Genomic DNA, 117,500 nt, shown 5'->3' on the forward strand with positions numbered 1-117,500 from the left:
AACATACATTTTAAAATATCAATAATGTGGGAATATGTGAACTGATTTCTCCATATGATAACCACATTATCCCTCATTCAACATTTCTTTTACTGACTCTCCATATAATAACCACATCATCTCTTAGTTTGAGACATAACTGCAAAATATGGCAGTGATAAAGATAACCATAGTAATGCCATATATGGAATTTACATGGCACATAAGAACAGAAATGTTAATTACATCATTCTTTTTTTGCAACATCACTGGCCCTTGTCCATGTTGGGGCCAAGATATGATTTTGCCAGATTTTCAGTTTTGCACCCTTGTTTGCACTGAATAGTTATAATGATGGCAAATAAATGCAATTGATCGAGTGTCAATGAATAAAAACTATAGAGTTAGACACCCCCCCAATTTGGACTTGGTTATTCCAAGGTGATCCCTGGATTTGCTTTATGGTCATTTATTATCAGTCATTTTGAGCTATTCTCACTTCCCCTGAGGGTTCAAAACAGCGGGTTTCAACTGTACCTAGAAGATGACACCCAAACTAAATCAAACAACTGGAAGTCAAGGAAAGGAGTAGGTCCATAAAGAGAGATATACCACAGAGATATCTTATATAAATACCAAAAGATCTAGAATACAGCTAAGTAAGCTGGAAAATATTCAGTTGACTTATGCATGGACTACACATACTGCTTTGTCCACCAAGATTTTAACCTCATCATTCAACATGTGCATATCAATGTATACTTTGTGATGCAATACATGTACATTACCCTGCATTTTGCATCCTTAACGCTGCATGCTATTCATTCTTGTGACAATTGTTATGGATAAGCATGCGATATTCATATTGTGAGATTACTTTGAAACTTCTGAAAAGATGTGAGTGGTTATTGCATGAAAGTGCCAGTCAGAATAATTATCATTTATTATGAGGAAGCAATCAACCAAAGAATGTCTAGAAATTGCACACCAACAGTATCAACTGTTTTATCCAGAAAATCACTAAAACCATTAATCTTTTTCAGTGTGATTTGGAAAGTGAGCAATGTAAACAACAGATCCAGTGTCTCTTAACTCCATACAAACACAAATGTCTTCAATGTTGTTGATGAGGACTGAAACACACTGGTCATTTAAAGGTGGATAGCAACAAGCAATGTGTGTAACAGGACAGACACCCAAAACTTCATGTGTTGGACACAAAAAGCCAGTCTGTTGTAGAAACGGACGATTAAGACATAGCGTACGTCTGCCTACTACACATCTTAGAGGAGGCATTAGTCTTTTTCCAGTATGGTGTCGTATTCAGATCTAGAAAGATTGAGAATTATGAGTCCCCTATATTTCGATTTCTTATACTATTCATCATTTGGAACCGCCAGATGACAGATCTACATTTTCAATGTTAAATGATCTGTCACCAAAGAAACTAGTAACTTCCCTGACTACTACAACTTTAGAACGAAATGGCTGGCACTACTAACTAAAAAAAAAGGTCGAAATTTGCCACTCACCACTTTGGTTTCACATCACAGACTGCTTAAAGGCAGAACAGATCGGATAAATAGATTACTACAAGGCAGAACAGATCGGAGAAACAGCTACTGGCATTCCTTCTTCATCTGTTTACAGAATCTTGCGCATGCGCAGTATTTGACTCTTGTGTTGTTCGGGTAAATCTAACCACCCATGAATATTACCTTAGTGTCTTTGTGGCGTCGGTGTCGCGTCGGTGAAGGAGTAGGCGAAGAAGAAGGTGTCTTAGTTAGTGAAGGATCAAATTTGCAGCCGAGGAGCGAAGGTAATGTTTCTGAGGGCTTTGACGTCTTCCAGAGTGTCATTAAGGCGCATGCTAAATCGAAACAAAGCGCAATATTGCGTTCATGGCTCTCGAAGAATATTATTGTACTGTTCTATTCAACTATTGGCGACATGTCAGAATTATCACCGTAATAACTCCGTAACATCCTTTTGGTCCAAATTTTGATTTGATTTGTATGAAAATTTTTAACGGCCTAACAGGCCTTTGCCAACTTACGGATTGTTGTTAACCTCAAAGAACCACTCAAGGAAAGTTATCTTGTCTCCTATTTCAGTAATTCTTGTTTCCTGATCATGATCAACTCATCTGCATTTACCTTTTGACTGTTCTCTGCAGCTGGTAGGTGCAAATAAATGGCGAGGTTGAATTTTGTGCTAAAGTGCGACGAATTCAAATAACTAATCGACGAAGGGCGAACGCTCGAAACTCAGCTGTTGTAATCGTTACGGTGGCCAATTTACCATTTCAACTTTGTTGATATATCCAAATTATTTCGTTACTCCCACCGACACAGCCCCAAACAGTTTCTTTCGAAACTATCAGCCTTTAAACAACCAAACAGTCGGAAATACTTGAATCCATGTGTAGCGCAGTGTTGTAAATTTCTACTCACCAGATTCTTTTTCTAATCGTCGGTCGCGTATGCACTTTGTTAAGACGGAAACGAGTCAGTTCGATCGAAGGTCGTTTCGATCGAAACCAAAGGTCCGTTCGATCGAAGACAAGAGTCAGTTTGATCGAAGAGTAAATGATAGTAGTATATGTAGTAGCGATTCAAGGAAAAGAAGTGATGTCTTGCGAGCTTCTTGCGAGCTAATAAAGAAAAAAATTTGAAGAACCATGATGCGAACATTTTCCATCATTTTTCCAAATGCGCGTGGAACATAAAGAAATGGTCGCGTCTGTTTTCTGTTAAAGCAAATTAAAAGCCGACTCTAAGGAACAAAGCGTGATAACTGTATCAGGAAATATTTTTAAACAGATTTGATAAATAGTAAGTTCAATACACTTAAGCAATAGTTACAGTCTTCGATCGAACTGACTCTTGCCTTCGATCGAATCGACTTTATCGATCGAAACGACCTTCGATCGAAACAACCTTCGATCGAAATGAAGCATTCGTTACGACTTCGCTATCCTAATTTATTTTTGCCTGAATTATTTTTTGGCGAAACTTTAAGTTTCCTCGAAGCCTTTTTTGGAAGAAATATTTCCCTTGTTATGGCGCAAACAGCCACATCCAGCTTTTGGAAACAAGCGTTGTTCGTTTGAATAGGATATCGGCCGCCATATTGTTGTTTAGAACTCGCACCACGAAAATTGGGGGAAGGATCTGCGTGGTATACATTTATTTGGATCCATTTTCCCCTGGCACAAAAAACCCTCCAAGCTGCCCGAGAGACGAATATTGATGTTCTTTTAACCAAATTTTTCCTGCCCAGAATTAGGTTTAGGTCTTGAAAAAAAGAAAATGTAATTACTCTGGCTTTCCGAAGGAAACGCCCGAGGTATAAATTCGGCTTTGCTTTTTTTGTTTTTGCGTAAGTTCACAAAACGCAGTTCCATTACAGCGCATGCGTGAAGTGTAAGCGCATGCGTAGAATAAACTCTAGAGCGCGTGGCAAAGCAATGGCTGCCTTCGTGGACTGATTAACTATGGACTGATGTACGCGAAAGAAATTCGATGGCTATTACGCTCAGTATACATAGAAAGTCACACATCATTATCAGTAGACCCACGCTAAAAATTGTGGAGCGTTTTGGGAACGGGTCGGTCCGCGAACTTTACGAGAGATCAATTTACGAGTGAACCTTCTATCGAGAAATATCAAGCGAAACCTGCTATATCAAACGAGCTATCTGATATTGTGTTTGCATGTAAACACAACCGTGTATTTAGACGTGATCGAGAACCCAGTAGAATACAAGAAGCTGCTCTGAAACGTCTCAGAAGAAAGGGCAGAAAACTGAAGGAATTTGTTTATGAGCGTATTCGTCCAAGCATACCGAATTCCTCTTGGTTACGTCGTTATGTGAAGGATAGAAGAGTTACAAAGAATATTTGTAAGCTTAATACGAAGAGGATAAGATTATAAAGTTACACAACATGAGAAGAAGTATTTGTTGAATTGTTCTGTGAGGATATATCAAAGGATAATTAAATTGAAGTGTAGAACAGGTCGGTATTTATCAATGTTTTCTTGTAATAGACCCATGTGTCTTTGTAAGAGTCAGACACGTATCAAACTATTGTAAATTTCAACTGAGTTCAGATATAGAGAAAAACCCGGGTCCTACTCCAATCTACATTGACCCTTGCAAAACAATAACGGCACCATATAGCCAAGCTAATGAGTTGTGTTGCAATGAGTTTATGCTCTTTGATTTACAATAACAAACAAGGAATCAATTCTGCTAATGATATGGTGTTAATAATCAGTTGTGTTCAAGTTTGTCTCAGTTAGCCAGGCAATCATTTTAACAGAATTACCCATGCTTTTAAATGTGTTCAAGACTGACTATGAGCTTCAATACAGTACATACATACATACTTTATTTTCGCCTCCCCAATAGGGCATTTCAGGAACAATATATAAATTACTGACTATACATTCAAATAAAATTAATTAATCACAACATCTAATATAATGTAATCTAAGAATATATATAAAAACATATGTAAACGATCGGTTAAAAAAAAAAAGTAGATATTCTAATCAGAAGTACTAATCAGATTTCAAAAATTCAGAAATAAGCAAAGATTTGAGTTTTCTTTTAAACATATCAATGTTTGCAGCAAGTTTCAGTTCTGTATCCAGACCGTTCCAGAGGCTAACAGTTCTATAGTGGAAAGATCTTTGACCGGTTGCTGTCTTGCAAAGTGGGATCTGTAGTTTCTGTGAGTTCCTTGTCGAAAGTGTTGAGATTTTTGATCTTTGAACAAAAAGTGAAGTCAGGGCCTCAGGCGCACACCCAGTCATGCATTTGAAAGCCAGAACTGCATTACAGTAGTACAGTTGTTGTCTCATTGGTATCCAGTGCAATTGTATTAGAATTAGTGTAATATGGTCGTATTTCCTTTTGTTGCATAAAATACGGCCAGCGAAACTTTGTACAGCTTGGATTCTCTTTAAATTATTTTTAGTGGTGTTACACCATACGTTGGAGCAATAATACAGTGTGCCGAAAACTAACGGGTTTATCAGGATTGTTAATGTATCTTTGTTGAATGCATGCTTCACACGGTTGATTTTTCCCAGCCTGGACATGCAACTAGCAACTGTTGACTCCACATGATCTCTGTATGTATGAAAGTGAACGTTACACTGGCACTATTCATCAAGAAGCTAAAATGGATGGATATCAGTACTGTACCTCCTTAGATAGAGCCTTTTTCACTTAAAGCCAAAAATTTCGACAATTTTGTCTTGACAATAGGATGTACTGCAGTTGCTATCTCTTGTAAAGGCAATGTGGGCTTGAAAATATTCGATTCTCATGCAAGGGATATTTATGGTAGAAGCCATTCTCAAGGTACATGTGTGCGGCTTGAAGTATTATCACTGAATAGCTTAGTTCATTATTTTCAGAGCATACATAACAATATATTTGAGTTGAAAGGGGTTAAAATTGATAAAGTTCAAAATAGTGCCCATTTTCAGTCATGCCTGTGAAACCAGAAAGTTCAATGTGAATGGTGCTGTGGCTGTCTATTCACTCTGCTACTCCATAATAAAATCATGTACAGTATGGCAAAAGATTATGGAAATTCATCTTTGAACAAGTATTTACTGTCAGATGATTTGCCAAAAACTGATGTTTGTAGAACTGAAGCAAGTTTAGATCTTAAAAGTGATTACAGTGAAGGAATATTGTCTGATTCAGTTGACAGCAAATCAATTCTCAAGAATCTTGTAAGAAATAATAGTTGAATGCACAGGGTTTTTCGATGTGGTTTTCAGACTTTTGTATGATATTAATTTTGAAACCCACAAAAAGGTCAAAATATGTGTATTCCCTCTTGGTATGTAATGAAAGTCGAATGCCTTTAATTGAACATACTAAAACTGTAAATAGCACTGCTTCTCTTGTTGTGGCCATCAGCAGTATTAAATATTCAGAGATTTTTTGATTAAAAACAATATGAACTATTGAACAGTAATACTGCCTCAATCTACTGATTTCTGACAACTCTCCTTGGGTGAACATTTGGCAACAAACTTTGACTTGGTACCCATAATAGATAAAAATTCCCTTCTCCTTGCAGTTAAAGACAAGTACTTACTTACCTACTTCAGGTTTGTAAAAGCCTTGAAAGTCCTTGAAGATGCTTGAATTTAAAAATTAAAAACTTGAGGCCTTGAAAGTACTTAAATTTGAGGACTAAGGCTTGATTTTTGCAATGCTTTTTCTTTAGCAGTTTTCTTGTTGAAAATTACAGTACTTTCATGCAAAACCTGAGAAACAACATTAAATGATTTTAAAATTGCTTATGCAAACCTTTCCAAAAGTGGTCCTTCAATTTTCTAAAACGTGGCCTTTAAACTTTATTGAAAAGTCCTTGAATTTCAACCTTTGGCATCTACAGGAACTTACTCCTATATGGTAATATATTATTTTGATTGTTGTCTAGTACCATAACATTCATTACACTCCAGCAGACAAAAATAAACACAAGTAGACTTATTCGTGACCAGCAATGATGAAATTGCGTGACGACAGTGATGGCAATATGGCAGTCCCCTAAAGATAACTCCAGATGTGCGATATTGAAAGCCCGAGTTCACGCAGATATGCGTCTAGTTGATACCTATCACGGCAAGATATGTCCGAAAAAAGATTGACTAAAACTCGCTAAATTTCGTCCACCATTGCTCAAACGACAACTATTGAGCTAACAATGTTTTTCAGCGTCTTCCCACGCTGTGATGTCATATTTTGTTGAAGCCCTGTTGGAGTAAATAGGAGAATTTAGTGGCAATCTTTCTCAAAAAATGTTGTAGTTCATCATTTTTAAGACAGTAATGATTACACAAATAACAGCACCATGAAATTTTCTCACTCCTGAATTATGTGTTGGACAGAAAACAAGTGTCTTGTGAGAATCAAATCAAAGTGTTTGTGGTTGTCTGAGTTTCACAGTAATAAGTAGAGCAGTATGCTCATGCACTTTGTATGGTTGTATGGCTATATTTGCTGCTAATCACTAGTTCTCCACTAGCTCTAGTCCTAGATTGGGCAGATGGTGTGCCTTCAATCAAGGTTTTGACTTAGATTCTGAAAAATGATTTTAGTTAAAGTCTTTTAAGTAAAAAATGTTAATCACTGTCATACAAGTTGCAGATTATTGGTAGAATATCCATTTTAAATACATTAAATTGAATGCAAATCTTTCATTGTGTTGCACTCATAACTGATGAAATGTATTTTGATGTGCTTCCCAAAAATTACATGGATCAGATTAAATTAATCTGAGCCACAGTTAAATTAATTTTATTATAAGATAATCATGTTCCTATACATGTTGTGAAGAAAAACAGTTGAAATATTACTACTGAATGATTTATTTATTTATTTTAATCTTTTGAGTTTTGGGGTTACTAGTAATGCTTAGATGTGGTAGGCCAGGGCTCAACACTAACTTTTCAACTTACTAGCCAAGTGGCTTGTGACAATTTAGATGTTACAATAATTTCAGTTTGTGTTTTAGCTAAACTGGTCATTGGAAATTGAAAACCACTTGCCAAAACTGAATTTATTCTAGTCTGTGTCTAGATGGCTACTAAACAAAAATAAAGTCTGATCATTTTGCACATTAGTTTTTACAGGGAAGCATTTAAGTAAGTTTATTGCTGGCGAGCCCTAGCGAGGTAGCAGCCCATTCTTTACAATAGTGAGAAAAAGCCAAAATTTGTCTGATGTTAGATCAGAGACATACGCAGTCAATTGCATTTTTATATCCAGGGTGCTTGTGATGACAAAGGTAAAATACATGTGGAAATATCAATCGATTTCGAGCAATAGCTGTGTACAGCCATCTTGCTCTGCTAGAAATCAAGGACACGATAACAAATTATTCACAGTATTCACCTGTTGAGGCGTTAAACCTGATCGTTGAGTCAAAATCTCTGCCCATTGAGGTAAATAATTCGACTATTGAGTTACATTTGCAGGTTGAGGTGAAAGAAAAGCTTGCAACCATAGATTCAAAATGTGGATCACTCAAATGAAAACTCAGATGATTGTTTGGGCTCTGAAACAAATTCTGAGTCAATTTCATCCATGGACAGCATCCATTTGACCGTTAAGTCAAATTGTTGTTCAACCTTTTGAGTTGAAAGAAAACTTTTCAAGCACAACATTATGTTGTCGTTTGCTCAATGACGTTGAACATTCCTCAAAATGTGTTGGTCTTGCTAAAAGGCAGGTTGTGAGTTTTGAAGGACAAATGCTTGATTTTGATATTAACAGCATAAAAATATGGAGAGCGCTGACAAGGTGTTATCAATGCAAAGAACAGCCTTTATCCTTTTGTTCAGCTTACAAGTGGGCAATTGTCACCTTTAGAAATATCACTTTGACTATTTTAAGTGAATCAAATGGTTCATGTTATACTTTTGACCCTCGTGTTAGAAGCGGTGATGGTATGCCAAATTCTAATAGCACAGCAACTGTATTAAAATTTGAAGATTTGGTTGAACTTGGGACATTCTTTTGTTCTCTAGCAAATGAACTGACATGTGAAAATTTGAAATTATCCCTACTGAATTAAGTGAATTGTTTTGTGGACTTGAGAAAATAAATCATACTCCTATGTCCTGTGATATTGACAACCAAAGAAACATGTTTCATCAAAAGAGGCTTTCCTAGCCCACCAAACTTTTTTTAAAGTCAACTTTTAAAAGAAAGTTTAAAAGAGATGGAGTAACCATCTAGAATTTTGGTTACAAAAGTCCTTAACCGTCTTAAAAAGAAATATTACAGAACAGCAATGAAAAAGTTTACTTTGAAAAATTTTCCAGTGTCTTCTCACCAACATAGTTTCAATGTGAAAGTAGGTTCTGGCGTCAGAGCTTGAAGAAAATACTGATAATATGATGTGAAATAAATGGTATAATAGGGGTTGGTGTGGCTTTTCAAAAGAGAATTATGATTTTTCCAACTATTTTAGTTTTAAAGGGCTTTTGTGAAACAACAACAGAGCCTCAAAATTTTTTTCTTGAGTTAAGAAAAGAACGTAACAAATGCCAGAACTCATAGGAGCTCTGACGCCAGCACCCACTTTCACATTGAAACCTATATGTTTTTGCATGAACTGTGTAATAAGCAAAACTTCACCATAATTCGATGCTTGACATTTCCCCCTACATCCTTTTACTTTGGGTAGGTTACCCAAAGACATAGCTGGTCTTGATTATCCACCTTTGTTTCCCTTCAAAGGTTATAGTTGAAATTAAGAGCTGTCAGCTGCAGGATTGATCCCAAGTAGAAAACAATCAAACCCATATTTAGCAGAACAATTAAGAATAGGTAATTGACTACCAAATAATCAAAATAATGACTTTATGAACATGTCTATTTGATCTAGCAGTAGGAATTCGCCACTGCTAATAGGGGACACCTAACTAAACTATCCAAAATAAAATATGAATTAAATATAGATCAAAATTAGAAACTAATGATAAATAATTATTTGGAACCGAGAATAAGGAAACAGAATAATATGGTGTATACGTTCCAATTTCTCCTCTTTCTCATTATCAGTGTAGCCATGTTGTACTGTCACAAAGGAGCTAATTTGACCTGACCTTAAAATTATATTTAATACTGATAATCTTTTGTTAGTAAAAGTGTTCTGTTTTATCAAGTTGATAAGTTGATCCACATCTTTGATTTACCACAGAATGGTAGCCCTCTAGAAAGCTTGTGTGGTTAACTGCCGAGGCCTTTTCCGTGGCTTTGTAAGGCCTAGTACTTTGGTAGAGCAATGATTCGTAACGGAAAAAAGTTATTTCAGCCGGTTTCGCAAGCTCATTTGTCAGAAATAGCATTTGTTCAAGGGACGAATTTAAAGCAAGGATTGAAATGGTAAAATGCTCTCATTTCGATGTGCAGACCAAACCTATTTTGATATTACTTGAAGGAAAAGTCTCGTTTTCAATTACTTGCCATCCGACAAGAACTGAAAAAATTATATCTTCGAATCTGCGGGGCATAATTCGCTGATTCAAACGGTAAAATGCTTTCTATTCAAAATCAGGAATTTCCTGTAAGTTTTCATGATGCGTCGATGGCGCTCGTAAAGACCTCTCTGCGAGGAAAAGCTTTGTGTGTGTTTTTTTTTACGCGCCATCGTAAAATCAATTAGAGAAGTCAATCGTCTTCTGTAGTACGCTGAAACAAAACATGAGTGGCATCGGAAAACAGTGTGATAACGTGCTAATACCGAGAAACATTCGAAGCTATTCGCAGAAACCATCACCAAGCGTTGAAGAACCGAAGATGTTCTGAAACAAACAAACAAGCCAAGAGCAAGGAAAATCGAGTAATACTCCGCAGCCCTCGTTGTGTGCCAAAAAGTCGTTAGTATCCTATTGTTAGTCTTGGTTCTCTCTCTCTCTCTCTCTCTCTTTCTCTCTCACGTACTCAGAAAAGGACAGTATCATGGCTTCGCATTCATTGGGAGGTAGTAACCATAAAAACGTTAATTAACATCACTTTATGCCATAATTTACCACTCAATGTACAGAATCTCGCTCGGAAATACCACTTAATTTATTTTGGGAGAGAAACGTGGATAAAAATTTGCGTGAAAGATTATTCTTAGTTTTATATTCAATGGTCCCGCTCTCAGTGACCGTTCAGTACAGGCGGGCGACCTCTTAATAGAAACTTTCACAGTTGACCGCTGAATAGAGGGTGATCGCTTATTGCGGTGCCGCCTAATACAGGTTCGACTATATAACGAAATAAGAACCCCGAGGAGTATCTAACGTGTGTCTGATGTTCGTCTGGATGTTCTTCCGAGTTGAGTCCAGCCTCGACTTCTTCGTAGTAGTTAATTTGGTATATTCAAGTGTGCATTAGATTATAAGATTCTTACATCTTTGACAAGTTGACTGTAAACCACAACGAGAACGTCGTGTAGAGGAGCTGAATGTAGTTTTACTTCAGACGAGTAAGCATCTTTTTAAAACAAGAGAAACGAGCGGGTATATTATTAGAGTGGTCATTGTCATTTGGAAAATAAAAGGTTACTTCGCTGTTATACAAATCGCTAAAAAGTACTCCAGTGGAGAACATATCGTGACGGTCAGAAATGCATGGTTTTACTTTCCAACGGAAATTTCTTTCATTTCCTCACTGATATGGCACGCTCTCCAAATAGAAAACATGAATTATTGCAAACTCCCGACTTGGAAAATAAAATTCACATTGGGAAGCTTTCATACTCAATAAAAAGCCGTGGCCTTAATAAGTGATCATTCATTCTACGATACGAAACGTATTATTTGCCTCAGAAAGCGAAATCCACGTCTTTCTCCTACTTGTTCCTTTGGCGCCTCTATAGCATAAGACTTTTTATAGTATTTTACGCATCAGCAACTTATATCTGTATATTTCATTTTTCTGCTTCAGTTTCCGTCATCGGTTCCCCACGTGGCGGAGAAAATGTCTTTGTGAAGAGTCAAAATTTCAGTTTCGTCCAGAAGTAAACTTAAATTCTGAAGCAACGAGTGACTGAAAGCCCACAAGTTAAGTTAAAGAGCGATCGACAGACTGAGTATTGAAACAATGGATTGTATAAAGGAGTTATTTTCCCCAAACGCCTTCAACAGAATCAGCCATGTCGGAGTTGTAATTTGGTTCATGATGGGTGTCATCTTTCTTGGCATTTTTTCCGATATGGAAAACACCGAAGGCAGGTTAGATTTCCATTGTGATGCAGCGGAGCTTGAAAACCTCGACGACGTCCGAAAAAGATGTTTCGAGAAATACAAAAAGGAGAACAACAAATACGGTTTCCCACCTTATGGCTTCGTGATCATCAATTACTTTCTTATTGCCTTTGTATGTGTTATTTACCACCGACTAGTGAGACGTACAATCGTTCATCTGTCGCCGGACACTCGTTACAGAGATCCCGAGATACAGCCGCTGGACCAAGAGAACCCGACAACAAATCGATACAAACTTTTTGTCGCTTTTTGTTGTCAACTATTCACGAGACTTGTTTTACATGTCCTCTTCATGGTCCTACAAACTCAGTTTCTTTATTCTTCAAAGTTTTCTTCTGGGTTTTACTGTCATTTAACCTCTGAAACCAGTCAACCAAATGCTTCATCTAACGCTGTCCAAACCTCTACTTTTCACGATTGTCACAATCAGCGAGCACAAAGGAAAAACTTCTGGTTGAAAGCTGTCCTTGCAGTGAATGGAATTCTCGTCGCTCTCATTCTGATTGAAACCGTCTACATTTTGTTACGGGCATGGAAACAAAGGAGTTTCATGGAAAACTCAAAGTTTCTAAGAACCCATCTTAATCCCAGCTATGGCATGTCGCATCAGAGACCTCAAAGGCAAGAACGAAGAACAGAACACGAGACTGTTCCACTACAGTCACGTGAGTGTGAAAGCCGTCCGACCCAAGGTGATAATGTCCTATCACGTCCACGAAACCAAATCGAGTTGCATCCAGAACCTCGACGGCCAAATGGAGAAGTTGAGGGAAGGAGCCGACATCGCAACCCCGAACGGCTTCGACGATTCATCGAGCAAACAAAGAAAATAATCAAAAGTGACACCCGTCGTCTCCCCGAACTCCACGCACCATTTGCAGGTCCTCCAGGCGAACCATCAGGAGCTAGAGAATTCACTATGGATGAGATTTACACCAAGTTTGTAGTCATCCCCAACAGGGCTATCTACAACTTTACTGCAGACAGGCAACAGCAACTCCATGCTTATACAAGGTCACGCGAGGAATCACAACCTAAAAGCCTGGAAGACCTCCTCGATGTTAATACGAAAAAAGTTTTGATTGTTGGTCGACCCGGAATCGGCAAGACATTTTGCTGTACTAAATTTTTCAGAGACTGGGCGTTTGATCAAGTTTTTAAAATTCATTTTGATGTTGCTTTCTTAGTTAGATTCAAGAGATTCGACTCGTCAAAGGAACTTAGTTTAAGAGAACTACTCACACTTTCAGAACATTCCCCATCAGATCACTTGGATGATGAGGTCTGGAAATACATCCTGCAGCACCCGGAAGGTGTTCTCATCATTTTTGAAGGATTCGACCAATTCAAATATAACGCAAACATGGTCGCGTCGCCCTTTCGTCCCGGAAGCGTGGAAGAGAAAATGCCGTTCCAAATCCTATATGAGTGGCTCGTAACCGGGAGACTTCTTGAAGATGCTTCCGTTGTGACGACTACGAGACCTACGGCGTTATCAAGCATCTCACATCTTACGTTCGACAAAACCTTTGAAATCCTGGGCTTTTCATCCGAACAAATTGAAGAGTATGTCCGCAAATTCGCCGGAGATGACAAGCAAACAGGTGAATTACTATGGCGACACATCAGCAGCGACATCAACTTACTTTCGTTTTGTTATGTCCCGTTGCATAGCTTCATCATGTGCTCGATTGTATGGCAAATACTGATGTTCAACAGGTCCGCTGAAGTTAACGTTCCTTCCCTATTAGTAAAGGTTTACAAGATTGCAATGAAGTTGCTTTACTATAAACATACAAAAGGATTCCGCGAAAAATATTACTCACGAGGAGATTTTGAATCAGACGATTTGCCCACCCAAGTGGAGGAGAAATTCAGAATACTTGGAAGAGTGGCGTTTGAAGGAATCAATGAAGGACAGCCGATCCTTGGAGGAAACGAAGTAGATGGAGTTGAAGACAGTGTTTTTTTCCACCGCTTACCCAACCGTCTAACTGCTGCGTCAGAACAAGAAGAACAGTTCTGTTTCATTCATCTAACAATACAAGAGTTTTTCGCTGCGAGGCACCTAGCCACCACCATGAATGAAACAGAATTGAGGAACTTTATTTCCGAGAACAACCAGGACGGCAGATGGCAACTGGTTTTCAGGTTCCTAGCAGGACTTCTTGTGAACCATTGAACAACTATGATTCGCTACCGACCTTCTTCCCGTAGAAACTGTGTGGCTACTGAGAGTAGGAATGACCTAAAATGACTTAAAATGATCAACACTAATGTTTTCTAATTATATAATTTTCCTAGTTTTCATACAATTGCGACAAGAGGTTGAGAATAGTACGAAACGTTCCTTATGATCCAACTGTAGTCTACGAGTCATCATCAGAAAGTTTTGAAACATCTTTCATGCTTGTTATCTTTCGGTAATTTTCATCAACGCCGGGGAAGTCTTCTGAAACCTTCCGCGGTCATTTGTCTCTTGGTAGTCGGTTATCTTTACCATCTGAAATCCACTCGTTCATTTGAGTCGTCACGCAATGCTTCTGCCCAGAGAAACGTTGCATGACGACTAACAAACGACGGGTGGTGGGGAGCTTACCTATCACGCCTCGGTTTTTCGAAGGATGGATAACGCTATCTTCTGGATAAACTTCTATCCGGTGGATATGCACTACATTTTGTTTCTACTTATCCGCTGGATAGCAATTTATCCATTGGCTAGCATCGTCCACCCCTTGAACAACTGGGCCCTGACTCTAATTCGTTTTACTGTAATTTGTAATTCGTTTCAGATCGCTGAAAGTTTATTTACTTCTAGGTAATTGTCTTGGATCGTTGTTCTATCGTGTCGGTTGGTCGTTGATCATTTTAGATTATGATTGCTCTCTCATAGCAGCTGATTTTTCTTCATTTGTTAATGTAAATAAGAATGTCCATGAAAAGGTTCACTTACATTTTGGAATACAGTAGCATTGACCCATTAGGTTGTTAACTAGGTAGTATTCAAATACCTGATAGGAAACCGACTCTGACCGAACTACAACCAGTCAAACAGAACGTTAAATTTGTAAAGCGCACATCGCGGCAGCAAGATTATTTGAAAAGGTTCCAATTTCGAAAAGAGGAAAAGCTAGTCATAACACATGTTTATTGAGAGCAAAGCATGTCAAACGTTTTTAAGAAGCAATAACACTGCAGAAAAAAACAGCTTTTTTGTAGGGTGAGATTGATCTTGTAAATATTAGTGTATTTTTGCGCAAACTTAAGGCCTGTTACTAGTATGATAATATGAAATATCGATGAGTTGTATTGCAGCATCACAAGATAAAGCTTTCAATAATTGTAAAGCCAGAAGACTATAGATCAGTGTAGAATAAATTTTGTAAAACGATTGATACTTTGTGGTGATATTTATTTATCCCCTATGGTTAGACAAATTATAGAGAAAGGCAAAATCATAGAGAACAAAGGCAAAAAAAAAAAAAACGAGAAGGGTAGGGAAACCACGAAGTAAAATGATTCATCTTTTATTTGTTTGAGCAGGTTGAGTTTATGGCAGCAATTTGCTGACGTGCACCTGCTATCTTCCCCACCCATCCCACCCCAGGGGAGGACATCCACCACACAGTAATCTCGTGCGTGGGAAATTAATGTCCCCTAACCCTGCAGGAGACGGGGCTTACGGTTAATTCGTCCTTATCCGAAAAGAATAGTATCTCTATCCATTTCTTGATATTATAGAAAGGTAGCAAATTCTCCTCGGTTATTTCAAGACTATGAGTATTGGTCCGGCCGGGGCTTGAACCCTCGACCTCCCGCACATCATAATCCGGCACCCTAAATTGTTGCGGCTTAAAGAAAAAGTACTAAAACACTTGAATCGCTTCTTTTCATTTTTACTACTATTTATTAGAATTCCTTCATTCAACAAACTTTTAACCCATTAATATGCGTGTCAGAATTATACTTGTGTGTGGATAATTGACAATTTCGCTACGGCACAGGAGCTCTCCCCTCGAAAAATTACCAATAGTGATCATAACTCTCAAAAAAGAAACAACAAATTTGAATTTAAATTTACAAGACATGTTTGGACATTCTCATGTCATCTTCAGTTGCAAATGAGCATTTAACTGTTGTACATTTGAATTTAAATTAAGGTACGTTACAAACTATGTGTCAGGGCTTACGTTACATTTGAATGTAACAACGCGAAAAATGTAAATGGCGCGCGCTTGGCTAGATCAAAAAATAAATAAATAATGATAAAAATAAATTAAAAGACCAAGGAACAACATAATTAAAAGGAAAGAGACAATTCTAGGTGGTTCAATTGCTGATTAAGGATGGGTTTTTCCCACTTAATATGCAATGCCTCTTTGATCTTAATTTGGTATTTTGAAGCGGCAGAATCTAAGATCGTGAAACATTCAGTATCACAAGAGTCAAGACAGGCCCTTGATGATTGCAGGTGCTTGTAAATATGCGAAGTTTTGTCCGACAAGAGGTGCTCACGAACTCGTGTACAAATGTGGCGAGTTAAATGCTCATTTGCAACTGAAGATGACATGAGAATGTCGAAACATGTCTTGTAAATTGAAATTCAAAGTTTTTGTTTCTTATTTGAGAGTTATTGTCACTGTGCTGTCTTTACGTCCTTTCAGTAGTGATCAATAAGTAATTTTTCGTTACAATCCAACACACTGACGAGAAGAAGAAGAAGAAAACAAGAGGATACTTTTGTTTAATTTAGGCCAAACTTCTTTAGTTAAAATGATGAGAATTGTATGGGAGACAGGGGTGAGAATTTGTATAGGTAATCACATGATTTCGAGTGCAATTTGGAATAAATAAGCACGAGTAAATTTTTTCAAAGACTAACAAAATTGCATGAGCCCGTAGGGCGAGTGAAATTTGTGGTCTTTGAAAAAATTTACAAGTACTTATTTATTCCAAATTGCACGAGAAAATCATGTGATTATCTATTAATAATATACATGAAAAAATACGAGGTAGCTTCTCATAATTACGCAGAAGAAAAGCGCGCGCATCACGTGCAAAAATAATTTATTCAAACCCTGCAAGTGACATTGACCTTGACATTGACCTTGACCTTGACATTGACATTGACCAATCATTCTGACCAATCAGAATGTCTGGTTTGTTTCTTTCTTTGCACTAAATTAACCCTCTTCTGCACTGAATTAACTCTCCTCTGCACTGAATTAACTCTCTTCTGCACTGAATTAACTGAGAACTGCATTTATCTTAACCAATCAGAACTGAGAAATTTTTTTTTTTTTTTAGTATTATAACATAACCAAAGTAAAGCGCGCACTCTGATTGGTCAATTTAGAACCCCCCATTCGCCCATGGGTGTACGCTGCTGACGTGAGCAAATGCAAAGACTATTTTTCCGCGCGCGCTTGTTTTTTCTGGTCACGTAAGATTTGTTAAATAAAAAAGAACTCTTTAGCTACAATGTATCAATGCTATGTTATAAAACAAATGGTAAACACCACAGCGTACACTATTGAGTTATGGATGCACGCGGGAGATTGCTAAGCACTCAAGAAGCTAGATTCGCTCTCGACTATCGCCTCGAGCGACTCTTACGCTTCTGTCGTGCTTAGCAACCTCCCGCGTGCATCCATAACTCAATAGTGTACGCTGTGGTGTTTACCATTTGTTAATTTATATCGAGGGGTAAAAGACTAAAAGGTTTTCCTGAGGAGCTGAAAACAATCTGAGTGACTTCTAACCAACTATGCAATTAGCGACAACTGGATAAAAACAGATAAAATTCTTGCAAGTTAATGAGTCCGATTTGAAATTGTGAAAACGAAACGTTCTGCAGATAAAATTATCAGTTGAAAGACACAAGGATAAATTTCAAGAACTAAATTATGCTGATCTCATTTAAAACCTAATTTCAAGACCCTTCTTAACTGATAAAAATCGTCATTATTGCCTTTGATGTGTTAACCATATTACCAGACTTAAACAATGAACAACATGTAAAATTGATATAAGAAAAAATAATTAACAGATACTTCAAGTCACGAAAAATCCCAGCTTTGCGTATAGCCTGATATATAAACTACCAAATGAAATCAAAGAAGCAGCTCTTCATATGAGGAAAGTAAGAAAACAATATTACCTCGCTATACACTGTAAAATATTGGGGAAAAAAAATCTAGAAGCTTGTTTTTTGATCATATCCCAATGTTAATTTGCGCAATATAAATATTAAATTATCCTTTTTGTTCAATTGTCTATTACTTTATAATTTCCAAGGTTTATGATTCTCTTTCACTGGTTTGTTAGTTAGTATCTCGTGCCTATTTAGGGTACTTTTCATTGGATTATTGTGTCAGTATCTCGCACACTTTTACAATTCACTATCACTGACTTGTTACGTAAGTATTTCGCACATTTTTAGGATTCCCTTTGATTGGATTGTTACGTTAGCATCTCGCACACTTTAAGGTATCAGTTTCGTCGGATTGTTACGTTAGTATCTCGCGCACTTTTATGTTTCTCTTCCATTGGACTGTTACGTTAGAATTGTGCGCACTTTTGGGATTCCCTTTCATAGAATAGTTATGTTAGTATCTCGCGCACTTTTACGGCTCTCTTGCATTGAATTGTTACGTTAGTATCTCGCGCACTTTTACGATTCTCTTTCATTGGACTGCTACGTTTGCAGCTCATGCTTTTATGATTCTTTTTCATTAAATTTTGGATGAGTATCTCGCATTCTACTTTGATTGGATTGTTACTGTAGTATCTGGCGCACTTTTAGGAGTCTCTCATTGGATTGTTAAGTTTGTATCTCGCACACTGTTAGAATTTTCTTTCATTAGATAGTTATCACACGCTTTTTTCGATTTTCTCTTTCTATGCCTTGCTTTTCCTGCCTGAGTATAAGTGCGCATGAAATAAAGCCGGTTAGGTAACAAATAACACCGACAACAGTCATTCTCAGGACTACACTCGCCCGGACGATCAGACTACACCTTCACATAACAAATAACTTATTAGACGTTTTGGTGTGTAGTATTGCTGAATACGGCACAAATTATCAAAAATACTCAGCGATACTACACACTAAAATGTTTAATAAGATATATATCTCACGCTCTCATAAGATTTTCCTTGTTTCGATTGTTGCGTTAGTATCACGCACACTTTGAAGATTCTCTTCCATTCGATTATGTTAATAACTCACGATCTTTAAGGATTCTCTTTCCTTCGATTGGCTTTGATATTTTGTACACTTTTAGGATAAGTTACGTTGGTATTCTGCGCACTTATGGATTTTCTTTCATTTGATTGTTTCGTTAGTATCTCGTGCACCTGTACGATTCTCTTTCACTAAATTGTTACGTCAGCATCTCGCGCCCTTTTCAGATTCTCTCTCATCTTGTTCAATGATTGTTACGTTAGTATCGCTTATTTTTAGTATTCTCCAACTCTCCATTGTTACGCCAGTATCCTAGGATTCTCTTTTATTGGATTGTTGCCTTAGTATCTTGCGCACATTTAAGATTCTCTTTCATTGGACTGTTATGTTAGTATCTCGCGCACTTATAGGATTTTCTTTCATTAGATTGTTACCTAACGTTTTTTTTGTCTCGAGCTTTAATCTTTAATCGAGATACTCCTAAAACAGTAATAATTATACTAGGAGGACTAATTACAAAGAATAAATTTAAATAATTTATATACAGTTTACGGTTTAACAATATAAGATTAAACAAAACTTGGATAAAACAAAGCTTGGATAAAACAAAATAATATAAATAGCGTAAAGATAAAATTAGTACGGGCTAAACCGACCTAATAAATGAAAGAGCATTTTAAGATTGACTTACATTCGGTTGCTACGTAAGTATCTCGCGTCCTTTTAGGATTCTCTTTCATTCGATTGTTAACTATGTAATCTCGTACACTTTAGCGACCTCTTTCATTGGGTTGTTATGTTAGTATCTCGCACACTTTCAGTCTAGTGTGCTCCAGGTATCTCTTTCATTAGGTTGTTATGTTAGTATCTCGCACACTTTCAGTCTAGCGTGCTCCAGGTATCTCTTTCATTGGGTCGTTATGTTAGTATCTCGCACACTTTCAGTCTAGTGTGCTCTTTCATTGGGTTGTTATGTTAGTGTCTCGCACACCTTCAGTCTAGTGTGCTCCAGGTATCTCTTTCATTGGATTGGAGAGATTTAGCACCGTCGGAGAATAAGCGAATAAAGTGATAGTTTTCTTTCTCCAAAACTTTTAATGTATGAATGACTGCTTAAAACCCACGCGTTTCTTATACAACTCTCGCAAGCGTAAAATATACGTACAGGTGCTTTTACCCTGCATCGCAGGGATTTGATGAAATATCAACCGGGTCAACGGCGACTAAAAACAAACAAACGAATGAATTGGCTATATTTACAGTCACATTGCTATAAGATGTTCTGTCAACACCATAAAAAATAAGTCTTGGATGTTCTATTCATTAAGCTGACACAAGAGAGCTGTCCCCTTCTCAATCCAGAAGTCTGAAGGAAGGTCTGTAGGAAGATATACCGCCACCACAAAATTTGTCGAGTGACCTGCAATAGAAAAGACGTTTTCAATCAATGTCTTAAGTCCCCTCTTAGTACTTGCTCGCGCAAACGCTTTTTCTTGGTATGTTCCTACCTGTGGTGGAAAGTACACCAGCTCGAGCAGATGTCTTGTACAGCGGAGATGTATAACGTGAGGGATCTGGTGTGTAGTTCATGCGAGGTTCCATGTGGAGAATAGGGCACGGCTGAAAACAAACACAACAGGGAATGTAACCGTAAGTATATCAGTCTTCCTTGTTGCACCCCGAGCAGAGAACTTTTGCAACCAGTATTGATAAATACTGGTTTGATAAATATTGTATTGAGTAAATTGATAAATACTGGTTTGATAAATATTGTATTGAGTAAATTGATAAATACAGTATTGATAAATACTTACAGGGTTCATCTCGCCATCCAACGCGTCTCCTAGCATCATTTTTTCATCATCCCAGCGAGCGGCGTCTATGAATAAACCGTGTACCAATACTCCGTCCTCGGGAGATTCTATCTCTTCATCCATCGGTAGCGTGTCATCTGGGCCAAGTTTAGCGCGCGCCTCACTGACTTCCTCTTGGCTGCGATAGTTAGGGAGAACGTTGTAATGGAATGACAGCTGGTCAATTGGTTGATTGTACTTGCGGGCGTGGTTTTGAAGTGTTCCGGTCAGGAAACCTGGCAAAATCACCAATATATATTACGAAACTTCTTCAAGCAACACCAGCAAGATTGTCAGCGATTAGAAACTAAGCTTAATTATTTATAAGCACATTTTAACTTAATTTATCTGAATCGTCAAATGCCAGGTGAGTGACACTTTGGAGACTTGGAAAATTCCTAATACGTCACCGCGCGGTTTTAAGCCACTCGACATCATGCTTACTTTCACTTTAAACCGCTTTGTGCATGAATCACAATCGGAGTATCACCGATGGCATTTAGTAACGATTTGCCTAAAACATCTCAATAAAGACTCCAGAGAGGAATGAAAATAAGAAATACGCAACGCGTCAAAGCACTCACCCTGAGGATAGAAAAAACCGGAAATCCAAAACGATTTGGGTGCTCCTTGTTCGATCCATTGCTAGAAGGATAGAAATAAATCGCCTATCGGTCAAATTGAGAAGAAACTCAACCAAACTTTAGTATCTAGACAGTTTAGTTGAATTACCTCAAGAAGTAAAAGCAAAAACAAAAAACTAACTCTTAGCAAACAGTTTACCTATCTCGCAGTTCAACTCTAAAATGTTGGACTGGAGAAAAAGATTAACTGAAAAATACAGGCACACGTTCTCCTCAAGATAAAAAGATGACTTACTTCAATAAACATGCATCTGAGAAGCAAATCCTTCACCCACGAACCAAGAGGTTTCAATGATGGATAAGCAGCATTCGCCCACATTGTTGGAACCTTAAAAACACGAATTGTACTGTTATCTAAAGAAAGGACATGTGAACAACAGTCATTACATCCTTAGACAGACTGACATCTTTTAAGATGTTAAAACTCGTACGGGGCGTCCTCAGAGTGACTAACAACTACTTTCTCTATTGCAATACCACCCCTGAATCTTTCATTTAGGTCACAAAATAAAGTAAATTGTCACCAACCAAAGAAGCTCTTAATTGTTAAACATATTCTCCTTGTCAGTAGATTAGGAAATGTAGAGAGAACAGTACGGAGAATATGCATATTCATATAAGGGTATAAAGGGTTAATAAACAAAAGAGGGGGACGAAAACGGGAGAAATCCAACCTAAGTTACCTGATTGTTCAAAAAGTTTGTGTAAACTTTGTCCAACTCCAGTGACATCACTACCAAACCTTTAATGGCTTTCTGAAGCTGTTGTAAAGAAGTCTGAAAACAAAAAAGATATCAAACATTACATTCACACTTTGAAGTTTTACAGCAGAGGGGTACAACACTGAGCTAGCACTTGGATGTATCAAATGGTCATTTTAGAAACACTGTCATCTAAATCCACAAAAAGAAACCGAAAAAAACACACTGAGTACCTCTTGGAGTAGCCTGCTCTCAGACAAGCGCCAGCTACCACACATAATCAATATTGTTTGAGTATAGACTCGGGTAAATAACGAAGGAGTTATTAAGTTACCTTGATAACTTTCAAAAGAGAGTTAAAACGATCCACTTCCTGTCCAAGCACAGTGGTGAGTGAATTCACTCGACCTTTTGCATCAGTCTGAAATGTAACAATGAGAAAATTAACAAGGGAAAGACGACTAAGAATAAAGACAACTGCAGCATAAATAGCATCGTACCAAAAACAAAAACATCCGGTTTAGTTTTACTTTATTCTTTGTTCCAAGCTCCTTTTCCAAGACTATATCAATATAAAAAAGCATTAGAAAACAAAATGGCTTTTTGAGCTCCCATATAACGATACAGCAAGGTAAGATTAACATCCGACTGGTTTGAATTCTTACTTCAAATATGGCTTTATCTGCTTTTTCCATGTCCAACAGAACTGGCAGCTTAGAGAGGATGCTTTCAGCTAGTTCATAAACAATCTCGTCGCTTGTTTTACCGCTCCCTCCACTGGCCAAACGAGGCTGTACCTCTAATACTGCAGTAATCAGGGCATTGGTCTCTTGAGTCTGTAAAGTAATATGTAATCAGTAAGTCGTTTCAACGTTTAAGAATTTCTTCTCTCTGTGGAGATTAACACCCCCAGCATGGGAAGCTAGACCAGGCTTCCCTAACAGTTTGAAAATTTCATTTTATACCGCTCCCTCAGGGTCAAGAGAGGCACTGTGAAAGTAAAATATCTTTTCCAAGAACACAATACAATGATCCAGCCATACATCGAACCCAGGCCTTTTGATATAAAGCGAAGTGCGTTAAACACCAGGCCACCCCGTGTAACTCCCAAGGGGGGGAGGGGGAGGGGGAAGGGAAGGGGGAGGGGAAGGGAGAGCAGCAATTCTCATGGTCATGCTCCTGCCATCTAAGCCACATCGCTCCTGTCCGGGCTTTTTTCTGTTTTGAACATTAAAAAAATGGAGATTAAGTTCATCTGTTCAAAGCTACATTAGTCTTACTAGTAAATGAACTGGAGCCGGACAGACGAAACAATCTTTTACCTGGACCACTACGTCTTAAAATGGTCGAGAAAATGCATAAAGCTAAACCAAAGAAGAATAATTTTGTTCTTACCTGAAAAGCGATATTGGCATTGTTGTGCATTCCAAACACCTCAGGTTCATCAGCGATAGGCAGACTGTCGATGTAATCTCTGTACTCCGGTAAACTGTCATATCCAGGGGGAAAGTAGATACCTGATGATGTCATACATGACGGGTATTATTAGTCAGACATCACCTAACTTATGAGAGAAGCTTAACGAACCAAAGATTTGTTTTGAGATCTTATTATGATGTTATCATAACGGCCTGGGCCGTGTGACTTATTATTCATTAGCAGTAACTTCTTCGCATCATGATAACATAATTCACGATTGGTGTTATGCTGTCTTGCAGTACCTGATTTAGAAAACTTGTACCCATCTTCCAGTATTGCTGGCGAAAAGAATCTTCCGAGGATTGTGGTCAAACACCGCTGATCCCAAGCATCGGTGACTCGGCCTCCATAGGTTATCTGGGAATAAACAAAATTTATCTTGTCAAGTTTTCTTAACTGTTGCCGGGTGGAAAAAGGGAGAGGTATGGTGAAAGTTGGTGTATTTAACTATTCGCACATTAAATGCGCTCTCTCAATCCATGTTCTATAGAGATAATATAAACGAAGAGAATAAGCTAATAGCCATACTAAAGAGAAGGCATGTAAGCAAGTGAGTGTCATTTTGGAATCTGGAAAGAAAAGAGAACGGATTTAAAGAGAAGCGAAAAGAAAATATGTCCTAGCCTTCCTCCCCTTCCTCATCCCTGTTCCTCTCCTCACCCCTGTTCCCCTCCACACCCCTGTTCCTCTCCCCTCCCCTGTTGCCCTCCATACCCCTGTTCCTCTCCCCTGTTCCCCTCCACATCCCTGTTCCTCTCCCCTCCCCTGCTCCCCTCCACACCCCTGTTCCTCTCCCATCCCCTATTCTCTTCCCCATCCCTGTTCCTCTCCTCACCCCTGTTCCCCTCCACACCCCTGTTCCTCCCCCTCCCCTGTTCCTCTGCACACCCCAGTTCCTCTCCACTCCCCTGGTTCCCCTCCACACCCCTGTTCCTCTCTCCTCATGTTTTTCTCCACACCCCTGTTCCTCTCCCCTCCCCTATTCTCCTCCCCATCCCTGTTCCTCTCCTTACTGGTACTTTCCAAGCAGATGTGTTCCAATCACCCCAGTCCTCTTTCAGTCCACAAGCTATCTACTGAGCTAAGCAATGAATAGGTTACCTCTCCTGTGATGAAGGTCAGCGCATCCCATGGAATCTGTCCTTCTGCTAAGAACATCTTTAAATTGTCTAGTGCTGATTCGCGATCAGAGTCGTTGAACTCGTACTAATGATGAAAGTGTTGACAGTAAAAGTTAAAGCGGAAATGCAAAACCAGAAGGTATCCAAACTATTTCACGACTAAAGGGTCTCTGACGTAGTAACACTCATAAGGAACCTAAGGTTTTTGCATTAATAACAGGAAAAACTCATCGTAATATTCAAAATTTAGAATCAAGTCGCTTACTAGTTTAAGGAACGGTTACACCACTCACCTTGATGTTCCAACCGAGTGGACCAAACTTCTTTCTTTCCTGAATGATGGCATGAAAGAAACAAATTCCGAACACCAGCTTTCTCCACGTCACACCAAGAACTACAAGTTAAAAGCAGACTTCAAAAACAAAGTCGCACATCACTCAAGAAAAAAAGACCCGAGAAAGTCCCATTGAGAAGTAGCTTGAAGTTAAAAAAGAACCTCTGAGTAGTTTGCATCAGTGTGATTTGCGTGAAGTGGAGCGAAAGGGACACAGCAAGGTTAAACACCCGAATTAAATCTACAGTAACTGGCCAGCGATGACCCATTTATTCTCATCTGCACGAATGCGAAGAATGATAAAAGTGGCTGATCACGTAGCCATAGCAAATGATTGAAGAGCCATACTGATATAACAACTTAGCTGAAGAAATAAAACTTCCGCTGTATCAGAGCACTGATGACGAAAGTAAAGGAGGTAGCTCTTACTATGGTTTTCAAAGGAGTCAGAGCTGAGCTCTCCAAACGCTCTCTTGACATTGGCTCGAAGTCCCTTCGGGGGTTCATTCGTCACTTTGACGCTGTTCTGTAAAACCGTTACAGGAAAACTTTTTGTTGGCATGGAGCTCAAAAACAACCGGAAGTCCTCGTGTACTTCCGCCTCTGGTGTCGACAAATTCTTTATAAGGGTTTCCATTGCCAACATCCACGAGGCAGCGAGATGACAATTCTAGAAAAATAAAACGACAAGTATAAGAAGAAACCAATGAAAGCTACACGACAAAAAACACTCGAAGGAGAACAATAAGGGAGAAATAGAGGGAGCCTTTCTAGATCTGCTTAAATTGTTCCAAAACCAGACCAAGTCCAACCGATTAAGTCACGCTAGTGAAAAAAACTTTTACCTGTAGGAAGATCCAGTCTCCTGTCTTTGTTGCGTTAGCGATCATTTTCTCTGCTACAGGCCCTTGTCCTTGACCCAACGAAATTGCCTGTACCCTAGATAGAAAGTGCACATATATGTATACCAATATTAGAGGCTAACCTTATAGACCCCTTCAGTTCATCTCTTAGAGGTCATTCATGACCAATCACCTCTAAACCATTTGAATTGCTAAAGTAATAAAACAAAGAGATGCGATTTTACCTTTCGCTGTAACTCATGTCCCTCGCAAATCTGAGGAAGGCGTTCATTGGATCGGAGCCAGTAGAGAGAATGAATATGAGAGGCGTGGTTGGCCCTACATCAGAATACAGAGTATTGAGGTCTATAGACGGACTCTCCACAAATGTCTTGCCAAGGTTCTCACAAACGAAATCCACAGCAGCAAACACCACCTACGGAATAATTACACAAAACGCCAAAAATTGTCATTAAAATGAACTCGCCATGGCGCTGCTTATCTTAGCAGCTAAAAAACAATTTGTCGTTAACGCGATACTCAACAAAGGAGGAGAAAGCTACGGACAACGAACATTTTCATTTTTTTTCCAAACAGGGTTGGGAATATTTTTTTTGCAGCACACAAAAGAAAGACGTTTACCTTCTCTTCTCTGAATGATTTGATAAATACCAATTTCTGGAAACTTGAGAGGCGATCAACTAGACTAGACTGTTCCTCTGCCTCTTCAGTGGCTTCTGTGCTTTCGCTTGTCGCTGTTGATCGACCGTCACTGTCCTCTTTACTCGCCGTTAACAGTGGAGAGTTTGCGCATGCCTGGTGCAAGGGAGAAAAATTGTCTACCCATGAACACGTGATCCATTGGCGGGAAATGTATCATATGTTCAGATTTAAGAAAATATTTTCCTGAACATTTTCAATCCCGGAAGAAGTAATCCGGCAATAGTTTGCTATAGGGATAGTGGCGTGGTAGTTAACGGCCTGGGCCTAGTTGTATATACGACGGATAAATCGCTAGCCAGTGGATAAGTGATAGCAAAATGCATAGCGTTATCCACCGGATGGAGATTTATCCAGTGCATAGCGTTATCCACCGGATGGAGATTTATCCAGTGCATAGCGTTATCCACTGGATGGAGATTTATCCAGTCCAAAGCGTTATCCACCGGATGGAGATTTATCCAGTGCATAGCGTTATCCACTGGATGGAGATTTATCCAGTGCATAGCGTTATCCACCGGATGGAGATTTATCCAGTGCATAGCTAGCGTTATCCGACCTTCAAACTACCGGGGCCTGGTTGGTTAAAAAGAAGCAGGAAGGTTAACATCAGGATTTCAAAGGCAATCTTTACCTCAACTGAGCCGATCTTGACTATGACAGGCTTGCTGACTATTTCCTGTTTCAAGCCACCAAACGCTGGAAGGGAATCCTAAAAGAAAGCCATTACATAGCAAAAGAAAAAGGTAAGTTAGCACAAATAAAAGATCTGGTAACACTGGTCACAGGCTAAAGAAATGTCCCATAAATTTCATTCCAAGTTTACCGTTTCACAAAAGCTTTACATTTTCATCCCTCCCCGGTATATCACGAACTCGTCTAACTTGGCTTCCTGGCTGAGTTAGTAAAATCGCTACCTCTGTATCCCACAACAACTTGACAACAACTTTGATAGTGTACATAACTCTCACGATCTCATGTTTGTCAGAAACAATTCGTTTTCATCGCGTAAACTGTGATGTTCCTTTGCTTCGTAACATGATTTAGACTGTTTGTTTGGGTACTTTGAACAAGTTGTAACACTGCTAAAGCCAGGTATAGTTTTGGCCTCTAAAGGTATTTCAAACACACCTCTAAATCACAGCATGTGTTCCAGGTTTGTTCTGTTAGCCAGGCAATATCGGGCTTTGGTGGACGTTCCTGTGACGGACGATATAAACAATGACATTTTGATTAAGAACTACTATTGTTACGAGAACTGTTTGAACATGCAAAATGTACTAGAACTGCACACACGAGTTCCCTGACAAGTGTCTTTGCCTTACCTTGTCCAAGCTTCCACTTCCTCTGAGGAAAAAATTCCATTCGTTGTCTGATATGTCTTCTCTTTGACGCATAATCTCACCACATAACATGAACGAGAACACAAGCTTGTCTTTTTCAAACAGACCCCTGAAACACAAAGGAACACCGGTAAGACAACCTTAGATATCAGACGTGTTGTGAAATCTATCTCATAGAGAGTTCCTATTTTCATTTTCCACCCCAAGAGCAACTTAGCAAAGACTAGCGGGTAAAATTACTCAAGGTTGTATTAACGGGTGTAAAAAGCCTTGGGGGTGGGTGCTTTTTCCTCGGTAATCGAAGAAGGAAGATTGAAAGCCGGTTATGGAAAACCCAAAACACGCAAATTTTCTGCGCAAATGATTCCAAATAAATCAACAGTGTAAGGTCCTTCTTTTAATAAAACCCAGGATTTTGACAGTAATTAGAAAAGGCTAAAAAGAGAGATTTAGCGTAACTGAGAGAGCGCCGCACTACCACAAAAGGCGAAGGTTGGGGCATTAGCCCCAGTTTAGAGCAACTGCTTCAATCTTCCTGAAAACCTTACAGGCCTTTTATAAGAAGAAGCACTCTTACCGTGCCACGTTGGTGTAAACAGAACTAGTGCAATTAGCCAGCAGAATTTGAAGTCTCTTGTCCAAGTCATCTGTCTTCTCGCTGTTCTCGATGCAAGTATTGAACAGCTTTAAGAAAAATAAACAAATAGATACAATTCATTTCTTTAATCAAAAATCAAACTAGCAAAACTGACATCTACTAAAATATCTATAGACGCACATATTATACCTGCTTAAAGTATTTGAGGGAGTACTGGTACATAGTGTCCACCTCGGCCATGCTCGCCACCACAAAGTACATGACAGAGCCGCGTGTAGCTACTGGGCGGTACTTCTCGCGCGCCGTTGTTATCTTCTCCTCAGTCATCTCCGCCTCTTTCAGCCGAGTACTAATCACTCCTGAAGTGACCTGGTGAGAAGGCGAAAAGGATGAGATAAATAACCTGACAAAACCGCTGTCATAAAATGATAACTGGAGCTAAGGTAGTTATGCGCTCTTACCTTGGATTCATTGAGAGTGTTGATAAGCACTTCGTCATCGAGAATATTCCCTTCAGAGTGAAACAACAATTTAAGGATTCTGTCCTCGATGGCCTTCAGTTGGTTTTTGTCGGAGTTTATTCGCACAATCAGCTGATTTCTCTGATCTTCTAGATCTGGTCTTTCCAGACGAACAACATCACTGCAAAGGAATTTAACACTTATTCCATGAACGTTTATCTTCGCTTTAAATTAAGATTAAAAAAAAATCGGTTAAGCCTTAGTTCTCCATCTTCACGCAAAGGCTCAAATATCCTTAACCTTTAAAGTGCAGGATCGTAATTACAACTGTCTGCCAAGATAGAGAACTCTCAGCCTTCGTACGGCTTTAAATGAAAAAAATCAACTCGTTAGGAAATAAAAAGAGTTAATTTCAAGAAATTCCAGCAATGACAAATCACAATACCTGAGCAGCTGATCCTCCAGGCCTGACTTGGTGACAGTGAAGTTAATGATGGTCACTTTGATGCATACTTCAGGTAGATAATGAGGATTGGCAAGTTTAGTTGTCATATAAAACCTGCCGAGAAAACATGTTGATTGCAGTTAATGGTCGACATTTAACAATTTGTTATCATATTTATCAAACGTTGCTGAGCTTAGTTTTGGGAATGACAAAGGTAATATTTTAACTCTAGGAGTTATTGTAACGGCAGCCAAAACAAATATTCTCCAAAATTGAAGTTAAATGTAAAGTTATAAATAACAAATAACATACTTGAAGTTCTTGTCATAGTCGATATCACTATCACCCAGACGGATTAACAGACGTCCACCCTACACAAAAGAAGGAAATTAGCATCACCAAAGAAAACAGGGAAGCTACATCATTATGCGTACAACACGGCTTGTTGTGGTGATTTCAACAAATTCTCACTTAACCTGTGTAAAAGTCTGTTTCAACAGGATTGGTTCCAGAGCAGGATCCAGAGTCTCGCCAACTTCCTCTAATAGCACAGGCATACCAATACGGATACAGTTCTCAAGAGTACGCAGGAAGTTCTGGTCAGTAAGCTTGACCACTTTAAGACCATTCTTGGCTTCTTTGGCTCGGATCCATCGATTGGCCTAAAACAATATGACAGAAAACAAAAAAGAATCCTTCCTTCAACTAAGTTGCGACAGGACCTTCAGTAACATGTATCTTTCTGTTTCCTTTGCTCCTCATGTAAAGTCTCTTTGCTAGAATTATCATTTTCTTTATTACACTTTCTATAATTTTGCTCTGATGAGGGTCTCTCTATGTGTCTGTCCGACTGACCTCTCTCCGCTAGCTAACTCGTTCAATTGTTTGTGTTTCTGTAGGTCTTATTTAAACTAACCTGATCCTGGGGATCAATCATTAAAGGCCATCGCCGACCTCTGGTCACCAAAATCGCGTTCTCTATTGACACCTTCAAGAAAAAGTAAAGTAAACGTGACATGGAACTGGAGAAGTCATGGCTACAAGACGGCTTAGGTAGCAACCTGGGAAATGTGCAGGAATGGCGTGATGAAAGGGAGCGGACTAGACAACTTGAGAGCTCTACCAAGAAAAATCACTAGTTTTAAGCATTTTGAAAAAAGGACTAAAAAAGTGGGGATCCAAACCACTGACTTCCGTGGTTGAGCTAACAAATTAGCAGTTCCAAAAAAAAAAAAAGAAACGTTTGTACAACAAAAAAAAGTGTGAAAGTGCGAGTCAAATGTTGCATGCTTCTTTTAAGAATAAAAATGACATGGTACGTCCAAAGGATGCAACAGCTTTGGAGAGAGGAGAAAATCTGAATTGAGGTATATCTCACGACCTACTTTCGGAACACTATCCCAACTTACCGAATCCCTCGGAAGCCCATCTGCATTCCACTGTCTAATTTCAAAAGGATCTGCCAGCACATTGATGAGACTAAAGTCGTCTGACACAGGAATTTCTAAGTCTTTACAGCGTTGAATCCAAGATGAGATCAGCTCCTGGCGGTAATGACTTGTAAATGCCCCAAAGTAAGCCACACAAGCTGCCGCCACGAAAACATTTCCGACCACGTTACCAATCTCCAGTTCAAATGCCTGTGATTTGAAAAAGGAAGGAAGCATTAAACCTCACTGGATGATTTTAAGAAAAAACTTCCTTTCCCTCCCCATCCCTATTTCAGAGGAGTTCACCTTCTTACGAGTGATTCTCATAACAACAGTCCAGATTCTGAAAGAGACTCCACTTAGATCGATGATAAAATACAACGGCGTTTGAACTTTGTGATAAAGCGAGCCTTAGCCGTACTACAGGCCACGCGTGAATAAGAACAATCTGATGACGCCTTACCGCTACATTCTCTGTCCAGCGTCCCTGTTCGTCTCCTAGGGCTGTTGTCAGCTTGGATGCCCTCTTCAGACGAGCCGCGGTTTGTGCGATGTTCTTGGTCAGCGTTTCCTTTTCAGCAATACTATTGTCATAAGCTGCTTGAAGCTCTGCAATCTTTGGTTGGAAAAATGTAAGTATTAATAATAAAATAGTGCATACTCATTCAAAATATCGTCTGACGGCCTCCCGGTTAGCTCAATTGGTTAGAGCGCCGGATTGTGTTGTGCGGGAGGTCGAGGGTTCGAGCCCCGGCCGGACCGATACTCATGGTCTTAAAATAAGTGAGGAGAATTTGCCACCTTTCTATAATCAAGAAATGGATAGATATTCTAGTCTTCTCGGATAAGGACGAATAAACCGTAGGCCCCGTCTCCTGCAGGGTTAGGGGTAGGAGACGTTAATTTCCCACGCACGAGAATACTGTGTTGTGGATGTCCTCCCTTGGGGTGGGATGGGTGGGAATTGGCCCTGAAAAGCCCCCATGGGGAGTGGTCAACTAACGTACGTACGTATGCATGTACGTATGTATGTATGTATGTATGTATGTATGTATGTATGTATGTATGTATGTATGTATGTATGTATGTATGTCTGTGTGTCTGTCTTAGAGTGGCTTCTTTTGTGCACAGTCGGTATCTGAAAGTCGACTGACTCTCAACCATTACATCTAATTTCAGTGCATATCGTAACAGCTACTTTTTACAGAGTTCGTAGATATTTCCTGCATAGTAAATTCAAGTACAAATTATAATTGTCATTTTAAGCAGTTCTCAAAACCATGAAATTTTTCAAGTTTTGTTCAAGGTAATTAATGTCTATTCGGCTATCTTAGAAGAATCTCACCCAATAAATTTTTTTTCCATCCAGGTACTGAAATTTAGTCGGAAAACTTCAACCTCTTTTCAAGACTTAAGAGCCCCACATCAAACTTAAGGGTTTGATATTCGTACTCAAGGGGCATTGACAAAAATGAAAAACAAATACTACCTCGACGGTCAACCACAAGTAATCTGTAATACAAAAGAAAATTTTCAACCCCGAAGAGAGGATCTTGGCCTCACATCGTATCGTTTTAAGTATGATACCTTTTCCTCAACAGCAGCTAAACTATCTTGCTTTTCTTTTAATGTCGCCATAACAGCATCTAATTCCACCTGAGCAGCAGCGAGTCTGAAGAAAGATAACGAGTGATTAACCTTTTACAGCCTAACATCAGTATGCTTATTCTCCACACTGTTCTCTATACATTTCCTGTGGTGTTGACATGGAGAATTTGTTAACTATCACGAGCTTCTTAAATTGTTGATTATTTGCTTTATTCTCGTAACCTTAATGTTTGATCCAGAGGTGATATTGTAAGGAGAAATTAGATGCCAGTCACTCTCGGAGGTTACATGGCTGGGGATGGCTCAAGAGTTGGCGTTAACATGCATCGCAGCATTCATGTTTGTTAACTGTCTGTTGGCAGACAACACTTCCATCAGCCACGTTCATCATTAACCAAACGTGCCGCAATCACTGACTGTCGTAACATTTGTTGATAATCATATTCAAAGTCAAATAACGTAACTTATGAGACCACTGAGAATGCTGTTGAGTTTGACTAAATACAAGATACCTTTTCTTCTTGGGCTCCACCGTGCGGAACACTCGAGCATACAAATCCATAGCGCGAACCCACATCACCATGGACCGGCACGCCTAATGAAACAAGGTCCGTTAGACAGTTGATTAGAAAATTAAAGGATCACCGCTACAAGCACCCAGCTATCTAAAATGACCTTGACCTATAAATTACTTTAACTCTTCCTACCAACCTCAAAGCTGGCAAAAGTTCCTCCTCCCCCTCTTCCCCCTTCGTGTTTAATGAAACGGCTTTTCATCTTTATTTTCAATGTCATCATTGGGGGGGGGGGGGGGGGAGGAAGAGAGATAGCTGAATCAATATTAAAACACCAATACCAAGATCATTCGTAGGAGATATCAAGTTAGGGTCTTCTCTGTTTGTTTTTAAAAGGTGGCCCAAATAACTCTACCTAGGAGGATTGTAGAGGCGTTGATGTGACAAAAGAAAGCATGAAAAAGTCGTGGTGAACGTTCCTTGCCGAGGATAGATACCACGGAAAGCAATAAGTCAGTTAATATGTTCTGTTCCACGCTTAATACAAACGGATCTACTAACAAGATTTTGTTACGGACAGGGAAATAGTAACGAGCGCAAAATGATTCAGCTGCTAAGCACTCGTCAGAACTAATATTCGAGAAAGGAGTTGCTACTTCAAATATTTAACAACCAATATCTTCTTCAACAAGGAGCAAATGCATCAATATACAGTTTACGTCTAATAAAGCTGATTAAGGGCTAATTAACCCACCTTCGATACTTTCTCCACATTTTCTGGCGTGAACTTGGGGTTTTCTATGTACTTTTTCAGTTTCTTCAAAGTAGAATCCGGAATATTGTCCTAGAAACAAAACAAGCAGATGTATATAATGATTGGTATAAATATTTTGTGGCAAAATCAAACTATTGCACAAGCAGAGGAGCAGAACGTCTTGAAAAGAATATCTTAAAAGAATTAAGATTCTGCAAAGAAGGTAGAGGATGAAATCTTAATTACATGGCAGGCACATACTTCTAGTTACACGACAAGCAAGCAATGGTGCATCACAAATCTTAAATAAGTGATCACTTCGCGGTGATTTGTACTGCTTGGAATACCTTATTCAACTAGCTAATACTGTATGTTTGTGAAATAAATACTATCAAGAGCAAGAATTAAAACCACCTTTTTGGAGAGACTTGTAAAAGACTGCGTAATCATAAGAATCTAATTTCACACGAGTTTAAATATGAAGTATTCAGTACCTTGTTATATTCCATAAGCCTGGTCAAAAACTTAGCGTCACCAAGCAAAGACTTTGCTGCTGCCCAGTCAGGCCTGAGGAGTACATTAAAATTTAATTAACAAACTAACAAACGACGAAAAGTAACATTCTTTGAAAGCAGTCACTAAACATTGGCCAAATAATTTCACGAAAATCAACACGTAAGTAGGGAAGAATTCATTAAAGAAGGTCGCAGTTAGTGGCCAAAAGACTAATCACCTTGTCAGTCAGATTTCTACAAATTATGTCATCGGAGCGTGGAATGAACATTTTTTTGCTTCGATTTCTAAATCAAGCAAAGAAATTATTCACGCGGGTTTTCTGCAGTTTAAGCAATTGCTGAAAAGAAGCCTGGAAAATGTCAAGGTTGGACAGGATCCGAACCCGTACCTCCTAGATACTATGGTTGGACTGTGCTAAAAACTCAGCCACCAAGCCACATTTTGGAAATTGAATAGTTTCGCAAAAACTTTCCTATATAAGGTGACTGATGCTGACATGAATGAAGCTTGAAAAAATTTGCGAATTTGGCAGAAGGCCCTCGAGAAATAATAGCATCTCCCAAAGCCACCTTCGGTTGTGTTCTCCTAACATGAACATCTTCCACATACAGAATCAAACTTACTTTGCATTTAACAAAATACAGATGGACTCCATAACCGTCATGACGAGCTCAGGGGGACTGGTGAACACACGTAACTCGGATATATCGGACTTGTCCAATGAGTCAAGGGCCTATAAGTGACAGAGATAACCAGTTATCTTCAAACTTCACTGAACTTGCGGTTTTTTTTATCAGCACAGCCAAGAAAGGAAGCAAGTAGAGGTAAAGAGGCTCAAACTGAAGGACTTCTTTGTAGACAATGCGTAGTGTTATATTCTACTTCGCTACCCCGCTCAAACGAATATGATAAAACATTTATCATTCAATAAGCAACCACAATTGAGGTGTGTCAACACGAGTCATATGCAACCCTCTTTAGTATGCCTTCATCAATAAAATGGATAGGAATGGTACATCAACAGAATGAAAACTCGGAAATGTAAAATAGAGCAAGAAAAACCACCCTACAAAACAATCTAAACTATGTTCGTATATGCAAAAACTACTCCTTAGAGAATCTGATGATCCCTAGTCACTGACTATTTAATTTTGAGGGCGTAGGGACGGTCGTAGGACGCGAATGAATATAAATGACAACAACTCGAATATATAGCCTACCGCTAATGAAGTAATTGTAACAACATACCATGTAACACCCCAAAGAAAGGGTTACGTAACCCATGATAAATACATGTACTTTCAACTGATTGCAATTCAAGTCCATTTTATTACTACCCCCCTCTCCCACCATTTAGGATTTTGTCACGTTTCCCTGACCAATTTATACTCCTTACCGGAGTGAAGAGAGGCACTGTGGAAACTTAAGGGTCTCTCTAAATAACAAAACGCAATAACCCCCCGCCGAGACTCCAACTAGGGGCTCTCTCGATTCAGCGTGAAACACACTAACCTACAAACCAGCAATGCAATGCTGTATCATTAATTTTCATTTTCTTCCAAAGCTATAATTCAGCCTAACTTAGAGGCAGTCTAAACACATACCTTGTTGGCAGCCTCCAGAGCAGGTAAGGCCTCGTCCAAGTCTTTCTGTGCTTCTGCTGCAATAGCTTGGGTTTCATCTGCCTTTCCTTTGGCTACTTCCTCTTCCGCTGAAACGACTTTTCTCACCTGAAGAAATGAGTGGAAAACTCAAATTGTCCAATTGGATATAATAGAATAAAACCTTACTTGAAAGAGACTCCGAGCCATTTAATGGTTAACTTAAAGAAGGGAAATTTTGAACGTATATAGTTAGAACATTATGGAAAGGAAATGAGGCAAAACTATCTATAGATGTTCTTATACAAAAGTGAAGCGTCTAAAAATTGTACTATCATCACATTCTCAAATCCAAGTGCCAACCATCGTAATTAGCGAGAAGACAGACGAACGCAGCTAAATAACAAAGGTACAGAAAATATGTGTTATTTATCTCACACAGACCTTGTCAGCTTCCTCCTGATCAGTCTGTAGTTTGTCCATGAGCTTTTCTACATCAAGTGATTTCTGTTTCAACTGTGGTTCCAAAGCCACTAACTCCACCTGCATGTTATCTACTAAGTCGTTAGTTTCTAGAAGCTTCTTCAAGCCATTCTTCACGCGGTCACGTGCACCAATCAGCTGTCTGTAAAATATGCGGGTGTTACAGTTAGTTAAAACACAACGGAGTGATAGCTATCCAACCTCTTCGCTGATGTAAACATAAAATGAAGGCTACTGAAAGTATGAAGCAAAAATAGGAGTGTTGAAGGGGTAACCAGTCGTACAAATATCTATTATTATCACTTGTCGGGCACTGTGGCGCATTTTGCGCGCTAAAATGTATTTAACTCCGCTTCACCTACGCGAGATTGTTCAGACTAGTTAGTTGTCCATGTTTTTAAAGTCTTTTGTTTTCTCAATGATAATAGTGGTAATACAGTTTCTGTTCTTGAGCATAAATATGTTTTTGGGCCCTCTTAGAGTCATTTCAACATAACTCTGAGTAGGGCCCAAAATATATTTATCCCCAAGAACAAAAACTCTACTGTTTAAAAGTAAATTATTAATTAGACAGCATCACACAATCAACTTCGACCTTTTCAAAAGAGAAATAGAGAGCTGTGATTGATGTTCGCTACACTTTGGTGACTCTAAGACAGTAAGAATACTTCACCTTCGTTTGTCGTCTAACATGGACAGATACAGGTTAATAAGCTCCAGATAACTGGTTGGGGTTGTGTAATATCGGCGACGCAATTCAGCGTAAAACCTGTCCGCCATAGAGCTAACACTCGTGTGGATTTCAACACACATTTCGGCCACTCTCTCCTACAATAAAATCACGAAGTAAACAGTCTAAAAAAACATTAACAAAGGATTTTGTTGAGCACCCCGGGTTTAAAAAGAAGACCACGAGCCAGCCACTAGAAACGCCTCAAGAGCCTCTAAGGATGGTTAACCTTGACATCACCAAAATGCTTAGCAATGCTATTTAAATGACAACAAACCCAAACTTATAATACCGCTTGAAAATGAAAATGAACAAAATGCAGCTCATTCTAACCTTAACATCTCCTGCACCCAAGTCCACTTCTTCGAAAAAGTTCTTGGAGACAGACAATAAAGCCTCCCTACCAAAAAACAAGGTGTTTTGAAACGGTCAGCCAGCACAGATACTGTTTGCCAACCAGAAATAGCACAATACAAATAAGTCGCCTTTTTCAATAACTTTCGAAACAAATCCATGAGGTTTTGGCGATTAGAGATGGCAATAGGAAGTAATCTGCAAGTAGCTGCAAACACGCTTATCCCCAAATTGTAAAACACACAGTCTTATTACAAATGATTTGTATCAATAGCAGGCAGATTGAGAGATAATCAGACATGAAAAATTTTTCAGAACAGGCATTTTATTTGATACATCAGCCTTGCGTCAATTCCCTCCATTCTCTGTTTCTTAGCTGAGCCTGGACAACTTGCTCGCTAAAGATTTTCCCTGATTTTCATTGGCTAACATTAGTGAGGAAGTTAAGTTTCATTAACTAGTAGCATTTAATGTCTAAATTTCATTTGCTCTTTCATACAAAACGCTTGTAAATGGAAAATTCACCAGCCAAATGAAGCAACAAATAAAGGTTGTTAAGAACCAATCAGACTACAGCATTTTTTATGAGACTTAGACAATAACAAGTTGATATCAGCATTAGTGTTGTTTTGGTGATAGATACTGAAGTTATCCAAAAGTACGCTGACCGGACTTAGAACATGGTTATGATTATGATCCAAGTGTTTCACTAAACTGACCTTGGCCATTCGGTGAACCAGTCAATAGTACAACAGTTCACCAGAGAGGGGAACATACGGCAGCGAGTACGGAACGCATCTCCCACAGGACTCATGCAAAGTACTACATGAAGGTTATTCCGAACACGGCTGATGAAGTGATTGAACACGGCATCCCTGAGATTGAAGAAAATATCGAGAAATTTAAAATCTGTGCAACAACATAACAGAGCCATAGATGATAATGGACAAATAGAAGAGAGCTGTGAGGTTCAGCGTCAGATCCAATATTCACCTGTCGCCTTCAGGAACACCAGCCTCCTTGGCGTGAGGTCGGGTTCCAATCAGTACTTGTTCATACTCCTCTGGCTCAAACAGGTTTGGGACCTGATGACAAACAAAGTGCACATTTTTATTTTACCCACGTTGGTTCATTAACACATCGTAACATTTTTTAAAAATTCAGCGAAGTAAGGAGTATTTAATAGGACAGTTAAAATTTAATCACAAATCTTCACAAACACTTCAAACATTCTCTGTAAATGGACAACAGAGCAATTAAACAATAGTCATATAAACTATTAAAAACATTGATACTGGTTAATATTAACATCCAAATATTATTATCAATAATTAATAGTCAATAATATTAAATATTATTAACAATATTGGACAAAAGTCATATAAACAAGTATCATAAACATCACAAATACCTCGCCAGAGTTCAAGATGTTATTGATGTCTTCCAGGAATTCCTCAACAACGATCTGCACAAAATTGAAATTACATAAATATTTTATAATAATAATATGAGCCTCATTCTGCGAAATTTGTTGATATTGCTTTATGTTTCTCTCTCAGTGTAATAACACATGTCATTGTGTGGTAGCAAAGTATAAGAAGTGGAGCAATCTCTAGAGCCGATAAAAATCCATGATTATGATAGCTTTGCTTTATTTGAAAACTCACGCCAACCTCTGAGCAATTGGATCATGAGAAAAATCATGACTAGGACAGTCCTCTCGTCCAGCACTTCAGGCGATTTACTTCTATTTCCTTCACAATCTCATTGGTTCCTTGTGAAAAATTCTTCTTTTTTGAGATTGACCAATGCAATTACTTAGTTTTACAGAAGTCAGTCAAACCGCACTACAATGTATGACCGTGATATTCAACAGGGGTGCTTACCTGAGTATCAGTGAATAAGAACACTGTGTTTTTTCCTTCCACTCCAGCTGATGTGTACAATTTTTTAAGATCTTCCCGGAATGAGGAGTAATCGTAGCCACGAGTCAGCTCGATTTGAAAGCACAGGTAACCAGCCATATGACATGCCAACCTAAGGAACAACGCCAGAATTGTTTTTTTCAAACAAGCTTAATGCAAGTGTTTCTTCAAAATTGTTTGTGTATGAATGCTCCTTAGAATTCAAACAATTTGCCGTTACGACCTAAAAAAGCTATTTTGATAGTGAATCGATCACAACAATTAAAAAATCACTAACTTTAGCAATGAGAATTGTAGAGACGTTGTAAGAGAATGATCATGCAAGGCAAGTTACCTGGTAAGACTCTGTTTTCCTGTTCCCCCTACACCCACAAGCAGAGCATTCCCACGCGGCTGACGAACCATTCGGGCAATTCTGCAGAAAAACACACATTCATCAAACCCCAAATTGCTGGGAAGGAGCCATCAAAAAGTCTCACAAACAGTGTATGAACTAACAGCTGACCTTGAGACATGTTCTATGGCATCCATAAAGAACACAAGCTTCATTTCTTTAGAAGAGTTCATATTGTAGTCATCGAGATACTAAATAGAAAGACATATACAAATAAGAGTCACATCAGGAGGCGGTTTGGCCGAGTGGTTAGGGCGGGGGACTCCTATCTGGCAGTTCTGGATCTAGTCCTCTACCCCGCTTCTCACTGGATTTGTTCTTGGTTAACCCGAGATCAACTCCGTGGCTGTGCTATGTACATAGCCAACTGGTCTGTCTCCTGCCAGTTGGGAATTTTAACATCATGGTCACTTATAATATTTGTTTCCAATTTGTTTGTATTGGCTTTGAAAAGCCCTATGGGGGAGTGGTCGAATTAATGCTATAATTACTATTACTAATATTATTATAATAAGTATTACTACTATTGTTATAACCATAATCAGTTTCCTTAGAAGATTACTTCAAAGAGCTAAGTCAACATAGCTTGAGCCATTTTTATGACGTTTAGGACTACCCCTTTAACCTACATGAGAGAACATAACATTACTTTGGTGAGAAAGAAAAACACTCGAGGCACAGATGAATGCTAAGGGCGATGATTCAATGAATGGCAAATTTAGGATCAAGACGTTGTCGTTTCTTTCATTATACGTGCATGAGATGGAAGTCTTTAAGATTCAACCCTTTTTACCATGATCATTGCTGTCATGGTTCGTATAACTTCAGACAAACAAAATTCAAGGACTTTTCAAGGACAAAAAATGGTTTTCAAGGACTAAGTTTTATTCATAAATCTAAACCATTTACGATTGAATACACATTTGCCTATCGCTCAATTAAATTGAAAACAAAGGGAAATGAAAAAATCATCAACCAAAACATAGCCAAACCACTACATGTTTAAGTTTCCCCTTAAAACAAAAGCACACGGCGGACTACCACACATCGGAGGCCTTGCGCATGAAATTGAGGCACACATCCAACTTTGATTCATGTACCACTCACGTTTTATACCGACCATTTTCGCTTTTTGGTAGTTACTAGTGGACAAATTTTCCATAGCAAAATTGTTTAATTTATCAGAAAAGCGATAAGGCGCACAGAAGTTGCTAAATTTCAGGGACTTTTCATGACCTACTAGAGAAATCAAGTACTTTTCGAGGAATTAACCAAATTCAAGGACTTTTCAAGACGACCATTAAAATTCAAGACCTTTTCGAGATTGTACGAACCATGATTGCTATATTGTTAAAGGTTACCTAGAACATTGGAGAAAGATTTAAATGAACTTACATCAGCCAGAAGATTTTTCACTTTTGAGATATCAGCCAGCTCTTCGTAGATTCTGTCAGAAGGGTCTGCACCCATCTTCATAAAGTCTCCAAACAGAATAGGGGCCGTTTCAAATTTCTCAGCTTGCACATTCTGATTACAGCATAAAAGGACACACAAACACTATGTTGTTGAAAGTTCAAAAGGCATATACGGTTTACAGTTAATTATTTTTACACTGCGGGCAGGACACGATGGCTGAATGGTTTGGGCGCTGGACTCTGAACCAAGAGGTCTTGGTTTTTAGTTCTGGCCAAGCAATAATGCTATGTACTTAGGGAAGACACTTTACTCTCGCCATGCCTTTCTCCATCGGGTAGTTAAAATGAAACCGTCAAACTGCCAGAGAGACCTAGCGAATTGCGGGGGGGTTGACAGTAAAGTACCAACATCCATCTTTTTGCTACCACACAAAGACATGTGTTATTACTCAGAAAGAAAAACATAAAACAATATCAACAAATTCATCTTACACTTTCCCTTTACAGTTCTGAGCTCCACAACTATAATTTTCGGTAAGTACAAGGATGATTATTGTTATAGGTTGCTAAATTTGGTTCGTTGCTGACAACGTTATTCATACCAAGAGCTATACCTGGGAGAAGTGTTTCTGTGCCATTTCAGACAAAATGGCGTTGAAATAACGTTTGTCTTCTTTGTTAATTAGACGATCGTGAAATACTCTTTGTGCCTCGTGACAGAACAGGCGAAAAATCTGTCCAGCGTCTCTAATAACTCCAGGATCCGCCTGAAGTACACCTGAGAAGAATGGTAACAGATAGGTTAGCAAAAATCTTATTTTAAAAATCTTTGCTATGATAAACAAAGTCACCCACCTTAAAATGTGCAGAAGTGCTCATGAAACTAAAATGGTGAATTGATTTTCGAAATGTCAAAACCATTAACTGTATTATAACTGACAGACCAACCTTGAATGCATTTGGACAAATCTCTCAAGTTGAACACATAGTGAGATTTTGCAGGAGTCGGTAACAGGTCTGTACTCATACGAACATAGATCTCAACACTAAAGAGAGCAAACATGGAAAAAATGAAGAAATAGAATATAATGCCAATGTAAGTAACGGCATCAACAGGCGGGTCATCAGTTTATGGCTTTATTCTGTAACAGTTATGCTAAAATATTTTGACAAACGTTTCCACAGCACAACATTGACTTATGTAAAAAAAAAAAAAAAAAAACCTCGCGATAAAGGTAAAACCAAACAGCAGAAGAAAAAAATAAACTCAGGACCAATAAAGAATATTAGTTCTAAAGGATAGACACAAATTACAAATAATAAATTAACCCTTCAGTTGCATTTCCAAGATCCCATAAGTGATTCTCCTTACTGTCTGCCGTACAAGTGTCATGATGTTAGCTAAGAGAATTTGGTGTGTGATCAACTGATGATCCCCTACTTGAAATTTTTCTCTATCATATTCTCTTCACTTGTCTGCTTGATATTGTTTTGATATTGCCAGGAGAAAAATTCTGTCTAGGTCACCCGTGGAAGTTAGAGGATTAAGAACCTAAACACAGAAACTGGAGATGCCTGTTCATGGATAACCTATATAATTTTAAAAGGGAAGCCAAAAAAAAAAATTTATACCTCGCCCCAACAATCGCATCTGCGCATCCCCTTACGTCTTGAGGAAAGTCGACTAAAAAGCCGCTAACAATGGACTGAAAAAAGAAATGAAATAAATGTTTGTTGATAACTAACTCATAAATGGATATTTGATTAGTCCAAGGATTTGAAATAACATGCTTTCTGTTACCTTGAAGATATGTTTCAGAGTGTGCTCGGCAGACGACGGAATACTGAACATACTGAAGTGACGTAAGAAACGAGGCGTGACTGGATTTCTACCACCCCCTGGGGGAGCACAGGCTGCACAGATAGTCATGTCCTGTCATGAAAATAATGATTAAAATCTCAATCAACTGAATTAAAAAGCTGAGGACAATTGATTGACCACGACATAAGGTATGGCGTAGAACGGATGTGGTGCACTTACATGAATTTCCTTCCAGAAGAGTTTTTCTCTATCGTAAAATCCTCGAAAATCCTTGAAAAGAAAATAAAATTCACATAATATATTGGTAGTCCTAAGTATTAACGTATACCCCATTCACACCAAAGGTTAAACATGTTTTAAAGCTGTTTTTTTACACACGGTTTAATGTTGTTTTCTACATAGAAGCTGCTTGAACCGATGTTTGTCAACGTCAAAATTAGCACATTGGAAATAAAAAGTCAGTGACTACTTGAAACCAATGGAAAATTCAATTTTTTTAAGTTTTCTGTTTCTGACTTTCATTCATGTTTTGCTGATCAGAATTGGGTCATAAATATGAAATCTTTTCCAACACAGCACAAAAATATTAACATGTTCCACCTCTCCGCAAGAATTAGACTTTATCAAATAAATGTGAGGTTACTTGGTACTGCCTGAGTAACTCAATGGGAGGCTGTGCGCCATAAGTGTCCAGCTTTGGCATGTTCAAATCATCGACAAAGATAATCATTCTTTTTCCTGCCGGTGCACCTATTAAATGTAAACAAAACGTTGTTTAAAAAACTCCTTACAGTACTCTTAAAAGAATCAACAAAGAATCGCGTAACTCATCATGACTTCCGATCGATCCTAAGAAACTTTTTTCAAATCAAATCTTCTTCTGAGTCTGAAGAGTCTGTGACGTTTATTCAGTGATTAGTTTCTTGAATCATAGGGTTCAAATGATATAAACTTTCACCACGTCTAAATATAACAATGAACACAAACCTAAAATATTCTTCCGTTTCTTTTCCAGTTTGACTTCAATCATTTCCTGAGTTCGTTGGCTGCTTGTCTGAGCAGAGAAGTTCATCATGATGGGAACATAGTTCGCCTTATCGCTTATGTCAGTCAGCAGTCCCTTGGCCACCACAGACTGCAAAATGATAAGAGTATAGAGTCTAGTTAGCCCCCTTTTATAGTTGTCATCATCGTTAAAATTATGCCGGTGGTATCAAAATTCCGTCTCGACAATACTGTCATAACCATTTTTCTTCGTGTCAAATATTATGAGAATGAAAATAAATTTTTTCTGTGACACCAGAAACACGCTCCTTTGTCAAGGACAGAGCGAATAATTGGCAACAGAACCGAAAAGGCAGTAAAATGTGGGAATCTGACGAGGGATTTGCCGCTTTCTTTTGATTCCGTTTCCCAGTTATTGGCAGTATCCTTAATCAAGGAGCATGGATCCAGGCTATAAACGAAACGAGTACATGTCAAATGGAAGTCTACTATCTAACCTTGCCAACGCCTGTCGTTCCAGTAAACATAACGGATCTATTGACAACAACCAGCTTCTCCATCAGGAATCCATATCTGACCGTGTCTACAGTAGGCACCAGCAGGTCAAAGTATGGGATCTCTGGGCTGTACTTAAATGATGGAATTATCTTTTCCCATGGTTCAAGACGGCGTGTGTCAAAATCCACGAAGTAACTGAACAGATCACCTGAACCTGGAAGCTGTGCAAAGAGACAAAGACTAGTTTAGAGCTTGTGCGAGGAAGCTTTGAAAAGACTTGAAAGGAATTTCTGTTTTCCTTTTTAACAATGCACTTCATTTATCCCTTACCTAAATTATAGTTACAATTGTCTCAGTATCATAAAATAATGAAAATGAAGGGTAACTGACAGCCCGAAAAAACCTTAATTACTTAAAAAATGCTACGTTGCCAGTTATTTACATAATTTCGCAGTTTATGGTCGTTTATTGAAATAAAAAGTTTACAATGTAGGTACACGAGTGCACTCAATAAAACCAGGTGAAGGAAATTTAGAAGAATAAAAGACAGGGCAAACTGCTACAAGACAATGAAATAATAACTTTTGGTAAGATGGTGTTCTAATTTGCGCTTGCGAGGGCTCATTGAAGTGCAATTCATTTTATTTTTTATTCTTTCACTTACCTTCACGTCCTGTGTATCTGAGAACAAGTCCCTCGAAAATGTGTCAAAAGCGTCCATAGAAGACTCTACTAAATTGCCACCAATACTCCACAGGAAAGTGAAGAGGAAGGCGGTGCAAATAAGCGAGTGTAACTTGTTGGCATCCATATTAAAATCTGGGCCTCCTTTCTCTGGAAAAAAAAAGCTTTCTAGAAGGCAGCACATAGTTGTCACTTTATTTATGTCGACCTGAAAAAAAGAAGTATTCAGTGTTATAGTTAGATAAACACTTAAAGTTCTTTTGTCGGTCAAGTTACAAACTTTTAACAAATGTATGAACGGTTATAGTCTCAACGCCTTTGTTTTCTTGTCAATAAATCTTCATTGGAAGTTACGAGGCAATGGAAACTTTTCAAAGTTCGCCCTAGAACCCGTAGCAATTTGCTTTTACCAAATGTAGCCTGTCTACCAGTTACATTTCAACCCAGTTTACCTGTTGCATGGCTTGAACACATTTCTTCCTCGCAAAGTTGAGACCGTTATCCACGTAATTCTCAAACAGATTCATCAGATACTCCTGTAAGCAAAAAGTCGTAAGAAAAATTGATGTGGACTTTCGATAATACAGAGCAATGACCACGGTACGGTATAACGACCGTATTTATCAGACAGAGTCACTCAAATTTGGCCCAAATAGAAGAAAATGTATCAAAAATGTTTTCGGCCAGGGCCCCAAAGATGCACAAGTGTTTTGTATTCTTCTACCCTTTTTACTGTGATTAAGACAAGGAATTATTGAATCACCTTTGTGAGCCTTACTTTTAGACTCAATGTATCTGTTACAATGTTTCTGAAAGCCGAGAACCAGATAAGGTTGTACAGCTGGCAATTTTAATTCAACATACTAGATAACTTCGTATCGTCAGCCTCTTCAGCCGTTAGAGAATTGTAAGAAAATCGTGCAGGACTTCGGAAGATGTACCAGAGAGCAGCTTGAAGAAACCTGGATTTTTCTCAGAATCATTTTGCGCTACAAGCTTTCCTGCGTAAACTGAGTATCTAACTACAAAGTTCTTACTTGAAATTCCCGGATTTGTGGATTTGTCCCCTTGTTTTTAAACAGAAAACCGAATACTGGATGTTGACTTGTTGATACTACTGGATGGCAAATCTACACGTAAAAACCGTGAAATAAATACCTTTGTTTCATCTTTCATCTTTGTACACGTTCTCTGCATCCAGGACTTGACATATGGCCTCCAGCCTAGTTCATTAGGGTCCATGTACACCATACCACACCTGAAATAAACACACACAAAAATCGAACAACACAGCGTGAGGGAGTGGGCACGAAGACACAGGCAACCAAAGATGTCGCGTGCGCCGCATGTATTTCATAGTTTTAACGGATCTATCATTATCGATTATGGTTGTGTCACTATAACGTTTATCTGATTCCCCTCCTAAGCTCTGTAATATTCTTATGATTCTCCTTCATTGGCAGCTATTGGCAGTCAATTTCCTATACGTAGTTCTCACTTTTGACTCTGTTGGCAACGAATAATCCCTCCTTCGTTTCCCCTGAAAACCACGTGGTACCCCAAATTTCTCCACCTCACCCCGGGGATAAATAATGACTGGTCCCTGACAACAAATTACTTTTTGATGGCGTGTTTTTAATCTAAACATTGGTGAACAGAGTTAGGAGCCATACCTGCTGACTGTAGCTGGGGAAGCAACAGCAAGATCCTGCACCTCGAACAACATGTGCATGGTGTTGTTGAGTTTGATTCTCTCACTGTTTGCCAAACAGAGCATCTTGTTGTCATCCAAAACAGTGTTCATGTTTTCGATCCATAGAGCGTCCACAGGACCATCGCAGACAATCCACTTGTGATCTTCAGTAGTGTCCTATTTGATTCCGAAGCAATGAAACAGTTGTTAGTATGAGAAAAAGATTCAAATGATCAGCTCATCTCAACACACGCAGCATACACGACCACTAGCCACGTCACAGGCCATGACATTGCATCGTACCTGAACACAAACTCTAACAGTGACGGCCATGAGTCCGTCTCTCCATTCCATTGTGAGCTTGTTAATCTCCCCGTACAGCTCTCCCATACTAACAGCCTGTAATAACAAATAGGAGGACCTGACAAATGTGCTAACAACGCGAATTGACTTCCTTAGAAGAAGCACACCTAACGACAGTAAAATTCGATCATACCTTGGGATTCAACACGTATGTGCGAACTTTTTGGTAATAAGGATTTTCGTCTCCTTCTTCGTGTAATGTTGTCAGCGTGTCTTTAAGAACCTACAAGTGACAAAAGTAATGATAGGTATGGCCTACATCTAAAAATTAACGCTTTTTTTTTTTTGGTAAAGAGCAGATTAGAAGTCCACACACAGTTCATCTTACAACCCGTATGCAAGGGTTTCAATTAAAGGCGGTTACCGCTGGTGTACCGCCGCCGCCTATAAGACATCTTACCGCTGTCTCTTTACCTCGAAAGCAGACTGTTGAGTTTAGGTTTCGCCTTCCGGCCCCTTTTCCGGCCACAACCGCCTGTTACAACAACGCCAGCCGCTTATGGAAAAAGTTTATTGAACGCGTTATGTATAGGATAATGAAGTGAGTGACAGTGCTAACCTCATAGCTTGTTGTCTTCCCCCCTCCAGTGGGTCCTACAGTCATCACACCATGCCGCACAATCATTGTCTCGTACAACTGGATAGTCTTTTTTACCATTGAAGGAACAACCTCAAGGAACAAAATTTGAAATGTTATGTGTGGGATTCCATAACCACTGCAACTGATAAGCTTTAATGTGCGAGATGAGCAGCATGTGATGTTCAACAACGAAAAGGCTGCAGCGTAGCACTGTCATCGTCTGTTATCATTCGCCGTTCCCTGATGACAGCGTCATCCCACACTTGTATCATTCAATAATGAGTCCTTACGAGGCCGAAACAGCTGTCCAAAAAATAACTTACTGATAAAAATAAAAAATAACTTGCTGATAAAAATAACTTACTTTACACGATATTTTTAGTGCACAAGACTTGGTGTCAACATCATGGACACCTTGGTGTGAATTCTGTCGCCAAAACCCGTTCTTACATCCCCCCCCCCCCCACCCCTAATGAATACCAACTCATTCAGATTCCGTTTCACTCCATTGACTGTCAATAAAGAGAGTGCAATACCTGACAACCTTTCTTGAGCAAGCATTCTTCAATAGTAGCTTGTAGTTTGCCATAATCGTGATCTGGAATCTCCTTACCGGGGAAAAGATCTGATAGGATGGCCTTGAGAAAAAGAACACAGGTACCAATGAGTTAAGAGAAACATTCAAACCGGTAATGACAACAACTCAGTATACAGAACGCGATTCTTTAATCCTTCGACCCTTGAGAGTGACCAGTATCTAAGTTTTTCTTACAATATCACATTAAGGCCAGGAGAATAAAACAACTGATTACAGAAGCTCTTCAATGTTTATCAAAATCTCCTTGTTAGCACCTCAGGAAATGCATAGAGAAGAGTAACGAGAACATGCATATTGATGTTGAGGTGTAAAGGGTTAAAATACATAGTATATAAATTACAAATGAGCCCTGAATTACTTACTCTGAAGAGCTCAGCGTCCTGTTTAAGAAACTTGGGCAAGTTGCTGTCCCTCAGAGCTCTGATGAGCACGATATCTTCATTCAGATTAGGGTTTCCTCTCTTAAGCGCTCCAGCCATAACAAGCACAGACTTGACAGCTCTCATACCAAAGTCATAATGATCCTGTTGAGAAAGCTGTTCACTGCACAATCGGTACATCTGCACCATCTTCCGAGCCAGGTTTTTAGAGGATTCAAAGCCTTCGGAATACAGGATCACTTCCGCAATCAAGGCTGCAAACAGACAAGTAAGGGCCGGTCGTTTAAACAAAGTTTAGCCGTCGTTTAACAAAACCGCGTTCAAAGCCATCTTCAATTTAGCAGAACCTTCTATCTGAACGTTTACTTAATTAAATGAACTCTGTTACAGAAAATCTCTGATCTCGGATCTCTGCTTGCGTACAACTGCGGTTTGGGTTAGACCTCGTGTAAATAACCGGCCCTAAATGTTTAAACTCTTCGATCAAAAAAGGTGTTACGCTTTTCAAGAGAGCTTTTTATTTATCAATGAACATTTCTTGAGGTTCAACATTTTTCTGATTTGAAATTTGATAAAGCATTATGGTTGTCTTTAACCTCAAATCTATTACCACACTCTGAAACAGAAGAAAACAAAAAGTGAACTGGATTGAAACATTTTCAACCACAAAGAGTTTGAAACATGACACCAACGAGAAATTAATGGTAATGATGACAACTATACATCAATTAATTATGTGTAAAGTTTGGGCTTGATCATAAAACAAAGAAAGAAGTTACTCGTCTTGTCACGGGTGTAAGAGAAAGAGCGAACTGGGTCCTACTAGAAATTAAACCCCAGACCTTCGGGTTCAGTGTTCCAATGCTCTACCATTGAGCTAAAGGGAACTCTGTGGTGAGCTGGGCCAATATCAGAAATAAACGTTGTAGGGTTACGGACTGAAGAGAACGCAGTAAACCTCGCACACTTACCATAGTCTGGTACCATCATAGCCATCGGTCTGAACAAGGCCTTTAAGTTGTCCGGTAATTCTGTCCGACCAGCATAGCCAGGGTTCATTGTGATGAATGCCGCACAGCTTGGAATAAGTTTGATCTCACGCCCTTCAAACATGAAACGGGATGCCTACAGCAACAAAACATTCTCTCAACGATTTTTCCTTTAAAACGTAAAAGTGTCAAGCTAATGAGCCTATAGCAGTTTCAGAACACAATAAAAAATTTTACCTTTGCAACTTTGGCGTTTCTTATGGTGAGAAGCTGCTGAGCAATAACAGACAATACTTCGATGTCAATTCTGTTGAACTCGTCAAAACAGCACCAGGCTCCTGACTGAGCCAAGCCGGAAAAGAAGCGTCCCATCATCTTGAAGTCCAGTCCTTCAGAGCAGTTGAACACCACGCATTGCTTAGCCAGGGCCTTAGCTAAGTCCTACATATAAACCACAGAAGAGATATCGATCTGTGACTTTATTGCAGTCAGACCTTACATAAGGAGCGAGTTCTATGAAACTTTTCATACAGCATTGTGAAAATCTAAAAAGAGAGAAATCTGGCAGTCTGCGTTTTCGGGGCTTTTTCACGAAACATGACGAATTCAAAATAAATTCAAGACCAATTTAGGAAACTTTCGCGCGATCAATTGTTCTCTACTCGATTTTCATTCGCAGGTCAAATGAAATTTATTTCGTTAAAACTGAATTACTATTTTGTCAGTAGAGAGTCAATGCAAGACGAAGCATCATTATATAAATGAAGCTTTATTGTCTAAGGCTAATGGTTTACCTTAGTAGTCTCTGTTTTTCCTGTCCCAGCGGGCCCTGCGGGTGCACCTCCCAAGTCAAGCTGTAGTGCTCCCATCAAACACAAGTAGCACCGATCCTTTAAACAAAGAGACACCATTTGTTCCGCTATGACAGAGACATGCAAGGTCTCGCATACTCAATTTGTTAAGTTGTGAAATGCTTTTCTTTTAAAAAGAATTCAATTGAAGGTGATGTTTAGATATTACATCTGTGGCTTGTTACATGTGGTCGTGTGTACAAACTTATCAACAAATTACTGGAATACATCACACTGATAATTTTTGTCATACAAAAAGCACCTAGGACGGAATTATGTTGCAATACGTCGCACGAAGTCGATCTGGTTTGAACCTGCGTGACAATCCAAGCTGAAAACTGATGTCTAAGCAACTCGTTTGGAAGGCAATACACATTGAGCGGTTTACCACAAAGACCGGTTGCACTGATCTGTAGTGATGTATTTAATGAAAAGCAAAGAGAGTATGCAAACGCAGTAAGAGCACCGAGCTAAACTATATCCACGCTGCAGTGGCACAAAATCCTTTTTTGAAAATACCCATAGGAGCACACAGATGATTCATTAAAGACTTGCAATTTAAATATGTCTTACTGTGAGTGGTGTGATGACCAAGCGAGGTGAGGCACCAAGGTACTCGTAACCATATATGTACAAAGAGTTAGACATGCGCACAACACAGTTGTCCAGGTCAGGATCCCAGTAATAACGTAGCTGTTTCACCCACTCAAAACTGTTCACATTATCAACCTGAAGTATTCAACAAACAATAAGGTCAATTCTATGTAAGGTTAAAGGTTTGAGGCGTCTCCTAGGGACCTAACTTTAACAAAAAGTTCGCAAAATCAACAACAGTTGAGCGAAAGACTCGAAGGAAATAAAACTACGGTCTCAATTTATCTTTGATGATGATGATGATGATGATGATGATGATGATGATGATGATGATGATGATGAAATCTTTATTATTATAGATCAAACTAAACACTTGCAGACATACGTGCAAGTTTAAAACGGATCTCTACAAACATTAAACTAAATGAAATTAAAAAGAGACCTATTTATAACACAGCGCTTTGTCCAAGCAGTGTTCGTTTCCATCAAATTTAGGTGCAGTAAAGAGATAAGTCAAGTGGAAGTGGAAGTGTAAATTTTAAAAAATGCGATAAGCAGTGCAGCTTTATGCAAATTTAATGCACTTTATTACATCTCTCAGTTAGTAGGCACGCCATGACTGGTCCATTTAGCGGGCCATATTTCACCGCACGGCCCGCTGGATTCAAAAGTTTGTTTCAACTGAAATCTTCCTCTCTATTTGAACCCAGAGATATCATAAATATCTTACTAACCTGGTTTCCTCGGTCCGTACTCTGAGTTACGAACCTGATTTTTGCCACTCGGATTTATGACCCACGCGGTTAACTAACATTACAGACTTCGAAGTCGGTTTGTAAAAGGTATCCTATTGATGACTTTTCGCTCGTTGATGCCAATGTACGTTAACGAAATTCATCGCTACTGATATTTCACTTCATTAAAATGAAACACATAAAGCTGCTAATCCAATTTTCAGACTGCGTCAAACTTAATTAAAACGACAGCAAGGTAAAATGCAACATCGCCTATTTTATCACCAAGCATCAAGATAAAAATCAAGACAAGACGAGTTAAGATATGTTAATGCAGCTGTATGCAATAATAAAGTTAATAACCTGATGCTCCACCATTCCTGTGACTATATCCCTTGCATGCACATCAATAGTAATTAAAGCACACAGAATGTTCCTGGTCAGTTTTGGAAGCTCTCCACGAACCAGTGCAGCAAGCTTGTTCAAATTCTAGGGGGGAGTTAGAATAAAAAAATAGTATCAGCTTAAAATACTATCGTGTCTCAGGAGTTAAAAAATTTACGTCATAATCTGCTCCCCTTTTTGACCCCTTTTTCAGCGATGAAAACGAAGTCGTGTTGTGCTGTGCTGTGCTTGATCAAAGATCAAAGTGTCTCAAGCGCAGTTTATGAAAATGTGAACCAATCATAGGAATCAAAAACTAATAAAAGTTTGTAATGTCTTACAGTGACACAAATCTGTTCGGCTTCCTTCATTGCCTCTAACCTATCACCTTCCTTAACCAAACATTCCGTGATATCACGACACCACATGGTCTGAGAAATGGTCAGAACAACCTACAACAACAAACAGTTAAGGAACAAATTAAACATTTTACTTACTTGCCCATGATGCATTCTGTATTTGAAAAAGCTTAACGATTATGAATGTATAAAAGCTGTTTAAGGAAAAGAGGTTAATAGCACCCTGTTTAAAAGTGTAATTCTTAAACAAATATCGACTGAGATGAGATAAGTTAGGAGTGAAACTCCCTAAAAAGCCTTCAAAACATTTTGGCTCTCCAACTATTAAATTACTGTTCTTCTTTATATCGTATCGTTGATCTTTTATAACCAGGACATATGGCTGAGTAATAAATAACAGAATTCAAATAACACACGGTGTTGACAAGTACAGAAATGTGACAAATATGATTTAGTGGTATATACCACACAAGGGAATAGTGCTTTTCGTGCGCGCTGATCGGCTAGTTCGGAAGCAAATAGCGAGATGAGACAAAATCGCGCGTCAGGAGTTTAATTTTGACCATTTTTCGGTATATTACAAGAAATAAACTACGCTTTTGGTAGCTGTGTGGTATGCATTAAACAATTATCCACCTTAGTTTTGGTGAAAGTGGTGGAAATTTACCTCCACTTTGATGAATAATTGTTAATTATAGACACAGTATAGCGTTAGTTTACCTGGCTCGGATGTAGTGTAACCCATTCTTCTCTCGGTTTGCTCTCATAATCAGTTATAGAAGCCTTGGCTAGTTTTCTGAGTGAAGAAACCATGGACTCCTCAACCTTACCAAGCCAGTCTTCCACATTACCACGAGCCTTCAAACCCTTCAACAAATAGTAAAAAAAGGCATAAGTTTGACTAGAACCTCTGGCAAAAACTAGTAGCCCTACATTTATGTTAAAAACAAAAAGGACAGGAAGGAAATCTGGTTGTTCACCTTTGTAAGTCCAACTCTCTCGCCTTCAGGCGAGATCATTGCAAGGATATCATTAGTCTTTGTTTCAGCTGCCTTACCAGCTGAGGTGGCTGTAAAAACAGACAATGCAGCAAACGTTAGACAAACCTAAGACAAACGCTAGTCTCTTGAATACAGAGGACATACAACTGCAATGTACATCAGTCGCAAAGGATGGATATAGCAAGGACTGGAGGGAACTTTCCTATTTTGAAGCTCGCTTGAACTAACCCTACAATCTATTATACTCGTCACAGGAGCATTCTGTGATCTATTTTTTCCTACTTATGCTTTTCTTTAAAGGACCGAACGCATTGACTTATGATGTGGTTTATCTAACATAAAGCGGAGACTCAAAGAGAGGGTGACAATGAGTATTGGAATACATAAAGTGGCTTTTTAAACAGTAAATTTTAAGTATGGAAACGATTGCTTCTGCAATTAGACGGGCCAAATCGGACAGTTACGTCGCCAACAAATCTCAGCTACCAAGCCAATACTAACCAATCAAAACGATCAATCCAATACTAGCCAATCAAAATGATCAATCCAATACTAGCCAATCAAACTTATCAAACCAATACTAGCCAATCAAAATTATCAATCCAATACTAGCCAATCAAAATGATGGAAACTTCTCAGGTGAGCAGGTTGAGATGTCCATACTGAAAACAAACATGAACGAAATTAACCTGTCCAATGACTTTTATTCGCTATCAAAAAGAAGGGTTTTGCTCTTACATTCAATTTTTCATTTCTGACTTTCCCGCAGCTCGTTAATGACAATTAATTGGCAATAGGACTGATTGGAGTACAATTCAACGGCAATCATGCTCGTGATTTCACATTACTCTTGCGCTACGCCCGTCGCCAATTTGCGATGACTCGTCCGATTTCTCATTGAATTGTTCTCCATTCCGTCTTAGTACTGTTACACAGTAGTACTCACGTCTCTCTCCTGTTGGTGTGACTGGTTTTTCAGCCGCTGATGGTGTGGGAGGTGGCTGAGAAGCACTACCAAACTCAAGTCTGAGAAAAGTTCAATAAATGGGAAAAACGTGTTGGACGGATTTTTCTTTCGAACTTTTATATGGTATATTGATGCTTTAAAGCTGAGAAGTACAAAAACTTACTTTGAAATGGCATCGAAACACTTTTGCAAGTGAGGCTGAACAGCATGCGGATTGCGCGTCTGTGATAAGATTTCCAACAACTCGTCGTTTGAAAGGAAATAGAACCTAAAATAACAAAGGAGAGTGTCATTCACCATAAAACACTTAGTCACCACTTACACTAGAACTGAGCCAACAACAAACGAAGAACCTTAAAGTTTTCATTTCATAATTACCTTGGGAATATTACACATTTGGACTCCAGGTACGCCTCAAGACACTTCTGAATTTGATCTAAAAGGGCATTGTTATTTTGAAATATCTCGAGCAGTCCTGAAACAGAAAACAAATAAAGCATTTCAAATTTCATTTACCACAAAAACTTGGACCACAATTGGGCTAAAACCTATCCTAATTGTAATGAGAAACCCGTACCGATTTCAGTGTAGAAGTTCCCACTTTTCTATCAATTCACAAAATTCTGAATAGCATTTTCAGTTGGCTGATGATTTACAAACTTTTCTTCTGTCTTTTTTTCCCAGAAGTGGGTCACTATGTTGGTGAACCAATAGAAAGCGCTGTCTATTGTTCGAGTAAATAACTAGTGGAAGCGAACATTGAAAAAATCATCAAGTCTTTTCTTCTTCTTTTACTTTCAAGTGCTTTGATGACTGTGTCTTACTTCAGGCAAAGGAATCACCAGTCCCCTCATGAAATAATGAATACCAGTAATAAACACAGTCACTCTGTCAGGATTCAGATGTATTCAATGTGAATGCATTTTAAAATCACCAATGATACTTTATTATTATAAAAGGGTTGAGTTTCTAGAGAAACTGAGGTGGTGTGTCGGCAGAGCGTATTACAAGACAATTTGTTTTTATAAACTGAGTTGACATTGTAAATTGGCCACCGTATAGAGTTTGTATAGCTAATGTTTGGAGTGTTGGCCTTTTTCAGAGTACAGCGTCATTAGCTTCGTCAATTGTCTTTTGCTCTGACGAAGGGCTAACGCTCGAAACTTCAGCTTTAGAAAGTAGTCCAAACATTTTACGTTGGTCAATTTACATCACGTCAACTCACTTGATAAAACCAAATTACTTTACTTTCATATTTAACTCTTCTTAGTGGGATGTTTAGTCAGGTCAGTTAGTCAGCCACCTTAGAGGAACCTTCAGTGGCAGCTGGCGGTTATAACACACTCTGGAAAAGATAAAAAATTCCAGGCAGCTCTACAACAACACTCACCTGGTTGGGTAGCTGCTCTAAGAGCATTGGGAAGCCTGTGGACTTTTCTCATGACTTCCTTCCATGACTTGTCTACTGTCAGAAACATTTTGGCTTCAGCTGGTAGCTGACGCTGGATATCTGGAGCACTAAAGATGCTCTCGAGGTATAACCAGTTACGCTGGCAAGTCATCCACTCATCCTGATAAAGTAATAACAATATAACTCTCAAGTGTTTATAATTCTTACTCCTTGATTATGTTTTTTTTCTAAAACCCGGAGATGGAAAAGCACTGGGTGAAAGTGTGCTTTAAGTAGGTTTTACTTAGCCTATAAATATCGTTGACATACAATTTATCTTAAATAGCTTAACAATTTGGGAAGTATCTCTGAAAAGTATGATTCACTGTAAGCATCACTGAAAAGTAAATTCTAGCATATAAATAGTATAAAACGGTTGACGTATCTACGATGACCGCAGGTAATAATCATGATCACAACATAGCTTCGCAGGAAAAAAACACGTCCATTAATTCGACTCCTCCACAAGACTTGTAAGTCAGAAACTTTGAATCTCTTCAGGTCGTGATCGCATCACGGTTTATCCATCCTGTCAGACGAGCGCTTTATGAGTTTTGTTTTTCTTAGTAAAAACTTCTTGTCCCAAACAAACTAGCAGGTTCCTGATTTAAAAGCATCATATACATGTAAAATAACTTTGGAATGTAGATGCATGTTAATGAATTCTCACCAGTGTTTCACTGAAGAGATGAAGTTGCCTTTGCCAGTCATCCACTCTTGGTCTGATTGGGCCAACATGTCGAGAACCAGCAATAGTGGATATATTAATCTGTAGAGAGAGTGGAGAGAGACAAAGTCATCGACTGATCATTTCCAAACATTGCTGAACAAATTCTAATCACCATGCTGTCATCAAGGAGAGCCTGGATATCATCAATTCCACCGAGGATGAACACGTCTTTTGAGTCACGATGGGGTAACACGATGAACTCTGTTTGCTTCCAGGAATCTTCAACCTGTACAGCATCAATAAAACAAACACGTGTATCAGCTTTTTTATGCGATTGCATGAATTGCAGCTCACCTGTTACGACCATGGCACTAATTTCGTGCGCCATGATAGGTAAATTTAGCGAGCCTAAATACAAAAGTTTGTTTGCATTGAAATATTCCCCTCTTGTGAACCCAGAGATATCATAGATATCTTATTAACCTTCAAACACTGCAAGTCCGATACTGTAGGTTATGGGACCTCCTTTTTTCCTCTCAAATTTAACCCCTGTGCCAAATCCAAGTGGAAAAAAACTCGGTCAATAACTTAAAGTACGGATCTAAGAGATATCAATTTTGACTTCAGCTTCGTTTTATTTAAGGTACACTACATTACAAATGCACAGTCATGAGCAGGGTTTTTTGTCCAAACCTTCTTGAGGATTCCTTCAAGAGATGCTTCACTAGACGCCTGCCCAGAGACTTCTTCAATAGCTTCTGTATGTTCAAAGGCATCGATCTTGTTTAGTAATCCCAGAGTGAGTGGTTCTTCTTCAGTAAAGTGGTAACCAAAGATTTGTTGAATGTGCTCCCAGTGGCGAGGTTTCAGAGCTGGGTTACGCAGGTTCGTTATCACTGGCAACTATATGAAAACAAGTCAATGACGTATGTGGTTAATTAACTATTGTGACTGAATTTTCATACTGTGACCACTAACAAGCCCAAACAATTCAGAGTACTTCTCTTAATCATGAAACGACCATGGTCTTTGGGTGCTGTGAAGTATTAATCTGCTTATTAAAACTTCTGACTGAGATAAAAGCATTGAGAAAGACCAGCTTTGAGATTATTCGTGTTAAATAGGATTCCTCTAAGTTATTTTCAATTCTCTTCAATTCATATGTCCCTGTGTTCATATCTACCTTATGTCTCATTCCTTCCACTTTTTCTTTCAGTATTGGTACCACTGAGTTGGGAGGCAGACCTTTCTCCAACTGCATAACTGTCTTAGCATACTTCATCACTTGGTTGCTCAGAGCTTCTGGGTTGAGCTCTTCAAAAGGAAGCTGAAAAATTTTTGCATGCACAGTCAACTTCTTCAAGTTTTGGAAAATAGACTCACTTTGAAATAGGTTGTCCAGGAATCAAGAGGCTTTATTATCAATAAGCCACAAGAAAAAAACAAACAAACAAACAGCTAAAAATTTTGTAAAGTACATACATGTAATGAACTGTGCCCACCATGGAGAGACTTGATTAAGTAATCAAATTTGTAACAACTTAGCATGAGAAAAGCAAAAGGGAAAATGACATATTAAAAAAAGAATGCAGAAGAGTAACACCCACCTCAAGCCATTCACCAGTAACATCATCCCATTCCACAAGTGAGTTCCACAATGCCTGCTTGAGCTTGAGCTCTGCATGAACTTCTTCAAGTTCTTCAAACTTGGCCACCTCCACCTATGAGAAGTGCAGAATTGTTAGATTAAACCTCATAATGCATTATACAAATATTGAGAGCATCAGTACAAGTTTAAGTTTTTGTTACCTCTAGTCTACCATCAAGCAAGGAGAAAGCTTAACTTAATACAAATGCATTTTAAAGGTGGCACAAGCTCTAGTAGGAAGATTTCCTGTAAATTTGTGTAGCCATTGCTAGAGGTTCAAAGAAAACTATAAACAAAAAGCAGTTAGCTCATAAATATGTCTATACAAAATAATTATGATTATTAAAAACTAGATCATTGGATAATGCAATTCACGACTTTTTATTGGCTTAGCCATTATGGTATATCAGCCAATATACCATAATCTACAAATATGGCAAGCGTACGTGTCAGCTTAAAATTAAAAGGAAGCTAAAAATTTAATAAAATTTAATAATTTAATTTAACGTTTTTAATAAAACAATTATTCCACTCGCACTTGTTGGATATGAGATGATTATAGCCAACTCGGCGCGCGCTCGTGGAATAATTGTTAAATATCGAGGACTGAAAAAGAATGAACATTTAGCTTAATTTGTGACCCTACCAGATCCCTCATAACCTGACTGCTGTTGATGAAAAATGCACTTTTAAATACCTTGAAGTTCTTCTGGTGTGATTTGTATGTGAGTGCTAAGTTGTTAAGGCTATCCATTTTGTCAATGAGAGCTTCAAGGTACTGGATAATGTCATTTGACTGTGAACTGGAGTCCAAAATCTTGGGGTCCTGTAACAAATGTAAGTCTTGCAGTCATACCATTATTAAAAAAAAGAAATTCTGGTCAGGACACTAAATACTTTGACATCCTTCTTGGTTTATTCCTGTTAATAACATAACAATGGAGAGATAGTGACACATATAGTAAACCTTAGCTTAATTACTATGCAAGTGAAACTTTCTTCCAGGAATTTTTAATCTGAGCTCTTGAAGTTTCCTTCAGAGGCCAGAAACTTCTAGGTCTTCCTAAAGGACAATTTAGCCTTGATTTTGAGACTTGCATTTCTAAATACTGATCACAAAATGGAAAGAGATGGGATGACATATCAGACAATAATTTTAAAAGTAGCTGAAGGGTACTGACAGTGTCAGAGGGCATTGAAAACTTCAATCTTCACCTCAGAGAAGGAGAGCTACTACAGTGCCATACTCATGAAGGGTAATTCATTGTTTGCTGAGTAACAGTTTTCAGTCACTTTCAGAATTCAAAATGACAGTATACAGGTATATACTCAGGTCATAATCCCATTTCATCCCTTGAGTGAGATGTTTATCTTGACTCTCATTACCCTTACCAAAATTAAGTACACTTTTATTATAATTACTTCATTTGAAATGCAATTGAATGGACCTGTACCTGTACTGTCCAAATATTTTTCACAAGTGTTGAGTGTATTTATACGCTGTTACCTTAATGACCTTTAAGTTAGTAAAAGATATGTCCTGCACCAACCTGTGCTTTTTGTTTCACCTCTTTCACCTCCTTACCCAGTACCACAATATCTTTGTCAATGTGTGTACACATCTTGTCAATATTGGCATCCCTCTCAGCTAATGATTTGTCAATCACATTACGGACAGCTGTCACTGTGGGCCTCAGAGTCTGCAAAGATCATGAAATTCATTCAGTTTTTAACTGTTCAAGGACTTCTTGTGCTTAATATTACCAACATGTAAAATGCCAAATTGGACAAAGTAACCAGCCACTATAAAAAAGATTAGGTTGACAAAATCATTTCAAATTTCTGAATACATGTAGTTTTGGTAGATGATGATAATTATCTCACCTTGAGTCCACTGTCACTTTCTGATAGAAAACCAGTTTGATGATAACATTATGATAAATGTATGTGCTTTGACACCAAGGCCAAGATATCTGATTTGGACACTCACACTGTATTTCTACTGACAACTTAAAATCTTAACACTGCTGACAGAACCAATACCTGGTACACAGCAAGATCCTCAGGTGGTGTTGGCACTTTGTATGTCTCAATCAAGTCATACAACTCTTTCACAACAGTAGCATCTCTTTCAATATCATCAACCTAAGTAAAAATTGATTAATAACTTACACTGCTTTAGTTGGTGGAACAAAAATTCAGTAGTCGATACTGAACATTTTGGGTCTGATAAGACCTGGCAGAGCTCGCCATCTTACTGTTATGTTCCTCTACAGATTAGATTTAACAGTGTTTTAGAAAAGTACAGAGCACTTCCTTAGAGATTTGACAGAAATGATACTTGATTACTCAAGTGACTGATGGGCTGTATACCCGAATATGCAGAGTGTAATACTGCTACTAGACACTACATTAACTGTGTAGTGCTGTAGTTACATCTACAAGTAAACTTCACCATGTGAACAAATTAGCAAAATATCAGCATCTCACAGGTTGCTCTGCAAGTAGGTAATATCCAAGAAACAAACCCTGATACGAGAAAGAGGATAATCAATTAAATGCTATTTGTACTACATTGTATGTCAATAGAGATACTACTGAAAAACACTGTACCTTCTCTTGAATGGTGTCAAGAAAAGTAAGGCTTTCAACATATTCTGAGGTGCTACTAGGCACAGCTTCTAGTTTAAACTGAGCATCTTGACAGAATCCCATCAGTGTATCTGTTCGCATCTTGGCCAACTTAGGCAATATATCATTTATCACCTACAATAGAGGAAAGCCTGCTTACAACAATATGTACATTTTGTTTGTGAAAAAAAATATCAAATGAAGCTTAGTTGAACAAGTCACCTACCACAGAAAAGTTACATGTAATTAAGGTGACTGCATGAACACAGTTTTTGATACCTATGTTCCTTTCACCATTTGCTCTTTCCCTTGATCTCTTGGTCACCAAAACTGGCAGCAAGCAAGTTAACAACACAAACTTTCTTTTTTTGATAGTTCAACTTATGTATGTGCCATTGCCATGGTGACATGAATAACTATAAACAGGCCTTTAAAATTAGTATTGTTTATTTGTAGAAAATCTAGTCATTAGATTTTCTTTATAATTTGCATGCAATGAGCTTGTAATGATACTCACAAGTTAACACCATTTTGCTAACATTTTAACAGAGAGATCTTTAACTATCCCTTGTTGAAGGTTCACTCGATTATCTAGAATTTCCTTTGTTAAAAATCAGTTTTTTCAATACTCCAGTTGCTTATTTCCTAAAGTATTTTTGTGCCAAATTTCGTGGTTCTCAAGAAATAGGCATATTTCCGAGAAAGCAATTTTCCATTCAATCACAATTTTTTTACTTACTACACATGCACTGCATTTCACTGGATTCTTTCGGTAACGATGAAAAGGTAAGAATTGCTAGGTTCTTTGCACTGTTAACTTTTCTGACATATCTTTGTAGCAAAAGATTAAAGCCCTCAATATCAATACACTGCGCACACTATAGAGAAAAATAGCACAGATAGTGCGGGTACATGTTGAGTAAATAAAATGCCCGTCTATTGACGGCATGTTTATTATTTGCAATCCCTGTGCGCTCGCTGAAGTGCATCACCAAAAGTGCGCACGAAAACTGTGTTCAGCCACCTTAAGGACAACTACTTCCATTGAGCACCAAGAAATTGTAGAATGTAAAATGGAATCAACATCATTTCTCATGAAGATCAATAAGAATTATTTGTCTTGAACCACAAAGAATCTGCAAACCCAGCTGATGACAAATCAATGCCAGACAAAAGAACAAATATGGATTACACTGAACCCCAACCAGTCACAAACCTCTAAACATTTCAATGGTGATGGAATGAGAACTTCTTTCAACTTCTTACAATCAACAAGGATCATGCCAATTGCTCTGCGTTCCAAAATACCAACTGCCTGTTCATGTTCACTGTTGTATTTGTCCAGTGAGTGTGAGAAAAAACCAACATCTGATTGATTTACAAAGAGAAAAAATTTAGTCCTTTAGATAACTACTTCTTAGGTTGAATTTATCTGTCAAAGCACAATAAATTAATGAACAACCATAAAAAAGGCATTTGTAATCATATTACCATGCTCTTCTTGTCTAATTCGTTCAAGATCCAAACTCTCATTCTCTTGGTAAAACTGGCGATAAGGTTCAAATGTATTTGCATACTGCCATGCAGAGTCAAATGCTGATGAAATAGCATCCTATTTGCAGAAAACACACACACATAAATTGCTTTCATTGGTAGTTCACTAGAATGTGCATGTACATGATAGCAAAATGTTTGAAAACATGATAAAATTGTTATGAATCATGAATATGCACAGATAAATAAATGAATTGTGAGTTTCCTGTTCTGACCAAAAGAAATGATTGAAGTAAAATTTTCTGTCCAGTGCATGCCCTTCTAATGTTTGAAATTGGGTCCTACATAAGTTCAAACTTACCGTAATTTCAAAATTTATAAGACTTCTGATAAAATACTTGCAGACTGAATTTTGGGCAGCGGACAGGAATCTGTTTAATCACCTCTGTCATGACATGCTGACCTCACAGCCTTCAATCTGTAGGTCATGACCTTGCACCAAATATTTTCCTGTCTGGCCCTCCCACTCAGCCAATAGCTATATTATCACTGAGATGAAACCATACACTATTCATTTAAAAATATTCGAAGTTTGACAATAACCCCTTTTTTATCTAAACACCATGTGTTAACATCTCTATTTTCCTTCAACCAGTCATAAATATTCAAGCCACATACCTTGATACTTTGTATAATTCCTTGAAGATGTCTATCATCCTCAAACATGGTGGCCAGACTAGGACCATCACCTGCTGTTTTCTCTTCAACTTTACCATTGATAAAGGGTCTGCGTTGCAAAGAAAAGTAGAAGTCACAATTAAAATTTTCTCCACAAATTTCAGTGAGTCAATTTGTCTTTACTTTTTTCAAGGTTTTATCGGAGACAAAATTTGATGCAAATGACTGCACTATATATGCTGTAAGTTGTCAATGATTAAGATGATTGAGGACATCATTTTCTTTACAAGATCCTGAAACTTACTGAGTGAAAGCATCAAAATATGGGTCAGGCACGAGGTTTTGAACACTTAGGACAGCATCTTGAAACTTTTTGATGACTTCTCCAAGTCCATCCTGAAAGTCATCCAATCCAGGGGAAAACAGCAGCATTTGAGGCTCAAGAAGCAGCTCTGTGGTGTACAGTGGATGGAGTTCTCCTTGTTCATCCTGTAACACAAAACAAGCACTCTTTAACTCTGCAATCTACCAAGGTCATGTGAACACAATTATGGTACACTTGCATCGCATTCCTTTTCAGGACAATAGATACTGAATGAAATAACTCACACCACTTGCTGTGAATTTCTAGTTCAATGGGTGACCCAGTGATACAATTCAAGAATGAAGTTAGTTCAGTAAAGGCTGCTAGGTATTTTTTTCAGGTCTGATTTTCACTATTGCATAAATAGCGCTCTCTACTGCGAGGATCGTACATCATATGTATCTATAACTGCAGTGCAAAATATATGAACTTCATATATTCATCAAGAACAGTATTATTAACTTTGTCATCTTAAAACATCTTAATTGTGTTGGTGTCACTAACAAGGAAGATGTACAGAAGTTTAAAGAAAGACTCTACCCTATATACTAAACAAACCAACTTTGTGACAAATTCAAATTAAACATTAAATTTAAAGTAACAATGGATGTTAAAAAAAAAGAAAAGACTCAAAGCTTGATGATAGAGGAATTAAAAATCTTGGAGTGAACAAGAAATGAGTAACAACTGTTTAGATTCACCATAAAGCTGTACAATTATGTACTGCAGTCAGAGAAAACAGTTGTGTAACTATGAATGTTAGCACGTAACACTTTCATACATCTGCACATTTGGCTCAAGCATAAGTGTTAGTCAAGAGCTAATTGCTACCATGTCAAATTTAATATCATACCCTGTAAATTAAAGCAATACCTTCTGTTCAATAGCCTCCCCTTCTGCTTTCTCTTCCTCTGGTTCCATTTCTTCACTTGTTCCCTGGATTTGTGCAGGGGTGGGTGTGTGCTGCAGTTGTTCCTCCAAATAGTTAAGTAGAGTAGCAACAGAGTTTGCTGCTAGAACATGCATAGTATTCACAATGAGATAGTCAGCAAGCCGGATAAAGCTGAAGATAAATGTATTTAACAGCATTAATAAATGAAATAAATATTATTGAGTTTTGAGGCTGATACATTTTCAAATAAAACAAACCATGTTACAAGGGGTTGCAAGAGTACATACCCTCCTTACCCATTATTTTGTTGAGAGCTTTAATTTTTAAAGGAGGGACATCAACGTGTACAGTGTTGAAAAAGCATACTAGAACCTACTTGTAGGTAGCATTCTTTGGTTACCTTGGTCCCAAAAAAAGTTCCTTGAAATAAGTTCAATTGATAATAATAATAATAATAATAATAATAATAATAATAATAATAATAATAATAGTTCATTTATACAGCACACACATCCACTACTTGTTCAAGGCACTTTACAAAATTAATCCTAAAACGGTAAATTTACTCTAAAAAACTTAGAAAATAAAAAATTAGCGCACACTTGAAATATTTTATTTTAGATCTTGTACATTTTAATGTCACAATGATGATAAGCATGTCATTATTAGCTAAGCTGCTTCATATACAGAGTACATTGTAATTAGACATGAAAGAAAATGTGTAATTATGCTAGCATCTTAGAATATGTTCCTGTAGATTCATCTTAAAATAACATAAATTCATCCCATTTTTTCTTTTTTGGAAAAATTGTCAGTCTTGATCCATTTATACAGCAACTCTTACACAACTGTTGTTTACCTTGTGAGTCTTCTGCAGTGGCTTCTCTTGTTAGCCTGCTCTGTATAAGTCATTTTGTCTGGTGCATCACCATACATATCCATCTCATACCCACTTGGCATTAAATAGGATGACATTGAATGTGCAGGGCCTCCATATTCATCTGTCAAAGAATCAAACAACAATTTACAATAAATGACTGATGAATATGTACAGTGTTGGCATGTAAACCACAGTGCATTAAGAGTGAACATATATACGATAACCCTCTACTGGCAATTAGGAATTAATCATGTTGCAGAAAAAAATACATGTTCATATAAAATGACCTGTTGCTAGTGACTTAAATTTACTTTGGGGTGAAATACTTTGTGTTAGAATCTTTCCATATTTCAAAGAATTAAAAAACAAAAAAAAAAAAACAACAATGCTTGCATTGTCATATAGATGCAGGAACTGTAACTGTTTATTTTGACTGAACACTTTTTTCATTTTCAATTTTGAAATATGTCACACATATTTAAAATTCAAGCACTGGCAACACCATAAATGAGACATCAATAATTGCTATATACTAACCTGCATACATCCCCATAGGACTGTCCATATCCATAAAATAATCGTCAGGTGTGAACCCTGCCTCAAGAAGAGCTGTTCGACATGCACTTCTCACAACTTCTTTGACAAGGTCACGAAACTCTGCTAATCTTCCAGCAACCTACCAATGCAAAAATTTACACAACAACTGAAAACATAATTTTGGCTTCATTTGTTCCTTTATAAACTTGATGAAATAATTTTTTTTAATGGAAGACAAATAGGAAAGCCAAGTGAAACACCAAGGAGAGTGAGGGACATGATGTATTCAGGCATAAAAGTCACTGTGAGGCATGAGTATGGTCAAACATGACAACACAGCTTAATCTAATGTCTCACATTCACAATACAATTAAAAAGGAAAACAAGACCCAAAATAAGTACCACGACCAAGGATGCAACCTAGAAAATACCTTCAATCTCTACCTACGATTTAAATGATCATTATATATAGAAAAGTTCAGTACACTAATGAACAATTTACATTTTTTTGGATAGTCTTGGTCCTGTCCTCTACTTTGTCACACCTGCTCTTCCCTCAGGAGGTATGAGTTAAAGATTTAAAATAATGAAAATTGAATTTCTTCTTCATTTTGTCAAAAAAAGAGAAAAGGTTGGAAAACTACTGACACAAAAATATTTCCAGAATGTGATTAAAAAAAGGAAAATATGCCAATCAGTTGTGAGAAATCTCAATTGTACCCAGTAACAACAGTTGGTCTGTTAGATTTACATGTATAAGTGGTCTGCTTACACTCCTAATTGCTTACATGTCCTGTTCTCTCAACTTGGTGTTCAAAAAACAAGGTTCATTCCAAATATATTTCAGGTGTTCAGGGTTTGAGGAGTTTGGGAGTGTTGTCCAAGTCATCCTTTGTGTAACAATAATGAGATGGCCATGGGTGACATCATTTTTTACATGTGCATGTTCATGTATTTAGCTCACAGATGTAAAAATCACATGGAGACTGACGAGAAGAGATCTAATGTATCATAGATTAACTAGTAGTAACTCTACAGCATACCTCTTCAAGCTGTTCAAATTGAGCATTCCTGAACTCATCCAAAGTGTAAGTGTGCCCTTTCTCCACTCTGCACAGGCCCATGTCACTGATGCGGTAACACATTTCTCGCACATTCAACAAAGCTGGGCGTAATGACTAACAAAAGAAAGATTTTAAGATTCATTGGTTTGGACTCTAGATCAAAATATGTAAGAAAAAACTCAAAAAAATGTCCTTATCAAGAAACAGCATTAAATGTACTTACAGGATTTACAATGAAGAGATTCTCTTGTAGTTGATTTTTACACTGTGTCACTTTCCTGTATTTGTGAGAAACAGGAAATACATTATTACTTAAGTCCTTTCAGTAAAAAAAAGTAAACATTTAATAATTATAAAACTTGTCAAAGTCTACTTCTTTCTGGTTGATAAAACAGTGCATAGCAGATCTTAACAACTACAGGGTGTAGTTCTGTCAGTTAAGAGCTTGATAGATATAATATTGAAGTCAGACTGAAAACAACAATTTATTATTCAACAAATCATGATATAACTGGATTACAACAAAAATTGAGTTGTCATTTCTTGGTATTCATGTGTTAGTACTCTATGTCTATATGTTTTCTAGTTGATCATAGCATTGTGCAGTATAGTTATCACAACATCTATTAACAACGTTAGTAAAATAAATATATAAGTATATGTACATGTCTCTGCACTTGTGGATCAAATTCTAGCAAACAAATGATCGTTCCAGGTGGGCTTCAGTTTTTAAGTAACTGCAGAAAAGAAGCCTGGAAAAAGACTTCGGGCTTCAAAGGGATTTGAGCCTTAGCCTCTCAGTAGAAACATGTACTGTGCAAGTTGGGGGCTACCACCAATTGAGCAACTATTCAATACATTAGGAGCATGGCAAGTTCTAGTAATTTATTACTTCCCATAGAGGAGTGTGATAACAATTTCAATTAAATAAATCACAAAAAACCCACAAACTTTGCCTTATTCCCAACTTGTGGCTTGGTAGCCCAGTCCACTAATTTCTGGGAGGCATGTGTTCAAAACTTGTTTCAGAATTTTCTTCAAGCTTCTTTACAACATTTTTTTGGTATAAGACCACCAGTAAGAATCATTTATTAACTTGAATATCCTAACTTCACCAAGTTATGAGGGGATGCACATTACATGACAAGATCTGCCTGCCTAAACACTCACACATATGATGCACATCTACTAGTTTCCTAACTCTACAGATTTTTTTGATGCCTTACTTTATCTTGACATTCTTCCTCCAGACAACAAATGCCTTCCACATCCTAAAGTTAGCAAATGTTGGAATTTTCACAAGTCTTCTGTAGTCCTTGTACTCCTTTTCCCATCGTTCAAGGGGTGTAAACTCTGCTTCATCGTCACAGACATGAGTTACTCCTTCAGCACTTATGGTGTAGTAATCTGAATGGTCAATTGCTGAATGCTTTACAATTCTGTCAATTGAGGTAAACATAAATTTTCAGTTAATAAATGTAAAAATCTTTCTCCTGAATGTCAAATTTTGACTGTCATTCCTTTACAATTAAGTACTGCAAATGGTCAAGAGAAAAAATATGTGCACTGCAGTATGAGATAAGTAAAACAAATAAGGTTATACCAACTGATGTACTTTTGTAAGTGATGCTCTTTTTTTGCCACAAAAAAAATATATTTTTCCCTGTAATGGTGTTAATATTTGTGATGAAATATGTAAAAAGGTATGAGTCCCCATGTCAGGAACTAAGATAAAAGACCCTCAGATTATTTCAAATGCTCTACCTTTGACAAGGTTGTAGCAATTACACTGCCAGCTTAAATTTCAAGTGAGGTGGCTCAAAAGTTGGTGAATGATAGTAAGTGTGTAACGTTGTAACCATCTCTTTACCAAATAAATAAAGGCTGATAATTTCTAAAGAAACTGTTTGGGGCTGTCTTGGTGGGGGTAACGAAATAATTTCAATATATCAACAAAGTTGAAATGGTAAATTGGCCACCGTTACGATTATAAAAGCTGACGTTTCAAGTGTTACGATTATAAAAGCTGACATTTCAAGCGTTAGCCCTTCCGACGAAGGGCTAACGCTCGAAACATCAGCTTTTATAACCGTAACGGTGGCCAATTTACCATTTCAACTTTGTTGCTATATTAAATTATTTCTTTACCAAATAGTAAGTGTGTAACCTTGTAACCATCTCTTTACCAAGAGATGGCTAGCCAAAAATCCAGCCTGCCATCCCCCCTTTTTCATCCGGGAACTTTTGCCAGAAGCAGTTGCTTAGTGACAACCCCAATCTGAGAAACAGAGATTGTTATGGCAGGCAAGCCCATTACTTAGCTCATGCGTGACATGCATTCTGCTTACTGCTAGGATCAGCAATTTTGATAGTGTAATGGAAATGGATATAATTCAACATGTGGTAACAGTTACGTAGAGTTGTCAAATGGGATATTTCTTATCAATTGTTTTTCTTACAAGGAAAAAAGTGAGAAAACAACTTTCTGAAAAGTACCAGTAAGTTAATTTTGCTTACTCTTGACCAAAAGATTTGACTGTTTTCTCCATCTCACAATGTACTGTAAATTTATTATTTAATTTTGTGATAATCCTCTAACCACATTCCCTCGGCAAAAGATTTATGTGAACACCATAACAACAAGTGAAGCTGCAAAGAATGTTATAGCAACAGAGGGTTTATTCATAAGTAACTAACACATCATGTGTCATAAGAGAACTACACCTTGCAACATTCCCAAAAGAATATCATTGATTACATTGTAGATACACTGTTTTACTTACTTGAGGTTGTAAGGATTGTAATCTATTGATGACCTATCAACAGCAGGGGTCATGTAAAGAAACCCTAGTTTAGAATTCTCCTTGATCAAACTTATAATCTGAAGTGGATCTCTCAGACCCTCAGGTATAACATCTGTCTTCTCCACTAATACACTTCCATTGGCAAAGGCATGCGCATGACCATTAGTTTTCTGCTTTGAAGAATTCTGCCTTTGTGGAGCCCTAGTATTAACTTGAGCTGCAGAGTCAATTTTTTCTTGTTTATTCTTTAAATCATCTGGTAGACTTGGTAACGGAGATGTTACTCGCTCAAGAGGTTCTACAACATCTCTTCGGCGTGCCTTCTTCTTGTCTGGCTCAGATGAGGAGGGTGGTGTTGGGGTTTTTGTCTTCCCTGCAGGAGAAGTGTAAGGAAGACTTTTTTGCCTTTCTTGATATCTGGCAAGGTTTGGCTGAAATGAAAAAAGAGAAAAATGCCCTTATTGTTTGTCTTTTTTATTTACAACCAGTAATAAATCTACTGCAAAGTCAGGGCTCAGTTAATACTTAATTCAACCAAAGCAAATGAATATTTTCCCTTCAAGAGAAGCATTTTGTAAAGTTTAGGAACGCAGTAAATTTAGTGACTAGTTAGTGACCTTTATCTGGCTAGGCACAAATTTTTTAAGGGTAGTTAAAGCTAACCAGCAACAGATAAAACACTTACCATCCACCAGATAAGTGTGAACCAAAAAAATATATAATTATATTGCACTATCAACCAGACAGAAATTTATTCCGTGGATAAGTGTTATCCACCCTATAAACAATCACTGATAATTCTACATCATCCCTTAACTCTCCTAGGTCACAAGGGGATCCTCCTTGGTACTTGAGAGATTACAGCTACATTTCATCTCAATTGGTTTTTCAACTTACCAAAGGCTCTAGTCTGGGTGCTGTTGGTATATTCTGAAGAATAACAACAGGAAATAAATCATAGCATACGGCAAAATTGGCGAGTATAAGATTGCACTGTAAGTCAGTTATCAATCAAAGCTGCCAAACATTTTTGACAGTCAGTTACAACTGTCTATATACATGTGTATATATTAAGGAATCACCCGCAGCACTTAAGTTCGCATGATTTCCAAAAAAGTTGCACAAATGACGAACGTACAGTAATAAATAAGCCTGAAGTACCATATTGTCATATAAAACTTGACAGGCATGTCACAGGTCATTAAATTATGGCTCACGCATAACGTTTCTTGTAGTTGTGTTGGCATTCATCTTCTTTTCTTAATTCGACAAATGAGAGTCGAGAAGAGGTAAATATAGATTAACAAAATGGTTTCAAGTGTCGGCGATGAAATTCACTTTCTGGAGATAATGGTTATTTTTCATAAATTTTGAAGACAATATTTAAAAGCTGGGTAAGCTTTACTGACTAAATGTTCGTGTTTAAACTTCTCTGTATAATTACAATTCTCCGCATGCACGTCTATAATTAAGAAAGAATACCTACATGAATTAGGCTTGAGCTTACCTTTTTGAGCTGCACCGGGGTCGGACCACTGAATCTAAGAGCCTTTGGATTTGGTTTTAGTTGTGGTTTTGCATAAATACGAGCACGAAGCTCGTTTTCGTCAATTCCTGGCAAAGAAAATGCATCAGACCTTGGGTTGTTAGCGGGTTTCCTACCGCCATTGGCGAAAGTACTTGCACCGTTTTGGGCCATTTTGCACCAAGAGGAGTTTTTCTTTGATGTTTACACAAACGAAAATCTGTTTTGTTTGTTAGTAAACAACACAAAACAGCCTGAATGTACTAATTCATCGAGGGAAACCTCCATACTTCAGTTTGTTTTCCAAACTTTCCGCCATTTTGTTTCTGGAGAAAGTTGCTACGTAACGAGATTGTCAACTGCCAACTGCGAAACTGTGGGAACCTCGGTATCGCGGACGGACTGGGACCCAAAATAGCTCTTATCAAACATGTTTGGTCCTCATCTTGACGTTTTTAGATAAATACTTGATAATTTTTAAATTTAAGAGGGCGGATTACCAATCGATCTGTAACACAGAAACTATATTAAAAATAAAATGAAAAACAGTTTAAAAAAATCTGGGTGGGAGAGGGCATTCACGAAGTTTGGAGGTACTACCAAAACCCTGACCCTGTTCAGTTAAAACAAAATCCGGTCAGATATTCCATCCTTGATGGGAATAATACACTTGTAAATTGGAGCATGCCAACCAAAACAAATAGATGGCAAAGCTGGCAGTACAAGAAGAGGCCCATGCCAATATTCAAGATATAACTGTGAAGTCCGATGACGGTGGTCGAGGTAAAAGTATAATAGTGCTCCAGTTTTCTCTCTCCGATTTCGTCGTTGACATCCGAAAAAATTATCCGAGAATTTTCAAACCTTTCCCGTGAGATATTTTAACACAACCCACTCTGTAACATAGAGAGCTTAATGCCACACTTTTCGATATATATTTGTAACGTCCTGTGAGACTAACCATACTAGTGAATATAACGGAGACCGTACCGCAACCTGTCACAAGAAAAATGCTTCAATTTTTTTAAAGAACTTGTTCTCGGCCCAATCCCTTGAGTTCCCCCAAAAGGTGGATTCGGTGCTCAATCAACTTGCTTATGCGGCCGGCGATTTTAGTGCGAAAAACACAGGAATTTGACCCCTTGTTCAGAAATTTATTCCAAATCAGTCGAAAGTTAAAAGTTTTTTTAATTCTTCCTCCGAGATCCATATTAAAATAATCAGGATATCCTGGGATCCGGACGAACGTCTTTGTTAATCGTTGATTTTGTTTTGTTTGTGTTTTCATCAGCCAGTGGTCTTCTAAATGACCTGCAAATATCTGCCTCATTTCAAACACTCATCTGCTCATGCGTTATATTGTTTGGTTGAGATTTTCTCGTAAATGATAATCTCATCAAGTTAGAGGTTAATGGTGTCCCTGCACTTCTGCGAAAATGGCGGTTCCCTTCCCTAAACCATCGGAGACTATTTCCCGAAAATTCTAATCAACATGAAAATCTGATCAACAAAAACTTTCAACGTGGTTATCGCAGGTTGTCAGTTGCTGGTCTTGTCAAATGACTGATCTGCTCTTCATTGACGAATAACCACAGCCTGCTCCTGGCTAATTGTTTCAGAAATACTGCGCATCTGTCGCATGGATGCACTGATGTCGAAGGACACGGATTCAAATTAGAAATCACGGGAAGTTCAAGATATCTAGGTTTCCTAACAAACGACGCCACTTTAATATCATTTTCAATGAAATGAACTAACAGAATAATTCAAAGAAAACTGGAGTGATCCGCAAACCGGAATCTTCCTTTGTATTGTGCTCAATTTTGCCGTTTTCTCTGGTCCAGTACTCGATTTTCCTCTATGAAGAGGGAGCGCGGGCTCATTTCCCGAAGAGTGACTGGTAAACGAGCCTTCTGATTACCAGGCTTCAGTGACCGTTCAGTTTGGTGATTTCACGCCTGAACGCAGATGGAGTTAAGTGCTGAATATTTTATGACCTTTCTTCGAATTCAAAACAATCCCTTTTCATTTTGCCCGCGGAATGAAAGTAATCGTCTGCAAATCTTCCATCTTTCTGATGAAACTGTTTTCCCAAATGTTGAACATCGTTCAATTTTCTATTTAATCAAGTATCAGTTCTTTTGACCTTAGAAAACCTCACCGATTGGCTTTGCATGATTTGTCGATACCATTAAAATGACTGTGATAACCTGAGAGATGTGGTAAATAGTTGTTATCATCTTTTGAAACGAAATCCGAAAAATGATTGAGAATGATAAAGGATTAACCGGTTCTTGGCCCCCCTACTGACAAAACTTTGGGAAACTGAAAAATGTTCTTTATTTTATTAACTAGTCACTCTTACCTTTCCGTCATAATTCACGTTATCTCATCGGAGAAAACCGAAAAATGCAACACACTTCACTGAGTTCATGATTTTGGCGCTTAAAGGGCGGAATGCCCTGGAACCTTTTGCGTAAGAATTGACAGTGCTTCAGTCAGGCAAATCGATCCATCAACAAGATTCAATTGTTTGGCCAAAGATTAGTAAATTCTTGTTTGGCTACATAACTACTAAAATTCACAGAAGGGAGTTCGATTTTCAAACTAGGTAACGTTTATATTTTGTTTTGTTGAGCAGGAAGTATATTTGAATCCTCATATTGTGAAGCTTTCTGCTGGACCGAGATCCGTTGCAGTCAGATGTGAGCAGCGCAAGTAAAGTAATCTCTCGGGGTGAAGTGACAGTTTCAAGAAATACGACATGCTGTGAATTGGATTATCTGTTGACTCATATGATTGACTCTTGGACTGTTTTCCCCTCGAGTGAACTGAAATAATAACTAGAGGAGTTCTTGGAGAACTACTTAATACTCGATTCTTTAATATTTTGAATAGAGATATAATAGTTAAGTACGGAACAGATGTGTACTGACACGTTTTGACGAGAGATATGGATCAGGGGAAACAGGTCAAAACAGAAACTCTCCTTGACTCGCTTGTGCGGCAGTTGTCGGTGTATGCAGTCGCCGCCATGGGTTTATTTCTCATAGCAAAGGAATACTTCAGCGGTAAGTGCACTTCGATGCCTTTCAACTTACCAAGTAGCTTGAAATCTGGTGTTTTCGTCAGATATATAATTATAGTATTCAGTTACCTTGCGAAGTTTACTTTTAGATTTTAGTCATACAGTCCTCGATTTTCTCGTAATGAAAAAGTATTTTATTCCGTCAGAGTTTATTATTTGTTATTCAAAAAACTTTTCTCGTGTAGATGGAACCTTGCAATTAGTATTATTCCCATTAAACCCTTAACTCCTGGAAGTTATTAACCTGAACTTCTCCCCATAAAATCCATAAATCACCCTGCAAACAGGTAACGACAATACTCAAATTCATCAGGAATTTGTTGTCTTGATCCAACACTAGAGGAGCTAGAGGAGAGAATTAAAAATCAGATCTTGGGATTGTCTTGAGAACTTAAAAGAAAAAACATAATCGAACAGCATTTGTGAAATGTAGCGTTAATATCTTTTTAGACAGAAAATTTTTTGATAAACATTGTTTGACATTGTTTCTTTCGGTTGAAGGTTCGCTCATTGTCTGCCAACCAATCAACAGGGGTGTTAAAACGAACCTGTCTTACAGCCAATCACAGGCAGACTACGATAAAGCTTACTGTTTGATGTCAATGATAGATTTCCGGGAAAACCTGATCATTGCATCAGGAAGTGAACCTAACACAATCCCTGGGGTCACCATAATGGGAATCAAGTCAGAGGAAGAAAAGATCATTTATCAGAATTATCTTCCATTTGCTTTAGTCATTCAAGCCGCTCTATGCTGCATTCCAATCATTTTATGGCACATTTGGGCTTCCGATATTCTTCGTACCTGCATAAGATTTGTGGTTGATAGCTCAAGTAAAATTTTCCCCGGAGTGGTCGATTCAAGCCATTCCTCGGTCAAAAAAGACCAAAGTTTTGAAGTACGCATGGAGTATCTGGGCGCTCAAGTTGAACTTTGGGAAGGACGGAAATTCCTTCTTAGAGTTTACACTACAAAGCTTATGCTAAGCCTTGGCATCTTCATCTTTATAGTGACCTTTTATGTAGCATATCCTCAACTGAATTATGCTAACTTCCAAGGGTATTTTGTTTGTCACGTGCACAAGCAAACTTTGGTTACGTGTGTGTTTCCTGATATTGACCTCTTCAAGTTGGCGTGGATTGTTAATATCGTTCTTGTCGACATATCTATTGTGATCGTAGTTCTCCAACTGTTAAACGTTGCGTTCTGTCTGCAACGAAAGAAAACGTTTTTTTCCTATTTCATGGGAATAGAAGAGAGAAAAATATCCCTAATACCAAACGATTTACATTTGATCTCTCACTTTTGTTATGAAAACGCCGGAGTAATGTGTCCAAGTATGATGCACAGCTCTTTTAATCTCAGAAAGACAATGCAAACCCCACTTATTTCACTTGGAAGTTCGGAGGAAGAGCTGCACTCCCCGAACTCAAGTTCATCTCTTTCATATAGCACAGCACCTCAGCTTTTCAGACGACAAACTGCGGACTAAGAACTGAGGATTCTATATTTCCCTGAGTAGCAAACAAACAAATATGGTCTCAGACTACACCTTCACAAATATGGTCTCAGTCGTTTTAGGGGTTAATAACAATAAATCACCGGTTTTACAACATAAACAGTAGCCTCTATGAGCAAAAAAAGTATTTCCCTTCTTCTGTAACAACCCCAAAACGTTCTCTCTTCTAGAGTTAGATTTTAAAAGAAGACTTATCGTAGTGAACATAATGTTTGAAAATTGGGAAATATCACTTGGGTGATATCTTCGGATACCCCCCAGTTTCAGCTGGATGATATAGGGTCACATGATACGTTTAAACCAATCGTGCGCGAGTAATAAAATATTTGATAGATCATAAAGATAGTTATTGATTTGTCTTATGAAAAAGAAATTAAAGATGTACCTATGCGTCAGATATTCAAGATTTATCCGTCCAATTACTAATGATCTATCCATTCATGTAATGGCTAATGCTTTTACCCGTCGGAGAGCTGGTGGTTCACCCGTCGGATACTTAATGAATAAACTGTCCCATAAATAGCGATTAATCAGTCGGATATATACTAGTTTATCCGTCCAATAGCTAATTATTTATTCCTGGGATAGCTGATAGTATTTCTTCCGGATAGTTGGTAATTTATCCGTCGCATAGCTAAAAGAGATATTAAAAGAAAATACTAAAAGTCCTAATTCACCACAAGATAACGAAACATATCTTACGCTAAAAAAGCTTAGAAAAAGGGATTCCCGGATTCTAAAATATAGAATTTACAAACCTAACTCGTGGAAAAAAATAAATAAGTATAATTAGATCACAAATGTGCCGGTGTTTTTTAACCGCCAGATTGAACAGGTGCAGTCAACTACCCTTTTCACAGCACATAGCCATATGCCAATTAAACAGTGCATGAACGAAGACCCTTGAGGAAGGAAGAGAAAAAGAAGAAGGAAAAGGAAGGGGAAAGAGTGAGATATAGACTATGGTTCTGATGGGCGTTTCTCTGCCCGAGTCAGGATTGGGCTCTTGTATAAATATTCAGAATATTAATTTTAGAAGATTCTAGATAGCTAGTTGATTTCCCCAGTGTATATATATCGAGGGGGACTAAAAGGGTTGTGAACATCGCAATACCGCAAAAAGATTTGGCAACTGATACCGCAATATTGCAAAAAAATTGACAAATACCGCAATACTTCAATACCGAGTCGAAACGCGATGTCATCAAAACTAATACTAATACTATGTATGTTACGTCTAGAGCAAATGACAAGGAAACAGCAATTAAGAATTTTTTGATGAATATTAAGTCACGTGGTTTCCGATTTAAACAAAACGAACAAAATAAGAAACATCCATTGGCGTGTTGTTTGAGTCTTGTTTTGGCCTGTTTCCGAAACAATTGGAAATTGGAAAAGGCTCAGAAAACTGGAGGACTTGGAGGATAATTTTTCATGCCATCACGGTCCAAAATCCTAAAACACCACATCATACAAGAGAAATGTTGTATTTTAGGATAATCACACTAAGAAAACTACAACAACCACATGGTGTGTTCTCTCTCCTTTATTCACAATGCATCATGGATATGATGACGTATAAATATATTACAGCAGGTACGGAGAATACCACAATACCACAATTCGAGGTTAAATTACCCAAATACCGCAAGAAAAATTTTCCAATTCCGTAAACCCCAATATTCCCCTCTACAAAAGATTTGTCCGTCGGGCAGAGTTATCGAATCTATAAACAACTGATACCACAACGCCGTGTCAAGCGGTTATTACAGCTGAATGGCTTCAAGTCTCTTCCAAAGTTTAAAGGATCAACGCGCCTTAATGATGAAAAAAATTAATTAACGCATTGAACACTCCTGTCGGCTCGATGTTCACCCTTACAGTGCTGAGAACACTGTTGTCCCATCACTTGTACTGAGGCCCTCGCTGAGTGAAGCTACGGCCAGGCTACCCGGACTGAGCTCGTTGTTGTGTTCTGTTAGCGACCAAAGAACCTCGTGGTCGATTGAAGAATAAAGCCTGTGTTCATTGAGTTATCAGTAATGCCGGCCGGTGTCGTCTGTGTCGTCTGACAATACAATTGAAATTCACATGAAACAAGTGTAAAGCGTCATAGTAATAAGTTCCTACCTCAAAAAAATGTCCTTACGTAATGAATTTGATATCAAGACTTGTTCACCTCAGAGATTTTTTTGTCTTTTGGTTTTATTTTCTATTTTTATGCAGCACATTTCCTCTCATATGTAATTTCTTGAAGACGATAATTTAGTTACGTGAACAGAATAATCCTAATGACGAGCTAATAAATATGAGCCTTGGGCTGAATGTGGCAACCCTTAGGCCTTAAGAGACAATTAAAGATGTAAATGCTTCTGGCATTGACGATATTTTCCAATCCAAGGTAAAGAGGAAACGGCCGTAATAACAAAGCGTAATAGTACTAATGACAAACTAAACTCAGTGGCAGTTAAACAATGACGCCATCATGATTCTAAGAATTTTCCCAGAGCGTCGAATCGCATCATTGAATAAAATCTCCCATTCTGATTGGTTAACGAAGCGAGGTCTTTAGCGTGGAATTGCGACTTGAAAATAAGGCTAAATGATATTGTTTCACATCTATGTATACATAACAACTCTAACTAAAGCTGGTTTTTTGTTGTTGTTTTTATTCAGTTACGCGACTTAAGGAAAGTCCATAACTTGACTAATGAATTCCGCATTAAATTGCACTTGAAAACCGATATCGCACGAATCGTGAAGTGATGAATGCGATATCGGTTTTCAAGTGCAATTTAAGGCGGAATTCCCTCGTGAAGTAATGAATTTTCCTATAAAACATCGTAGCAACATGACAACGAAAGAGTTCTTCCATTCAAAAGATAGTCAAACATTAAAACCTCACAACAGGAGTATACAATCAATTACTTCTCCAGTTGCTGTTAACTTTCAGATCTAGAGCTTTATCTCACAACTGCTCGGATTATGTATTTAGCTCCTTGAAACCATACCGAGATCATTAACATTTTTTTACGTACTTTTCCCAAGAACTTCACGTAACAAAGGAAGAAACCGAATAAATCACCACAAGCATAAACCAAGAGATATGGAGCTACATTTTTACAACTCTCTCTCGCCAGGGGTTGATTCAAAACACAATTTCGTCACAGTTGATTGCCATTTTCATCACTTGGCGTCGAATAGCGTGAGTCGTTTTCAATTTCTTTTTTTTTTTTTTCACTGAGCTGAAAAGCTGAGTTAATTGAATAAATGTGTGAATTTACCGGCAAACTTACTTTTATTCCATTGAAAATTGAAAACCCCGGTTTAACGTACTAAAATATAAATAAACATTAGGCGGTTCCCTTAGTAATATGTCTTCAATACCATGAACGCCAAACAATTACCTATTTTCAACTAACAAATTTGCACTGTTGAGTTGTGTCGAGATAAAGGACGAGTCAGGCATCGGAGGCAAAAGCAGAGTTTTAATAGGTAACCATTTCTTTAAATTTCATTCACACTAATCCCTCCCTTTCCAAAGCACAATTGGAGCCTCTTTATTCGAGTATACCAAAACGGGTTTCTCGGATTACAAGATATAAGTAACGTGACTTCTCTCTCACCCACAAAAAAGAAACCTTAGATGCGTTGACAGGAGAAAACTGGCTTGAATCTCTCCAAATAAACACTACAGTCAGTTTTAACGAATGAAATTTAAAATAATACACCTTTTTTATTTCGGTAAGTGATCTGAAACGTCCATTTCAAGAAATTTCTTACAGAGACTTCAACTCCTTAACTCTGACTGAAATTTCTGTTATGAAATAAAGGAGAAAATTCGTATCGCTCACCTGACCCATTGCAGAAGTTCTAAGAAATAACAATTATTTGAATCAACAGAAATTACTTAACAGAGTCCGCCGTCAGTGCTTCATTTTACTTGATGTTCAGAAATAAGTGTTTCATTATCAATTTTATCTTGTTATCTTTTATGGTAATGTTTTGTAACTTTTCGGGTTGTATGGGTTTCACTAGAACGATTATTTCATCTCACAAATAGGAAAGTTTCATTTCAGAAACAGCTTTTGTCCTAAAAACGATATAAAGGAAAACCCAATTTACAAATATATAGACACATAAAATTATTTCGTACAAGCGAGGAATTATGCACCGACCAATTTGAAGCTTCAACATCCCCCAGGCAACCCACGGCCATCTGCCCGTCGTCCATGCCCGGTGGGTGAGAAATTTGAATCTTGCTAAGGTGGGGTGGGGTATTTGAAGCGGAGATGTGAAGTCTTTTCAGCGCAATAGACGTGTTTTAGTGAAAGGTAAAGAGTCTGCTTTTATGAGCGAATAGTTTAGAAAGACAATTTTCACATCGTATAATGATGCTTACAAGCCAAATACCCAAAAGCAGCACCAAAAACTAAAACGTGACTTTGTGCAGTAAATTCTAAAACATTCGTCGTTGATCAATGAACAAATAATCGTTCAATATTGGATGGGGCATTGGAACGCAATTTTGGCCCGGACGTGGGGAGGCGGGGAGCCACAGTCTCCAAAAGTTCAAATGCCCGGGGGGATGTTGAAGCTTCGAATTGATCGACGCATTTTAAGATGTTGTTTTGTGGTAATGGTTGGCCAGTTTTTTAATGTTATCAAAAGGTTCTGTATCAATAAACAATTCACAAGCATCAACTTCTTGTGACAGCAAGTAAAATATCTTTATCTCATCAAGATACATCATGGCAAAAAAGACCTTTTTTGTTTTGTTTCGTATGAGTACATCAGTAAACTGGTTGTCATAATAATCATTTCCGGGAGAAGCAGGCAGTGAGGATGCCCAGTTCCAAAGCCGTGCGCGGAGTTCTTCTGGGTACAGTCATTGGCTTGGCATTAGCAGGACTTTTTATTGTGTGGAGCGGAAAAGACACTTACATAAAGTATGAATCAGGACATTTGGTGAGCTACGTCAATGGTATGGAAGATAGAATCACTGTTCCAATGATTATCGCCAGATATTTTACCTGCTTTCTGTGCTTTTAAGTTCTTAATTTAGCAATTCAATACATGTACATCGTCTCTATTGTCTAAAAAAATAGAAATAGAGGCTGAGTACAAGTTGAATTTTGCCATGTACCTTTTAATCATTTGACAATGAAAAACTGCGATAAAATATTATAAAGCATGACACGACGTTTCGACGTTTCCAGAACGTCATTATCAAGTAAACTAAAATAATAAAATCGAGCATATATATAATGAAGCGGTGAATAAATTACAAAACGTTAAAAGTCAAACAAAGAGTTTAGCACTAATGGAATCGCTCTGGGTGTTTAAATTGGGCCTTATTGTTCTTATGTACAACATTTCATAAACAAGACAATCCCATTTCGTGCCGCATTTTTTAAGCATTCTAAACTGGCTCTCATTGAGTAAGTCAATGTTCCCATGGGCATCTCTCAGGTGGCGACCAATGGCAGAGTATCGATGATCAGCAATGCGTTGAAACAGATGGCGCGTCGTATATCCGACGTAATTTGAATCACACAAATCACATTTAAAACAGTAAACAACACTATGCTGATTTAAGATGCGTGGCTTGATTTCTTTAAGCTTTAGGTCCTGCTCAAGTTTCTTACTGGTGTAGACTGGTTGTACATCAATGCCAATTTTTGAACTGAGATCGCGCATTTGTCTTTTGACAATGTTCACTGAGATTTGATCTTTGAAAGGAATACTGACTCTTAAAGTTTCAACAGATTTTGTCTTAGTATCTGGTGTAGAGGAATAATCACATTTGTCGATAATAAAGTTCACCAAAGAACTAGGGTAACCAAGGCGATGAAACATAGATTTTAGATGCCTACACTCATCGACGAATGCTTGATGCGTAGAGGACAATTCCTTTGCACGATGAACCATTGTTTTGATAAGACACTTCTTGTAGCGCAAATCGGTGTGACTTTGAAAGTGAAGTAAAAGGCCCGTGTTCGTAGGTTTACGATAGACCTGAGTCTCCAGCTTGTTGCCGTTCTTTGTTATCAACGTTCCAATAAAAGGAATTGAATCGTTGTTGGAAAGTTCCATAGTGAAATGAATACTAGGGTGGAGTCCATTGAGTACATTGAGGAAACTTACAGCTATATCGAGTCCAGGCATTATTGCAAGCGTATCGTCGACATAACGCTTGTAATAAGAAGGAATCAAATCATCGTCAGATAGTCTTTCTTCCAGATGGCGCATAAACACGTTCGCCAACAAAGGACCAAGGGGGGACCCCATAGCAACTCCTTCACACTGTTCGTAAAGTTGACCATCAAATTGGAAAAGTTGGTCAGTGGAAGCCATTCTGAGAAGTTGAGTGAGCTGATCCTTCTGTAAGTTGAGATCGTACGTTGAATTGAACCAATTATCGGTGAAGGCTTTCTCGACAAGGATGTTGATGGTTTCCTGAACTGGGACATTTGTGAACAATGACGTCACGTCGTATGAAACCAGTATATCACCTTCAAGGACAGGATGTTCGCGAATTTCTTTAGAGAAAACAAGAGCGTCGTCAATGGTGTATTCATTCATCGAGAGAGGCTTGAGCTTTTCCTCCAACCATTTAGCTAACTTATAGTTGTACGTCCCCGAGGCTGACAGAATTGGACGCATACTCAGGGTAGGCTTGTGAGTTTTTGGTAATCCATACAAGTGCGCTAGTCGGGAACCCTTGGGAGACAACGATTCAGCCAGTTTTTCGGGAAGAACTTGATGTAAAACTGCTTTCAACTCTTTTTCTTTCTGCAGAAGAGGGTGAAAATGCTTAGGTGGACGGCCTCGAGTTTTCGGACGGTTTGGATCAATCGATGTAAATTTTGATGTATCAGCTATAGATGCTTGACGTAAAAGGCGCAGATATTCCTCTTTATCCATTACTACGGTACCAGAACCCTTGTCAGGCCTTGTGATAACAATGTCATCTTGTTCTTTTAGAAGATTGAGCGCCTTAACAAGAGCTTTAGGTGGATTGGGGCTCTTTCTTTGGATGTAATTCAAAGCAATGGATCGTAGTGTGGACGCAGCTAATTCTTTAAGATTAGGATCTGATAATTTATCATCAATTTTCCAATACAATTTCTCGAAGCTGGCTTGAACGTCAATTGGTGAGACCTTATGTGGCAAGGAAAATTTCAAACCTCTGCATATGACAAGCTTCTCGAAGAATGATAAACGATATGAAGAGATATTCTTAATATGTTCATCAACATCAAACTTCTTTGAGATAAGACGACCGATCTTATCACAGTGGGTACGCATCAAGTCTTTGTATAAAGCATTACGTGAAGCTGATAGAACGTGCGTGGCGGCCACGTAGCGTAACGTCGAGCACTCCTCCCTCAAAGCTTCGTGTTCCTTGTGCACAAGTCCCTTTAAATGAAGCAAATGGGATTGCTTGGAGCGTAGTTCTTCGACCAAGACCTCTCGCTGGTAGTTGTCGGCGGACTTTCTCCATTTTCGAGCTTTTCTTCGTTCGACTTGAGCAAAAGTAGGCACAACATCGAAGTTAATACATAGTCGTAGGAATTCTACAGATCCTTCACATTTAACTAAGCGTTTAGTACACTTTTCAAGTCTCCTGAATAAGTGTACTTGCTTTATAATATTTTATCGCAGTTTTTCATTGTCAAATGTTTTACCAAATCTTTACTTATTCGAATATCTTTTAATCAGCGTAATTTCGTTTGTGGAAAGTTGTTTCCGTATTAACTTGACATATTCAAATGTCAGGCATATGTCAGAAATGTACCACATGCAGTCGCTGTACAGTGTAACTTTCTCAGTCTATATACATCTCTCTGGGTAGGTAGATAGCCTAACACCATCATGTTAACTGCTATGATGCTGTTATAATAATGTGGCCGTGTTATCAACTAACTTGATGGGTTATTTTTTTCTGTGGTAGACCTAATGTCACTGACTGTCACTAACACTGTCACCCGGCCCCAGATCCCCTTTCTGTTTCCTTTCCCTGCTGATCGCCCTGTAATCACATTTATTCAAAGGAAAATTATTATGGTTTGGAGATCGAGATATCACCTCACTCAAAACGTCAACGGAAAATGACAAGGATGAAAGGAAGGAATTGGAAACACAACGAACTACCGGAGAGACGGAATCAGACGGTAGGGATTTATCAATTTTTCTATGCCAAATTTGTCCGCTTTGTTCAATTCTTCTTGGTTTGGTTGATATGGTTAAAGCAGATGCAAAATTTATGCTGTTTAATTATTCTGCGAGGATATTGCATAGATGTTGCCCAGGAGATTTGTATAAAATGAAATCCACGTACTCTTAAATAAATGAATTTTAAAAACAGAGAGCCCCAGCTGCGTTACAGGCCAAATTTCGCACTCAAAAATTTGTCTACTATCTTTGGGCGTCGTTTTGTCGAACGCCAGCACATCGAAGAATAGGGATTGTATTGCTCATAAAGTCGAAAACGTGAGTGGTAGCGAGTCGGAGAAAACTTTTCTCTTAACGAGTCGGGAAGTGAGATAAGGTTACGATACTGATTATGTCTACTACTGTACAATTTCCAGCTAAGTTGCTGCTATCGCGCTCTGCAGTCACCTATCATCTTTCATCTGTCACCTGTCACCTGTCATCTGTCATCTGTCGTTGAGAGTTTAACAACTGTAGTGTATTCATTCATACCACCGTTAGTCTTACAACGGTTCGTAGTCCCGTGGTCGTTGCGTATGAAACAATTTTTTTCTTTGGTTTATTTTTCTTTGGTCTTTGCTCGTTTTCAGGACGCATTGAAAGAGAGAGATCATTTAGACTTTTCATCGAGACGATGTCTAGGCTTAAAAACATTGTTTTTGCAATGTCAGGGGAAGGCAACATTTGAAATATTAAAAATGTCACAAGTATTTCAATAAGTCAGAAAAGTTTTTGGTTTGGAAATTTCAGCTGGCTCACAAGATTTTACAATTTCATTTTTATCTCTTTTACTGATGTAATTTACCAATCTATGTACGACATGCAGATCAAGAACCAGTTTCAACACAGGACTTATACAAAGCTTATGGTCACGTGAACACCATCGTGTTTTTCATTGGCTATCCACGCAGTCGTCACAGTCTTCTAGGTTCGCTACTGGATGCTCATCCGCACATGGTTGTATCTGACGAAAAAATGGCTTTCACCATATGGAAACGTAGATCGGACTCATTCATCAAAAGTTCAATATACAAGTTTTACGATATTATGTTCAAAGCTTCAGAGAGATCAGCTGCCCAAGGAAAGCGGTCTAGAGCCTTCGAAGGTAATGTCACGAACAAGAGTTCAAGATATGGATATCTTGTACCAAACCAGTGGCAAGGAAGGTTTGATCAATACATTGAGGTGAGAAAAATCTAAAATATGCACAACGTAACGCAAATTCTGTCTTAATCCCCGTTCCAGGAGCCATTAGGGAGCTTAAGATACAGACGTTTTCGGGGCGACGGCGACGTGACAAGCCAGGTAAACTGGGTCAGAGGTTGCCGTTTTCGCGCCATAATTGAAGTTGTTAAGATTCTGATGACGGCCGGCCTTTGCGACTTCTTCGAAGTTCGTCGAGTTTCGCTTTATAAATTGAGGCTTTTTTGTCGTAGCATAGTTACGTTTGAAGAATTCCGCCACCTCCTCGTCCTTTACTATGACGCTAATCTTGTTAGCGATGAAGAGTTCTTGGTTTTGTAGGAAATATTTCAACGGCAACGCCCCGGAAGACGTCGATTAAAAAATTAATTTTTACCTTTAGTTAGAATTTCGAAAATGACTGCATGTGTTTACCGTCTCATAGGGCGCCAGACCTCAAACTCAACATAACGCACGAAAGTAGCGTTGAGGGCCAAATGGAAATTAAAATAATTTGTCGTCGCGGTTTTGGTTCGCAGACGACGCAAATTTTGGTGATTTCACGTTGTTGTTTTGCAAAGGGCGGCTAAGAAATGAACAAAGTTTTAAAACGCATGTGCTGGGTTATTGTTCTTCCGATTAGATCTTTTGTTTTTTCACGTTCCCATTGCCGTCGCCGCCGCGGTTAGCGTAAGGTCCCTACTGATCTCACGTCGCCGACGTGAGGGCGACGGAGGGGCCGCATGCGCAGTCAATCTCGCCCCAATGTTAATCGGTCTCCCCGTCGCCGTCGCCCCGAAAACAGGGACTTTAAGAAACCACACGGTGACGCCAAGGAAGACTTTGATTAAAAAATGAATTTCTACTCTTAGTTAGCACTACAAAATGGCTACAGGAGCTTACTGTCTCATACAGCGCCACAGCCCAACTTCAGCATGACGTATAAAATAGCCGCTGAGTTCCAAATGGAAATCAAAATAATTTGCCGTCGCGGTTTCGGTTCGCAGACGACGCAAATTTTGGCGATTTCACGTTGTTGTTTTGCATAGGACGGCTAAGAAATGTACAAAGTTTCAAAACGCACGTGCTGAGCTATTGTTCTGCCAATTAGATCTCTTGTTTTTCCACGTCCTCGTTGCCGTCGCCGTCGTGGTTTCTTAAGGTCCCTATTGTCTGTATCTTAAGCTCCCTATTATCAACATCGTTAACAATTAGCCCCAGTTCAAATGTCCAACTTCACATGTCGGGCGAACTAAACTGAGAGAATAATAAAGCCATGTTAAGGTGATTCCTCAAAAATTGTAACCGAAAAATTTTTTTAGAACTTTCCTCAAATGTTCCCAACCAATGTCTGTTTTGTAAAATACAAAAAAATTGGATTTTTATGCGCAGCACAAGGTGCGCAATGCAATACTGGGGAAACGCCTTAGTTCAAGGTTAGGGTCGCTCCGACGAAGGGCTAAAGCTCGAAACGTCAGCTTTTGTAATCGTTACGGTGGCCAATTTACCACATTAACTTTGTTGATATATCCAAGTTATAGGGTCAGTTTAGTTCGTCCGAGAGAGTTTAGATCGACCAACACGTTTTATCCATCCGTCTGCTTCGGATGGATAAAACGTGTGGAGATCGACTGTAGGACAAACCTCCATATTTTCATGAAACGAACTTAATGATTGAATCACTTGAAATCCTGCTGACGGAAAGATTCGTTTTTGCTGCTCGGAATTTGGTTCGACGAATTATGTGCGATGTTTGATGCAGCGGTGGACATGTTCCATCTTAGCACGTTAGTGTGGTGACCAGTCTGGTCGGCAAATAACGCCGGGAGGATTACAACGAATTGAACCTTAAACGATAGCTTTATTCCGCCTACGCGACTCGTGGTCCTTAACAACTACAGTCAGGCGTTACATGCACCACTGAGGGGGAGTCTGGGTCCTAATACACTACAGTCAGGGTCGACTAAAATTGTAACATAGTTCGTGTCTTGTTCGACATCTAAACTGGACCTCAGAGCTAATTAAATTGATTCCTCGATAGACCACTTCTAATGTCTGCCGAAGCTGGGTTTATCAAGTTGTTTGTCTCTCTGCCTACATGCGTAATTTTTCCTGATACTTATATGCATTTCATCCGCAACATGATACGTCAGATTCAAGCAAATACAAATTGCTCTTTATCAAGTTTCCTTTTCCATACCTAGGTGATTGGAGACAAAGCAGGTGCATCTACAGCTCAAGCAATGCTTAAAGACGATGCTATTGATGCTGTACACCTTTTAGAGAAAGCTGCGGCTGCAAAGGTCAAGTTCATTCATGTTGTCAGAAACCCATTTGACAATATTGCAACCATGGTTCTACAGCATAAAACAGTCAAAGGACGTGATGGCGAACACCACAAGGTATTATGACAGTTAACTTACTTCAAGTTCTTCTTCCTTTCAGTGATGTACAGTGTTTGCCAATGATTACGACCATCGTTTAACGATGGGCTCAGCGATCGCAGCGAAATTAAGGAAAGCATTTACCAGCGAGCGATCACAACGACACTAGCTTAAATCAAGCGTCACTTCTAACCTAAAATTGTTTCCGATGTGATTGCTTAAGTTTGTAATCATTTTCAGTCGTGGGCCTGTCAGTTTCAAAAAGAAAAGTTACCAGTTACTATATTAATAATACTAACAGAAGGCCAAACCAGAGAGACAATCTCCGCTTGAAAGAAAACAAAGGATACTGAGACAGGAACTGAATACCATTTATTGACGTGATGCGCACAAAGTCTCCCAAACTCCTTACGGTTCAAAATGGGTCATCTACTGTTTCCAGCTATGTTCAAGTTCAAGTTCAAGTTCATTTGTTTGTTTAAGCAGGTTGATTAATTGGCAGCTGTAATAGCTGATGTGGACCTGCTGTCCTAACCCACCCATCCCACCCCAGGGGAGGACATCCATCATACAGTAATCTCGTGTGTGGGAAATTAACGTCTCCTGCCCCAACCCTGCAAAAAACGGGACCTCCATTTATTCGTCCCTATCCGAGAAGACCAGAATATCTAACCATTTCTTGATGTTATAGAAAGGTAGCAAATATTTCTCAATTATTTTAAGACCTTGAGTGTTGGTCCGGCCGGGGCTCGAACCCTCGACCTCTCGCACTACAGTCCAGCGGTCTATCCATTGAGCTAATCGGGAGGCGGTATTATGACAGAAGCGTAAGAGTTGCCCGAGGCGATAGCCGAGGGCAACTCTAGCTTCTTGAGTGCTCTCCAAACTTCCCACGTACTCCATAACTCGATAGTGCACGGCTGAAAGCATGAACCAATTGTTTTAGAACATAGCCGGTGGAATTGTGCATCAAATGCGACGCGAAAAACGGACAACAATATCAGTTGAAGCGAATCGTGACGGCGCTGATGCCGAGTCTCCTTTTCCTTTGTTTTTCTCTTTTTCTGCCTCATTTAAGAACCATGGGAAAAGGTCGAAACATTGTCTTCGTTTTCGGACTAGCAGGCCGAGTTTCTGTTTGTATCCATTGTTGTCGCGAAATGTATTATTTTTCCCCGCACTAGCAATGGCCGCTCGCGCGAAAAAAAAATTTCTGGCGAAGTCGGATTTGCTGACGCTATCAGCGTGCACTATCGGGACTTTGAGTACGCTTACGTATAATGAATTTGATTGCGCGACTCTGCTAGCTATGTTCTAAAAAACAATTAATTTCCACATATTTTCCTGACCAGGAAAGTGATTTAATATATCCAGAAACGATCGCAACATTTTACCTTACAAAAGGGCCTTAGTGGGCTGTGAACTGTTAGCCGTAAAGCGGCAAACCTATTTCAGTCGTTAGGTTGACAAATTTTAACTCTTCATTGGGACAAAAATGTTCTTTTTATGGCAAAGGAGAGAACTTAACTCCCGATAGCCATAAAAAGACCAAAAGTTTACCCGTAAATCGAAAGTGCCATAGCCCAATTGAAACCCCAACACAACGACAAATGAGACAGAGAGACTTACCTCGCAATTAATTTCTACTGAAATAAGCTGGGAAGTTAAAATTCAGACATGCTGCTGCTAGTTGACACGAGTTCCCACTTGCTCCTAACAGAATGCAAGACATTTGTATAACTTCGCTGTGTGTTGCCGAATATGTGGCTTTATTATAGCAATGCGTCTTAAACGACATCATAACGGCTAAAAGATGAGAAATTAATAAGTGAACAGTCTTCTTCGCGTCTGTTGAGTTTTTTTTTTTAACAGCGCAAGGAGTAACTCTGGTAATTCGTACAATGCAAAACTGTTTCAAATTACTTTCAGCAGATTGACGCTCCTGAAATACTTGAAGACAAAATAGACTCTTATTTCAAATGGGCCAAAGGAAGTAACATAGCTAGAGAGGCTCTTCCAGGAAGCGTTCTTGATATTCCAAGCATCGACGTTGTTCTTCGCCCCGCAGAGGTCCTGATAAAGATCTGCAAGTTCCTAGAAATTATTTGCACAGAGAAATATTTACATGACTGTGCAGACACTGTGGACTCAACTCCTTCAATAACACGTAACTATATAAAGTGGACTGCCAAACAGAAGGATACGGTGTACAGGGAAATGAAAAGATTCTCTTTTCTACAAGGGTATTCTTTTGATAAGACAGTTTAGTAGACAAGAAAATGAATGAAAGAAAAAACTGCAGAAGAGTATTCATTAGTTAAATTTATGTCTCGTTTATTGAGAAAGTTAAGAAAAGTAATGAAGAGGATTTAAGAAATCGCGACACTTCAACGAGGTTCATCTTACATTTAAGAAGTAAACTTATGTTCAAACGCCATCTTGAAATTGAAACTTTAGACCAAGATGGCATACTTTTCCAGATAGGCGAGAATGAAAAACAATCAGAACGCAAAACAATTGTTAAATTCTAGGCGGAGAATTAAAAAAATGTACAATACTAATGCTCGCTCTTTAACCAAAACGGTTCCAAAACGGTTTTCTTTGGGGATGGCGCGTACTAACTAGTTTATGCAATGCAGTGACTCCTCACTTTAGCATCGATCCATTTGCTTGATTAGTTTGACGGGTTGCTTTATGAAATAAAAGGCAGTCTATGACTGCATGTGCCTACTGAACACTGAGTTTGTACATTGGTCAATTGACAGGCTGGGGTTAGGGCAGAAAATTGATAGAATAGGTACATTTATCAAATGTGCGCACGAATAAATAATTCATTGCAAAACTTCGTCACCTCACATGCTCTGCGCACCTGGTGCTATGGATTCGAGTCTGTAGTTATGTGGTTCGAGCCCCTTCTTTTTTGTATTTATTTTTTTCGCATTTTGATTTAAATTCTTTATTAAAGGATATGCTAAATATATTCAGAGTAAAGCTCTAGTTCAATCGATAACAACGTCGAAATGCAGAGGTGAAACCCTGAAAGAAAATTAACTAAACTCGAAAACGCCAAAAATGAATCCGAAAAAACCCGATCAGATTCGTTCAATGATAGCTAGTGTTGGAACTGAACCAGGACGAGTCAATAGAGATGTAACGAGTGTCTCACCGTCCGCCATTTTGAAAACCGCGAAGGGCTTGGAGAAGATTACGGACTTACACGACACCATAATCGACAACATGACGTAAGAGCCTACAGCCTTCTTAGAAGAAAAGCACAGTAGGCGCAAAAATGACTCGGTAGTCACCATAAACAACCGTCTTTTTGTCGCTGCATGCAGACCATTCTATCATTACATAAAATTTACCTTCCTTAACATGTTATTTTGATTCTCACCACATCATTTTGAAATTTTGGACTCGTAAAAACTACATAAAAATAGTTTCCGTGTGCTGAGAAAATACGGTTAGGGCAGAAGTTTCAATAAAATCTGGGGTCTAACACCGGTCTAATATTGGTCTAACGCCGGTCTAATATTTGTCTAACACCGGTCTAATATTGGTCTAACACCCGTCTGATATTGGTCTAACACCAGTCTAACAGACTAACACCGCCTGCAATACTTCTCGCCGATGTCTGTTCAGCCTGCGATGATGCCCTGTTTTTTGTTTTTCTTTTTTAGCCACCTACTGCCCCATCGGAAAAGTGAGAGCGCATGTTTTACTCGGCGGATATGGCGCATTCGAGGAGCGTTTTCTTATTCCAGCATAGATGAATTTCGTTGGGGGAACGAAGAGAACAAGGTTTTAAACTTTTTTGGACTGTTATTGATGCGAAACAAGTGGAACGTGACAATTTAATCAAGTTTGTTCTTATGGAGAGGTCTGAAGGGTCACCAGAACATTCTTTCAATTATAGTTTATCGTCAGTTGTTTTAAATTTATTCAGAGAGCTAAAGCGAAAGCAGCTGCTCCAAATTTCGTAGCCGCGTTAGCTACTCTACTTCAGTCCCTAAATTCACACTTGTTAGCGCAGTGAGATATGTGACGGAGGAGGTTCGACAGAAACCTTCCTGTAAACAGAAACCTTATCTGTTTTGGTTTGTGTTAATCTCTGCAAAATGAAAAAAAAAAGATGGAAATTTTAGAAATACCGCTATTTTATAAAAAATGATGCCGTTTCCTGTCTTTACCACCCGTGAAACAAGCATGCGCACTCATTTTGCCGCTTGCTTGCTTTATATCTAAAGTGCCAATAACCCCAAAAAAGTTTTTTGGCTATATTAAATCTCTCTATTGCACTGACCAAAATGCCACAAAAATTTTTTTGTTTGGTTAAAACCGCGATTTTTTATGATTTTTCAAAGTCGAGTTTAGTTTCGAACGACCGAGTGAACCAGAGACCGGTGCCAGTGACGTCATTCCAGGCCATCGGCCGTCGGGCTCCGATCCAATCTCAGTCAATATTATACGTTCCCAACGAGATGAAACCTTCGTTCAAGCCTGATCTGGTAAATTTTTCTCACCTTTCTCTTACTTCGCTCGCTTTCAGCTGATTTCGTTTCCTCCGACATTCCATGCGTGATCAGTCGGAAAGACGCAAATTCCAACTCCATCTTTTCGCAACCTTTTCGTCCCTATCCGAGAAGACTAGAATATCTAACCATTTCTTGATGTTATAGAAAGGTAGCAAATATTTCTCAATTATTTTAAGACCTTGAGTGTTGGTCCAGCCGGGGCTCGAACCCTCGACCTCTCGCACTACAGTCCAGCGGTCTATCCATTGAGCTAATCGGCAGGCGGTAATATGACAGAAAAGAGAGATCTACCGTACCAGAGGCTGTGTATGCTGCGAGTTAAGTTTTCTGAGAATCCAGGATAAAAAATTCTTCCACATCCTTTTCTAATCAATTCCGACGTTCAAAGCAAAGTTTCATGCTTTATAAAACAATTAATTTCCACATATTGTCCTGACCAGGGAAAGTGATTTAATATATCCAGAAACGATCGCAACATTTTACCTTACAAAAGGGCCTTAGTGGGCTGTGAACTGTTAGCCGTAAAGCGGCAAACCTATTTCAGTCGTTAGGTTGACAAATTTTAACTCTTCATTGGGACAAAAATGTTCTTTTTATGGCAAAGGAGAGAACTTTTAAACTCCTGATAGCCATAAAAAGACCAAAATTTTACCCGTAAATCGAAAGTGCCATAGCCCAATTGAAACCCCAACACAACGACAAATGAGACAGAGAGACTTACCTCGCAATTAATTTCTACTGAAATAAGCTGGGAAGTTAAAATTCAGACATGCTGCTGCTAGTTGACACGAGTTCCCACTTGCTCCTAACAGAATGCAAGACATTTGTACAACTTCGCTGTGTGTTGCCGAATATGTGGCTTTATTATAGCAATGCGTCTTAAACGACATCATAACGGCTAAAAGATGAGAAATTAATACGTGAACAGTCTTCTTCGCGTCTGTTGAGTTTTTTTTTTTTTAACAGCGCAAGGAGTAACTGGTAATTCGTACAATGCAAAACTGTTTCAAATTACTTTTAGCAGATTGACGCTCCTGAAATACTTGAAGACAAAATAGACTCTTATTTCAAATGGGCCAAAGGAAGTAACATAGCTAGAGAGGCTCTTCCAGGAAGCGTTCTTGATATTCCAAGCATCGACGTTGTTCTTCGCCCCGCAGAGGTCCTGATAAAGATCTGCAAGTTCCTAGAAATTATTTGCACAGAGAAATATCTACATGACTGTGCAGACACTGTGGACTCAACTCCTTCAATAACACGTAACTATATAAAGTGGACTGCCAAACAGAAGGATACTGTGTACAGGGAAATGAAGAGATTCTCTTTTCTACAAGGGTATTCTTTTGATAAGACAGTTTAGTAGACAAGAAAACGAATGAAAGAAAAAACTGCAGAAGATTATTCATTAGTTAAATTTATGTCTCGTTTATTCAGAAAGTTAAGAAAAGTAATGAAGAGGATTTAAGAAATCGCGACACTTCAACGAGGTTCATCTTACATTTAAGAAGTAAACTTATGTTCAAACGCCATCTTGAAATTGAAACTTTAGACCAAGATGGCATACTTTTCCAGATAGGCGAGAATGAAAAACAATCAGAACGCAAAACAATTGTTAAATTCTAGGCGGAGAATTAAAAAAATGTACAATACTAATGCTCGCTCTTTAACCAAAACGGTTCCAAAACGGTTTTCTTTGGGGATGGCGCGTACTAACTAGTTTATGCAATTCAGTGACTCCTCACTTTAGCATCGATCCATTTGCTTGATTAGTTTGACGGGTTGCTTTATGAAATAAAAGGCAGTCTATGACTGCATGTGCCTACTGAACACTGAGTTTGTACACTGGTCAATTGACAGGCTGGGGTTAGGGCAGAAAATTGATAGAATAGGTACATTTATCAATGTGCACACGAATAAATAATTCATTGCAAAACTTCGCCACCTCACATGCTCTGCGCACCTGGTGCTATGAATTCGAGTCTGTAGTTATGTGGTTCGAGCCCCTTCTTTTTTGTATTTATTTTTTTCGCATTTTGATTTAAATTCTTTATTAAAGGATCTGCTAAATATATTTAGAGTAAAGCTCTAGTTCAATCGATAACAATGTCGAAATGCAGGGGTGAAACCCTGAAAGAAAATTAACTAAACTCGAAAACGCCAAAAATGAGTCCGAAAAAACCCGATCAGATTCGTTCAATGATAGCTAGTGTTGGAACTGAACCAGGACGGGTCAATAGAGATGTAACGAGTGTCTCACCGTCCGCCATTTTGAAAACCGCGAAGGGCTTGGAGAAGATTACGCACTTAAACGACACCATAATCGACGACATGACGTAAGAGTCTACAGCCTTCTTAGAAGAAAGGCACAGTAGGCGCAAAAATGACTCGGTAGTCACCATAAACAACCGTCTTTTTGTCGCTGCATGCAGACCATTCTATCATTACATAAAATTTACCTTCCTTAACATGTTATTTTGATTCTCACCACATCATTTTGAAATTTTGGACTCGTAAAAACTACATAAAAATAGTTTCCGTGTGCTGAGAAAAGACGGTTAGGGCAGAAGTTTCAATAAAATCTGGGGTCTAACACCGGTCTAATATTGGTCTAACGCCGGTCTAATATTGGTCTAGCACCGGTCTAATATTGGTCTAACACTGGTCTGATATTGGTCTAACACCAGTCTAACAGACTAACACCGCCTGCAATACTTCTCGCCGATGTCTGTTCAGCCTGCGATGATGCCCTGTTTTTTGTTTTTCTTTTTTAGCCACCTATTACCCCATCGGAAAAGTGAGAGCGCATGTTTTACTCGGCGGATATGGCGCATTCGAGGAGCGTTTTCTTATTCCAGCATAGATGAATTTCGTTGGGGGAACGAAGAGAACAAGGTTTTATACTTTTTTGGACTGTTATTGATGCGAAACAAGTGGAACGTGACAATTTAATCAAGTTTGTTCTTATGGAGAGGTCTGAAGGGTCACCAGAACATTCTTTCAATTATAGTTTATCGTCAGTTGTTTTAAATTTATTCAGAGAGCTAAAGCGAAAGCAGCTGCTCCAAATTTCGTAGCCGCGTTAGCTACTCTACTTCAGTCCCTAAATTCACACTTGTTAGCGCAGTGAGATATGTGACGGAGGAGGTTCGACAGAAACCTTCCTGTAAACAGAAACCTTATCTGTTTTTGTTTGTGTTAATCTCTGCAAAATGAAAAAAAAAAAGATGGAAATTTTTAGAAATACCGCCATTTTATAAAAGATGATGCCGTTTCCTGTCTTTACCACCCGTCAAACAAGCATGCGCACTCATTTTGCCGCTTGCTTGCTTTATATCTAAAGTGCCTGTAACCCCAAAAAATTTTTCTGGCTATATTAAATCTCTCTATTGCACTGAGCAAAATGCCGCAAAAATTTTTTTGTTTGGTTAAAACCGCGATTTTTTATGATTTTTCAAAGTCGAGTTTAGTTTTCGAACGACCGAGTGAACGAGAGACTGGTGCCAGTGACGTCATTCCAGGCCATCGGCCGTCGGGCTCCGATCCAATCTCAGTCAATATTATACGTTCCCAACGAGATGAAACCTTCGTTAAAGCCTGATCTGGTAAATTTTTCTCACCTTTCTCTTACTTCGCTCGCTTTCAGCTGATTTCGTTTCCTCCGACATTCCATGCGTGATCAGTCGGAAAGACGCAAATTCCAACTCCATCTTTTCGCAACCTTCGTTGTATAGTCTTGCTGGTCAGATCAGAAAACATGACTGAATAATCTTCTTCTCGGAAGTAGTAGGAACATATGGCCGAGTATTTTGTGGGCTTCCAATGTGCATGCTTCAATTGCACAAAGTCAACCCACTTCCTTCTTCTCTTTTTTTTCTCCGGGTTATCTGCCCCATAAAAAGGTATCGCATGAAGTGCTATTCTTTTTCCTTTCTTGGGAGTGTTGCTACACCCGAAAACAACGCACTTATCAGGCATATCCGTCAAGATACTTCATCCAGTCCTTGAAGCAAACTCATTGGAAAGCCTGGAATGACGTCACAAACTGTGCTCGACCCAGACCCATCTTGATAATTCCGTGCTTAGGTCGTGTTTTGAAAAAATGCGACTTTCCACGACTTTGAAAATTCATAAAAAAATCGGGGTTTTAACTAAACACAAAAATTTTTGCGGCATTTTTCTCAGTGCAATAGAGAAATTCAATATGGTCAAAAAACTCTTTTGGGGTTATAGTGCCTTAAGCTAAAATCTCTCACAGACAAAAGAAAAACTTCCCAAGGACTGCAGCTCCTCACTCTAAACGTTCATAACGAGTGCCTTTATTTAAATACGGTCCTCAGACTACCATTGGCACAAAGATGATATGACACTTATAACCTCTCTTCTATGAACGTACGGAAAAAGAATCGAATAATTCATCATAGGGGATTTCTCATGTTCTGTTCTGAGTATTATTATTGACTGACGGAACACAATCCAAAAAAATATACCCCGTCCATAAATTTTCTTTTCTTTGCAAGTGCAATACGATAAATTAATTATCAACTGTTGTCGAATTTTCAGCAGTGTGTTGTAAATCGAAATACCTGAAGACCTTTCGTGAAAAAGCCTCTCTACAGTAGATCGGTTCAGAATCTTTTCAGGCTACAGTGGATACTTAAAAGATGTGCTGGCCAGCTGCTCGACTTAATGAACACGTTCCCTTGAGAAACAAGAATCTCGTTAAAGCCTCAAGTCTCAGTGTGATCAGCACTTAAATAAAAAGTGGCAATGAAAGCTTTTCTTTCTTTATCTAGCCGATGATATTACAGTCAATACAAAAGTTTCCAGAATTATGGAAATTTCACACAGATTTTAATTAAGCAATTGTGAAAAAAAATTCACCTGGGAAACTGTAAGCCTGAATCTTCCTCGGAAAACCATAAAAGTTGCTAAGAGAGTGCGAGAAAATAAACAAAGGTAGACTATTAAATTTCACATCGCCGCGAAATATTTCAGAAAATAGCATATTTCTAACATGATAACGTAACAACTTGCAAAATAATTTGATATTTCTTTTTTGCTTTCATTTGCTTCCAATAATGCAGTTTCGTTTTTTGCTTTGTTTCAAATTGCTTACGCACCAAAGTGAATCTTGCAAATTAATCTCACCACTGCGGCCATGAAGATAATCAACGAAAAGATTAAGAAAGTGTCACTGGTTCTACTTTCTGCTCTACTGATCTCGGAAAACAGAGATTTTTCTCAGTCATTAATAATCCTTCATTAAAATTTTGTCTACGCTACACTATGGATAATTCCTGTTTAAAAAGGGACGTATTAACGACTTAATTCGAATCACATATCCTATACCACTACCCACCGCGTTTATGATCGCGCCAGAAACATTTTTCTTTTGTTTTCGGTTTTTTTTTCTCTTACTCTGTACAAGCTAAAACAAGGCCAGGAAAGAGGTCTAAGATGTCATTATGGTTCACCGTTTTGTTTTTCTTTTCTGTTACAACATCGATTCCATTACTGTGTTTTGATCACTCCGCTCATTCTTCTTCATTTTTTTCTTGAAACACGGAATCATCAAACACAACTCACGACGGAAATCTTGTTTTAAGAACGTATACAACATCGGATTAATCAGCGAAGTGGAAAATCGCAAAAAGTCAAAAACCAGCAGCCATACTGGCGGTATGGCGTAGAACACATGTGTGCCGAGGTAGTCCTGTAGGAGGCTTATGTACCAAGTGGACCAGCAACATGTAAATATTCCCAACATAAGTGCGAAGATGGATATGGCGCGTTTTTCAGTCACTAAATGTTTGCCTCGGCCACGATACTCGCGAAAAGTTTCCAACTTCCTAATCTGTTTTGCTTGGTGATGAATCACATTAAACATTCGAATGTAAAAGAACAACATGAGCGCTAAAGGTATCAACAAACAGACAACAATGCCAACCATGTTGTAGATCAGACCCCAACGAAGTTTAGTAGGATTTCGAGACGTGAAGTTGTCCAATTCTTGCCACGCAAGTTGTATCAGCGCCATGAATAGCGAAAAGAACCACACAGAGGTTATAAGTGTAACTGTTCTCCTTTTGGTGACAATAGTCATGTATCTAAACGGGTAGATCACAGAAGTGTACCTTTCCCCAGTAATAATAAGGATGTGAAATATAGTGGACACAGCAATAAACCTGTAAACAGCTGCTGAAGTTATGCACAGTCCCGAGAAGTTCTTATAGCCGACCAGTGCATTGCAAGCGGTGTTCATCGGGATCCCAAGAACACCCATCATTAGATCAGAAATGCTCAAACTTACCAACAGTAAGTTGGTTTTTGTCCGTAGAGGCCTTCTTTTGACGAACAACACAAGCACTAACAGGTTGATGGCAATGATGAGGACGCTAAGACTGATTAAACAAGAATCATACCCAATATCGAAGTAACTCTGTGGTAGTGAATCGCCGCTACTTTCCACCGAAGAAGAGTTATTCGACTTCATTACATCCAACCTGTACGCGCGTGTTAAGTCCAGGTAATACTTCCTAACAAGCAATCTTGCAGCTCTTTTTAATACGAAGCCACCAATCGTCTTTCAGCGTTGAGGAGTAGACTCTTAGCTAAACAATCGTTTTCATAATCTAAGTTAAAACCAATAATATTTTGCGGTGAATTTGCTAAGGAGACCCGACAAAGAGTCCTTGATTAACGATAAAATCATGAGTCGGGTGCTGTCCAATTAAAACAGTTTCCAATGTTCAGCCACGTTTCCAGATATTAAAAAGTTAAATAGAAACGTGTCTCAGTCGTTGATGCTTGATTGATGGCCTTTGAGTCTTCAAATAAAAGTCTGTTGTGTATTTCTTCATAAAACAATAGTCCTTTTGCACCTTTTCACACCTCAGTCTAGTAATATTTTATTATCTTATCGCTTTTTTAAAGCCACTTATGTTTTCTTTTTCTTGGACACTCTCTTGATGATATTCCGCCGCAAAAATCGATAAACTTTACTTTGCTCCGACGAAGGCCAACGCTCGAAACGTCAGCTTTTGTAATCGTTAAGGTGGCCAATTTACCACTTCAACTTTGTTGATATATCCAAACTTTACTTTAATCGACATTCGGATCGATCTCTGTAATAATTTTAACCAACCCATCCGATAGGAGGGTACTTTTTCCTCGTATTCCTTTGTCCGTCGCAGTTTTGCCGATATTGACACTTTGTATTTCAAATTAATGCTAACCTCTAAAATTATATGTAAACGATGGTTAAAAGCTCAAAGTACAAGACTGACTCCCTGAACGCAGAAAAAAATCTGTAATAAGAGATAACTTAATCAAACGATCGTAAATTGAACGAGTGAATCAAAGCATTCAATGGTCACAACTTATCAAAATGCATGACTTCTGTGGTAATTTTATTACGGTCACATTAAGATAACAAACATCCAAGTGAAAATTACTTTCCGACTAAGCATTGATTACAAGTATCTGGCTTTTCATGACATGCTGGACTGTCATGGTTCTCGCTCGCACCTTCCCCAGACTCCTCTCCGAGCGTGGTGCGCCTTACAGCGCGTGCGTTGTAAAATGGTGTAACTATCATTTGCAAACGTAAAATTAGGATTGCAAAAACGAGTTCATTTCTATGTTCACATAAAGTCACATTGAATAAGCACTATTCAGGTCACGGCTGGAAAAGTTACAATTATGTCGTTGTTCAGTTGCTGTTGCTTTTGTTTTTGTTTGCGTCTTTTTCTTTTAACGTCGTAAATCAATGGTAGAAAGCTCCTTGACCTTTTCACTCCCAGTAGTGATCAACGAGGAATGTTTCCTTACCATGAGTGAATTTTGGGCAAAATGGTAACGAGAAGAAAGAAAAAGATTAACGAGGGGATATTGCTCGATTTAATACAAAATTCTCAGAACTAGAATCATAAGCGACATGTGGGGAACGGTACAGATAAAGGATGTCTACACCTTGAGAGAAAAAGGGTTAAAATATCAGTGTCTAAAACTTGTACTTCAAAAAGGAGTTTTCTTCGGGTCCAGTCACCATCCCACACGAGAAGTCAGCGAAAATCGACCTAGGAAACACGACAATTTCTCAAAACGGAAAAGCCACCAGTTGCTGAACTGAACCAAGAGAACAAGAGCATGTGTACTCTTGCTCTGAAATTAAGCAGCTAACAAAACGACACCAAACGTTGCGGCTCATGAGATGATGGTAGAGGTTTGACAAAAAGCAAAAGATGGTCCACTTCAAGTGCTCAGAGATTTGGTAAAACATTGGAAACAGCCCTAAATCACAAACATCTTTGTAAATAAAACATATCTTTGCACGCGGTGCAGATCAAAGGTTCTGCTGCAACCAACAACTGCTAAATGTCCACTGACCAGAGCTAGTCTTTAACGATGTACGTCATATTTGTCAAACCGATTCTAATCACTTTTAAAATAAAGTAAATTGTTAGATTCCGCTCAAAAAGAGAACAAATAATTTCAAGACCATAGGTTAAAATCTCGAACACTTCTGACATTTCTGTCTAAATGACTGAAACGATTTGTAGTTGCGTTAAATCAACGGAAAAGTACGGTGACTGGTTAGAGCCATAACAGAAACACAATTTTTTTAGGGATTAATTTAAATTAAGTCACCAAATTAAAAGGAACCCCGTTTCGAAACACTTATAAATAACTGCTGCACAACATTTCAATTGACTTCTACTTTTCTACATTGTACTACCAACTGTAAATTTCGACTTATAACTGAAAATTTCCACTTATAACTGTAAATTTCCACGTATAACTGTAAATTTCCACTTAGATCTGTAATTTTCCACTTATAACTGTAAATTTCCACTTATAACTGTAAATTTCTACTTATATCTGTAAATTTCCTCTTATAACTATACATTTACAGTTATAAGGGTAAATTTCCACTTATAACTAGCTGTAAATTTCCACTTATAACTGTAAATATACACTTATAACTGTAACTTTACACTTAAAACTGTAATTTGCACTTGTAAACGTTAATTTACAGTTATAACTATAGATTTACTCTTGTAACTGTAGATGTACACTTTTAACTGTAAATTTATGGTAATAATAACTATAAATTTACACTGGTGATTGCAAATTGACACTTATAACCGTAAAGTAAACATCAATCGAAAGGCAGTCTCGTGCTTTCGTTCACGTGTAGTAGAGTGCAGTCCACAAGATGGGGGAAGGCGCAAGGGGAATGGAAGAGGTAAGTTGCGGTCAATTTTACATGTAGTGTACGATATCAAGAAAGGCAGAGAGAAAGCGAAATCTAGGAAAACAAAGGCAGCTAATAGTATTAGCCATTCCGGGAATATCTCCGGAGCACAGAATACAATAAAGAAAGAGAGTGTAAAGAAAAGAAAGATCGCTCTTGGTAGGATGCACTGTTTTACAAAAGAGAAAAGGTTTCTGACGGTACTACTAACCAGTGCCGGAGGTGGCACCCGTAGGCTAGGATCGATATACCAGGTCATTCTACCAAAGGAGACCTTATAGCAGAAGCCCGAAAGCTCTTCTTCACAGGGGGGTCTTTCCACTCACGAAGAAGAAAAGGAAATGATCTTTGTCCTTGCAAATTTTAAAGCGGAGCCTATCGAAGAATTCATTGAAGATGGAGAAACCACAGATGACATCACTGTCCAGAAGTATATCGAAAAACACAAACTGACCTTGGCAAGGTTGTAATTAACATCAAAGCTTTCATCTCTCTGTACTCTCTCTTATGTGGCCTGTGATGATGATGACGCCAATCTCAATTCACCAACAGTTGAGTTTGTGGAGTCATCAAAGTCTGAGAAGCGTCAGTAAGACAAGAGGAAGGCATGGCTTATGAGGTATGCAAACCTGGATGTAGACGCATTTAAACTGGAAGACGCATCCTCCCATTCTGTTCCTGATGACTTTCCTTGTTACAATAGTGCTGACTTGGTATGGTTAGGCCATTCACTTCTCGATACATCCGAAGAATGCCAACAGTTGCAGGGGCGGATCAAGGGGGAAGGTGCAGGAGGTGTGCACCTTCCCCCCCGAGATGACCTGCGGCTTTATAATACAAGTGGTATTCTGCTACTACAATCTGTTTACGTCCGGTCACCAGCCAGTTACGCCATTCTTTAGTTGTGCACCCCCTCCTAAAAAAATCTTGGATCTGCCCTGAGTTGTTGCAATAACATGAAGAATCATTGCAGCAATCTATCGAGATTGACCGGCGGAAAGAAGAGGAAAAGAAAGATATTTTGATTCAGCAAGATCAAGAAAGGGAGAAACACGAGAGAGAAACTGCACGATTTGAAGCCGTAAGATCATCCAGGTCCTGGAGAGTACCTGCTGAACCAGCGGTAGGAGCCCCACGGGTAGGGATAAGGGTTCCTCATGTAACCAGTGGAAATCTTGTGCACTACTTTTCTAGCAGTGACAAAATGTTGCGTGTCTACGACTGGATCGGCTCGCTGGCAAAAGAGCCAGAGAACTTTAAACTGTGTTCTTCGCCTGAAGTCGTGGCAATGCCGTGTGACCCCGTTAGTAACTGCACCCTATACATACAAGTTACGGACGAGTCAATATTGTCGTTGGAGGATTCTGACGTTATGTTCAAAGGGTATGGCAGTGAGCAGAGGTATGTAGTGACATACATGTTGCTTTTTTTTTGAGAGATTATTTTTTACCAGCGAAATATTAAAGACCCATGACCGACCATTAGTTTAAACTGGGGGTTTTCGTTTCCGTTCTTTTTTTCAGGAAACCCGAAAATTTGTACGGTGGTATTCAACTGCAATCGGCGAGTACACCTCCAGATTTCCTAGTGTTAGGTGACGAGTGCTTGGTTGCAGATCACCATGAGGGAGAATTGATAAAGAAAACTACGCTAAGGTACAAGAAAAGCGGGAAGAGGCACTGCGTGCTCTGAATGGAAGCGTGCATGTCATTGTCAATAAAGAAAAATGTGTTAAGGACCTTAGTTCCATTTGTAAAGATCCCAGCATCCTTGAAAAGAACGTTGTAGTTGGCATACAGGGGGCAGAAACATCGGGAGATGCTGTTTTGGGAGAGGCTTATTCTTTGTTTGGGCACAGTTTCTTGTCTCAAAGTGATGGCGATAGCCAGCACTCAATTCCAATTCTCCCAAATCTCAACCAGGAAGACTATGTGAGAATTGGCAGAATTTTGACACATCAATTTGTGCTTTGCGGTATGTTCCCAGTAAAGGTGTTCCAGGCATCAATGCAGAACATTCTTTTTCGGCCGCGCAACCGACGAGTGTAAGATCGAGTCTTTTCTGTGGCTTCTACCACCAAGGGAGAGAGAGTGTCTATCAAGGGCATTGATAGGTGACGGATCATTCCCACAGGAGAGATTATCCATCTACTCGAAGACTACAGCGTACGCTAGTTACCTACTGCAGATAACATCAAGGCTCTGGTACTGTCTGTAGCAACCACTGAGTTTGTGACAATGCCTTTCTTGTGCTTATCCAGCGTGCGAGAGAGAAAGGGCCAAATGTGGGGGAGGGTGAACATAGGAGAGATTGCATCATTGTACGAGATTTCCAGGCTAACCGCAGCCGGCATCACTGCAATCTTGGAGTGTATCCCGGAAAATCCAAAAGAGGATCAAATCTTTCGCTGGTTGGAAGGCTATCTCAAGGGATCCAGCGACGAAATTCTTTCAAAATTTCTCCGCTTCTGCCCTGCTACAGATATGCTATTGCCTGATCATGGCATTTCAGTGCGCACAGAGGTCATGGCACTTGTAGCTATTCGCCCGAAATCGTACACTTGTTTCCGCAGATTAACTCTACCCAGAAACTATCAGTCATATTCACAGATACGAAATAACCTGGAATTTTACCTTCGAGACTGTAGTATCTGGAAACTCAATGACTAGTGGCAACTTACTCGACAATAGTGATTCCGAGCTGTAGGGGTCAATCACAAGTAGAACATTTGGACCTGACTTTTGTACAGTCAATATTTCATAATTTGAACATTTCTTTTTTAGTTCCTGTTGCTTCACAGTTCAAATAATGTACATCTTTGCGGTGTGCTCGATACTTGTAATTTGTATTTGTTGTTTTCATAGACGTAGGTATGTGGGCCATGAAGTTGGATCCCATTTTGTTGAAGCCAACATTTGCATTTCTCTTCTGTTTTGGGAGATTAGAAAAGCACTCAGTTAGGTTGGTTGTGTTACGTTGTCATGCCTCCTAATGGCAGAATTCAGTTTGAAAACAAATTTATGCAATGTACATTTTGTTATTGTTCCAGGACTTTAGGTTTACATCAGATTTTTTACATCAGATTTGGGGAGTAATCTCGTAGTATTTTCCAAATGATCGATTGATAAGAATCACTGTATGTAGCACGTAAGATGAAGCACATAATGCCTGCATCGTTAAACAGGGAAAGTGCGAGAGTTAGTTTGATATAGCTAAAATTATTTTTTAACGATTTGTTGCAGTTATGGGAACGCATGCAATTTCTTTAATATAGACACTTTCACATGTATGGCGTATGCTGCTCCTCTGAAAGAGTCTTTTTATCACCCCTATTCAATTATTACTGAAAATATTCCTAAACTACTTTCAGATTTATTCTGTAAATGGCTTGTGTATTTGTGTTTTTGATCAGAAGAGCTGTTACTTCAATCGTTTCTCTCAGAACTCAGAGCTACTACCTGTATCCAGCCTATCCAACCTGATCCTTTTATCTCTTCTCCCCGGATTGTGCCACTAACGAGAGTTAACCGATTGAAGGAGTCTCAGTCGCAGTTTCTTGTGCAATTCCTTGTTTTAAACGATTCAGCAGAAGATGAATCATGTAAGATCACCTCTTGATTATAAAAAGAAAGCCGATAACAGCAATCTGGGTTTAAGTGATTTGGAAAATAGTATACAACTTTCTTCTAGGTATACCATTCTCTAAAAAATGTGAAAAGTTGATATCCCAAGCAATAGTAATATAAGGTAGTGGCTATGGGCGGCCGTCACCACCAAAAATACAAGGATGTCAAATAGATCAGTAAATACAAAGATGGTTTCAGGATCAGCTGCAGGATAGCATAGCTAATAAAGGAATGGTATGGCCAAATTATAGACACTCTAGATTTCCTTCATGAAACAGAACACCCTAAACATAAATAGTTTAGCCTAATCATGATGATAAACGGTCTAGTTGCCCATGTCGAGTTGGAACATGAAATTGTGAAATGGACCAGCTAAATTACGAATAGTCTAGCACTCATTTGCAATACAGTACACAAACGGTGTTGCGTGGCGTCAAATGACTCAGAGTAATATGGAGCAGCATAGCGTACGAACAAACGGTGTAGCGTTGCGTGAAGTGGCTCAGCGTAATATTGAATGGTGCAGCGTGCATACAAACAGTGTAGCTTTGCGTGAAAAGGCTCAGCGTAATGTGGAATGGTACAGCGTACACACAAATGGTGTAACGTTGCGCGAAATGGCTCAGCGTAATGTCAAATGGTACAGCGTACATACAAACAGCGTAGCGTCGCGTGAAATAACTCAGCGTAATCTCAAATGGTACAGCGTACACACAAATGGTGTAGCGTTGGGTGAAATAGCTCAGCCTTCACGTTACGCCACAAGCAAGCTCGACGATTTGCCACCACATCGAAATATTTCATGTAATGCTGAGCAATTTAATGTTCAGCGAGAGCGTCTGGTGTTCTGCAAAGCTATTCGACGTAACGCTACACCATTCGTGTGTACGCTGTGCCATGCGACATTACGCTGAGCCATTTCACGCAACGCTACACTGTTTGTATGTACGCTGTACCATTCTACATAATGCTATTTCGCCGAAACCACCAAAAAGACAAACCGCAAATGGAACTGTGATCTGCTGGGGGGCATGACGTCATCGAGTGTGAAGACTGGCGCGAAACCATCACATAGTGTAGTCGCTGTGTTGAAGAGCCTTCACTTCACCTTGTCGTAAAGCAGTCAATTCGGTAAGTTTCTCCTCTTTTTTCCCCAGCTGATATTGCATTTATTCGTTGTCCTTCATGAAAGTGTTAATTAAAATAGCAACAAGACTGGATTCTACTACGGTTTGCCGGCCTCCCGGTTTACCACAGTTTGCGCGCGTTGGTGTGCCTGACGCATTGTCTTTGACGCCAGGAGGTCCCGTCTTCCCATTGGTTCGCGGTTTAAGGAGGCGAGATGATCTCTTGGTGTGGCCTAGTTGTTTACAAACCTTTAGGAGCTAAGAATAGAATGACTAGTTTATTAAACTCTATGGCAGTAAAGGACCTGAATTATCGAGTGTATTTTACAATCTTAAGGCATCTATTATCTAAAAACTAAAAATTAACGACTATAACAATGATAATAACATTTGGATCATTTAAAATATTCAAATGTAAAAAAGTCCTCCGTTCTCTTTGTCCTACATATGGGAATGTTTCGGAAGAGATAGTACTTTTGTACATATGATGCACGATCCTCACAGTAGATAGCGCTATTTAAGCAATAGCGAAAATCAGACCTGAAAAAAATCAGGCCTGTACGGGACTCGAACCACTGACCTCTGCGATACTAGTGCAGCGCTCTACAAATTGAGCTAACAAGCCAACTGGGAGCAGGCCGTTAAGTTGATTCGTAATAAACCCGTGAAAGTGATAAATGAGATACAATGAAATATATGAAGTTCATATATTTTGTACTGCGGTATCAGATACATATGAATCACGACAGAAGGTAGCGATTATACGAGGATCACTCTTTGAGGAACCAACCTCAAGCCACAGGATACGGCGGCTGTAGCCATCTATCGCTCCTTGTATGCAAAACTCAAATGGCTTAAGTTTATCAAAGCCATCAATGTGTCAAATATAATTTGGACCTTTTGATAGGTCTTGTCGTCTTCGTAACTTATGACGAGTTCGTTCACGAACTCCATTAGGATCAAGTACAATAAGGATCGACGAATCTCTTCCCTATCCACTATCATACCATAGTCTAGAGTAATTCTTTGATGCATCCGACGGTAGCCTAACAAGCTACTGCGACTCTTGCTCTTAAAATCACTTCGTGGGGATTACTGCTCGTTCCCCTTCTTCTCAAAACAAATTCTATAAGAAAATTCATTACCTGACGAGGGAATTCTACAGAGAATTCTTTTGAGATGACGAACGCTAAGCCGAATGCCATAGACGATGCAAAGAAACGCGAAAATTTCAGTGTAGCCAAATCCTCGATTAAAGTGCTATTTAATTTAAATGAAATTAAATTAAATAGTACGTTAATCTAGGATTTGGCTACACTGAAATTCTCGCGTTTCTATCAGCAGATTTCTGCTCCACTGACCACTAGGTAAGGCGGGAAGATAGGGTGGAAGAACACTTTCTGCAGCTTAACTTTTTGCAGAAAGAACTGAAAGGAATAACATCCAGACCGTCTTAGCTCAAGCGATTGCTTCCTTCTTCCCCCCCCCCCCTTAGTACCCAATCGTCAGTTATGTATAAAGTTTCAATTGAGGGTTTTTAAAGAGAAATTTACAGTTTTAAGTAGAAATCTACAGTTGTAAGTGTAAATTTAATGTTGTAAGTGTAAATTTACAGTTATAAGTGGAAATTTACAGTTACAAGTAGAAATTTACAGTTATAAGTGTAAATTTACAGTTATAAGTGTAAATTTACAGTTATAAGTAGAAATCTACAGTTGTAAGTGTAAATTTACCATTATAAATGGAAATTTACAGTTATAAGTGGAAATTTACAGTTATAAGTGAAAATTTACAGTTATAAGTGTAAATTTACAGTTATAAGTGGAAATTTACAGTTATAAGTGGAAATTTACAGTTATAAGTGGAAATTTACAGTTATAAGTGGGAATTTACAGTTATAAGTGGAAATTTACAGTTAAAGTGAAAATTTACAGTTATAAGTGGAAATTTACAGTTGGTAGCTCCCTTGTAGAATCAGACACTATTTATTGCCTATGTAATATTTATTGCCTATGTAATAAGTATACTTAGAATGTATTCAAGATATTATGAATGAATGGCAGTATACTTAAAGTGTACTTCCCTTGCAAACTGGATCTTGGAATTCCCAAAAAACCTAGAAATTCCTAAAAACTCTATGTTCATAGCCAACAGGACTTGGAATTCCATGGAATATTCCTACGAAATCTTAGGAATTCCAACTCAGAGCACCAATGACTTCCCTGAAATACTGTGAATCTAAAAACTTGCTGGAAATTCCTAGGAATTTTTAGGAATTTCGAGCAATGTTTAAGAATTACTGGGAACTTTAGGAAAACTTCAAGGCAACTAATATCAAATAAATACATGCATTAACTCCTAACTAAAAATTCTAGTTGTCAATGAAATTTATTTACATGCACCATCAGTATAATGTAGATAAGTAAGAGTCAATTGAAATGCTGTGCAGCAGCTATCTATTAGTGTTTCGAAACAGGGTTACTTTTAATTTGGTAACTTAATTTAAATAAATTTCCAAAAAAAAATTGTGTTTCTATTATGGCCCTAACCAGCCACCGTAGAAAAGTGTTATCCTCATACCTGGTTGTTTGGATTTGCTTTGAAAGTTCTAGCTTTGAAAATCAACCTCATTAAGAGACAGGTATAACGCGAGTATATGAAAATTTAATTACATCACAGCACATGAACTACAAATTCTTCCTACTGACTTAATCAGGATATTTGATTTTGTGTTTTTGCTGGATTCAATCTCTGACTGTCGGTCAATGCAGGCCATGGCAAACATTTTAAATTCCGAGTAGCCGAGTTCCTGAAAGCGTAAGTAAGATAGATCAGTTAAAAATACCGCTTAGCTACTTCTTATGCACACACCACCGAGAACATCATCATTAACGCCCCAAGAATATCGCGGTGGGCGAAATCAAATCTGCGTGTTAATTGCGAGAAGAAAGCGTCGATTGCCTAAGGTGGCCAATTTACCATTTCAACTTTGTTGATATATCCAAATTATTTCGTTACTCCCACCGACGCAGCCCCAAACAGTTTCTTTCGAAACTATCAGCCTTTAAGGTGAAAATGACCTAGTAAAGGTTAGCACTTTGAAGGTTTTTCTATCACCTCTTTCCCGACCTCCTTTAACAAAACTGAACTATTTTAGATAGCTGGATACAGAGAGAAAGTGGAAGAGTTTCAACATCAATTGGGGTGTGCCCTGTTTTTTTTTTCTCCTGCCTTTGTGGTACCTTTTTATTCATATTTTTGTGTTGTATGTTGGCGAACCTCAATAAACTAAACTAAACTGTTATTCAGTTGTATAACCTTCCCAACTGCTTCCCTCCATTTTCAAACCTGGTCTCCAGAAACATCAAATTCCCTGAATATAGTTTGAATAGCTTCGCCTTGTAAGTTGAACAGAAATCCAAACGTTTCGAACTCATAGGCAGAGATATTTCCGCTGTTATCTTCATCTAAGAGGTCGAATACGGTCCTTGAATGGCGGAAAATGAAGTTCTTCTCCACGTTATCTTGAACCGCGATAAGAATACAAATAAGAAGGTAGAATTCGTCAAAGTCCATTGAACCAGACCCATCTACATCTAACATGTCAAACACTTTGTAGATTTGATTTGTGCTCAAGTCAGTGGCTGTCTTCATAAATGCACAGAACTGCAGATCATTGAGAGCCATTTCACGATGAACATCAATCAGGCGAAACAATTCTAAAATTATGCGGACATTCCTGCCTGGGAAAAAATTTCATAACACATAATTGGAGACCAGAAAGACAAAGGCTTACAATAACAGTGGTTTGAATGAAGGCAGAAGCAAAGAACCTCGGCGCAGCATCTTTAGTCCTTATATTGTCTCAAAGCAAATAACCCTGGTCTCTGGTAAAGATTAGTATCCGTTGTACTTCAATGCAGGAAATTCAAGGATGGGGTAACGAAGGTTCATTAACTCATGTAACAGAAAAACACAGAAGCTTGCAAATATAATATTTCGTGAACTGTTCTTGCGTGTTCCCCATCATGATCGCTAAATCAAAATCAAAACTCTTCTTTGACCTCCTAATTTGATAATTTTCTGCGCGAGACTCGATGGCTTGGAACCCTCTGTGGGACACAAACTTTACTCTGTGTAACTCCCTGCTGGCAGATGCAATTGACACCTTCACTCAGTTGACAAAGGTCCTTTGTAATGAGATTCTGTATCGCAAAAAATGTTTTGTGAAATGCTTGATTAGAGGCATTCGTTTGGTTTAATGATTAGAGCGCAAAATGATCTGAATGATTGCTTTCCCACGCCGCAGCGGCTCACGAATCTTGCGTGAATAATGGTAAGATTTCCGCACAGCCCCTTACTTCATCTGCACAAAGTTCTTGGAAAAAGAGAACCATGATCAAAACATTAGATTTCCTTCAAGAATACAGCTTTGTTGTACAATAGTACGAAGCTGTGCAGAAATCTTCTCAAATTTTGTTGGAAGCCAGACAAAGTGTCGTCTACCAGGAGCACACAAAGCTTTGTGAAACAACCTATAAAGTTCAAGAGAGCGTTTTTTGTTCCTATCGTCAGAACCAACAATAAATAAAAAATCACAATTCGAACAATATTTACCGGTTAGCAGACAATAAGTTCTATCCAAATGCATGTACTTTAAAATCTGGGAACGTATCTTCATTTCTTATCTGTGGTTTGAACTTCACTCGTTCATTCTCCTTTGTTTCTCCTGTGACGTTTTTACTTCAGGGAGCGCGCGCTATGCGCGCGGTTACTTTTCTCATTGCAATCCATGATGACCTTTGTTTTACCTCGAAAATGAAACCTTTCTCTACGGCCGTTAGCCGTAGTCCCCAAAACAAAAATATGGTGAGGGCACCGCACAGCCCCCCACGTTACGAAAATATGACTTAATTTTGTGTGTGGGTACCCAATCCAATACTCAGGTGAAAGATTTTAGACTGTACCGGAAAAAAGTAAAGTCGCAAATCGATTAAGGGCACATTCGAAACTGTAAAGATTGCAAAGAAGTTTGCTTGTGCCGAAGAACAACGCGAAGGGCATTTTGGACAAATTTGAGTAGGGGTATGTGCCAGGCTGGTTTCAAAACGCTCCGCCGCATCCGTGAGAAAATGAATATCCCAATTTTCCTTATAAATACTAAAGGCACAAATTTTGTTTGTAACTGAATGCAGAAATATGTTTTGACAACAGATAGATTAAAACCATGTTTATTGTAAACGCAACTAGCAATTTTTTACCTATATCTTATTCCGTCTCATCTATAAATACTTACAGCAGAAAATAACTGGATGAAAGTTTACCCACATTGATGTACAAACAACTAGAAGGCCGACCGCGAGTGACAGCTAAAAACTGCATTCCACAAATCTACGATAACAGACAAATTTCCTCTTTTTAAACCTGTAGGAGAGTGTTATGGTAACCAAAGAAAATAGGGTCACGTTTACTGCGTCATGTGACATGAAATCAGCTTTGATCCGGCGTCACGTGTATCCCGTCAGCCTGCTTGTGGCTAACTTCAGAATGCAATCTACTGTTGGAGTGTAAAAGGTCACCAGTTCACGTGACTCTACAACGCAATCAAAGTAAAAACAGTTGGGATGAGTCAATATCGTTTATCATTCTGTTGCTCATTCCCTCGTTCGCTCATTCATACATCCTTTCATAAGCAGGAAAAGCCTTAAAATACATACCTTTATAAAAATAGTGTGGTTCGCACTCACTGAATTTGCAATAATAAAAGAAAAAGCAACGGACACCAAATGCACTATTGTCAATTTAAGTCCACCGCTAACCTGTTTCTTTTGACAGTTAGCCACCCACCACTCGCAAGGACTCTCCCAATGCCTGATCTTTAGCAGAGAAAAGTGCTTTTTCCACGCAGTCTTGTGCGGTAAAACGATCGGCAATGCAAATCTAAGATTTCAGTCTAAAAAGCTCTTACTTTCTGTAGCCCTACAATTCTCTTAGAGATAAATTATGACAAAAGAGATTCCGTTCTTTAACAAATTCGATTTTCTTAAGCTCAGGAAAAAAAGAAGAAACAAAATATATTACCAATGAAAATTTTCAAGAGATAGAAAAGGGGAAAAGTTTCCAAAAGTTGCTGAAGAACACATCAAACCAACGACTAAATTACGGAAACAAGTAAAACCCTCAATAAAAAAGAGTCAGGGTTCTTACTCATCCAAAGAAGAGAAACCTATTACACGGAATAGCTGGTATGGACGAACTGTTGCCTCACATCCCAAGCCTGAGAGTAAAAAAAGGCCATGAGAAAAGAAAAAAACTTACCATTAGCTTTGCTCGTGGAGAAAAGAGAAACTTTGGGAGGTAACTCTCTACTATGTTTCACAACACATTCATCCAACACAAGACTCTGAAAAAAATAAAATTTCTCGCTGAAGAGGTTCGCCAAAATCATTAAAATAAAACTTGATGAAGAAGCTGCTGACATACCTCAAGTATATCTTGCAATGCCACTGGTCGTAAGGCTTCAAAGAAATGCTTAGCAATCTGGCTCTGAAAAAGAAACAAAAACAGAACTTATCATAAACAGCTTTTCACTCTGAATGGACAGATTTACAACTACCTCATCAACGAGATCGCCTCGCCGATTTTGTTCTGACTACTATTACTTCAACGGCAATTAAAAGAAAACAAAGAGGCGATTGTATCATTACATTAGCATAGCGCTAATAAACTAAACAGAGGATTAGGGAAGAAAATGATGAGGCCAAACATTACAATAATCAACTTGAAATCTGGCTTGGAACGCCTGACCATATTTTACTGTTAACACGTTAGAGACATTTTCAATTCAGTGTCGAAAGTAATCTGGAATTGCTTTGGTTTAAGTTAACTTTTCATTGTGATTGGTTCTGAAAATTCACGCCATCCCCTCAACTGATCAGATGCAAAACTAAAACAATCACAGCTCGGTCATTCGCGCAGTTTTGTTGTTTTCATTTTGAGTTCTCATTGGCTAATAACAGCGACCCTTTGCTCTCTTTATTCGCTGGAATACCTCGGTTTTCGTTTTTCGACTCTCATTTGAAACCTGCCCCAAGAACTCATAAGATTTTATACGGGTCGCCAGCTCTGATTTTCAAGACAAGATATTAAATGTTGCTAAGTCTCGCTAAGTGTCATGCTCATGAACTTGTTCAGAAGTCTATACCTGTGATATTACATGTTGCTAAGTCTCGCTAAGTGTCATGCTCATAAAATTGTTCAGAAGTCTTTACCTGTGATATTAAACGTTGCTAAGTCTCGCTAAGTGTCATGCTCATGAACTTGTTCAGAAGTCTATACCTGTGATACTAAATGTTGCTAAGTCTCGCTAAGTGTCATGCTCATAAAATTGTTCAGAAGTCTATACCTGTGATATTGAATGTTGCTAAGTCTCGCTAAGTGTCATGCTCTTGACATTATTCAGGAAGTCTATACCTGTGATACTAAATATTGCCAAGTCTCGCTAAGTGTCATGCTCATGAAATCGTTCACTGAGAAGTCTATACCTGTGATATCAAATGTTGCTAAATCTCGCAAAGCGTCATGCTCATGAAGTTGTTTACTGAGATGTCTATACCTGTGATATCCCAGGATTCTCAAGAATCACCCTGAGGACCATCTCTCGGAACCTGCGCAATAGCCGTTGACTTGTGTCACCATCAATTGTGATCCATGGGCGGCTCACCACAGAATATTGATCATAATTCCTGGTAAAAATTGGTAAAAACAATAGAAATAGCTCTTACGCGTTATTACTTAATTGGCAGATTATTTATCCTTAGCGTAGTCCTTTTGTAAACTAAATTTACGTAGCATAAAAATTCCTTGTCTGCAAAGCAGACCTCTCGTTTCCCAGTTTCACTTAAGATTCAAACCTGACTCTATAGCGAAGATATACAAGAAAGATATTTTTAAATACATTGACCAGTGCCGTATGTCTGTTGTGCAATCCGTGCCTGCTTTCATATTTGCAGATTTTCTAACGCGATCTAAACGTTTGCACGTAACTAGTCAGCTTACTAAGCACTTCCCACTGCTGGATCTGAAATGCGAAATACAAGTTTGGATGGCCAGAGTATTCAACCATCAGCGTGCGTGGTTTTGTATTGGCACTATTTAATGGGAAAATAATTTACGTTCGTTTGAGCGTAGCAACTTAGAACAAAAGAAAAATTTTTCCTTCGATGCACAGCTCATTGACTACAACACTTTGGCGTGTCTCTGAACAGTCCAAGGCTGAACAGAACAACAACATACAAGTAAGGATTGTGTTTTTTATTTTAAAACTACCAGATCAGTCAAACTACAGTGAAACCCCTCAAAACCGGACGCCCTTGGGACCGGAGGAAATGTCCGGTTTAGAGGGGTGTCCGGTGTACTGAGGTTTTACCAATAAGGCAATTTTATGCAGCATAATGTACTATCTGACTGTAAGTACCAGTATATGGTACACGAGCACTAATAAAGCACATCAGTAAAGGAACTAACAACATGGATCACAAGGAAGCTTTTCGATGTCATTTTATTTAATCTACAAAAAAAATTCCGTGTTACACACGGGGTAATACACCGAATGCAAATATGGCGTCCAATTTGAATTGCCATTGTTCTGGACTCATTAGCCTCTCACACGTGTGATAGTCGTTTTGTGCTTCCACGTGGAAACGAAGTTAGTGAGTCCAGAACGATGGCAATTCAAATTGGACGCCATATTTGCATTCAGTGTATATGATCACCGCTTTTAATTCATTTGTAGACTTCTTCCTTCTTTAAATATCACCTACAGTTAATTTACCGATCCAAAATTTACCGCTTAGAACCTTCAGTGTTGGTTTAAGCACTGATTCCGCGCATTTGATCACCTCAATTCTCTTCTCTAACGATAACTCGATTCGTTGGCGTTTCGCTGGTCTCTCAGACATAGTAATGTTTGCTACTTCGTTTGTTGTCGCAAGTGATTTCACCCGCAACATGACAGTCTCTTAAGCTGACCCCTGTTGTTGTCTTTCATTCAACCAAACAACAGCGGCACGATTGTCGACTTACCGATAGAACAATGACTAATAAGCCGATGCGCGTTTCTCATTTCTGATTGAGATTTCACAGCTGCATGATTACGATTTTAATACCCCACTACCGAATTTCCTTTAGCCTCTTTTTCAAAGCGAGTCCTGGTGCTCATCCTTTTGCATTGTAATAAGTTTTCATTAAAATGCAAATTAAACTCATTTTCATACGCATGGTTGAGCACCAGGCCTCGTTTTGAAAAAGAGGCCACGTGTGATTTGATTTAGGCGGCAAGCTTAAAACTTTCACGTCCGGTTTAAGGAGGTCAGTTTCTTCGTCAGTATGTGATTACGGACTGAAAAAAGCGTCCGGTTTCCGGAAGTGAGGGGTTCCGGTTTATTGAGGTTAAAAATAGAGAATATGTAGGACAGAGATTTTGGGGCCGAAAAAAAGGTCCGGTATAGAGAGGATTCCGGTTTAATGAGGGTCAGGTTTAGAGGGGTTCCACTGTACTTTGCACCACATAAGGACACTCTACTCTACTCTACTCTGATGGTAACAACAACAAAAAGATAAGGAAAGGTGTGGGCCCTATCATCACTTGTGCAAAAAACAACGAAAAACTACAAGACTGATTATCTGTATTATACGTATGATGCACGATCCTCGCAGTAGAGAACGCTATTTATGCAACAGCGCTGCACTAGTATCGCAGAGGTCAGTGGTTCGAATCCCGTACAGGTCTGATTTTTTTTCAGGTCTGATTTTCGCTAAATAGCGTTCTCTACTGCGAGGATCGTGCATCATACGTATCTATAACCGCAGTTCAAAATATATGAACTATCTGTATTATGACAAAGACAAACTTACTGGATTCTGTATTTCTTTCCTTTGTCCGGTTTTTCCCGTTCTTCCGTAGTCTGGGGTGTTCCTTCTTTACTGAGCCCGGTATTTTCGACGAGATGAGCGTCCTCTGAGGCAGCACCATCATGAGCTTGTTGTTCATTGGTAGGATTTGATATGTTTGTTTGTTCGGTTACATAGTTTTCCTGGTTAATTTTCGTGTCTCCAAGTGCATCTGGGTCTTCCTTGATAACTTCCTGGTGCTTTGACAAGACACTGGCCTCTGACAAAGAGTTCCCAGCAGTTGTAACGTCTTCAGTATGTTTGGCTACCTCTCCTTCCAACTGCTTGGAAACCTTGGGCTTAAAGTAAAAAAGTGCAGAAAGCTGCTTACATTTTTAGGCACTATTTTTTAGAGTCTAGAGAGTAATCCAAGATTGCTATAGATATCCCTTTCTTCGCTCAATGAAGACTCGCACCACAGTTTTAACCAAACACAATCAAACATAAAACTAATCACGACTTGATCATCGCGTTTTCCGGCGCTTTTTATACTTCGCTCTGTGATTGGTTCAGAAAAGACTCGCAACTCTTTTAACCAAACACATTCACACCGAAAACCAATCACGACTTGATCATCGCGTTTTCCGGCGCTTTATATACTTCGCTCTGTGATTGGTTCAGAAAATACGCGCAACTCTTTTGACCAAACAGATTCAAACCGAAAACCAATCACGACTTGATCATCGTGTTTTCCCGCGCTTTAGATACTTCGCTTGTTTTTATTTTGATTTCTCATTGGCTCATGTTGATATCTTCCTTTGCTGTACTTGACTGATATGAATATCTTCCTTTGTTCTCATTAGCTGATGTGATTACCCTACTTTTGGCTCTAAATCGAAATCTGCTTTGAAGAAAGAAAGGTTTAGGGAAAACATTGTCAATACGGTAACAATTAAAGGAAAGATTCTCTTCCAAAAAAATAAAGACCTAACAAAATACCTTGAGGACAGTGACACACCAGGGTTTTACAAAGCTTGCAGTGACGAGACATTCCTCATACAGACCAACTCTGTAAAGCTAAATTTTGGAAAAAAAAAAATAATACCATAATAAAATGGTAACGACATTGACGATAGAGACGGCTTTAAATATTTTGGAAAGTGAAAAGGCTAGGGGAATAATAAAACAACTGTACTGAAAATAGGTTATGAGGCTTTGGTTTCCCTTATAGAGTGTCAGCAATGATAAGAACAGAATCAATGAGACATTCTCGGTGCTACCAGAAACAAAAGCTGTTTTGACAAG

At 38.6% G+C, this 117,500-nt stretch overlaps 8 protein-coding genes and 1 long non-coding RNA gene across 17 annotated transcripts in view; 3 read left to right on the forward strand and 6 right to left on the reverse strand.

The window, feature by feature from the left end:
• The window catches only part of LOC148730564 (uncharacterized), a 3,566-nt gene extending 327 nt beyond the window's left edge, over positions 1-3,239 (reverse strand). The window contains exons 1-3 of one of the 2 annotated variants that reach the window (XR_016000971.1): positions 2,433-3,239; positions 1,512-1,849; positions 1-1,308 (exon numbers count right to left, since the gene is read on the reverse strand). The exon at positions 1-1,308 is cut by the window's left edge and continues 327 nt beyond it. This is a non-coding gene — a long non-coding RNA (uncharacterized LOC148730564). Of the gene's footprint in view, positions 1,309-1,511; positions 1,850-2,135 lie in introns of both variants that reach the window. The other variant, XR_016000970.1, reaches the window with a different exon arrangement.
• LOC111325092 (uncharacterized) lies at positions 1,662-15,169 on the forward strand. Of its 2 annotated transcripts, none has more exons than XM_022928822.2 (2): positions 1,662-1,798; positions 11,459-15,169. In XM_022928822.2, exon 2 carries the CDS (start codon positions 11,615-11,617, stop codon positions 13,958-13,960), a length of 2,346 nt encoding a protein of 781 aa, XP_022784557.2. In that variant the 5' UTR covers positions 1,662-1,798; positions 11,459-11,614; the 3' UTR covers positions 13,961-15,169. The 2 variants fall into 2 exon arrangements, with proteins under 2 accessions (XP_022784557.2, XP_088615622.1); XM_088759496.1 differs by having other exon boundaries at positions 1,736-1,753.
• Positions 15,170-20,039: 4,870 nt separating this feature from the next.
• On the reverse strand, positions 20,040-71,721 carry LOC111325085 (dynein axonemal heavy chain 6). Its single transcript, XM_022928813.2, has 95 exons — positions 71,352-71,721; positions 70,742-70,774; positions 69,824-70,275; positions 68,267-68,479; positions 67,264-67,318; positions 67,020-67,154; positions 65,977-66,115; positions 65,419-65,560; positions 64,541-64,730; positions 63,608-63,792; positions 63,304-63,412; positions 62,623-62,743; positions 62,348-62,499; positions 61,114-61,266; positions 60,544-60,645; positions 60,051-60,200; positions 59,198-59,326; positions 58,460-58,573; positions 58,036-58,179; positions 57,546-57,755; positions 57,025-57,138; positions 56,853-56,951; positions 56,123-56,303; positions 55,111-55,207; positions 54,896-55,000; positions 54,712-54,791; positions 53,745-53,833; positions 53,485-53,631; positions 52,747-52,857; positions 52,385-52,510; positions 51,267-51,422; positions 50,637-50,732; positions 50,080-50,283; positions 49,825-49,978; positions 48,836-49,107; positions 48,412-48,513; positions 47,855-47,965; positions 47,429-47,518; positions 47,236-47,331; positions 46,913-47,109; positions 46,398-46,497; positions 45,692-45,775; positions 45,220-45,447; positions 44,555-44,776; positions 44,040-44,187; positions 43,696-43,802; positions 43,272-43,322; positions 43,032-43,163; positions 42,863-42,936; positions 42,179-42,276; positions 41,845-42,008; positions 41,211-41,342; positions 39,927-40,006; positions 39,756-39,836; positions 39,383-39,533; positions 38,908-38,961; positions 38,490-38,581; positions 38,216-38,371; positions 37,476-37,542; positions 37,086-37,240; positions 36,374-36,554; positions 35,933-36,058; positions 34,952-35,061; positions 34,307-34,379; positions 33,813-33,902; positions 33,056-33,138; positions 32,523-32,607; positions 31,399-31,551; positions 30,915-31,145; positions 30,422-30,493; positions 29,982-30,167; positions 29,818-29,876; positions 29,506-29,619; positions 29,061-29,241; positions 28,789-28,968; positions 28,579-28,685; positions 27,984-28,110; positions 27,790-27,858; positions 27,293-27,370; positions 26,581-26,754; positions 26,184-26,374; positions 25,942-26,035; positions 25,526-25,766; positions 25,056-25,156; positions 24,743-24,847; positions 23,884-23,998; positions 23,558-23,679; positions 22,828-22,998; positions 22,497-22,583; positions 22,145-22,237; positions 21,697-21,789; positions 21,402-21,462; positions 20,779-21,053; positions 20,473-20,584; positions 20,040-20,384 (listed from the first exon to the last, which is right to left on the reverse strand). The coding sequence occupies exons 1-95, from the start codon at positions 71,541-71,543 to the stop codon at positions 20,281-20,283; spliced, it is 12,567 nt and encodes a 4,188-aa protein (XP_022784548.2). The 5' UTR covers positions 71,544-71,721; the 3' UTR covers positions 20,040-20,280.
• Positions 71,722-73,676: 1,955 nt separating this feature from the next.
• Positions 73,677-76,374, forward strand: LOC111325131 (uncharacterized). The gene is made up of 2 exons (XM_022928870.2): positions 73,677-74,440; positions 74,959-76,374. Exons 1-2 carry the CDS (start codon positions 74,323-74,325, stop codon positions 75,948-75,950), a joined length of 1,110 nt encoding a protein of 369 aa, XP_022784605.2. The 5' UTR covers positions 73,677-74,322; the 3' UTR covers positions 75,951-76,374.
• A 2,995-nt stretch (positions 76,375-79,369) lies between these two features.
• On the forward strand, positions 79,370-90,495 carry LOC111325076 (uncharacterized). Of its 6 annotated transcripts, none has more exons than XM_022928799.2 (6): positions 79,370-79,472; positions 80,775-80,961; positions 84,035-84,154; positions 85,021-85,379; positions 87,581-87,778; positions 89,690-90,495. In XM_022928799.2, exons 2-6 carry the CDS (start codon positions 80,823-80,825, stop codon positions 90,026-90,028), a joined length of 1,155 nt encoding a protein of 384 aa, XP_022784534.2. In that variant the 5' UTR covers positions 79,370-79,472; positions 80,775-80,822; the 3' UTR covers positions 90,029-90,495. The 6 variants fall into 6 exon arrangements, with proteins under 6 accessions (XP_022784534.2, XP_022784536.2, XP_022784535.2 ...); XM_022928801.2 differs by having other exon boundaries at positions 79,400-79,472; positions 80,814-80,961; XM_022928800.2 differs by having other exon boundaries at positions 79,410-79,472; positions 80,811-80,961.
• LOC148730565 (uncharacterized) lies at positions 81,138-83,593 on the reverse strand. The gene has a single exon (XM_088761260.1). The coding sequence runs from the start codon at positions 83,286-83,288 to the stop codon at positions 81,279-81,281; it is 2,010 nt and encodes a 669-aa protein (XP_088617386.1). The 5' UTR covers positions 83,289-83,593; the 3' UTR covers positions 81,138-81,278.
• Positions 90,496-97,063: 6,568 nt separating the features above from the next.
• LOC111325077 (histamine H2 receptor-like) lies at positions 97,064-98,788 on the reverse strand. The gene has a single exon (XM_022928803.2). The coding sequence runs from the start codon at positions 98,786-98,788 to the stop codon at positions 97,790-97,792; it is 999 nt and encodes a 332-aa protein (XP_022784538.2). The 3' UTR covers positions 97,064-97,789.
• A 10,160-nt stretch (positions 98,789-108,948) lies between these two features.
• LOC111325141 (EF-hand calcium-binding domain-containing protein 9-like) lies at positions 108,949-111,059 on the reverse strand. The gene is made up of 3 exons (XM_022928878.2): positions 110,922-111,059; positions 109,653-110,047; positions 108,949-109,113 (listed from the first exon to the last, which is right to left on the reverse strand). Exons 1-3 carry the CDS (start codon positions 110,983-110,985, stop codon positions 108,973-108,975), a joined length of 600 nt encoding a protein of 199 aa, XP_022784613.1. The 5' UTR covers positions 110,986-111,059; the 3' UTR covers positions 108,949-108,972.
• Positions 111,060-111,642: 583 nt separating this feature from the next.
• Positions 111,643-117,500, reverse strand: part of LOC111325108 (general transcription factor 3C polypeptide 1) — a 38,054-nt gene continuing 32,196 nt past the window's right edge. For both annotated transcript variants that reach the window (XM_088760112.1, XM_088760111.1), the window contains exons 36-41: positions 117,195-117,272; positions 116,220-116,554; positions 113,920-114,049; positions 112,788-112,850; positions 112,623-112,707; positions 111,643-111,897 (exon numbers count right to left, since the gene is read on the reverse strand). In XM_088760112.1, the coding sequence (XP_088616238.1) occupies positions 111,812-111,897; positions 112,623-112,707; positions 112,788-112,850; positions 113,920-114,049; positions 116,220-116,554; positions 117,195-117,272 (777 nt within the window). In that variant the 3' untranslated portion in view covers positions 111,643-111,811. The remainder of the gene's footprint in view (positions 111,898-112,622; positions 112,708-112,787; positions 112,851-113,919; positions 114,050-116,219; positions 116,555-117,194; positions 117,273-117,500) is intronic.

This window comes from Stylophora pistillata, chromosome 5 (assembly GCF_964205215.1).
Source record: "Stylophora pistillata chromosome 5, jaStyPist1.2, whole genome shotgun sequence".
Lineage (NCBI taxonomy): Eukaryota > Metazoa > Cnidaria > Anthozoa > Scleractinia > Pocilloporidae > Stylophora > Stylophora pistillata.

What these genes read in the sequence shown, in the direction of transcription:
- LOC111325092 (XM_022928822.2), top strand. Translation starts at nt 11,615, where the DNA reads ATGGATTGTATAAAGGAGTTATTTTCCCCAAACGCCTTCAACAGAATC.
- LOC111325085 (XM_022928813.2), bottom strand. Translation starts at nt 71,543, where the DNA reads ATGGCCCAAAACGGTGCAAGTACTTTCGCCAATGGCGGTAGGAAACCC. An exon ending in CACTCGGTTGGAACATCAAG is followed by an intron (nt 24,848 to 25,055) that starts GTGAGTGGTGTA and finishes TTTCATCATTAG; the next exon opens with TACGAGTTCAACGACTCTGA. An exon ending in CAAACTTTTTGAACAATCAG is followed by an intron (nt 21,790 to 22,144) that starts GTAACTTAGGTT and finishes CGTGTTTTTAAG; the next exon opens with GTTCCAACAATGTGGGCGAA.
- LOC111325131 (XM_022928870.2), top strand. Translation starts at nt 74,323, where the DNA reads ATGGATCAGGGGAAACAGGTCAAAACAGAAACTCTCCTTGACTCGCTT. An exon ending in AGCAAAGGAATACTTCAGCG is followed by an intron (nt 74,441 to 74,958) that starts GTAAGTGCACTT and finishes TTTCGGTTGAAG; the next exon opens with GTTCGCTCATTGTCTGCCAA.
- LOC111325076 (XM_022928799.2), top strand. Translation starts at nt 80,823, where the DNA reads ATGCCCAGTTCCAAAGCCGTGCGCGGAGTTCTTCTGGGTACAGTCATT. An exon ending in GGTTTGATCAATACATTGAG is followed by an intron (nt 85,380 to 87,580) that starts GTGAGAAAAATC and finishes TTCCATACCTAG; the next exon opens with GTGATTGGAGACAAAGCAGG. An exon ending in GTGATGGCGAACACCACAAG is followed by an intron (nt 87,779 to 89,689) that starts GTATTATGACAG and finishes AATTACTTTCAG; the next exon opens with CAGATTGACGCTCCTGAAAT.
- LOC148730565 (XM_088761260.1), bottom strand. Translation starts at nt 83,288, where the DNA reads ATGCGTACCCACTGTGATAAGATCGGTCGTCTTATCTCAAAGAAGTTT.
- LOC111325077 (XM_022928803.2), bottom strand. Translation starts at nt 98,788, where the DNA reads ATGAAGTCGAATAACTCTTCTTCGGTGGAAAGTAGCGGCGATTCACTA.
- LOC111325141 (XM_022928878.2), bottom strand. Translation starts at nt 110,985, where the DNA reads ATGAAGATACGTTCCCAGATTTTAAAGTACATGCATTTGGATAGAACT. An exon ending in AACTTATTGTCTGCTAACCG is followed by an intron (nt 110,048 to 110,921) that starts GTAAATATTGTT and finishes ATTTTTTCCCAG; the next exon opens with GCAGGAATGTCCGCATAATT. An exon ending in TTGATGTTTCTGGAGACCAG is followed by an intron (nt 109,114 to 109,652) that starts GTTTGAAAATGG and finishes TTACGCTTTCAG; the next exon opens with GAACTCGGCTACTCGGAATT.